Source organism: Chroicocephalus ridibundus, chromosome 12, assembly GCF_963924245.1.
Source record: "Chroicocephalus ridibundus chromosome 12, bChrRid1.1, whole genome shotgun sequence".
Lineage (NCBI taxonomy): Eukaryota > Metazoa > Chordata > Aves > Charadriiformes > Laridae > Chroicocephalus > Chroicocephalus ridibundus.
Genome location: NC_086295.1, coordinates 5,160,139 through 5,282,034, shown reverse-complemented (window position 1 = coordinate 5,282,034; position 121,896 = coordinate 5,160,139). Strand labels below are relative to the sequence as shown.

Genomic DNA, 121,896 nt, shown 5'->3' with positions numbered 1-121,896 from the left:
CCACCAAACGCCCCATACCCTGGCAGGGCACGGCAGCCCGAGGCTCCCTTTCACTAAGTCCGCAGTGTATGAGGAATATAAGAGGCTGTGTTTGCGGGAAGAGGTAATGTCTTTTATTAGACCCAATGATACCCTTGGGAAAAAAACTGACAAGCTGTCAGGCATACAAAACCCTACCTCGGGTCTGAAGCAGAGGCCATGTAGGGCTGCCACAGATATGCAGTTGCTCCATCCTTCAGGGATCGATATCTGCTCCAGCTCAGCAGCCTTGTTATCTTGCTTGCTTTTACATTCTTCCCCAGCTCATCATCATTCCGGCTTTCCTCTGACTCGCCGCAAATATTTGCTGCTGCCCCCACGCTGCCTGCTCCAGAGGAGCTGGCACTCCAAGCCTGCAGCAGAAGTTTTCTTGACCGCCCATCCGAGGGTCCTGCCGCGGCCCCGTCCAGCAAATGACATGGAACAGCCCCACTGCGACAGAAAGAAGGCTGAAGGCAAGCTGAGGGGAAAATCTGCGTGCTTTTGGTCAGATCCACGCAGATCTTTTTCGAGAGGATGCTCACAAGTTCCTCTTGCTCCAGTCATTCCTGTAAATTGTACATAAGCCGGGCTGTCACGTTACCTGTGACAAACAGCCAACTGCTGCCAACAGTCCCCCGTTACCCTCAGCTCAGTGACATGGGGCTATCGGCAAAGTCAGCAAAACGCAGCTGACGGCATCCTGTATGACTGGGTCAACCTTTCAGGCCCAGTTCTGACACCACCACTTGAAGAACCTTTCAAGAGAAAGGAAGGAAAAGCTGAAATTTGGCCAAAAAGGAGCCTTGTCCCTTACCTCACTGTTTTGAAAGGGGCCACGCCGTCACAGGCTCATTCACCCTTTAGTACCACATGCTTCCTCAAAATACATTGCCCTCCAGTTCCTCAGTTATTAAGTGCACAATACCTTTATTTTTATTTTTTTTAAAGAATCCTTATGTTCCAGCAGAGGTGCCTTTTCTCTCTTTTGATCCGAGCAGAGTAGAAGTTTGAAGCTCTTTGAAGCGCCAAAGTTCGGTACATCCACACAAAACGCTTGCTCGCTGCCGGCCGCAGACCCTGTTCTGCAACAACAGCCCTTGAGCATTGCACTTTTCCAGAGAATCCCTGCAGAAACATCATCCTCGGGTACAATAAGTGTTGGCCTTTGAATTCAGTGCTCTCAGGACTTTCTGCCTCTGTCATCGCTCTCAGATTAGGGGTGAAACAGTAGCAATTGCCTGATACGCCTTGGCAAGGCTAACGAGACAGTACCATACCCCTCAGCCGCATGCCAACACCTAACAAGCTTAAACTCCGTCTCTTTCTCCACCCAAATGAAAATCTGAATAAAAGGCCACACACGCTAACAATACCTGTCCAATGGTATCCAAATTCAGAGGAAATGAAAGCAAATGTTTGCCATAATCCCCAAACAAGTAACATTTTGTCCTGGACGTATTAATTCTAAGTTTCCCGTGTTTTCCTCTGCTTGAAACAGCATCACAACAGCAGCGAGCAGCCCAGCTCACACGGGTTCCAGCAAATGATAAAGGTGAAAGACCCATAAAAAAGCCAAGCCACCCTGAAGAGCTCTATGCATTTCCAAGCCTGAACTAGAGGGTTTGCTGTCGTTCTTCCTGCCAACAGCTTCAAGCTCAGTTCCAGCCACCGGCCATACCAGGCTTTCTTTGCAAGTCCCTTTCCAGCTCAGGAAACGGCACCACGACCACCTGCGTTAGAACAGGTAACAGCATGGCAGACAGCTGAGCAGGCAGCGCTGGCGTCCAAGAGCAAGATTTGGAGTAGTTGTATCCCTAACCCCAATTCTTGCCCTCACACAACCTTTTGGAGTTCCCTTTCTTGTTAAGACAAGGCCAAGGAAAGGGCTAAACACAGTCTTACAAGGTCAAAAAAAAATAAAAAAAAAAAATCACAACACAATGCTAAGGTAAGAAGCCACGCTTAGTAAATTTTAATCTAAGTTTGATCACGTCTTTACAATGACGGAAGCTTTGCCCTCCAGCACATTAGAGCACTTGGTCTATATTCCGTTCTGCTAGCCGCACTAGACCGGCTAGGAGATGATGTGTCTTTAGCCAAGAGAACTGTGCTGGCAGGAGCCAGGGAGGCAGCTTGCAGCAAGTCATTTGCCAGTTAAGTGGTTCCCCAAACAGAATGACTTCAGCTATAAAACAGCAGAAGGTTTAGTGCTCTAATGTACAGAGAACTACTTTAAAGTGCGGGCAAGATTCATATTAGCACTCATCTGAACACCAACAAGGGGTCAGGCCTGCAACATGTTGGCTTGCAGAAGCCCCATTACTTAACACAATTCAAGCGTAATACAGACTGAAAGTCTAAGAAACAGACACTTGAAACCAACACTTAGATGTCCAAAGACAAGCCCGCTCTTCCAGATGTGCGCATCCTCATGTGTTCACTGACTGCCCTTTACTGAAAGCTCTTCTGCAGGAGAAGGACCGGGCCCACTAGCAAGAGACAGTGATCAGGTCAGGAATTTTTATTTAGTTCAGGTACACAATATTTGTATACAATATAAAACCTGGTTTAGTCTTTAGTGAACAAGATGTCTAGATGCGAAGCAAGGCCGTAAGGCACTGCCTGTATGCCGTGCCTCAGCCACCTGCCTCAGGTGGAGTTAAACTACTCAATGTAACAATAAACGGAACCAAGTATAGGAGTTGAGACTGAGCAGTCACGCAAAAACAACGGTTCCCTCTCTGCCTGTCGAGAGAGTGGAGAGGGACGAGATCTCCCTCCTACTATCACATGGATGTGTTGTCAGCACCGGAATCTATCCGAGAAGTTGGGAGACTTCGGCATAGTCAGTGGCTGATCACTGGGCTTCACTTCTACGCTGCGGTATTTGCGTATTGGGTTTGCCTTGTGAACCTGTAGGAAAAATAAAAATCAAGGACAAAAATGAAGCAAATGGTTGCAGTTGTTATGAAGCTGAAGGCTGCAGGCGAGCCATCCGTGGGATGAAGGCAGGTGTCTATCTACAAGACTACATACTGCCTAGGACACCGGAGGGAGCCACCAGGAACATGCAAGGCACACTTTGGGGTTGTGGATTTTATAGAGATCATTCTGCTACAATGACTACATGCATACAGCTCCAAAAAAATCAGTTATCTCAGTAGAGCTGCCTTATTTTTTTTTTTTAAGACCTGCTTTAAAGTTAATGAGGAGTCAGTTTGCAACAAGGAAACTTGAAAAGGCAGTCTTAATGCAGCTCAACGTTGACATTAGCTCATTTAGTACATACACACATCCCTTTGGGTTACTTTACAGCCCCTGTTCAGAAATAGCTCACTTACCAGTTCTTGTCTTAGCTTAGCAACTTCTTCCTTTTCACGCTCCTCTTGTTGCTGTCTGAACTGCTCCTGATGCCTCTCCTTCATGGCTTCTATATATGCCAATCGCTTTTCAAATTCTTGCCGCTCTTTAGCTCTTTTTTCTGTTGCCAGCTCAAAGCTTTCAGGAACTATGGAACCAGAAAGGCTCTCTAAGTTTAGAAATAGAGGAGATAATATTGACGCAAAGACAGGTAAAGCAGAGCAGCACTAGCATCAAATGAAGGCTCCCTCTGGAGCGCTTCACCTCGCGAGGGTCGTTAGTAGATACCTCCAGGCTTCAGGAAAAGAGAAAGCCTTACACCCAAACACGAGCAGTGTTAATGCAGACGTTACCCTGTCGCGGGTGTTCTCATAGGAGAGAGCAAGCACACAACTGTTAGTACAAACAAGTTTTTGGCCGATTCTATACGCTACGAAGCTTAGCTCACCCTAAGCTGTATAGATGCCTTCGTCTCATTAGAAATGGAAGGAAAAGACTGACAGCTGCTGCAGAAATGCCAGCTGTCTCTACAGGGAGCTCCTTGCATACTATTTACCCTTATCCCAAGCTAGCACACATCAATCATCTGCCAATTGTAGCATAGCTGTTAAATACAGCTGCCATGTTAGTGCAGGACAGGGGGGCAGTGGAGAGGAAACTCCTCTGCTCCCTGGGGACACAAGCTGTTAGGGAATTAGTTGATTAAGTACAAGGCACTATTGGCTCTACTGATAAAGAAGAGGCAACAGCCAGCCTAAACATCATTTAATTGCATCAGTTCTGAGTTACCAGCCAAGCCTGTGTAGCAAGTACTTGTAACTCCACCTGATAACAGCGTATTTTCCTTCTTAGGCACAAAAGGCTCCTGGTACACCACCGTGTTGGGACGAGCTTTGAAACATGCTGCCTCTTTCTGCCTTTTCAGGTCGTCTTTAAGCTGCAAGAGAAGAGAGCCCATCAAGTGCCAGGCGTAACAAAAAAACCAACTCCCCCCACCCAGACTTCATCACTGTAAAAGCTAGGCTGACTTAGATCAAATCATTTGCACAGAAAATTACATTAAAGCCAAGAAGTTGTGTCACCCATAGCACACATCTCATGCCAAGGACAGGATAATTCATTGCTCAAACTTGGATCCTGATTCAACTCAAGCAGGACGCTTTCTGAAGTCGATCACAACTCCACGAGCTGCCTTAAGTCTAGTCAGACCCATTACGCTTTTCATCCTACCTGCTGTTTCCAGCTCTGCAGCTTGGCAGCTCCCCGTTCATCAACCTGCAGATTGAACGGCTCAGGCTGAGTTGGGTTTTTGACCTTCTTTTCTGGCAGCTTAACGTGGTCAAAGTAAGGTAGAGGTAGCGCTTTGAACTTTGGCACCTGAAAGAAACAATTTGAAATATTTCTTACCCTTTCCTTAAGGGCATAAAGATTTGGAAGTTTAACAACCAACAGCAAGAGGCCAGTCCTGCCACATCCTTTTTACTTAAGGAGTGGAAGCCAGGGTAGCTTTTAGTTCTTACCTCTTCCTTCTGCATTTCTTCTATTTTTTTCTCTTTTTGTATTTGCCGCTCTCTGTCACGAGCATCGAAAGAGAAGGGGCAAACTTCCACATGCCTCTGCTCTGGCATTTTAGGTTTGAAGGGCACTCCATAATGTGGCATCGGGTTAGCTTTGATCACAGGGACCACCTCTTTTTCCTAAAGGGATATTAGCGTTAGCATCTGACACAACACCAGATTTTTTATTTTTGTAGTAAGACTGTAACTCCTGCCAAACTAAGCCATGAATACTAGAGTTCCTCTAACAAGGGTCACAAACAACATCAAGCAAACGCTCTGGACACTGCAAAAATTCGTAACACAAAAAAGTATCAATTTACAGGCACCAACTTGCAGGTGGCAAGTTCTTCCTCTTTCCAAACGACTATCAGTTCTAGTACCCGTCCAAATTAGACTGTAATTCTTTAACATCCTCTTCACAAGAGGGAAAAGAGGACAGACTTGGTGCATTCTGAATCCTGCTCCCCACCACCAGGAATCTAGAGTGACTGCGAGGAGAAGAAAGTTCATGTGCAACATCTACCCTTCTCAATAACAGAATAGGGAAGGACAATGTCCTTCAGAAATTTAAGGAGTTACTTTCCTCATTCATAGCAGCAGCACCTCGGAAACCCTAGTCAGTGCCCTTGTGTTTAAATTGAGTTATTTCATTTTGTACGAGAATTTCTGTAAGATGAGTAGCAGCAACTAGAAGGGAATGGCACAGAGAAAGACGACCACTGGAGGAACTGCCTAACAGAAGGGAAGGGACTAACCAAACCACACCACCACACCCAACTTGTGTGGGCGGTGGGACCAGAATGCTTGACTACAGCCCATTCACAACAGTCACCTTTTCTTCATCTCTGCCAGACGCTCGGGTTCTGCTTTTCAAGGTGAAGACTGGGGACTTGGGGACTGTAACAGGCAGCGCTTTCTTCTCTGGAACACCCTGTTCAGAAGAGCCGGTAAGGAGTTACACAAGCCTAAGTACCAAGAAAAAGCACTACAGAGAAACAACCCAGCACAGTACATACTCATTGCAGTTTTTACCTAATGACAGACAGTGTTTACCAAAGATTATTAAATACATAATGCAACATTTTGGACATTTGCTACAGACATTTTGAAGCTAATTGCCACCTCAGTCCTAATTCCCAGGTTTGGGTATTACTAAGCTTCTTACCACAATGTCCTCCAAGATTTTTGTTGGACATGGTCTGGAATGGAATTCAAAGTGCTCTTCCTCCTGCTGCTTCTTACTCTCACGCTCCTGAATCCTTTTTTCTATTTCCAACTCAAAGCCAATAGGTTGCGTGAGTTCCTTCACAGGGGGCTTCTTGGGCAGGAGTGGTCCACCCTCAAAGATCTTGTGATCGAGTTCTCGTGCTTTGAATTTGTACCTACACAGGAAAGACGGAGAGAGTCACCACACGTTGTACATGGCAAGATGCAGCTTCTAGCAAATGGCTTCTCACACAGCATGAGAGAGCAATACTCAGGTACAGAAGCAGTTGTGCCACACACACACATTACATAGTGCGCAGCTCTAGTTAGCAACTCCTCCTTTGCTTTTGAAACAGCCAACATGTTAAGGAAAACCTTATGGATTGCTTTCTTGGAAATCCGAAACATTGTCTACCAGAGAGTTCTGAAGCATACAGTCTGTACTGCTATATTGTGTTTGCTTTACCAATCATAAGCTGTACTCAATCCAAGATTGGCTCTCCTAAGAGCACTTTCTTCAAAATGAATTGGCTACTTGCACATCCCTATGATCAGAGCCATAGGCTTGTGCGCAAGCTAGACGAATCTCAATATTTTTACGCTACTCGTTCTTTTATGCAAAAAGTATTCCTGAGAAGTGATGTTTTGGTATCTGAAAGATATTTTCAGTGTGGTACAGTTCTCTCTTGGAGGACTAGAGTAAACCTTTACTTACTGTTGAATTTTCTCCAATTCCTCTGCTTCTAACTCTGCTGTAGTTTTGCAGGTGGCAGGTCTGAAGCGCTGCTTTGTTAGAAGCACTGGCGTTTTAGGGTTTGTAATCCGAGCCTTCACAACCTTTCCTGGAACTGGGCCTATAAATTCAAGTCAGAGAGACTAGCAGTTAATGGCAAGGACACAGATTGTTTGCTCAGTAGAGTAGTCAAAGCGTTGTTCTTGCTCTACCACCATCTCTGTGGACAGCCTCCTGGCTGGACATAGCCAGGGCTCCTCACCTTCATCAGACTTCCTGCTCCTCAAATGGTAACGAGAGGGTGTGCGCTTTTGGAATGCTTCTACCTGCTCAGCAAGGGACACATATTCTGATGTGGTTTCTTCGAGTTTTCTTTTGTTTCCCTGGGACAGGTTGAAAGGTTTGGGGACAGTGGGTCCCTTCGGCATTCGCCCCTGGAGACAAAAAGCTATGGTCATTATGGCCGTTTAACACAGGCTGCTTTGATGACATTTCCTTTCCCCAACGATTCACAGTATCTGTCCCTTCCCCTTACTGAAAAAAAGATAACACTTTAATATTAGACACAAGTCTTAACTGTCTGCACATGCACATGCTAGTCATATTGGGAAACTGTATGAAGTGGAAGATTAAAGCATGAAGTGTAATGACTGGAAGATATGACGTTAAAATTTTCACAAGGGTCCTTTAGAGTCTTGTGGCAATGCAGATATGCAGTGAGCTAACAGTTATGTTTGCACAACGCTTGCCTCTCCTATGGTAACCCTCTTTGCAGGTGCGTTGCAAAAGCAGAAAGAAGGTGATGTCAAGAATTAGTCAGGTGACGGCAGGCAATATTCCAGTTCTCACCGGAGAGGGAGGATGCTTTCTCAGTACCGCTGCAAAATCCAATTCCTTGTACTCATTCCCAGGCTGACTTTCCACATGTTGTTTAATTCTACTCTCTGTGCAGAAGTGGAAGTCAACTGGCTTTGTTACTTGACCGACAGCTCTCTTCACGGGTTGTCCTAAAGAAAAAAAAGCAGGTAAGGTCTGGAAGGCTGCTTTTTTTTTTTTTTGAGGCAGGGGGAGTGGCATTTACTTCCTAATAACTTGAACCATTTTTGGAGACATCATCTATAACCTTTCAAAACGTGACAAAACCCAAACAAACATGTTTCCAGACAGTTTAGATCAAAAAGCCACCTAATCCTAATACTTGTTACAAGATCTGGACTGTTTTTAGAGGTACTTGTACAGCTCTATGCTGCACTCTCCAGCTGAGCCCAGTACCGCTTCAATTTGCAATTCAGCTAGAGCCCACCTGCTCCAGCAATAGCTGCTTTCAGAGACTCCTCGTTCCTCTTCCGCAGCTCCATAACCTCCCGCTGCAACTGCTGCATCTTCTCCAGCTCCTGCTCCTCTGTACTCTTCAGCTTGCCAGAAACATTGGTCCTCCTGCAGAAGCATGTTAAAGACTGAGATATGCCTTCCTGCTTCAATGGTTCACAGCATGATGTTAGTGCAACGGAACACGCTTATCTCTGACTTCGTTGCTGAAGCGTCATGCATTATAAAAGTATACTCTTTAGAAAAGATCTGTTTGGATTTTGTTTGCTTGAGAAAGCTTGCAGCTAACTGCTATCCTGCACGCACATTTACTGTATGGATGCTTCATCATCCATTAGCAAGAACAACTTTTCCCTCAAATTAAAAGCAGAAGCTTTCCTTTGCAGAGGATCAGTTGGTGAAGTACATTTCACCCTAATATCATTGCCTTGATCTGATGTTTACTAAATGTGATACCATCACATGCTAAGTTGAAGCTGAAAACAGTCTAGCCAGGGCTGTCACCTAAATCAACTGTGATTAGCAAAGACAAGTCACAAGAAAGCTACGTACTTTAACATTGTTGGCTTGGAGGGCACGGTCAGTTTGTTTTTCCCTCTCCCCGGGGAGAGGTCAGGATTCTCCAGGGGCTCTCTCTTCGTGGATACTTCTGTCAGCTTCTCTCTGCTGCTAGAACTAAGGTAACAAGTTGTCATGGCAAACCACTCCAATTAACTGTGCTCTAAGTGAAAGATCACCTGCAGTTCTCACCACCGTGCATAACATCCCAACACCTGGCAAATTCTAAGGTATGCCAGACTGGCCTTACCTCACCACAGGCCCAGGTATAGCTCCTCTAGTTTTCCCTGGTACTCTAAGGCTGTAGAAGGGAAGATGAATTACTGAGTTTTTGGAACTTAAGATTTTCTTGAGGAGGTAGGTGTACTGGAGTTCATCTAGGTACAGCAGCGTTTGAAAGATCACACTTCAATTTCCTGACCTCAAGCTTATCACCATATGATATCTTAGTGGTTAACTAATTTGAGAAATATTTTAGCTGCGACTCTCACAGCTTATGACTGCCTGATGACTTCCTGATGGACAAGTTAAGCCAAATTTAAAGCTAGCTGACAGACACTGAGTATGGAATAAGAAGCTTAAGAAACCCAAGCTTATTTCATTCACATCTCCACCTCCAAATAGAACGTTTCCCTCAGGTCTTACAGCCATTTCTTCTTGTTTATGAAACCAGTATCAGGAATCAGGTTTCAGTCACCTCCTCCTACCCTTCCTTTGAGAACCCTCTCAGACAAGTGGAAATCCTTTCCAAAGAAACAGTTGTATCCCCCTTTCCAACCCCAAACAGAAGGGCTTTGATGACTTACATTCTCATTTTTTTCAGGGGTGGAACCTCTTCTGTATTAACCAAGGCATTAGCATTTCTCTCCGCTTTGATTCTAATTGGCTGTTTGCGTTGCTGTGTTTTTCTCTGCTTTGTAGCCTGTCTTCTGCCCCCTCTAGAGTAGAAGGGAAAATGGAGGTTAGCTTTCCCACAGGTCTGAGAAAGCACACAATCTGTATAACACTTTTTACGTCAGTGCATCACCTAACACCAACACGCCCCTTAGGCAAATTGTGTGTTTAACACAACAATCCAAATGCAGCATGAATTATTTAAGTTTAACAATACATAAACTTAATATTCCTTGATACACATGAGCATAGAGCCTCTTGCATTCATATCAAGAATGAGTTCTGCCCAACTCAGGCAGATATAAACAAAGAAACTTTATAAGCCACTTCAGTTTCAGATATCCTCACATTCCAGAAGCTCCTAGTTGCTACCAAGTCTCATTTGACAAGTATGTGAGACAGTGCATTACATTTCCACCCCTAGAAATTGTCCCTCCAGCTTAGCAAGCAGATCGGCTGTCCCAGTACACAATCTCTGCACTGGAGAACTCCAGACGCACAGGATGGCCCAAGAACAGCTACAACTACAGATCCTGAGAGCAACCTGCTTAGTTACACCGTCATCAATCTTCATGCAAACTGAATACAAGTATTTCACCTTTGAGAGGCTTCTGCAGGAGCAGCAGCTCTCCAGGTCTCCAGGGATCCAACAATATTCTGAGGAACCACATCGGTCTGCATGCCTTCTGCTTCTCCATCCACTTCATCATGGCTTTCACCTGAGAACAGTGACAAATGTCAGCTCCTATATATACACACACACACAAAGAAACACTAAAGTGAAACCACATGAGGCCTCGCTAGACAACAATATATGAAGATGGTCCCACAAAAGCCAGATTGAGGCCTTATTCTTTTGCCAGTGAAAAGCAGGTAAATTTCTTTCTCTCCCCACCCCAAACCACAGCAGCTTACTCATTGTTACTCCTTGTGATGTGACAGAAGACAGAACAATATCAGACTTTGAAAAAGCAGGGCTGTTCTGCAAGACCTTTGCCAGATTTTCTGCAGGAGGGACATTCTCCAGATTGGCTTTTTGGTCTGTGAGGAAAGAGAGAATTTCACTACACATAGTACTTTAGTAATTTTTAACAATACCTCAGAATCTCACTAGGATGTTAACAAAGTCATCTGTCAAATTAAAGATGACAATCAAAGTTTAAACACAAAAACAAAACCAAAAAAATGAATGGCATGATGAATGGTGCCATTAACAACATGACTAATCCACTAGCACAGAAGCCAAACCCAAAACAAGGATCACGCCGAGCCCTCATCCAAAGAGAAAACAAATCAAGGGGTTGGAAGCAACTTACCAAACCACGAGTCTGGATTGTGTATGTCATCATCGCTCAGAGTCGCAAAGTTGATGCAAGGGTTTGGGACATCAAAGGAATAGCGAGATTCTGGGTGAGACATCTTCACCTTCACGCTGTCCCTGCGAGTCCTCCGCTTGCACTGCTACAGTCCTTTAGACAACAAGCATTGGTGACCCGTTACACCAAACCTCAATGCAGGGGTCGGCTAAATCATTCTCCACCTCTCTTACTCTGCAGTTTCTAGAGATAGATGCTGGGACAGGCTGTGGTACCTTTTCCTGTCTTGCAGTTCACAGCCTTCAGACAGAATGCCTCCTAATGGTTTCTTATTCTCCTACTGACTGGCAAAGGTAAGGGGATTTTACCACTGTTGACATTTGCAGGTTCAAAACTATTCAAAAAGATTAAGTTTTGAAGGTTTTCTTTGTACCTGTAGGTGCTAGAATTGTGGGTTTTTTTAAAGGAAGTAAAGTACAAAGCTTTTCCACAGAGCAACTGACTTGCCCTTCCCTCCCTCACCACGCACAGCAAATAAAAGTTCTTATCCTTATCAGAGCACAGACTTATGAAGCAAGAGCCTCACGATGAGGTTGACCCCAGAGCACTGCAAAGTGCAGCCTTTCTCCCTCTGAAGGTCTACAAACAAGAACTAATGACGCAAAGATGCTCTTCTACAGCGTAAATTGATTTCCTAAGCAGGAAGAGAGTTCTGTATTGTTACTGGGCAAAAAGTAGGAAGAAGAACAGTGTAGGATCCTTGCTACATTCCACAGCACTACCCCGATGCTGGCCAGGCTGTAAACAAACCAAGCACTGTGACCATGTCAAGAACAGCCCCTGCAGTTAATTAGTGGAGCACTGACAGCAGGAGGAGTCCCTGTGTCAACAGGCAATATAAAACTCAATGGAACAGGAATAAAGCCAGCGACAAAGTTATAAACCCTTAAATGCTAGCAAAATCTTTTTGCAAAGGTGTTTTCATGATGCCTCGCACAGCTGCAAGGCAAAGCCCATGAGGATATGTTATAAAACACTCCCTAAGGAAATCACCTGAACTTTGCTTTTATGACTCCAACCACCTCTAAAGCAGCATATTCTTAATCCACAAAGCCTCAGACCTAAGCCATCTGTCTAGGCAGACCACACATAGTTCAACCCAGACAGTATGCTCCATAAACAAGAAAATGTTCAAGCCTAAACCATCAGCCCTCCCTCATGAGGACGGCTGTACCAAGAAGCCTTCAGTTCCCCCCCACAGAATTGTAATAGTTAAGGGGAAAAACGTCAGTAGAGAAGCATTAGCTACATGACTGTGAAGACGTCAGGGTAGGACCCAAAGAAGGCAAACAGAAGAATTGGAGCCAAAACCAACTGTAACTGATCTCGAGACATGGCTGGAATCAAATGCTTTCCTACCGCCCTTAATCAATATAGAGTTTCTGTCAACACTATCCACTTTTTTAAAAATCAAATGCGTCATCCGCATTCTCCCCTCACCCTCCCCAGTCAGTCCACCAAGTCGGAGCTCCGGGAATCATGTTTCACAGCTACTTGTGTCCATCGTTACGCTGCTGCAGTTTCCAGCTTTTTACCGTGTAAAGTCCATATTCTTTCATAGTGTCAGCGCCCTCATCACCAACCCCTTCTCTCTCCCCCTCCCTCCATCCCAGACAGAAGCAAATAGTCGTGAAAGAAGAGGAGTGCATCAATGCCACAGTTTCAGACTCCAAGTTTCTTGAAAGAGCCAGTGGCGAGGTAAAAGTTATCATGACTGAACTCCAGAGGGTCTGTTTCAGTCAGATGAACTGAGTCTGCTTTTCAAATCCCTATGTATCCTCCCAGTCCTGCGCAGAACAGGATTTACTGTGAAGCAGGAGTTGACTGAAAAGCACCTCACTCCTCCACCCATCGACTCAGCTTGGGACGGAGCTCTCGTCAGTTAGGAGTGTTTCCGTGATGCATCACTCCAATGTGCCCACTGCGATGCTTCCGCAATGGAAACAGGCTCAGCCAAGCACAGCCCGAAGCCTGCTGCCCACTCCCTTCAGGCATTTTTAAAAAACCCAATTGTGATTTTGATGGCAGAACCACTGTTATCTCAATCTTTGCTTTAAAGACAGGAGGCAAAATTCTTTCTCTCCACCGTGGCACTCTTCCACCAGAAGTGAGGTGCAGAAGTTCCTTCTCATGAACAGGGACGTTACCTAATTAGCAGGCACCATGTGCCTTTACCAGACGGTGGTTACAGGCACACTGTAATCCTACATATCTACAGCATGGATTTAAAGCATAACCCTGCTCTCCCCCACATCCATCACCTTCTGTGTCGACACTAGTGTGTGCAGGGCTTCGCAGCGAGCCAGCCGGGGAACCCTCACCCCTGTTCTGCAGGATCAGCTTTCACCTGGTTTGCAAAGAGCTGCTCACTCCACAACCTTGTAGAAAGAAGGAGGATCCAGTCTCTCAATTTCAAAAATAGGCCAAATTCCTTTGATAAAAGTGACCGCCTAACTAAAACCTTAATTCTCTTTCTAAGTCTTTCCAGGACTTCTCCCCTCACTGACCTAAACGTGCTACACAGCTGTGGCCCTGTACGGTTTCTGTACGGAACAGCACAGCCGTATCCACAAAGAGAAATAGATGACGAGTTTCTTTGCACATCAGGTTTCTTTTGAGTAACTACACTTTGGCACGTTCCAGAAGAGTGCCTTGGCCTGGTTTAGATTAGTTAGCTTTGAAAAAGGATTAAGCTAAATTGGAACGAGCATTCCTATCCCAGAATAAGACTGATCCAACAGCAAGCGCAATAGGTATTTCAGAATAACTTCACACCTCACTCTAATCCAAATTAGCTTTAAAATGCTGACACGATTCCATCACAGATGTGCTCAGCGTCTTTTTCTCAATGTAGTTGTTAATTTCTTGCCAAAAGCATTTAGGCCAGACGAGGCTAGAGGGAATAACTCCAACAAGTATTGGCCTAGTTGCAGTATATGTGAAACAGCACCAAGCACCATATAAGGGAGCACTTCGCGATTACGACCTAACAAAAAGAGCTTCTTAATTTTAGATCAGCAGCCCAGTACGGATTGATGATCATCAGGCAATACAACATCAGCACCCACTGCCTAGGACAAAGGACCCTCCCAGCTGTACGAGCCTTTGAGAGAGGAAGCAGAGTTCCAAGATGAGAAATTAGAGGTCAGAAGGAAAGAGAATAGAGGAGCTGGGGTTTGGGGGAGCAGCAAGGCACGAAGGAAAGGAGGGTGCAGAGAGGATCTGCTCTTTCTTGCTGTCTTGCAACGTAATTAGATAAGCTGCTGATCAATTTGAGACAACACTTAACACAATACACCACTGAAGCTTCGTAAGCTACAGGTGTTACTTACTCTAAATCCTACCAGGATGGGAAAGGGGGAAAAACAGTACAGATACACAAAAGGGATATTCCAAGTTACATCAGCAGATAAATCTGAAGCCAGTTGATCCACATGCCTCAAAATCCAAGATGGACAATCAGGAACAAGCAAGAGAAGCTTCTCCAAGGCTGAGGAAGCTGCATGGCAATGGGCAGCAGTAATTCCAGTACCTTCTGCTGGGCATTCGATACCGACTGCCGTTTAAACACAGGATGCTGCACTAAACCGGCAACTTGCTTAATTCAGTCTGGCAGCTTCTTTATTCTCTTACAACCCAAAGCTTTCTGTGCCTTTTCTAGGGACGATAATCCAGAGTTCCCAGATGCTTTTCACAGGCTAGTATGTAAACTGGACAATTACAAGGGGCTGAAAACTGCCTCTAGAGATACAGTCCTGTCACCACAGCCTCTAGGAAGCTATCCCACCACAAGGGATAGCCTTCAGCACAATGCCAACAACCACTAACAGAAATCATCCTCGCTTTTCCCTGAGCAGGGTTAAGTGAGCACTTTTAACAAATTCTGGATCTACAGCTTCTCTTTCCTCTCTGGTGCTCCTCACTCAATGCCCAAGAGTGCTTTTCCACAGCGTGGAATCAACACCGAGCTCATCATCTCAGGTACAGAACAGAGGCAACGCTGCTGCTCTACCACATAATACTCAAATTGGGAGATAAGGCCTTGAACTCTATGCAGGCGAGAAACGAGAACACAGGGAGCTCCGCGGGCCACCCTGACCTGCCAACATTAGCCAAAGGAGGAGCGAGGTGCTGGAGCAACAGCTTTTCTTCCAGGCAGCTAATGGCAGCCCAGAGCCACCTCCCTCCCAACAGCCCAAAATAAACAGCCCTGACATCTCATGCTCTGTAAATATCCCATAAGTTTTAGAAGACAGGAAGATGGGACATTCTAAGAATAGCTCTTCAAGGAAAAGTAAATTATTTTTAGCCTGTATAACCTCAACTTATTGCTAGATATGTTGAAGCCCCTCTAGTTTAAAAAAAGCACTGTATAAAAATAAGTAGCTTGATACCTTTTCTGTTACTTAAGCCAGGTTTTGCCAGGGTATATTCCCTCCTTTTCCTAGGAAGCAGGATTTGGTTTGAGAAGAAGTAATGTAGTTTTTCTTAGCTCCAAGATGAAGCTGGTTTTGAGCAGCGGGTGCAAACGTACGGCTAACAACACAGCACAGCAGGCAGCCCGCTCCGGGCAGCCATTAGCACAGCACAGCACTCTAGGTTTGCAATTAGAACTCGGGATTTAGGCCCACTCCCCGGGGGCCCCGGGTGCGATCCTGCCCTCCGGTCACCGCTCCAGGCCACGGCAAAACCAGTCCTGGGCTAAGAGCCTGGACCCGCTTTCCGCCTCCCTTTCCCAGCGGTGCTGCGAGGGGCCGGGGCCGCGTTACCGATACCCGGGCTCGGAGCAGGCCCAGGGAGCAGCCATAGCCCCCCTACAGCCAGAGAGACCCAACCGGATCCCCGGGGAGTGCCACGGCCTAGGCCACCGTTACCAGACGGCGTCTGCCGGGGAAGGTGAGGAGAAGCCGAGAGCGCCCCTAAGACCAGGGGACTACCCTGTACCCGGTAACCCTCGCCCGCTCCCACTCACCTCAGCGCCGCGGCCGCCCCGCGCGCTGCCTCCGCCGCCGCCGTTAACGGATTTCAAACAGAGCTCGTCGGTCCGAATCGACCAATCAACGCCCAGGGCACGCCCTCGGTGCGTGCCGATTGGGCAGGCCGCCAGGACAGCAGGGGACCCGGATGAGCGCTGCCCGCAAAGGCTGACGGTAGGCGTAGTTCCCGCACGCAGAGCGCCAGAGCCGCGAACCAGGCGCGAACCACAACTCCCACAAGGCACTGAGAGGGGACAGCCGAGCCAATCAGGTGAGGCAGCGCTTTAAGTGTTGTTCGCAGACGGCCTATCAGCTGCCGGTAGGCAGGTCCCTCGGGCAGGCCCGGGCGGGGCGGCTCGTGGCCGTGACCCGCAGCACACCAGGGCCGGCAGCGCTGACAGTAAGGCAGGCTGCGCCGCCCGGGCGGGAGCCCACCGGAGACGGGTATCGCAGCAGTACCTTACGTGGTCGATGGACTGTCTGGCTTGTAGCTTTGAGTAAGCACGTAGCGGGCCTCTGTCTCCCTCCCGCCTTGATCAAGCACAGGCAGCATCCCTCCACACGGGGCGGCGGAGGCCAGAGCTCTGGGAGCACCGGGGCCACCGTGGCGTGGGCTGCCCGCGGGCCTGTCGGCGCCGACAGGGGGCGCTAGAGCCCCGCCCTCGGCCCGCCACCCCCGCGCCTGCGCAGTAGCACCAACCGCTCCGCGCAGGCGCTCTGCCCCCCTCCCCGCGCTGCCTAACGGACGCTCCCGCCCCGCCCTCCCCGCGCATGCGCGCTGCTCCCCGCCCAGCCTGGCAGCGCCGTGGGCATGCGCACCGCCCCCTCCTGCCCCCTCCCACCCTACCGCACCCCCCCGGCGCGGCCCAGGAGCTCGGCGGCCGCTCGGCGGGCGATGCGGAAGGAGCCCGAGGACTGCTGAGCGGGCCGAGGCCCGGCGGGGCTCCCGGCGACCCCTGGCGTCGCTGCCGGCCGGGCCCGCGGGGCAGGGGCGGGGAAGGACGCGGACCCTCCACCGGCCGCTGAGGTGAGGGGCGGAGTGGGGCAGGCCGTGAGCGACGCGCGGCTCAGCCAATGGGAGAGTTCGCTTACGGGCCCCGCCCCTCGGGGCTCTCCCCGGCGGGTGATTGGCTGGCGAGTGAGGGGCGGGCGGCGTGGGCGGGTGCCGTCCTCGCGGGCGCCCCGTCGGCCCTCGTGCGCGGGCCCCGTGCTCGCCGCCCCGCCCCGGTACGGCGGCCGAGAGGGGCGGTACGGTGGCCGGGGGAGGGGGGGGGCCAGGCCGCCCCCTGCGGCCCTCCCGCCTGCCGCGGCCCAGTGAGTCACCGGCCCGGCCCCGGTGGCAGCGCCTTGCTAGCCGCAGCGAGCGACCGGGATAGCTCCCGTAAGAACACAGGGCCGAGTGGCGGTATGGGGGGGGCTGCGCCGCGGTTACCGTCAAACTGGGCCCTGCACGGGGCTGCCGTAACCCTTGGGCAACGCTGCCTGTCCGCTTCCGCCGGCCGCCGTTGGGCAACGCCGGTGGAGGGGGGTGGGGGGAGCCGGGCCCTTTAACGGGCGGAGCCGGAGCGGGCGGGGGCGGTGCTGCGTCCGCCTCCGCGGCACTCCGGGACTGGCGGAGCGCGGCCGGGCCGGCCCGCAGCTCCAGCAGAGTGAGAGCCGCCTCCGCTCCGGCCCGGCCCGCAGCCGGTCTGCCAGGCGGTGTCTGCACCCGGTGAGGGCCTGGGGTTGGGAACCGGGGGCTGCTCGGAGCGAACCGGCGGGGTCCCCTGGGGCTCAAGATTGGTTTCCCGGGAGGTGGAGGGTGGGTGTTGCGGTCGATTCTCCGCGCGGCTTCAATCCGGTGGCCCTGAGTCTCGGCATAAGGCTGTGGGATGATCTCAGTCTGATGATAAGCTATCGGTGTTCGTGGCACGGGTGCATCTAAAAGCTGTAGCATTAACCGTTTCTTTGCCTTTCTCCTTTTCTGGTGTTTGTCTGTGCAAAGGTCAAATGTTTCCATCCGTCGTGAAGAAGAAGAGTGGAGTCGGGACCTGCTAAGTGCTGATCTGCTTGTGCTCTGGACCATGGACTCATTGAGGGCATCCCAGGTGTGAAAATGTCCAGCAGTAACCGGGAGTTAGTGATTGACTTTGTTTCCTACAAGCTCTCACAGAAGGGATACAGCTGGAGTCAGCTGGAGGAGGAGGATGAGAACAGGACTGACTTTGCAGCGGAGGAGGCCGAGATGGACGGCGTCCTCAACGGGAGCCCCTCCTGGCACCCGCCCGCCAGCCACGTAGTGAATGGAGCCACCGTGCACCGGAGCAGCCTCGAAGTCCATGAAATCGTTCAAGCAGCCGATGTGAGGCAGGCGCTGAGAGACGCGGGGGATGAGTTTGAGTTGAGGTACCGGCGGGCTTTCAGCGACCTCACTTCCCAGCTCCACATCACCCCTGGCACGGCATATCAGAGCTTTGAGCAGGTAGTGAATGAACTCTTCCGCGATGGAGTGAACTGGGGTCGCATTGTGGCTTTCTTCTCCTTCGGAGGAGCCTTGTGTGTGGAGAGCGTTGACAAGGAGATGCGGGTATTGGTGGGACGCATTGTATCTTGGATGACCACGTACTTGACCGACCACCTAGATCCCTGGATCCAGGAGAATGGCGGATGGGTAAGAACTCCTCTTCTCGGTGGGAGTGGCAGCCCCTGTCCTCCCTTGCTCCAGGCCAGCAGCAGTACTGGCCAAACCAGAGCGTAGCTCCCTGCATTGTTTTTGGTAGTGCATGTCCTAGACCTTGCAGGGAGATAGAGGGGTGTGTGGCCTTTCCCTCTGTGCTCATAATACTCTGCCTCAAGAGTGTCAGTCCATCACAGTGACACAGTTTGTGCTCAGTCGTGTCCTTCTCCATCCCTATTTTTTCTCCTTCTCCTTGGATGTTATGTAAAAGACCTGTTTTCCAAGAGCCTTTGGAAATCTAATGTCATCCAAGCTTGTTCTTCAAGCAGGACCCCTTGCTCTTGGGCATGGTCCTGGTGTCATTTAACAGCAGGGAGTGGAGCTTCCTCCTCTCGGAGCTTGAAGTGCTCTGGCGGGCTGGCCTGCGGTCTGCTGGGGTAACAGCTACTTCTTCATTCTGGAGACAGGACTTTGCCTTCTGCCGTGCTCACGGTGAAGTGAATCCCATGGCAGATCCTTGTGGGTGGGTGGGCTGCTGGGCCAGTGGGAGCTGATGTGGTGGGAGCAACCTCTGCGCTGGCGAGCTGCTAAACCTGCAGCTGCTTCTTGCTTGGCAGGGAGCAATACTCCCAGCTGCCCCAGCAGCAAACCCTGTAAGCTTTCAATGGTGAGGTATTAACATGAATAAGCATTTCTTCAGGAAGCGTTCTTGAAATGCCGGGTCCGGCTGCGCGGTGCTGCCTGGGACTGCCAGCGGGAGGTATATGACCTACAGATGTCTGAGTTTTCTTTTTGCTTCTGCATCTTAGTGATTCCCCGCTGGTGTAACCTTTACTGGTGCCCCACTGGAAAGAGCTCATGCTGTCAGGCGTTAGCATCTAAACGGTGGGGAGTTGCCTTGCTGGTGAGCTAAGGGCTTTCAGCCCTGGTCATCTCATAGTCCATCAGCAGGCCCCTGCATCTTGAGGAGAGGGCAGGAAGCTTTGAGCCCGGCGTTGTGCTCTGCACCCTCCTGATAGAGAAGAGGCACAGGAGCCCCACAGAGCTCCCCAGCTCCTCGCGCTTGGCCGGTGGTGTCGGGGTCTCTGGAGAAGAGGGAAAGTGGGTGCACCTAGGGAGAGGGAGCAGGTTCACACAGGGTGCAGGAATTCCAGGAATGCGGGCTGCCCTGGGGCACTACCCGGGTGGGGCTGCTCGGGCTTGGTTTCGATTAATAACTGGGGATCTGCTGGCCATTTCATCAGGCTGTATCTGGCCCATTAGCTCTCTCATCCTGCAGATAACCCTGGCCAAATGCTGAGTTCCTTCCCCCTCCCTCTGGCTTTGGCTTTTAAAGCCACAGATTAGTCTTGGAATTGAGTGATCAAATTGAGGTTTCCAAGCTAGTGTGGCTGTTGCTGTTAGTGACGGATTGGGCTGTATCCTGGAGACCTAGGCGATAATGCAATCTGATTTTTTGTAAATGAACTCTCTGGGGGATTTAGATTAAATCACTGGTGGAAAATCACTGGTCCCTGCTTGTGGGGAATGAAATACCTCCTCCCTCTGTTCCCCACCCCCAACCATCATGGTTAAGACTCTTCAATTTTTTTTGTGTCTGTCTGTAAATTCATTGTTTGGAGCAAATATTTGTTCAACAGATTGCGGAAGGGTCAGGACTCCTCTTTATCTGACCCGCCCACCAGCTCTTGCTTTGAAGATCACCGTTAGCCGTGTTTCCCACCCAGGGGAACAACCTTGCTCTCTTCTTCTAACCTTGAACGGGGCTTCTAACTTCACCGCTCAGGCTGGGCTGCTGCCCAGGCTGTGCCGGTAGCTGAAGGGGAACCAGGCAGGGTGGTAAAGGCCATAGTTGGGGGGGATCCGCCCCACCAGCCACCAAAAAAAAAGGGCTGGGCAGTGTTGCTGCTGCCAGCCTGTTGCAAATCCCAACCCAGTTCTTGTTTGACGTCTCAGCATTAGCTTTCCTCCGCACTCAGGTTTCACCGTGTCCCTTCTCAGGGGACAGCCATGCAGCTCCAAGCGTAGGGATGGCGCGGTGCGGCGGCAGCACAGGAGCCATAAGAGCTCCCGAGTGCCTCACGCATGGGGTGTGCGTGGAGATGCTCTGCGACTTCAGCTGCAGGGGGGGAGAACTGCTGGCCTGCTGCCAGCAAGGAAAGGCAGTGCCACCTTGCACTTACTGTGACGGAGCGGTCCCTCTCCTGACACCCTGTTTGCACAGGGAGCCTGTTTGGTGCATCTGAGCTGTTAGAGCCCGTCCCATACAAACAAAGCTCTCCTGAGAGGTGCAGCAGGCGGGTCCTGGTGGGAGAGATGCAAGTTCTGGCAGGCCTGCTTGGCAGGGACCAGGTGGTTTGTGTTTTAGAGCGCTGCAGCACTTCTCTTCCTGGAAAGCCCCTCTGAAAGAGGGAAGGAGCGCGGCTCTATCACAGGTATCGCGCAGCCTGGTTGTGTAGGAAGCTCTATTTCATTCCTCACCAGTGGAACAAAGGCAAGCGTAGGATGGCTGTGGGGTGCAGGTTGCCTTTGAAGGGCCCTGTAGGCTGCTCTGTGCTGGGCTGTAGCAGTTTTCTTGAGAAATCATTTTTTGAGGCGAAGGGGAAATGGCAAATCTATCTCCATAGTGTAGTGAGTGTATTTTGTCACGTTTACTGTCCCTGCCTTGGTTTGCCCTCCTCTCCACAATCTGGCACTGAGAAAACAAACAAGAACAACCCAAGGGGGCCATTTAATAACCAGCCAGAAGAGACCTGCTGCCTTGGTGAGCCGTCAAAACCAAAGAGGAGGCTTTCCTGAGGCAGTTGTTTTGGCCAGGACCAGATTCCACTAGCTGTGAAGTTCAAACAGTGATCCCAGTGGGGATCGGGAGTCATGGGGGGAGAAATCTGATGAGTGGGAATGTAGGAGGGGGAAGCGCAGGGCGAGCGGGAGAGAGCCTGGCAGGCAGAGATGTACTGACCGTGTTTAATCTGTTTGAGAAAGGAAAGTGAGCAGTAGTTCCTGCCTGGTTGTGACTCTCCAATGGATGACAGTTTTTCTTTCAAGGTTGAATCTATGTTCAGAGTGAGGTTTAAAGAGGGTGTTCCTTGGGGGCTTGGAGGTAGATCGATGGACATAGAGGCAAGAGGTTTCCTGTTTGCAGGGGGTGTGGGGGGAACCAGCGGGAAGGGTCTGTGCCAGGCCAGGACTGAAAGCAAAGCGCATCTTTGCCACCAGTCTGTGACATCTGAATCCCAACAAGCTGGGCTAGGCTGAAAGAGGACTAACTGCTTCCCACCTTGGCTCTGTGCATCCCAGGCTCTCGGCTGGCCCTGACCACGCAGGGCTCGATATGCTGGGGTGTATTTCTTGTGTCGCTCTGTGGTGGACTGAAAGCTTGTGGTTCTGTTTGGGGAAAACCCTTAGAAGATGTCAATATAGCAAACTCATTTTCTACCTTTTAAATTTTTTTCTTGAATAATAGGAAATGACTCAGCCTGTGTCATATGACAAGAGTGCAGCTGGGATTTCGTCCTGTGCTCTTGCTGCAAGCTTCTCAATGGTTTCAGGTTGAGGGCAAGCCTTTGGTTTTCAGCTCTTCAGAAATGCTTTTTGGCCCTATGCCATCACCCAGGTAAGGCACACAAGCCTTCCCTGCAGCCACCACAGTATCTAGCTGATCCCGGGTGCCCCAGGATCCTCATGTTTTGTTGGTCTGAGCTTTTGGGGCAGTGTAAGATAAGTGCAAGTTTGAATTCTGCTGCTGTTGTGCCCTGAGACTCAGAGAGGAGTGGCCTGCTAGGTGTGGAAGGGACACACCTGCGCATCGCACTGAATGGGGAACGCAGCTCCCTCCGGGGTGAGCGCTGTTTCCCAAAGCTCTGCTGTTCTGAGTGTTAACACGTTGGGTTTCGGGGATGACACAGCACTGCTAATCCAGTTTGAGATCGCAGCCATCGGTTTAACTTGCTGGCCAGTAGGCAGCAGAGCTGGCTGTAGGAAGTGACTGTGGATAGCCAAGGCCACGCTTTGCTTAGAGATGAATCCCAACCAGTGGTCTGCGAAGCTTAGCTGGGTTATCGCTTTCCACTTTGTCCTCTGTAATTATTTTACAGTCTGGATCCCTTGCAGATGAGATGATGCCTCCATTGTCATCACCTGCTTGGGATGACAAAAATACTCTTCCCCTGCCAGCTGGGTCCCTCGTGTCCCTTCGCAGTACGGGCTGTTCCTCTCTGGCTGTGGGAACTGCCTGCCTGCCGGTCACTGCCTGCAGGGTCTTGGCTCGGTCTGTCCTGCCTGGCGTAGCCATCCCAGGTAGCTGTATCCTTGCTGGCGGCTGGAGATCTGGGCTCAGCATGCAGATCCCTGGCAGCTTCTCATCCTGCCTTCGACCTGGGAGGCTTTTCTGCAGTGCTCTCCAGGAAATGCCATTGGAATGACTTCCACTGCAGCTTCCTGCCCGGCCCGCAGCAGCATTCCTACCGCTAGACCAAGAACGACGCAGAGGCGAGTTTTGAGAGCTTTGCTCTTCGCCCCATTTACTGTTCTCCTTCTTTGGGGCCCTGCCTGTTTTCCTTGCTGCCTCTCGGTGTGCGGTGCAGTTTGATTAAGTTCCTTAGATCTGTGATTAGAGCAGGCGCCTGAAAGGCAAAGCTCCTGCCCGTCACTGGCTGTGGCTCAGAGCAGCCCACTTAACCCCGTGGTCTTTCAGGCAAAGGGATAGCGTTTCCTTCCCTCCCAGGGGAGCCACTGGGAACTCGGATTCATAAAGCACTCTGAGGTTCTTTAATCCGAAGAATGGAGTGTCGTTTCAAAAAAAAGACCTGTGAAATAACTAACAAACTGTTTCTTGCTCCTCTGTGTTCACAGCTGCTCTGGGTAATGTCAGTCTTCCTGATCATCCTGCTCCTGTCTGAAACTGGAGCTGGGTTCCCCCCAGCGCTGCCTGAGGTCTCTCCCCATTTCAGCAGCAATGGGGTGTCCCACCACAGCAGACGGGGTGGGAGGGAGCAGCGTGCTCTTTTTGCCCCATGTGGAAGCTACAGCTTTCTGTACGTATTTGGGGTGCTGCACCTGATTTCCTCCCAGCTTCCGTATGGTTTGTGTACGTGGTTTACCCCAGGGAGCTGCGATACGCCTGCGGCCCACAGCGGCTACAGGCTGAATGGGTGTGCAATGCTTCAAGGCCTTTGCTTAAGCTTCTCTCCTTTTGATTTTTACCAAGCTGCTGACGGCTGTAAGCACAGTCCCATCTTGATGTTACAAGGAGTATTTCTCCAGCAGCTCTTTCCCCACTAGCTGTAAAGCCGGAGTGCTCCCAGGAGGAGCTGGGGGAAGGGAAGGGATGGCTATCAGTTGTAGAAGTGTTGCAGACCTGCTGAACCGAGAGGAGAGGGATTAATGGTGGCTTCTGCTGTGGGAGCAGAAAGGGGCTGGGGGTGGCTGCTGTCTCCCCTCTGGTGACCCCGATGGCAGTCGGGATGTTGACCTACCTGCTGGCTGATTCAGTGCAAAGGTATGCTCTGCGGGGTGGCTCTGCCTTTGCATGGCAGGAAAGCAGCAAACCTCTCCTCCTCCTCCTCCACCCTCCCGAGAGGGATGTTACCCTTAAATGCTATTGTTCTGAGCAACTAAAGATTAACGCGGATAATGGAGGCATGAAAGGGAAGCCATGTCCCTCGGTGCCAGGGCACTCCTTGATTTGCCGCCCTGGCCTTGGACAGAGAAACCGTTCTCTGTACTCCCCGTGTGGAAGGACAGGCAGAGGGGTGGTTGGTGCAAGATCTCTCTGAAGTCCGGCTCCTAAGCGTCCTTGGGATGCCAAGGGCTTAAGTTAAGGGGACGTGCTTTCTAGAGGCGTGCGAGAGCGTTCCCCACAGTGTGCCCGTGGAGGGGGGATGCGATGGCTTTGCTGGGTGCACAGGGCCAGCTCCAGGCTGTGGGCTGGCCCTCACCGCGTTCAGGTGGGGAGAAGGGTTACTCTTTGCCACAGAAGCAGAACAGCCCAGCGGAGCAAGGGGGCAGAGGGCTGTGGGAGGCAGAGCCGTTAGCAGATGGCTCCAGCTGGGCTTACCGGGGGAGCAGGTGTGGGTTTCGGGAGGCAGCCTTTTAAGAGAGATGTCAGTTTTGAACCCGGGAGGCTTGAGGGGCTGAACCGTGGCTGCCACGACTCGCGTGCTGGGGAGCTGTGACCTAGTTGTGCTGTAGAAATGCTCGCTTTATTTTTTATTTTTAGGTATTTTGCTTATTTTATCCTCATGTTTAATTTAGTTAACAAAAAAAAAAAAAAAAAAAAGAATCCGAGGGCTGAGCAGTGCTGGGAAGGACTGCCTGCAGGCGGGAACGCCCGCTGCAGCTCCTCCGTGCAGCCAGCATCTCTCCAGCCGCCCGTGTCTTCTCTCGGACACGTGCTCACGTGTACCAGCCCAGTGCTGTCTCTCAGGATCTCTTTAATGGGAAACCCAGTGCACTCGGCGCTGCTGCCTGCCTCCGGGGTAGCGAGAGAGGGAGGAGCGGGATTCGGAGCATTAACCAGAGAGGCTCCCATGGCCACGGGGGGACTGTTTGAATGTCGTGCTGTAACTGGTCTGCCTTCCCTCTGCTACTGGGAGCAGGGAGCTGGGTGAGCATGGCGTTTCAGCAGGTTTGGGGCTGGTTACTCTCTCAACCACTGCTTGCCCCTGCGTTTGCACAGCATGCCCGGGGAAGGGTAATAGGCTGTATCTGTGAAGAGGGAAGTTTCAGGGGTCTGTGCAATTCCCTTGGGGAGAGCTGCTTGAATTTATTGCATTATCCTCCTTCCTGCTCAAGCTTGTGTTTCAGCTGTGTCTGCAGACGTAGCTTCTGATTTAAGTAGATCCAATTAGTAGCTAGCTTCTGGCATCAGTATCCTGCCTGGGGAGATGAGCCCTGGAGATGGGGAGCCTCCGGTGGGAGGGAGGCCGGGCTCAGCCTTTCTGCCCCGCTCCTGATCTAGGATGGAGCTGGAGCTCCCTGTCTCGCAGCCCTGGCCCTGAGCTCAGGAGGAAACCAAGGCAGGTGTCGTCTGCTCCACGCTCCACCTGGCCAAGAACAAAGAGCAGGCAGGTTCTCCCTGCCTGTACCGCTGCTAGCCAGGTGCTCTTAAGAGTGAAATCAAATACTCCAAAACGTGACATCTTGGCAGCAGGCAGGGCTTGGAGCAGGAACCGCTCATGCTGGGCGGTGTGCGAGGGGTCAATGGGCAGAGCCCTGCAGGGACCTGTCTGTTGAGGGCAGGACTGTGTGCCTGAGGGGAGAGAGCTGCTGAGCTGGCTGCTTCCCGAAGGAGCATGGAAGGGTTTTCTTCTCTACTGGAGGGTGAAGGGCTCTTTGGGAAGCTCAAAGAAGAGACCTAGGCTGACACAAAGCTGGTTTGGTTTGAATGCAGCTAATGCCACGCTCAGGTGGAGCGGGACAGCTGTCTGCATCACTTCATTAGTTCTCCAAATGATGCTAGTCCCATTTGCACATCTCTCTTTTGCCGTCATTGAGGTTGAGGAAGGTGCATGAGCATTGTGCAAGGAGCACGGCTGGCAGCAGTACGTGACATTACTCTGTGTGTGTAGCTTGTGGCTCAGGGTTTGGGCTGGGATGTGGGAGCTGGGCGTGTATGTGGCCCTGGGTAGTGTCTGGGTGACATATGACTTATGTATGGAGAAAATGAGGTGTTGCTACCTGTATATCAGCCATCACAGCAGTGTTGCAAGTGCTTCCATCCTGTAATGGTATGGCTCACCAGCGTATTAAACTTGCCGGAGAGCTAATATCTTTTATTAGAGCAACTGACCTCATTTAGAAGCTTCCAGTGCACCAGCCAGTGATTATTTCATGCAACAACACGTATGGAGGAGCCCAGGGCAGAGCACAAAGTCTCCTCGTGCTGCTCCGCTCTCTCACACATTTGCTGCATCAGCTGCCTACTCTGCTTCCTGCCCTCAAGTCAGCAAGGATTTTGCTAAAAGGGACTTCGTGGCCTGAATCATTTGAGATTTCATGTGGACTAACAGGAAGTGAAAACAGAATGAGCACATCTTCCTCCTCTTCCTGCACCTCCACCCTTTCCCCTTTTTCATTCAAGTGGCATGTAAGAATTACAGCAGCCTCATGAGGTGCTGGGACTGAAGTGGGAAGTGGCGAGGCTTGGCCAGCACTCCTCCAGGATGCTGGAGGACAAGTGGCTCGAGGCAATCGTGTGGCCCTTCCCCAGGACCTGTCTCCCACGGGGACTGTTCCTGCATCCAGCCTTGCTCCCGTGGGCTCTGGTAATGCTGCCGTTCCCTGCAGTGGGGGCTTGGGGTAAGGCTCGTGGTGCGGTTGAGAGCTGGAGAGGTCCATCAGCATCGCATGACTTGGCCTCTGGATAGGAGGGAACGTGGCACTGCAGCCGGGCACACGTGAGCATGGCACGTCTCCTCGGTGCAGGTTTCCCCATAGTTACACAAGGGCACGATTGCACAGGAGCTGTGACATCTGGGAAGAGCAATGACAAGGTGAAAATTGAGCTTTGTTCCTCGGGTGCGGGGGACCCTGCCGAGGTGTTTGTCCAGCGCCGTGAGCCGGCCACAGCGCTCGGGCTCCCCAGCACCGCAGGCAGCAGATAACCGTGAAATTAAAGCAGGAGCCTTCCCCTGCCCCCCGAGCGCGCCCCTCGCACAAAGGCGGGCAGGCAGGCAGGCTGCTCTGCCTGCCGGGGCTCAGACACCATCTGTCCGGTGGGGAGAAGCATCAGAGAGACCGTCTTTCCTCGGACTATTCCACTTAATGCCCTTTGGAAAACAATCCCATTCCCAGCAGGTGCTAATCTCTTGAGTGGATCCGGCTCAGCCAATGTGTTCTTTGCTGTGCCTTTGTACTGGAGCCTTGTCGCCTGCCAGCCGTTCTGCTGCCGAGCTCGCCCAACGCCGGCCGGGGCTTCAGCACCTTCGGGAGCCTTCAGCCTGGTTAGTTCTGGGAGAAACACTGATGAAAGATGGATGCAAGTAGATTAGTCATTCGCACCATCTCCCGCTTTAATACACATGAATGTTTCAGCAGATTTCTGGAACGGAGAGCGCAATTCCCTGCTCTCCATCTCGTGCTGTGCGCAGCAGTCTCCCGGGGCAGGGATGGGGGTTACAGCTGTCACCGGAGCCCCTTTCATGTATTTGGAAAATGCTGAAATTGTACTGAATGGTGTGGGGTTATTGCAGGTTTCCTGGAGCTGGTGATGAAACCAGTTTGACAGGAGGCTGCCACAGCGAGGATTAGGGATGGAATGTGCTAGTGAGGGTTTGTTTCTGGTTAGAAAGGAGCTGGCTCTGGCCCTCGCTAGGCTGAAGCCCCCGCAGGTTTGTTGGGCTTTGGGCTGTGTGCCCCATGGGCAGCCTCCCCGCGTGGTGCAGCCCAACGTGTGTGGGGAGGTGGGGATGTGCTTATTTAATGAACCTTTTTGAATTTATGGCTGCATCCCTCAGGGTTGCGGGTTTCTCTGCACGAAGAGCCCTGGAGCTTGGGCAGGGGCAGCACCCCAGCGCCTGCAGCACCCTGGTGCCCGCTCCCAGGGCAGGAGAGACAGGAGAGGCAGCTGGGCTGGTGGCATTCCCTGCCATTGTCATGGAGATCAGCAGCTGCTTCCCTGGAGGTCATCATTTGCATAACAGTTAGAGCTGGGTCTCTGGAGCATTTGCACCTGCGAGTGTGCTGTCCCCAGAGCCCCTTCCCCACCCCATACCAGGCTTGCCCAGGGTGCAGGTGGGGACCAGAGGGGTGAAGCTGAGGATGTGGAAAAGCTCGGAGACCCCTCTGCCTAGGATGGCATGTTTCCTTGGCATGCTGCCAGGTCCGGGGGGTCACATTGACCTCCAGTCCCGATACCGCAGGCAGTACTGTGTGACTGGCGCAGGCACGCTCGGTGTCCCTGCTGCCCTCATTTCAGGCCTGGGCTTCAGACAGGGCTGGGGATGGTCAGGGCCACACATGGATGCAGTGTCTGGGGGACAAGGGCAAGGGGAGGGCCTCCAGGATGTCTCTTCCACTTTCATAGTGTGTAGGGACCGGCTGAGCTGTGTTTACAGGATCCTAGTGGCAGCCTTTGGGAATATTTACGTTTTCTTTTTTTCTGAAAGATCTCAGCTGCCTTTTCCCCTCTGTGCTTCACCTCCAGGTTCACATATGCCAGTCCCATGTGGTGAGCTGGCAGCCCGAAGGGGCTCTGGGAGCAGGTTGCTGTCGATGCAGGGCTTTGTTGAGGTCGGCGCTGAGCTGCTGCCTTTCTTTTTTTCCATGCTTGTCTCACTGCTCAGCACAAAACTGTTCCCAGCATCTCATTAACAAATGTCTGGTCATCCAGATGACTCCACTCCTGGCCGGCGATTGGTGTTAGACCTCTTAGCAGTAACACAGCTGTAGTTACGGCGAAGGTATAACAGAAACAGCCTTGTTTTCAAGTGAAACATTGCCTCGTGACAAGCATGCATGGATTGGGAGTCAGACGCTGTGGCTCATGCTGCTGGCTCGTATGCAACTCTAGGCAAAGCATTTAACTGCTCTGCACCTCTGTTGATCTGTCTGGGAATGATGTTGACTTATTCCACGGGGGGGGGTGGAAAACCAACTAATGTTTGATAAAACACATTAAGATCCTTGTGTGAGAAAGGCTTTTGTACATGCAGAGCTGGTTGCTGTGGGTGTCTGTCTCGGAGACAGGCTGGCTGGGTGTCAGGGGTGTAGCTCCTGCTGGAGGCAGATTCTCCCTGTCGAAGTTGGACCGAGTGACGCTGGTTCACTATGAATAGTCTGGGTAAAGCCTGTCTCTTCTCTGCTGGTTATCAGAGCTTTGTACCGGTGTCTCAGTGACCTCCATACCCTTCACCTCCCTGTGCAAGGGAAGCTTTGAGCACCCAAACTCTGCCCTTCCCAGCGGCCAGCACCCTCCCCTTCCCACTCTACCCCTGGCTTAAGAGAGACCAGATGGGGATTCATTGCCCACATCTGCTTCCTTCACCTGCCCTCAAGGTTCAGTGTCGTTTACTGAATCCTCTTTCCTCCAGAGTTGGGGCTTATCTTGAAAGAGGAACCCGCTCTACTCTGCTCTGCATGCCCTGAATGGCAACTGTTCTCCCTCCCGCTTGGCCGGGGGGAGCTGCTTGGGCAGCGCTGGTGAATGAAACCAGCTGAACCTCTGGGGGTGGCTACCAGCAAGAGGCTGAAACTCTGCGTCTTCCCCTTCTCATTTCCAGGCTAGGATGTCAACACTGTGTCAGCCAGACCTTGTGCTTAATTAGTTTGCTCTGCCATCCAACATAGAGCACTTTGGGTCAGACCTACTCCTCTTTTCTCTCTGCCGCAGTGTTGTGTATGGCTGGGCAGTTTTTAAATGGCTGCTGCGTCTTCCCCGGTGGTGGGTTGCGGTTTGGGGCACTGTAGGTGCCTCCAGAGCCTTTGGCACTGCAGAACCTCCCTGCCCTGTGAGGTGGTGGGCACCGGTGGAGTCTGGATCTCCAGGTCCTCTGTCTCCTGCAAGCAGCCCGTGCAGCTGGAGGGAAGTCGTCGCCCCCAGCAAGTGCTGGTTTAGACTCCAGCAAGAAAACGTTGTGTCCTTCCCCAGCGCTGGGGGAGGAGAGGCAGAGCCGGGCGATTGCCTTTTGCATATGCATAACCTCTCGCTGCTTCCTCCTCCCCTGCCCCAGAGCATCCTCCTCTCGGATGTGTCTTACCCGGGGTGGGGAAGGGGATGTGACGGGTGTTCGGTGGTGGAACAGCCTGTCCTCTCTGGGGTGGAAGAGGCCCACGGGCACACGGAGAGGGCGGTTGAGACACTGACGTGCTGTTGCTACCATAGTCCTTGGGAGCTACTCAGGAATTCCAAATATTTCCTCTCAGATAAAGGTGACTGGGGGAGGCCAGAAATATCTGGACGTGTCTGGGCAAGCCTGAGATCCCAAACACCAGGCCAGAGAGGTCAGAATCGGTACTGGGAGTGCTGGGCTTCAGGTGCAGAGCAGCCGGGGCCCGGGGCGGTGTGGGAACTGAGCAAGCTGCCTTTCCCTAACCTTCAACCCACCCCAAGGATGGGGCGGGAGGACACTTCTGCCTGTTTTCCCACTCCCTCTGGTCTGGGATTGCCATTCCCAGGGGACACATCTGGGATCACAGTTGGGTAGGGGCTGAGCTATTGCAGCCTCCTGGGGATGGTTTCCCTGAGGAAGGGCAAGGGACTGTCCTCCTGAGTCTCCCACAGCCCCCAGCTTCATCTCCAGCAGCTGCTGCTCCGTCCCCAGGGGAACGAGAGGGGCTCGTGTCCCCTCCCTGCCCGTGCGGGGCTCTTGTCGTGCTCTTCTCCATCTGTAGCACCCGATAGCTCTCGGTTCACCGTATGCCATTTATCTCTTGTTCAGCAAACACTTCCTTTTCTTAGAAGTAAGGGCTTCAAAACATGCTTCTTGGAACTGCCTTTCCCCAAGCTCGGCGGGACATACCGTGGAGAAGGCAGCACCAGGGCTCGGCTGCCAGCCCTCCCCAGCTCCCTGCCCTGGCTGTGGGGGCCCTCTCGTGGTGCCTGCCCCACTGCCAGCCCTGCGGGGAGGCCGGGTGACTCTGCAGCCCCTTCCACCTCGGCAGCCTTCCTGGGGACGGTGGGGACGTCCCCTCCCATGGGTCAGGAGGAGCCTGCAGAGATGTGTGGGGCTCCATGGGGCAGGCCTTACTGAATCCCCGAGCAAAGTGGCTTTTTCTGAGGAATGCATCATGATGGGCGTCACCTCCCTCCTCCCACTGGGCGCTCCCGCAGCATCGGGTGCTGTGGGTGCACGGCTGGGACATACTTCCAAGGGAAGGACCTTCCCCAGGGATGAGGGCCCTGGTACAGAGGGATGTTGTAGGGGTGGTGGAGGCACTCCACAGCGGGTGTTTTTGGACAAGTTCGTGTATTCTGCCCCAGTTCCCTTCTGCCCTCTATCTGTGCCAGCCTGCGCACTGCATGCTGAGCTCTGTCACCACTCCGCTGCTTGTCACCACCTATCAGCAGAGGGATTTCCTGTGCCATAATTAAAAATATCCCTTCCCTGGCTTTGGGCTCTCATCCCTCTCCTGCAGCATGTCACTGCAGGATGTTTCCACTATTTCCATGGCCATCACCTGGGCAGGCGGCCGGGCAGAGGGGCTGGGAGTGGGCGGCAGCCCTCACCTTTCTCCCTGGATGGCAACCCGCATGTGAGCCGCCGTCCTGCCCGTTCCTGTAGGGCTGGGGTGCAACACACCACCTCCGCGGAGCCTGTGCCAGCTGGCAGGGCCGGTGGGAAGCGAGCTGCCTTCTGCCACTCTGTGTGGGTGGTGGGAGTCACGGGGAAGGTTGTCACATCCCCGGAGAGCGCTCTGAGTGAGGCAGCAGCAGTGACGTGCCCCAGGGTGAGTTAGCAAAGTCCCTGTTGTCCCAGTGCCCTGCCCCCTGGTCTGCTGATACCTCCTCATGGTCGAGGGGGTGTGAAAGGCAGCCGGGGGAGTTGGGAGATGCTGGAGACGGTGTTTGGTGTAAGGCAGAGAAGAGCTTTGGTGGGGCAGAGGTGGGTGCTGAGCTGCCACCTCACCTGGGTGGTTGTTCAAGTACCTGATCCCCTGTGGCGGGGATACCTGTGGCCGAGGAAAGGGACACAGCCCAGCTCCCTGGAAGCGAGTGTGCCTATCTGTTGCACACTTTGCTGTGAAAAGTTGTGTGTGAGCTTGATCTTGTGTGTCAAGACGAGGAGATACCTTGCAAGCTGTGACCATGATGGGGCTGTTTTGGGGGAGCCAGGGGAATGGCACCGTGTATCCACAAGTCATGGAGAGGCACCTGCCTAAAGACCCTCTCTATCCCAGCCGTGATCCGGGCACCAAACCCCCCGCAGGTCCTGTGGGCCAGGCATGGGAGGCATCTTAGGGGCAGAGCTGCCAGACCCAGGCAGGCAGGGATGCTGCCTCTGCCCCCAGGGAGGCCATGGTGAGGCATGACACAAGCACAGCGTCAGCTGGGCTTATCTCTGCTTTCCCAGAGCAGCCGGGTTACTGGAACTGCATTCACTTATCAGGGAACAGGGGACCTTGCCGGGAAGATGGGCTCAAGATGCGACAACGTCAAACCCCTTCTGACGCCGAGGTGTCCAGCGCTCTGAGCTGCTGGCGATCCCTGAGCTCGCAGCTCCAGCTCCCTCTAGCCCCAGTGCTCCTGCTCAGCCCTGATAAACCTGGGAGCTGCTGGGGCGTAAAGTTCTCAGTTTCATGTTGCCTGCCCATGGATCCCTCCTTCCCTCTGGTGTGTGTGGCCTGTGGACATGAGCTATTCTCATGGTGGTCTGAGGTCCCTGGGTGCCCAAGGGAGCAGGAGGGGTGACATCGTGCCGTGGGGGTGCTGCATGGGCGCAGGGGGCAGATGTGCTCTCTGAGAGCCTCTTCTCAGGAGCAGTTCAGCTCTGGTGGTCTTCTCTCTCTCTGCTCTCCGTCTCCCCTCATCCTAGGCCATGACAATCTGTCCCCAGCCCCATCACATGCCTCCCTGTGGCCGTTTGCTGCGCAGTGGCTCTGCTGAATCTGACCAGCTCTGGCTGCTGCAGGTGAAGGACTGGAGGTGGCCGGCTCGGACAAGCTGGGCCGGAGTGACTGCATTCCTGGCTGGGCCTCGTGCTTGGCCCGCTCTCCCGAAGCCAGGGGGTAGGCAGGAGTTTCGCGAACCCAAAGTGGTCTGCCTTCGCCGCAGGGATTCGCAAAATCCACATCATGCTGTGGAGTAACCTGTGATAGCCAGGACATGAGAGCGCTTGTCTTGCTGGGATGCGGCTCTGGGGAGAGAGAGGTGGGAGGCTCTGCTTTGGACCCAAAAACGGCGAGGAGGATGTGAGGTGTGGGCTCCTGCCGCAGCCGTGGGCACCAGCCCTGCTTCCGCTCCCCCAGGCCTTGGCCATGGAATAAAGCCCAGCGTTTTCCTGCTGCAATGATTTCTATCACACTTCGATGCTAATTTTAGAGAGCCTAGAGCACGTGATGCATCTCCTGCCCTGCCCGCGTTGTATTCTCCGTGCAAATCCTTTCTGGCATCCACTTTTCTCATGACTGGTCCTGTGCTTCCCCCATCGCCCTCTGTGCGTGATTCAGAGCGAGGAAGCACAAGGCGTCTGTCATCCGCCTGGTCCCCACCACCGCTTTCCTGCCAGCAGGAGCCCAGCAGCCTTCCTGCCCCTTCCCGTGGAAGAGGAAGGAGCCCCAGAAAGCGTCAGAGATGGTCTCTGTGCTGCACTCCCACCCCTCTACTCACTGCTTCTCTCTTCCCACAGGAGCGGTTTGTGGACCTCTATGGGAACGATGCTGCTGCCGAGGTGAGGAAGGGCCAGGAGACCTTCAACAAATGGCTCCTGACCGGGGCGACAGTGGCAGGAGTGCTTCTGCTGGGATCCCTGCTGAGCCGCAAGTGACCCACCGCCGAGTCCCCCCCGTCGCCAGGACGACCACGCCTTCACCACCACATCCACTACACTCCGCTCCCGAGCACCGTCACCGGCGCGGGGGGCAGCTCCTCCAACTCCCGGGCGAGCGCCCCGCTCCACGGAGCTTTCTCCCTCGTGCCGCCAGCTCCTTTTATCGTAGCCTCCTCTTATTTACCGTTCCGTTGTGTTTTAAAAGGCGCTGAGACCAATGCAGCACTTCAGGCAACAGCTCCCAGCGCTGGGAAGATCCAGGCAGCCGGGGAGAGTACTGGATAGAAAGTGTCCCCAGCCTGCAGGGTCCTCTAGATCACTTTCAAGAAAATAAACAGACTTATTTTTGCATGTGTGAGTGCGTGCGTGTGTGTAGATGTGTCACTAATATAAGGTTCCCCAGCCAGAGCAAGGGTATAGGCTCCGTGCCCCCGTCTCCGGCATGCTCAGGCCCTGGGAAGAGGCAGGCTGCAGAATGGGATGGAGCTTCCCTGCAGCATCACTGTCCCGTCCCCGCTTCCTCCGGGCAGAGTTCATCCCTGTGGTGGGTGGGAGCCAGGAGGAAGAGGCAGAGGTTGGGGGCAAGGAGCTCTGTGCTCCTGTCATCCTCTGAGCCCCTTTCACCCCAGACATCAGCTGCTGGGAGTCTCGGGCGAGGATGATGTGTGAGGCCGAGGGTTGTGCCCGGCTGGAAGAGATCCTCCTCCTCTTCCTCCTCCTCCCTCTGAATGTAGATTGCTGTGGGGCTGTGCACAGCCCTCCCCACACCTGCTCCTCCGGGCTGGCAAAGGAAGAAGGCAGACGAGGGAGGAGAGAGCTTTCCTTGGGCCCTGCCCTGGCAGAAGGGGCTCTGCAGAGGGCTGGAGCCGTGGCATCCAGCAAGTGCAGGAACAGAGACTTTGCGGGGGTGGAAGGGGCCGGGGGAGCGATGCTCCTGCCCTTCACTGGAGTGGCAGCAGCCCCACCACGGCCAGTCCATGGGGGTAGTGGGTGAGCGAGCCCGGGGAGGCTGAGAGCCGTCCCTACCACCGGGAAGCCTCTTTGGGGACAGCAGGAGCCGCTGGCTTCTCCTGCACTGCCCTGGTTGCTGCCGGTCCCCAGAGCACAGGCAGATCCCTGTCCCCGTGGCATGGCTGTGACGGGTGTGTGCAGTGGCAGAGGTGCCTGGCTTCCCCCCCGCTCCCCGCGCTGCTCCTGCTGCCACTGGGGCATGGGACCTCCAGGCTTTGAGCTGAAATTAGCTTCAAAAATAACCCCTCGTCCTTCGGAGACCACCACCGGCAGACCCAGCTGTCCAGGCGGGCTTGTCTGTGTACATACCGCCCACGCTCTGCTGTACATATCCGAGTAGTTTTTAATTCATTTGTGAATACTCTTAATGCTATTTTTGTTATCTTGTCTGTCCGTATTTATGTGTGGGGCCGTGCTCCCTGCAAAGGCCAAGGTGGGATGGAGGTTGGGGGGGGGGGGGGACGGGGACCGGAGGCTCCTGGGGGGTCCCGTCTGGCCACCGAGCACGGACTCGCGCTCCCCATATAGGATCCTACGTGGGGAGTGCGAGGATTAGCATTAGCCCGTTGAACGCTTCAGTTTGCAGGTGGAGGTGTCCACTAATAAACTTGTCATTGAAGCTGCTGATGGTGCTGTGGTCTTTGTGGGCACAGTGGCGGGGGGTGATATGGGCATGAGCTGTCTTCAGATGGATGGATGGATGGATGGATGGATGGATGGATGGATGGATGGAGGGGGACAGATCATCTCCCTGCCTGGGAGAAGGGTTGGGGTGCTCTGGGTGCGTTGCTGTTGTCCCCAAGGGGATGGTGCTGGGTAGGGTTGGCGTGATGAGGTGCTGCCTGTTTGGGCATGGAGGAGGACATGGCTGCCTGTCTCCGTCACAGGCAGCATCGGGGCAGATCCCCTGCCTGTTCCGTCCACTTCTCACCAGGTGCAGGCTCCTGTGTCACAGAATCATTGAATCAGAATGGTTTGGGTTGGAAGGGACCTTAAAGATCATCCAGTGCCACCCCCTGCCCTGGGCAGGGACACCTCCCACCAGCCCAGGTTGCTCCAAGCCCCGTCCAACCTGGCCTTGAACCCCTCCAGGGATGGGGCAGCCACAGCTTCTCTGGGCAACCTGGGCCAGGGGCAAAGAATTTCACCTTAGTATCTCATCTAAATCTCCCCTCTTTCAGTTTAAAACCATTAACCCTCGTTCTATCGCTCCACTCCCTCATAAAGAATCCCTCCTGTAGACCCCCCCCCCAAGTCCTCGTCGATCGGGCTGGAGAGCCCAGTCCGGGCTTTTAGCTGGGCTGGGGGGGGCTGGTTTTGGGTCTGTGGGCTCAGCACCGGCAGGGAGCCGGGCAGAAGGAGCATCCACAGCCACGTCGGAGTGAGGCGAGCAGGGGCCCGCAGCCCCCGGCGTCCCAGTGGGTGCCTCGCTGGCTGTCACAGCCCCCGCCCCAGCGTTCCCAGGGCTGCCCCTCGCCCCCACTGAGCTGGGAAAAGGGGAAAGCTCCCCCCAACCCCACCTTCTCTTTTGCGGGGGGGGGGAGGCTCATGTCGGCATGGTTTGAACCCCACACCCCGGCAGGATGGGGCACCACTGCTTTTGCGGCTCAGCCTTCCCCACGACCCCCCCCCGCCCGCATCATCCCCTCCGGGGTGCGCAGGGGCCGGGCGGGGCGGTGTCGGGATGGGAAGGGGCGGGCAGCGGCGGGGACAGAGCGGGGCCTGGCCCCGGGCCGGCGGGAGGCGGTGGGAGCCCACGGACACGAGCACCATCCCGTGGGCGACGGGGGAAGCTGCCGCCCAGCCGCCGCCGCAGCGGCCACTGCTGGGGCCGTTGGAGGGCAACCGCGTGGCCAGCACAGGCACGAGGATTTGGGGTGTCGCCCCCGGTCCCCGAAAGCCACCAGCCCCCCCCCCCCCCCCGAGCCCCCCACACCCCTGTGATCCCGACGGGACCCCACGCTGCCGGGGACTCGGCCATGCCCCAGCAAGGAGCCGGGAATGGGACCCTGCCTGGGGGACCCGGCCGCGGCGGGGGGGTGTCCCCAAGCATCACACGCCACACCAGGCTGAGCCACACTCCCGGCTTTAATGTTCGCTGAGAAGCCCCCAGCAAGTGGTGGGGTCGGTGGGTCCCACGGCTGGGTGGCTCTGCCGGCCATGGGATCCCGATGGCACTGGCTCATCCCTGGCTGCCAGCAGGATGATGATGGGGACACGGTTCATGGGGGGCTGGTAAGTTCCCACGCAGCTGCTGGTCTCAGGACTCGACCTCAAAGGTCCTTTCCAACCATGAAAATTCTATGATTCTATGAGTCTGTGATTCTTTGACTTCTACTGCAGGTCTGTGGCGATGAGCATGAAGCCCTGTGGGGAGATGGGGTGAGAGGGGGGGACATGGGGGATGTGGGGGGCACCGGGGTGAGGGGACAGTGGCAGCACCCACCTCCTGCAGCGAGATCCGGGGGTTGAGCAGACTGAGGCCGTGCGGGGTGGGCAGGGGGATGCCGGCCTGGAGACGCTCTGCAGGGAGAGCAGAGCGTGAGGGGGGCAGATGGGCTGGGGGGGGGGGCGGATTGGGGACAGGATGGGGACAGCACTCACTGTTTGCCCAGGGCACCCCGAAAAGCCACAGCGCGAACTTCAGCAGGTTCTCCAGCCTCTTCACCTGCGGGATGGACAGACCCCTGAGCCCAGTGCGGGGCAGGCAGAGGGGGCCGCGGCGCAGGCAGGGCTCAGGTCCCCTGCCAGGGCTGCACCCATGCGGGCCTTGCACAGGGTCCACAGCACCCCCAAAACCCATCCCCCCAGGCAATCCCCGACCCCGCTGCCAGGCTGGTGTGGAGCGTGAGGGTCCCCTTGGCTGCCCCATCGTGCCCCCAGCATGGCCGCTTACCTCCACTGGGCCCACATGCGACGTCACCTGCTCCACGCTGAGCCTGGAGGGCAAGAGCAGGGTGAGAGACAGGTATGGGGACGGGGACTGTCCCCTCCTGGGGCAGGGATGGGCTGAGCTCCATGGCAGGGCTGGGAGCCCGGCAGAGCAAGTCCAGCTGAGGACCTCGCCAGGGTACAAGTGCCCGGGCAGTGGTCATGGCCAAGAGCTCGGGGGAGGGTGCGGGGGCTCTGAGCAGGCAATACAGGACCTGAGGGGGCAAAAGGTTGGAGGTGGGGAATGGGGGGAGCTCTCTGGGGACATCCATGGGGAGGCCAGACTTAGCATGGGGCTGGGGACTCACCCCTTCAGGCTCACGGTGCCCCCGAGCCTGTTCCTGGTGATGATCGGCTTCCCCGTCACGTTGGCATCCTGCAGCCACAAGAGACGTCAGAAAGATCAGGGCAGTCCCTGCAATTCTGCATCGCCCAGTATCACCTACCATCACCCACCATCACCCAGCATTGCCCAACATCACCCAGCATCACCCGGTGTCACCAGCTTTGCCCCAACATCGCTCCGCACTGCAGAGCATTGCCCAGCACGGCCCCAGCCTGGAGCGCAGGCAGCGGACCCTGATCCACGACACCACCAGACACTCACAATGTTCAGCAGAAAAGCAGGGACACGGGTGGCGTTGGGCAGCACCACGAAGGCCTCAGCAGAGCTGAAGAGGGCCCCGTGCAGGGCATCGGGGCGGCAGGAGAGCCGGGGCTGCCGGCGGGCTGAGAGGCGCAGCTCCATGGGGTGGTCCGGGTAGCGCTCCTGCAGCTGGGGGGACGAGGACTGGGCTGGTACGGAGCCACGCTGGCACTGCCAGCACCACGGGCACCAGCCTGGGCTCCCAGCCGTCCCCCACCACTGCCCAGGGCCCGTGTGCCCCATCACCGTCCTGCCCTGCGCTGGGTCAGGCAGGGTGGGCAATGAGTCCTGTCTTGCCCACATCCTGTCCTGCCCATGTCCCATCCCGACTGCATCTCATCCTGCCCATCCTACCTGCGTCCCATCCCGTGTCCCATCTCCCCTGCATCCCAGTCCCCCTGTTTCCCAACCTGCCTGCATGCCATCCTGTGTCCCACCCCTCCTGCGTCCCATCCCCTGTCCTGTCCCTCATACATCACATCCCACCCCTCCTGCATCCCATCCCCTGTCCTATCCCTCACACATACCACCTGCATCCCATCCCACGTAACATCCCTCCTGCATCTCACCCCTCCTGCATCTTATCCTGTGTCCCATTCTCCCTGTGTCCCACCCCACCCATACCCACCTGTGGGGAGAAGAGCCCCATGCTCTTGGTCTTCAGCTGGAGTGGGAACCGCCGTGGGAGCTGGAAGACAGAAAGAGATTGCGACGCCGATGCCACAAGGCACAGATAGACACAGGGACACCATGTCGGGACCCTGGGAGAACAGCCCTGCCCCACAGCCACGGCTGGAGCCGTCCCTACCATGTCACTGGAGATGTTCCTCTCCAGAGCTCCAGCCGTGAAGTATGTGAAGGCGGCCGAGTTGGCAACGAACTCGGTGATGGCCAGCAGCAGCATGGGCTCGTGCACCGTGGCCAGTGCCATGGGCAGAGCTGCAGGCAACGCCACGGGCAGGGGCACGGGCTTCGCCGAGGAAGGCCTCTGCTGGTACTTGCCCACCCTAAAGAACTCCCCCTGTGCAGACAGACAGACAGACAGATGCAAGGCTCAGCCCAGCTCCCCCAACTCCCCATTACCAGAGCCAGCCCAGGGACACCCCGGATGGTGTTACCTTGAGGGCGATGTCCCCATGCTCCGCTGTGATGGCCGGCCGCCCCAGCAGGGAGTAGTCGATGGCGGCGAAGGAGTCCAGCTGGGTGGACACTGCAGGGACACAGGGGCAGTTGGGGGGAGCCAGACCGCCCACCCCCTCCTGCAGCCCTCAGTCCCACAGACCCCACTGGGCACCAGCCCCACACAGAGTGTCACCTGGGCCACCCTGCCCCGTCCCCTCCAGCCCCAGCCCTGGTCCCTGGGGTCCCCTCACCCACCTTTCATATGCTTCAGAGCATCCTCCAGCCTGCTGATGCTCCTGCGGAGCTCGCGGCAGAGCTGGAAGCAAATCAGGGTGTCAGCAAGCCCACGGATGGGTGTCCCCCACCCTGCTCACTTGGGGGGACAGGTTGGGGGGACACCAGTTCCCCATGGCACAGGGGCTGAGTACCCACCTCCTTGTTCAGTTCCTGACGCAGGGCTGTCTGGAGCAGCGGTGCCAGCAGGTTGTAGAGCCAGCTGTGGGGCAGAATGGGGTCCTCAGGTCACCCCAGGGTGCCCCAGCCTCCCCCAGCCCAACACCCCAGCTGGGGGCACCAGGGAGTCCCCATGGAGGGGGATGGGGGTCCCGGCATCACCTGTGTCCACGGTGAAACTCCAAGTGCAGGTCAGTGCCGTGGGCGTCGCAGCCGACGCTCCACACCATGGGGCGGTCGCTGCCATCCACGCTCACTCCCATCACCGCCGCCACGGCCAGGTCACGCATGCGGAGTTCGACGGAGCCCCTGTCCTGGCTGAGGACAGAGCGGGTAAGCACGGGGACAGCGGTGGCCCCGAGCCACCCTGAGCCACCCAGGTCCCCGTCCCTCTGCCCCATGAGGGTGAGGACTCACATGGCACCCAGCTGGGCTCCCCAGTCGGCACTGAGCCGGATGCGGGCGCTCTGCACCGTCAGCCTCACCCCCACGTCCTCGGCGAAGTCCACGGTGGAGTCATTTATCTGCAGCTCATGGATGTGGATCCTGCACGACACGGGCAGCCTGGGCTCGCAGCTGCTCCTGGGGCACGGCCGGTATGGGGATGGGGATGGGGACAGGGATGGGCATGGGGACAGGGACCCCACGGGCAGCTCTTACCGGGGCACAGTGTAGGTGAGTGTCCCAAGGAACGGGCTGTGGTAGGAGCCCGTCAGGTTCAGCTCATGCTCCTTCTGCAGCAGTGACTGGAGCTGCTCCAGCCCAAACCGCCGTCCTGGGGCAGAGCAGGGATTTAGGGGAGGGCGCCGGGGAAGGGGCTGGGGTGCTGGTGGGGCGAGCAGCCAGGTCCAGGACACCCCTCCATCCCCCATCACAAGCGGTCTGAGCATTGTCCCCCTCCACCCCCTACCCAGTTCCCCCACGGGTGGTCAGGAATGTGAAACCCACCGAATTCCAGCGCCCTCCGGGTCAGCCGGGCCTTGATGCCGGGGTTGGTGCCAGCTGCGGGCATGCAGGCAGTCAGCAGGAGCAGGAGGCAGAGCCATGCCGGCCCAGATGTGCCTTGGGGATGGTGCCGGGACCTGGAGGCTGGAGCAGAGGACATGGCTGTGGGACACCCGGCCGCTGCGGAGACCCCGTCCCCGTGCACCAGCCCAGCCAGGACTTATACTGGGGACAGAGAGCACTGGGTGACATCAGCCTCCTGCGCACATGCGGGGCTCACCGCAGCGCTCCGGCCACCAAAAGCCCGGCCTTGCCTAACACATGACTCAAAGGGGAAGCCAGTTCCCCCGTTGTTTCCCACTCACGCCAGTCGTGTGAGCGGAGAAAAGCAGGGTCCCCCACCATGCCACTGCCAGCCCCCCACCCTGGGGGTGTGTGGGAGCTGGGGGCACTGGCCAGGGCTCCTGATGGGGGCACATGGCTGGCATGTGGGGACACACAGAGACAACAGCTGGGCCAGGGTCTCAAGGGGGCTTCAGCTGTTCCCAGCCTGGGGGTGATGGAGGACCAGGGGAATGTGGCAAGTCCGTCTATTGGCACGGGGGGGGGCTACACCAGGGGACAGGGCTCGATTCGCTTGCACAGGGGAGTGGTGTTCCCACTTTTGTAAAGCTTCTGGGGACCCTGCCTGGGAGCACCCAAACCTCAGTGGGTGTCAGGTTGTCTGGGGCATGGCAGCAGCCCCCAGGGAAGAGTGACGGCAAGGTCAGGACAGTCAGAGCGAGAGCAGAACTGTGCAATCCCCTCCAAAAAACCCCCGCCGCAGGGGAAGAGCTGCTGGTGCTCCCAAACCCGCTGCCGGCAGGACCGTCCTGAGCCCCTCTGGCCAGTGCTGCGGACGGCACCAGCCACGTGTCCGGCTGCCTGCCTGGACCTGCCCTGGGAACAGCACCAGGGACCCTAAGATCCCTCCGTGGGGGCAGGGCTCCAACCCAGCACCATGGGGGGACATAGTGCCTATGGCCATCCGCATCAGAGGGACCACAGTCCGGCATAATGCACCTTACGGACCCCTTGAGGGCAGGTGCCCACTTGCCCGGGACCCCCAGCTCCACCAGGCACAGCCACAGCGATGGCCACGGCCCCAGCAGTGTCCCAAAGGCCAGCATTGTCCCCCAGCCCCACACCCACCATGACCCCTCTACCCCTGGGTGCCCCTGCCCTGTACCAAGCCTCACCACGGCAGATGGTCACGGTGCCCCACGCCGCAGGGGCCATGGGTCCCACTACAGGTCCCAGCTCCACCATGTCCTCGGGGCTGTATGTGGCAGTGAGCAGCAAGGACCGGCTCTGACGCCAATGTCTATCCCAGGGCAGCCAGGCTGGTTGGACTAGAACGTCACTGGGTTCCCCAGTCCCTAATCCCTTCCGGGATGAATCAGGTCCCATCAAAACAACATGGGACTGATCGGGGCGCAGGTGCCCACGGGGCTGGGCCCTCCCTGGGGCTCTCCAGTGCATCCTGGTGCGGACACATCCAGCATCCCGGCACGTGGCAGGCGGCTCAGCCCTGCCAAGCCCTGCTCTGAGCCCGGGCTGGCTCCGCACAGCTCCTTCCCCTGCTCTCTGTCTGTCCCCGTGGTGCCAAGCCCCAGTCATGGCAGCCCAGTGGTACCACCCGGCGTCCCCATGCCCTGAGGCAGGGATGATGATGTGTGGGGCTGCATTGCGAGGGCTCAGCCATGGAGCACACAGGGCTTGGGCAGGGGTTCAGGGTGGAGACGTGGGGACACGCATCGGCACGCACAGAGCCCCTCTCCCCACAGCTCCAGCCGGAGCTTCCACATCTGCCGGCAGCGAACGGGCAAGGACGGCCCCGGGGAGCACGGCAGGGATGCGGCAGGGATGCGGCCGCCGCGCCGTGGCGTGGGGAAGAGCCCCAGCATCCCCCGCACAGAGCAGAGCCCCCAGGGCCCGGTTTTCCCTGCTCCGGGCTCCTCCGTGAGGGCGACTCGGGCCGGGCCGTGCAGTGCGAATGGGCACCGGGAGAGGGACCCACTGCCCCGGCAGCGCTGCGTCCCGGGAGCGGGCGGGAGCTGGTGCCTGCCGCGGTGCGGGGGCCATGGAGGGGACACCGGTGGGGACGCTAGAGGGAACCCGAGGGGGTGTGATGGAGGGGACCCCCGTGAGGATGATAGAGGGTACCCATCCGATGACAGAAGGGACACTGGGGCTGATGGATGAGTTCATCCACAAGGACTCAGAGCCCACGGTGCGCGCCTCCCCCCCAGCGTGTCCTCTGCTGCTGTGTCACAGCCAAAACAAGGTTGGTCCGACCAAGGGGTGTCCTGGTTCCCCACATCTGGTACCTGCCCCTGCTCAGCCCTACTGCCAGGGCATCTGGGGAATCCTCAGTGGGCAGATACGGACGCAGACACACGCATGGGCATACAGAGCTGTGACTGTGCAAACCCACATGAATGCTTGTGCAGACGCACACACATGCAGCCAGGGCTGGTCAACCACTTCCAGCCCCGAAGACCCACAGCTACAGGACCCTGAGGGGTAGGAAGGGCCCTACCAGAGCAGCCACGAGCAGACCTCCTGCCCCAGGGGCAGCTGGGCAAAGCAGAATCCCCCTGGGCACCGCAATTTGCCCAAACCAGGCCCATGGGAAGGTCCATACACGTCTGTTGCAGGAGGCAGTGTGTCCCCCACGGCGCTCATGAGTCACGGGGCAGCTCAGGTCAGCGCTGCTGTCCGGGGCACCCCCAGCCTCAGGGGTTGCACAACCCCTGATGCAATTTCCTTGTCCCTAAAGGCTTGTCCAGCCCCGGCCCCACACACAGGGGTTGCACCAGAGTAAGCTGGAACCACAGGGACAGCACCAGCAGGGCTCACACTCACTCTCTCTCGGAGCAGCCGAGCGTGACCATCCCCAGCAGCATCACGCTCGCACCCCACAGCCACCTGCGCCCCAGCCCCGACACAGCGGTGACTGTGAGTCACAGGGACGCTGCTGGGAAACAGGGCAAGTGCAGACCCACACTGCAAACTCACTGCTGCCCAGGGAGATGGGGGAACCCTGGACTTCCCAGCTGGGCCGAGAAGTCCCACACCTGGTTCCCAGCACTGTGCGCTGTGTCACCAAGGAACCTTCCCAGAGGAGCCGTGTCCCAGCGCTGCTACGTCTCCCCATCACAGAAAACAGGGTGCAAACCAGCTTTCCTTGTGTGCCTGCCTTGACACCCCATGCCCGAGCCCAGGGAGCGAGACAGGGGGAGCAGGATGTGGACCCCACGGAGCCACTGGGCCCCAGGAGAGGCTCTGTGGGGGCACACTGCTGGGACAGGGACAAACCACCTGCAGACCCCACCACAGCAGCATACTGGGGGGAACTGGGAGCAGCCCATGGGAGACCCCCTTCCCAGCACTACCACAAGCACCCAGACCCAGTACCCCACAGCACACCCACCCAGCCCATACTGGTCCAGACGGGCTCCCCCCAGGTTTTGTATTCCCAGGGGGTGGGAGGGAGCAGGAAGCAGAGGCATGCCTGGTCATCAGGGCTTGTTTAATAACAAAACTCCAGCTATTGTAGAACAATATTCTCCAGCATCATTGTAATATACAATACGGGGAATGCTCTCAGCAATCTGAGAAGGATACGTCCCGCGGCCGCCGGGCAGCACCCCCTGCCCAGGCTGCGGGGGGACACCCCGGGGCAGCCCCGTCAGGGCAGAGGTTCGAGACTGCTGGCCCCAGCCGTGCCACGGGGGTCCCGGGATGCAGGCGAGCCCCGGCGCTCGGGACCGGGATCCCGGGGATGTCCGTGTCGGGTCCGGAGCAGTCTCAGCGGCACAGGATCCTGTCGGCAGCGGGCATGCACGGAGCCTGCGGGAGAGGGAGGCGAAGCAGCCGGTCAGTGCTGGTCCGTGGGGGTCCCGGGGATGGAAGGGGGGCAGGAGGAAGGCGCACCCCCAGGAAGGGGACAGCGCGCTGCAGCCCGGCGTGAAAGCGGGACCGTCCCGGTGCCGCCGGGCCCGGCGGGGGGGGGTGTCCACACTCACCTCGGGGGGTTCCCCGGCGGCGGCGGGGCGGGGAGGTCCGCGCTGCAGCGCCAGCTGCAGGTCCCAGATGTAGTCAATGACGTGCTGCAGCAGCTCCACCTTGGAGACCCGCCGGTGCCGCGGCAGCGTCGGCACCAGCGCCCGCAGCCGCGAGTAGCAGCCCTTCATATCGTACAGCAGCGCGGCGGCCGCCTGCTCCGCCGCCCCCGGCGACACCCCCGGGCCCGGCCCGCAGCGAGCGGCTTCCCCGGGCCGCACCGCCTTCAGCGCGCCGCCGACGCCCGCGGGCAACGGCGATGGAGCTACGGTGGCGACCTTCATGGCGAGGAGCGCTGAGAGGCGACGGGCGACGATGGGACCCTGCGGGCGGACAACCCAGCGCGCGCCCCGCCGCGCCAATTATAGAGCGCCCACCGGGGAGGGCGGGGCTTCGAGGGGAAGCCGCGGCCAATGGCAGCGCCGCGGGGGCGGGGACAGCCCCGCCCGCTCCATTCATGCGCCCTCGAAGGGCAGCGTCTTAAAGCGACAGTGGCGGGGAAGAGGGCGGTGGGGGGGTGCTGCCGGGGCTGCGGAGCTCCGGGGAGGGCCGCCCGCCCCGCTACCTTCCCCGCCGTTAACGCGGGTAATTGCCCCGCCGGCTCCCGGTGCCGGGCTCCCCGCAGTCCCCGCTTCCCCTCCATCCCCCCGGGCTCCCCGCAGCCCCCCTCGCCCCTTCCCGGTGCCCCTCCAGGCTCCCAGCCCCCCTGCGCTTCCCGGCCCCCCCTCCTCCCCGCCGGCTCAGACCGTTAGACGCCAGGGCCGTGACGTCACCCATTCATAAAACCCCGCGCGCTGTCAGCGCGGCGCCTGGCGGGCGGTGCCCATGGCGACAGGGGCGGGGCGGGGCGGCGAGGCGGAGGGGGGGGACGACACCTGCAGCCCGGCCCGGGCCCCGGGGCACCGGCACCTCCACGGCGACACCGGGACCCTACGGGGCAGGGGCGGGGGGCGCAGGGTGCAGGTCGCAGGGGGCGCCGCGGGGCCGTGGGCTGCGAGCGCGGGGGGGCGACGCGAGGGGGAAGGGGACGGGAGGGGGGGTCCCGCCGGTGCGGCTGCGTCCCGAGCCGCGGCCGGTCCCTGCCCTGAAGGGCTTCCGATCTGGGCGGTAATTAGCGTTACTGTTCGTTACCCTCGCACCTGCAGGGAGGCGCAGCCAGCGCCCTGCCAGCAGTGGGGCCGGGAGCCCTGGAGGGGGGGGGGACACCCCGAGAGGGACACCCGAGAGGGACCCCGGCCCGCAGGACTCGCAGCTTCGCGGGGCGGCGCTGACAATGTCCCCCCCCGCCCGGCCCACCCTCGACAGCACGAAACGGTGCAGCAGCGAGCGGAGAGGGCGCAGGCAGAGCTGCGGGGTGTTCTGTCACCGCACACGCTCACGGTGTGCGTGCGGGTGTGCGCACGCATGGATGTGAGCGCCTGCGGGCACGCATGGAGGCCGTGCGCATATAGGTGCGTGTACACACAGATGCAGGGACACACACAGACGCACACACGGGAATATTCACCCAGGTACACGGACCCGTGGATGCACACGCGCACAAACACGTCCGCAAGTACACGCACGCACACAGACACGCATGTGCACACAGACACACACACACATCCATGCACACCTGTGCGCTCTCATGCACACGCACACCGATCCGCGTGCCCGTGTGCTGGATCAGCCCCTGCTGCCCCCCACGTACCCCATGGGGCCAGGCTGCGCCACCGCATTGTTGGCAGCAGCAGGCAGCTGCGCCGTGCTCCGCTGCAAACAAAACCGTCTGGGGTACCCCAACAGCGCAGCTCCAGCACACCCCAACCTCGCCCCATGCTTTGCCAGTCCCCCCCCTGCCCCGCTCGCCAGGGGATGGGGCTGCCAGGGTGGGCTGCACTGCTGTGGTGGCACTGCTGTGATGGCACCACTGTGATGGCACCTTCATGGTGGCATGGCCACGGGGACAGCCCGGACACGTTGTGTCCTTCCTGGCCAGAAAGTGTGTCATGCGGGCTGGCCCCGGTGTGGGTGCAGAGGGCCATGGTGCCCTCCCTTTTGTGGGAGGTGGTCTGAGGGCAGAACCCCCCATGTTCAGCCTCCCCAGGTGTGCAGGGAGCTGAAGGCCTCCCCTCTTCTTCCTCCTCTGGGAGTGGGGGCAGCAATCCTGGAGAGCATGGACGGGCTGTAACCCTGCCAGCATGGCCGGGGTGAGCTTCAGCCCTCTGTCCCTCCCTCTGTCCCTCCTCCCTGTGTCCCCCAGCCCGGTGTGGTGGCGGTTCCCAGGGTGGGCACAGCGCTGGGGTCGCCCCCTCCATTCAGGGCTCGGTGGAGGGCCTGGTGCTGCCCGGTTCCCACCGCGGCTCTCAAAGCTGCTAATTAGCCCCCATCTGGCGGCAGTGGCCGGGCCGCGGCGGGGAGGCCGGGGACATTGTCCGCAGGAATGCCTTTCAGTGCCGCCGGCCGGCCAGGCCCCGCCAGCTGCACCGCCAACAATGCGCCACGGCCAGGACGAGCCACCCTCCATGGCCCCAAGCATCGGCCACCCCCAGCGGCATGGGGACCAGGATGGGCTTTGCTGCTGTGGTGGGTGTCGTGGCACACGTGGCATGGTGACCCTGGCTGCCGGTGGCCCTCACCCACGCGATGTCCCTGGCTGCAGGACACCTCACCCCGGCCCTCTGCGTGCTGGAGCGCTGGGGTCAGGGATGGGGCGCTGGGGTCGGGGCTGCCAGCGCGGCTCCAGGACGCTGCCCTGGCCACAGCTGGGCGCAGGGTCCCAGCACAGCGTGCCGGACAGCATGGCTGGGGTTGTCTGGCAAGACAGATAGCTTCATTTCCATGTCAATTCTGGGAACGGGGCGCACGGCGCGGTAACAGCGGCCTCGGCCATATGGCGCTGACTGGGCTCAGCCCGGCTGTGGGGGGGGGGCGGCTGCTTTGCGCAGAGCAGGGGTTGCCCGGCAGCCGAGCACATCAAAGCCCCCAGCCGCCCCCTGCCCCGCCAGGACCACACAGGGCATGGCCATGCTGGGCTGGCGAGGGGCCACCAGGGGCTGCATGTGCCCTGGTGACAACGGGGATGGGGGCCAGCCAGCTCCCCAGCCCCAGCAGCAGCCAGTCCTGCAGCACGGACACCACGGGTCAGGCTGGGGGCCCCCCTAGTGAACAGGACCCCCAAACCCAGGCTGCTCCTGCCCTGGCTCCATCCACGTCTCCTCACCCCATGCCATCCCTGGATCGGCTCTGGGGACACGCGCACCTCCGCCCTGGGGCTGTGCAGAGCCTCCAGCCCCCTGTGCCTGCAGGATGGTGCTGAGCCAGGGCTGCAGATGTGAACCGGGGCCAGCTGCACAGCTGGAGCAGGGCCGAAGCCTGAGAAAGCCCCTGCGCGTTCCCCTCCCGCCTTCTCCCTTCCCGTCCCCGGCTCCATCCGTTGCAGCCCAGACCAGCTGGAGCCAGGCGGCCCTTCCTGGGATTTATTCCAGCTTCCTGCCCCTCCTCGCTGGCCGGCCAGGGCCGGGGCCGCTCTCGGCTGCTTCCTCTCCCTGCTTGTGGCCGCCGGCCGGGCGCCACCACCGGCACCCGCCACCCCACAGGACCCCAGCTCTCACCGCCGGTACCCCCACCGCAACCGGGCATCCCTGGCCCTGCACGGTGGGGGACGAGGTGCTGCACCGGGGACTGCAGCACCCGGCACCCGGCACCCATCCCACCAGCTGCACTCCCGGCTGCGGTGGGGAGGCTCTGTAGGGCTCTGGGGGTGAGCAGCCCCAGCGTCCCTCCCTCTGCCCCAGGCACCAGCACCCCCCAGCCACGAAAACAGCACCCCACTGCCTGGCATTTGCACACAGGGATGCCCCACATGCACCCCCAGCTCAGTCCTCCTGCAATCCCTGGCAGGAGCTTGGCATGAGGGGAGGGTGCCCAGGCGCTCCCCCCACCAGCGGACACCTACATTGCTGCCCCAGGGGACCATGGGTGGGGGAAGATCACCCCAAATTCCACAGCTGCCAGCAGCAGGGCAGGCTGTCTCCGTCCCCAGCCCCTGCCAGACTGAGCTCCATGGATGGAGGTTTCCTGCCGAAGCCAGAGCATTCATGTTTCCATAGCCCCCCCCCGCCCCGCCCCGAGACAGAGGGACCCTGCAGCGAGGGGAAGGTGGCCCAGTGGCGGCCAGACAGAGTGGAGCCATGTGGTCACATCAGTGCTGGGAGCGGAGGTGCCGCAGGGCCCAGGTGCAGCAGGCGAGTGAGCCCGGGGCCACTGAGGCGCCGGCTCCGCTGGCGGCTCCTTGCAGGGCCCAGCATGCTTCCTTCCTCCAGCCCGGCCCTGGCTTATCGGCCGGGCAGGGTGAGGGGTGACCCCGCTCTCCCCTCCCCAGGCCTTCCGCTGCCCTGGGAATGCTCCTGGCTCCCTGCCACGCTCCCACCGCACGTACAGCTGGCACAAGCATCCCCGAGCTCTGCAGGGCAGCAGGAGGGAGACGCTGGGGCTGGAGGTACCATGTGCTACCCCCAGCCTATTCCTGCATGCTTGGGGGCTCCGAAGGCTGAATAGGGACGGGTGTAAGGCCACCACGGTATCAGGCTCCCACCACCCGAAGGTGGGAAGGATGCAGAGCCTCGCAGGATGCGGTGGCAGACCCGTACTGGGGGGTACACACCATCCCAGTGAGCCCCGGCTCGGGGCAGGGTGCTGCACCCCGCGGCAGAGCCAGAATCATTTTCCACGGGATACTGGAGGCTGGTGAAATCACATCTGGAGTCTAGACTCAGCGACTCCGTGGGCCGGGCCTGGCGGCTGCACCATGCCCAGGCCCTGCTGCACACTGTTTGTTTAGCTGGAGGTATTTAATTGGAATTAAAGTGGCCCCTCTTGTTTTTGCGGACAGGGCTGTTGGAAAAGGAGCTGTAAGTCATAGAAAACATCTGTAGGAGACTGCGAAGGGTCATTAGATGGCAGAACACGAGGCGCCACTTTTAGTGCTTGCAGCCGACGCGGGGAATAATGGTTCAATACGGCTTTTGTGGAGGGGCTGCCAAGCCGGCAAACACTTTCTATTTATTCTGGCAGTGGGCATGGCCAGGGGGATGCAGGATCCTCTGCACGCCTGCCCCAGGGGCGGCAGGGAGGACATCGCTGGTGCTGCGGGACACGCAGCAGCCGGCCCCAGCAGGAGCCAAGGCGGCTGCTGGAGCTGCCGCTGCCTGTGGTGACTCCAGCTGCGCTGCCTGCAGCGTCCCCCCCTGCCTGTCCCTGTCCCAGTCCCAGGGGGTGCAGGCTGGTGCCTGGCTCTCTGCAAGGAGCGGGGACAGCCCGCACTGCCTTCCCTCCACTCTGGGGTTGGGTTTGGGGTCACACAGCTCTTTCCCTCCCGTGTCGACCTCCCCAGGCTGTGAGGGCTCAGACCAGCTCACTGAGCCCCCTCAGCAGCCGAGGCAGAGCACGTCCCCATCCTGCTAGGTTCCTGTGCCCCTATCCCTGCTCAGCCACCCTGCTCCATGGCCAGATCCCAGCTCAAACCTGCACGGGCACAGGCTGGGGGATCAGTGACTGTGGCCCTAAACCTGGATGTGGCAAAGGAGGGGGGGGGCAGGCTGAGCACCAGAGGAGTGGGAGGGGGAAGGGGACAGTCACTTGGAAACAGCCAGACAATGGCCCCACAGGGAGAACAAGGCTGCTGGAGAGCCAGGATGCCAATCCCAGTGCTGGCCAGGGAGCTAAGCAGGGGCTACACGCTGGAGCAGTGGCCATGGCAAGGGCTGCCGGCGTGGCTGAGCAGTGCCAGACCAGCACTCCTTCCTTCGACATGGTTTAATATGAGAGAAAGCAAATGCACAATACAAAATTTAAAAACCGGCCTGTGGTTTGCCCCCCACCCGCCATGTATCCCCCGCAGGAGATAAACAGGCAGGGGGGTGGCAGCGCGGCCCCAGGGGGGCCGGCGGGGGTTGGCTATGCGGCATACATCGATACCCCACCTGGGTGGCTGCTCCGACACACACAACACGATGCTCTTGCACAATTGTTTCTTCATCTGTCACTTGCGGAGGGTCTGGAAGGGCCCCAGCCCAGCGGCGCCAGGCACAGCCCGCGGGCAAGGTCACTTCTCCTTCTTGGTGGCTTCTGTCGTCTCTTCTTTGGAGGCCCCTGGCACCTCCTTGGGGGTAGAGCTCTCCTCGTAGCTGGGGACAAGAGGGAGGAGTGAGTGGGGCCGGACCTTCTCTGGGGACAGAGACCTGTGCCAGGAGGGGACAGCCCAGCCTGGGGCCACAGGCTTGGGGTCTGTCCTGCTGCAGTGGCCATGCTGTGCTGAGGAGGGGGTGGGCTCCAGCCATCACTCCCCCCAGTATAGGAAACCCGATGGGGTAGAGCTCAGGCAGGGAGACAAGTGTTGTGGCACCCCCCCAGACACCTCCAGAGATGGGATGCACACCTGGGGCTTCCCCCGGCCAAGCCATCAGGCCAGCCCTGTGCTTGGGGGTCTGTCCTCATTCCCAAGAGTGCCATCGGATATCCTGGCTAACGCCACGCTTCTCCCCACGCTGCCATGCTGAGCCCTGGTACCTGCAGGGAGGGTTAGTGGGGGGAGCTGCAGCAAGACCAACAGCGGCGACCCCCGCACAGGGTCTCGCTCCTCTGGCTGCAAACACCCCCAGCACCGTCCCTGAGGCCCCGGCAAAGGAAACCCGGGAGCGCTGCCATCCAGCAGGAAGCACAGCAAGGGCAGAGATGTCAAATCCTCTCCCCCTTCACAGTCTCCTCAAAGACAGGGAGTGAAGCCGCCCCGCAGCAGCGAGGCGACAGCTACTGCCTCTGCCCAGGGAAAGGGGAGAGCTGGGACCAGTCCCCACCTGGCCAGAGCGACAGACAGAGAAAGGGCACCGTGTGCGATTGCTACATGGCACTAGGGCTTTGCTGCCGGCGTCGGCGGGGACAGGACAGTTTCTGCTGCATGGAATCAGCAAGGCTGGCTGGCGAGCCGGACACGGTGGGGAAGTGGGTAAGTCTTGGTGTGTGTGGCAAGATTTCAGCAGAGGATTCATAGCTGCAGGAGAGAAAGGAAGCAGGAAGGGAAAGGGCGAAGATGAGGACAGAAAGAGAACAGAGGGAGAGAGAGAAAAAGCAGAAGAGTTTTGGAGTGAGACTGCTGCAAACCCACCACCCTGCTGTCCCCTCCGGCTCTGGCATGCACTAGCTTGGGCTGGGGTGGCCCCAAGGCCATGCTGGCAGGCTCCTGCCTGCAGACCCCAGGGTAGGGCTGCAGCATGGAAGAGTGAGGGCTGAGAACTGGGGAGAAGGCAGCTCCCACTGGCACGGGTAGAGCCAGGCAGCTGGAGCAAGCCTGGGCACTGGGAAGGCAGCAGCAGAGTGGCCCAGGCACTGTGCAGGCAGCAGACCGATGTGGCAGACCCTTTCTTGCCACTCGAGGACAGCGTGTCTGCAGCAGGTAAGAGTGACAGGATGGGTTCCCCACCGCTGAGTGCCAACAGAAATAGAGCGAAGGTTACTGCCTGCCTAGGGAAGCTCGGCAAGGCTGCGGGCCACAAAACTCATCCCGATGACGCCCACCTCAGCACCCGTTTCCCAGGCCTGTAGCACAGATCTGCTGGCTCCCACCTTCCCTGCAGCACTGCCTGTACCGGCCACTGCACCAGACCCTCGCTGCTCTCTCCCAGGGCAGCTGACGGCGGCTGCAAGGCACCATGCACAGGCAGCTTGCTGTGTGCAGGCAGCCGGCTGGCAGAGACCACAGCTCCAGGCTGCCATCAGCGTGAGGAGGATCAGGGCGCAACTGAAGCTGCACAGGGGGAGCTACACCTGGTGGGATTCCTGTGGTGGGAGCTGCTGCCCTCCAGGCACGAGGTCCCATCGCATCCCACTTCCTCTGCCTGCAACTGGAGCGACTTCAGGGGGGCTGGAGCCCAGAGCCCATCAAGGTTCCAAGCCCCCAGCCTCCTGCACTTGCCCTGGCAGCACTCAGCGAACAACAGCAGGCAGCGCTTTGCTGCTGGAGCAGCTTGTGCTAATGCTCTGTGGGGACACTAGCACCCGGTGACCGGCTGCCAGGCTCCCCAGGTGCCTTGCTACCAGGCGGGCCGGACTCGCAGCTCGTTTCTCCTGAGTTTCCTGGCACGGGAGGTGGTGCTGCTGTCAGCTGGTGAGTCACGGCACTGGGGAGAGCGGCTGCAGGAACCCAGGTGCACAGGAAGGACGATCCCAGGACACTCAGCGCCTGCAGCAGCGATCGTCAGAAGCAAACATCAAAGGAGGGGCAGGTGCGGCAGGGCTGGGGAGTCAGCCCAGCTGACAGCCTGGTGGGAACACGCATACCTGCATCTCCCAGGGGAGGGGAAGGAGGCGAGGGCAGTCAGCTCCCCACTGCGCCCCAGTCAGGGGCTGGTTTCCCTCTGAGCAGGCTGGGGGCTCAGGCAGGCCCCCGTGGGCAGGGGCACCCCCGGAGTGGGGAGGCTTGGGGGTGCACAGCCCTGCTTTGGGACAGATATTCCCTTCCCTCCTCTGCTTCAGCCATCCTCAAACAAGCAGCTGCAGTGGGCGACCACGGAGCCTTGAGTACAACTGGCCGGGCACAGCAGAGAAACAGCTCCCAGGTGGGCCAGGCCATGCTCTGCACGGCTCAGAGGGGACAGTCCAGGCCGGAGACCAAAGCCGCCCACTGTCAGCAAACAGGCAAATGCCTGGAGCGTGGCAGGCTGAGAGAAGGGCTGGAGCGCAACAGCACAGACCCCTTTCTTTCCACCTACAGTCCCTGGGGCAGGGAGACTGCTGCAAACCAGGATACTTCATCTGGGATGTGCTCAAACCAGCCCTGGCTGCTCTCGCAGCTGGATCCGGCTCCATTCTCCCCCACCCACGGGCCCTGGGACACAATGACCAAGTATCTCAGCACCAGGTGTGCGGTCCCACCCTCCCCTCCCTGCCAGTGTACGGGAAGAGTTTGTCACCGGGGCGTAAAGCAATACCAGATGCTGCCTGCCTGTTGGTACCGCACCAAAGCTCCCACCCGGCTACGAGGAGGTGGCTGGAGCCAGGGCCGGCGTGTACAAACACAGACCTGCTCCCTCCACCCACGCACGTGCACACGCACACCCAGAGCGTGCCCAGATGAACCAGTCCCTCCAGCTGTGCCCAGGCGTGGGAACATCTGCACGCTTCATGCGCTCCAGCGCCGCAGGCAAAACAGCTCCGTCCCCAGCTGACGCTCACCTGAACATTTCAGTTACTTCTCCCTTTGCCAAGGCCACAAGAAGCGGGAATCCGATGCATGCGGGGACCAGGTACAGAAGAGCAGGCTGTCAGGAAGAAAAACAACTGTTAAAGCAAACCACAAATAACCCCTCAGGAAAAGCACAAGGCGAGCTGGCCCTGTCCCTTCTGCACCCATGGCATCTGCCACAGGGCTGGGCTGCACAGAGGGTTAAAAACCCAGAAAGCAGCTTTGAGAGCCAAGTTACAGCTGCAGCAGCACAAAACCCTCGCCATGAGGTCCCAGTGGGCCACAAACACACTGAGGGCCCCTGTGCAGACCAGCGACAGCACCCATAGCATAGCACGTGGGCTCCCAAGGCCCCTCCGCAGCACAGAGGGTGGTGCTTCAGGGGCAGCTTGGTTGCAAAGAGCCACAAAAACACAGGGCAGCCCGGCTGAGGTGCTGTTGTTGGAAACGCAGCTGCCTGAACCGGCCTTGCCCCAAGCAGGACTCTGCTCCAGCCAGGCACACAAGCTTTGGGCAGGGAAAGGTACAGGCAAGCACTGGAAAAGCAAACCTAAGAGAAGGAACACGTCTACTTTTTCCTGGCATGACGCAGGAACCTTGTGGCCAAGCTGGCGTGTCCCGCTTGGGACGTGCATCTGCGGCAGGCAGCACGGCGGAGCTCACCTGGGCGTGCTTGAAGATGTGCATGATGAATATGGTCAGGCCCAGCCCGAAGATGTAGGCCACAAAGCTGGTGTAGAAATACGTGTGTGTGTTCTTCTTCAAGCTGTAGGGAAAGGGAGCAGAGTCCAGTGACCTCAGGTCTGGGACAGCAGTGGCCAAAGCAGAGCTGACCCAGTGTTCTCAGCCATCTCCCACCACGCTGGGGTGCAGGGAGCTGTGCTCTGCCCATGATCTCAGGACAGCACAGAGAGTGCCACCAGTATAGCCCCTGGACCCGTGGGAGTGGTGTGGGACTGGATGGGGTGACACCCAGGTGAGGGGCTGGTGAAGGGAAGGGGGAATGTGATCCTGCTGCTGGATGGCTACTTGCGGGGAGGAATTGGTGCTGGGACCCAGGAAGAGGGTCCCACCTTCTCAGGGGAGGCATGGCCAGTCCCTGGCACCCTGCTCTCAACATGTGCTGTTTTATTGCAGGGCAGGCTGCAGGAACTGGGATTCCCAGCAGGTGCAGGCAGGATGTGGGTGGAAACACCTGGAAGAGCTGGCACAGACCGAAAGGTCTGTGCAACAGCAGCGGGAGTGGGACCACACCACCGCAGTCACACAAAGCGTCCCATTCCCAGCAGCTCCCCAGCCGGAGACTTTTGGTGTGGGGCAACTGCTGAAAGCAACACCCCAGCGGTAGGTGCAGCTTCCCCGCATAGGAAGGAGCTGCTTCCCTCAACGTCAACGGCAATCCGGAGGTAGCCAGCACTGCCAGGTACTGATTTGCATCCACGCGAGCACTTCGCAGGTGCCAGCACCCCCGGCTCTTTCCCACGCTGTCGCTGTTTCCCCTTGCTGCCATCACATGGCAGCGCTGCCCTCTCCTCCTCACTGCCAGGGAGCCAGTGAGGCTCTGTGGGGCTGTTACGTGCTGCCTGCCCTGCCGTGCATACAGCAACACTCATGAGCCCAAACAACTCACCCTCAGTGCTCAGGACTTACCCAAAAAGCCAGCCCTGCTCACGTCTGCTCTTCCAAAAGCTTCCCCTTGCACTGCACCCCCATCCCTGCTGCACTCCCAGGTCCCCACGCCAAGCCCCGGAGGGGAGCATACGACCACACTCCTAGCTCCCTCTTCCCCTTTTCCTCTACAAAAGCAGCTCAAATATGCTGCAAGATCCAACCTGCCAGAGCCCCTTCCCTGCCGCCCACTCACCTGATGTCAAACCGCAGCAGCAAGGCAATGAAGATCCCTGCGGGGAGAAAGGGACAATGAGGGGACGGAGGTCTTCGGCAAGGCTGACGGAGGCAGGGCAGGACCCGCAGCAGCTCCGGGTGCTGTGCCTGGGCTGACAGTGCCCTCTTGCGGCACAAAGCACCGGGACAGCACCCGGACCGGCTGGGAGAACCCCAGCCCACGCAGCCCCCAGACCCGGCAGGGCTCTGGCATGGCCAAAGGCAGAGGGAGGCACCGGCGCAGCTCCCCACAGCCTGTTCAGACAGGCAATCCCCGTCACGCCCCCACTCTTCTGTCCTTACCTGGAATGACAATGTCTCCCAGACCCAGCATGGCAAAGTTGTCGGCCTCCAGACCCTTCTCCAGCAGGTCCTGAGGGAAAACCACTACAAGGAGCAGAGACGCACAGTGAGGGGAATGACTGTGCTGAGCAGAACTCAGTGTCCTGCCAAAATGGACCGCAGCAGGGCAAGAGCCCTGTCCCTGACCTCAGTCCCCTCCTCTCCTGCAGCTCCCCCGCTTCTCCTCCCTGGGACAGCTCTGGGGTGGAAACGGGTTTGGGGCCAGCTCCACGCACAGGTTCCAACCCAGCTCCCAGGACCCAAAACACTGCATACTCCACAGCAGCAGAAATTCACCCCTTCTGCTGTTTTTTTTTGAGGTTTTGATTTTTATTTTTTTTTTTGAGCAGGTGAAATTGCCTGCTCTGGGAGTGCAGATTACCCCAGTCAGCTCAGGCGTCTGCAAACCATCCCTCTCCAGAGACCTGGCCTGACTCCCTCCAGGTCCGTGGCACCACACGCAGCAGTCTAAGGGGTCACTAGCAGGAAACCTTCCTGCACCCATCCCACCTTCTGAGCCACCTCCAGAAGGCAGAGGGTGCGGTGTGGGACAGCAACCGCAGCAGAACAGACAGCCCCTCCTCCAGCACACAGGGAAGATCTACTCACATTTTATCGGGGCCTCGAACGATTTGGCAACTGTCACCATCACATTGGTGCCAAAGACCTAGGGACAAACAGAGGAGTCTGAGGTGACCACAGCTGCACGAGGACATGTGTATGCTCAGCTACAGCCTCACCTCAGGCCCCAGAGTGGACTTAGTGGCAGAAAATTGCCAAAGAGCCGCCAAACTGTGGGCAGAGGAGTCCTGCAAGTGAGCCCACCGCCCAGGGGAGAAGGCACAAGACAGCCCTCGAGGAGGTGAACATGTCACAGCTGTTCTGCTTTCAGAGCAGTGCCAGGGAGACCGCTCATACCGCAGAGCCATGGTGCTGCCCACCACCCGGCCTCTCCCCAGCATCTACCCCTGTCAGGTCGGTTCAGCTCTGATTAGTCAACTCGGTGGAAAGCCTGACCAATGTGCAGGATGTGATCCGGCAGCAGGAGGTCCCAGCAGAGTCCCAGCCGGCATCAGGCTGCTGCCCATGAACTTCCAATGGGGGACAGAGCAATTGTCAGATCAGCTACATTTTGCTCTGAGGTCATTTATTTGTACTGCATTGGTTGGGGGAGGGACTGTAAACACATAGGTCAACCACCCTTATTTCTGTTCCTTTTCATCTCTAAGCCTCCAGCCTTGGCTATACCAGCAGCAGGCACATAAACCAGATGCTGGTTAGCACTGAGTGAGCAAGATCCCAGAGCCAGGGATTAAACAAAAACCTTAAAGCATTGGGCATCAGATTAACTCCCGTAATGTGTAGCAAGGTCTGGGCATCGCCACAGAGTGACAAGACTCCACACTGGGACCAGGGAAAAGTGTTACATGCAAATTCACCCCAAGACTATGCAGGGGGCAATATCATCAATCCAGCGAGCAGTTCTCCTTCCACCTTGAAACCCTTGTTGGATCTCACCAGGATTAAATCCGCGCTAAGATCCAAGTGACTGCTCCCTGCAACGGGCACAGTAAGAGGGCCTCTGCTTCAGGATGACCTTTTTGTGAGGCTCCAGTGATACAGTGACCCGCCAGGGAAGCCAAGGTGGAAGACAGCTGGCAAGCGGAGATCAGCGAGGGCTGTCCTCTCGCAGGCTCCGAAGCCCCATGAAGACACTTAACGCCTCAAGCAGGGCATGAGGCACTGGATGTGCTAAGCCAGAAGGCTGAACCCTCTCCAGCTGAGAGCAGAGGAGGAAGTGGCACACAGACTAACGAACCACAGAGACGAGACTGTTAACGAGCTATGAAACAGGGGCAGCACCGGCTAAATACCAAATAACACACAGTAGCCAGGCTTAAATAGGGAAGGATTACTCAGGCAGCTGCAGAGCTGCTGGACAGACCTCAAGGTATACAAGGCTCTCAGACATTTGGAAACACAGTAATTCAGAAGGTGGAGGCAGCAGGAAGGACTGAGAAATACAGACATTAGAAGGAGAAACACATATCCAGGCCCTCAAAATGAAGATGTCGGAGCACTGCACCGGCTGAGGGGGAGAGACTGGAGGCATTCCAGTGTTTGATCCTCTGTGCAAGCGAACAGAAGGATGCTAACAAAGGTGGCAGACGACAGGGCCGAGGCACAGCCCATACAAGCAGGATCAGTGTACTCCAGAGCAGCCTTGTCCCCCAGCCCACCCAGCAGCTCTGTCAGGCATTGGGGAGACCTTACTGGGGAATACAGGTCACCAGAACTGGTTAAGCTGCACACACCAGTACCCACAATTTCCTGAGTCACATTCTGCCACTGTTTGATTCTGTCATCATCCCCACCACACCCCTTTGGGCTAAGAAAGTGGAAATCCTGACTGCAAACGTGTGTCCAGCCAGCGTGCTGCCTCCAAAGAGGCATAACGCCACGCACATGCCTTTCACCAATGGCTGCAACTCGCGTCCGCCCCGGGGAATGCTCCCGTTTACCCAGAAGACGTCGTAGATGAAGAGGCCCCCAAGCAAGATGCAGCCAGTGCTGACGTTGTTCAAGTGCAGCAGCTCCACCCCATTGAGGGAGAACGCCAGCCCGAAGAGATTGTTGGCAATCCAGTGCTGAGAATGACAGGAAAAGGAGGTCTGGGTCCCACTGAGCCACAGCCTGCAGATACCTCGTGTGGAAAGGGGCCCAGGTCTGATCCAGCCTGGTCCCTGGCCTCCCCCTAACAGGACTGCGTCTCTCTTACCTTTCTCAGCAGGTACCAGACTCCCACAACACTGCTCAGGGCCAGGCATACAAGATCCTTGGTGTCAAACTCGTAATTCACTATTTCTGCAATAAAACAGAGAAGTCACATTCTGGGCAACCCCGGCAGCTCCTCTTCCCGCGCAGGGCAGAGATGAGTGACTTGATAGCAGGGAAACAACACAGACTGCAGTGCTCACATCCCAGATAAGGGGACTGTAACCACAGAAATAGCCGGGTCCACAGTAAACACGTGCAAACTGCATGCGAGTGAGCAGTCGGCCCTGGCAAGCCCGGACCTTCCCCTTCAGCCAGACTCTGCCACATGGACAGCATCTGCGATCCTTCTGTCAATAAGGAAATTGGATTCAGGCACTGTCTAAAGCAGGGAGAAGCAGATCTCCCTCTTCCTGCACCAGTTAACTCCTGGTGGTATTACTAGAAGTACTCCCTTACCAGTAACGCTACTGGGCATGAAACTTACCAAAGCATCTTCTACCAGTGCAAAGGTTTGAACCAGATCAGTTAAGGCAGCACAAAAAAGTCAGCACTACGCTATCCAAGAAGCTGAAATAAAGGCAGTGCATTTCACAGCAGCCACGGCACCATTCCTATAGCACTCTGGGATCCGTTTCTGGGGTTTTGCTGCCAGCCAGAGGCAGCAAAGAGGGAGAACGCCAGCCAGTGCAAGAAGATGTACAAGGCAGCCCCAGCTCTGCACGGGCACTCGGCGCTCACACTGGCTACAGAAGCACAGCACAGAGCAAAAGGTAAGTCTTTGAGAAAGTTGTTTCAATGTTCCGAATGTCAAAACACCAAGTGAGCAAGAAACAGAACAGTGAAGGCAGATAACATACAGGCCTCCAGAGAGACCAGTGAGCCAACATACCTTCCTTGCTCTCCCCGGAGCCCTGGGTGAAGAGGAGCTGGTACTGTTTGTTGGGGAAATTTGCAGGGAAGAATCTGTTCATCATGGGGCTGAAACGAGAGATGCAGAAAAGGGCAGTTTGACAGAAACTCTGCAGGATGCGCTGCCCAGCTCCTCTGCGTGACGGTGTCAAAGCACAGATGCTGGCCCACACCCCCTCCTGAGAGGGGGAAATGCCAAGTTTTGCCACATCAGGAACTGGCAGGAGCCCCAGCTTCAGTCACCCAGCCACAGACACGGGACCTACTCCTCCCCAGAGGTCTGATCTACCATATGTGACAGTCCCCAAAAATGCTCTAGCACAACAGGCACAGAGCATCACCCGCAAGAAGTTAGGACCCATCACAGACCCCAGCATGTTCCCTGTGCGACCCCCAGCAGCCCCCTTGCACTGTATGGGTCTGGCCACCCAGAATTGGCTTTGTCAACAACGAACGGCCCTCCTGCAGAGCTGGGAGTGGGGGGTGAAACCCTTGCCACAGTTCCAGTCTAGGGAAAGCATTAGGTCCCCAACACCCTAGAGCTCAGGAAACAGGAAACCAGTTTTATTTTTTCAGTTACTGAAACAGCCTGAGTTTTCAACACCTCGTGCCAAGCATCAGCACAAGAAGCCAGGGACGTTATTGTGAGCTCCAGCTGCCTCTTTCAGCTGTCGCAATAAGAAGACGACGGGTGCTGAGGAGCTCTCCCTTCCCCAGGGCAGCGAGGACTGTGCCAGCCCATAGCAGCTACAACAGTGGCCACCCACACCTCCACAAGCTCTCCCAGTGATGCTGCGTGGGGTATCAGACTGCTGGGACCCCCAAGACTCTGGTTCTGCCCTTGGCTGCCCCTTGAGGGGCCTGCCTCCCCAGAGAGCCCTCCACACCGCTGAGGAAAAACATCCTACGAGCTGGGACTTGGCTCTGCTGCAAGGCAATGGTGCTCTAGAAACCCCCCAATAAATTCGAAAGGCCACTGCCTCGCAGAGCAGGCACCCTTGGACACTCTTGCCCCAGCTGCACCCTTCCCTCCACTGTACCTGATGGTGTGGGACAGGGCCAGGATCCCCAGCACAAAGAAATACATGGAAAGCAGAAGATTGATGTACTCTTGAGAGAATATCTGCAAGACAAATACAAAGAGGGGTTGGTTACTGCAGCGTCCTCCCCATCTACAGCACTTCACGTTGCGATCGGCAGCTGCTGTGCCAGTGCTCCAGGGAGACAAGAAGAATAGCTGGAATAACCCAAATTCTTGCACCACTGATGTGAAATATGTTGGAAATCGCCGTGTGCTCGCAGAACAAGTACAACGGCCCTGCAAGTTGTCACACATCTACAAGATGCTTGGGTCGAAAAATAACTCCTGTGCTGCAGAAAGGAGGACAGAGCTTCCCCTGCGTGTCTCCTGCAGAGTGAGCCGGAGCAGGGAACAAGTCACCGTGCTGCTCCTGGGGGCTGCCCTGGCAGAGGGGAACAGCAGCACCCCCGCTTCACTACTGCAGCGGGCCGAGCATGTCCTGCCCTAATTAAACGGTATTATTAGAAATCCTGCCTTCCAACACACACGCTGCCTTGCTGCCAAATCACAGCCCTACCGACCAGGGTGGGGGGGACCCAGTGCCATCCATGCTCTCCTGGAGAGGGGATGCTGGAATATGAGAGCTCATGGCAGGTTGCAGATATTAGAAGCAAGAACCGCTGGTCATGTAGTGACATCAGCAGGGCCATACTGCACATTCAGTACTTCTTTTCCTGGCATCTCCATCCCAGTCAGGAGCAAGAGGCAAAAAATGCACCCGAGGAGGTGCAGTACCACCCCGAGACATGGGCAAGGGGTCCTTTCAGCGGCCAGAGGGGACCCAGCAACAGGGTCTGGTGGCTGCTCCATACCCCACCATCAGGAAAGGCTCAGCAGATGCTCAGCTTTACTACTGGTGACCTACAAGAGGAGCTGCAGCCCCGGTGAGCACGCAGGCTAAACTTCATAGCTGGAAAAGTGGGGATTATTACTAGGGAGGCCCGATCTTGTCTACTGCTGCAGAGATGACCTTTGTGGCCACACAGGCTGCAGCACACACTTGCCTTCCCAGTGCAGCCACAGCCCGGGCTGGCGCCCAGGCCCATGCTGGGGTAAGGACGCGCATGGTGCAGCCATCAATCCAGGGCAGGAGCCCACAGCGTCAGTCAGCTGCTGTGTGGTAACTGCAATGGGCAGAGAAGGGACTTTAAACTACAATATTCCCAATTTTGCACCTTAAACCTCACCTGGCCAGCCAGGAGCACCCTGCCACCTTGCAGGCAGTCCAGGACAAGGCAGCTGGAAGCTGCTGCGCCAAGAGGATGGCTCTGCACTGGTGTCCCCACAGCTTGTCAGGCCCCTCCGGAAGCTCAGCTGCATGCAGGCAGCCAAAGGTGCTTTAAGAAAAGACACCTTCTCCACACAGCCAAAAGCACCTGCTTCTGGGATCTCCTATCTGTGACTCAGGAATGGTCATCTAACTTTGCTTGTTGACTCCAGACATCTAAAAGCCTTCACCTGAACACACATGGGCTCACCCACGAGCTAGCAATCCCCCAGGCCTGCAGTCGGGACAGCTTGGGAAGCACAGCATGGAACACAACACAAAGACAGCAGCATTTGCAACTCAGCAGGCCCTGGCATCCTCTGGTTTCAGTCCGTGCATCATTACATCAGCCCACAGAGACAGGCAGAGCTCACGGGTGAACTTGCCCCACAGTAGCTCTCCAGAATCACCCCGTGCACAAACAAGCTCTGAATTACCCCAAACGGTTACAATTCAGGCAAGAACTGATGTTCTCCTGCGTGGTGATACTGAAGAGCTCGAGTCATGTAGCCTTACACGCTTTCCATCCCAACACCAAGGGCCCCCAACTAGGGTAAGCCAAAAAGCAAGTCAGCGCCCACCAGCATCGCTCACTTACTTTAAAGAAGAGGTAGAGCCCCAGAAGGGTGCAACTGGCAACAATGGGAAAACGAGCAGCATCTCGGCTGGTAATGGTCTCTGGCATCTCCGAGGAGTTCTGGAGAGAGAAGGAGAGGACAGGAGTGGATCAGCCCCTGCTCTGGTTTCCTACCTCAGCAGGAGGTGAGCAGACGCAACGAGCGGGGCTCCATGGTGGCTTCGAGAGGGGCAGAGCACCCACTGGCACCCCCATCATTCCCAGAGGTGGGGCTGTGGTCACAGGCAGAGTGTGAGATGGAAAAAGCAAACCCCGCACTTGTCTTTCCAAAGGCTGCCACAGTTTACTGCTTTTTTCCCCTTGGAGATGGGGAAAAAAAAACCCAAACAATTCTGTCTGCTGTGCTGACGTTGTTCCTTTCTCCCCGTGCCCAGAGGGGAGCTGGGCTCCCTTGCCACTCACGCCCGGCCATCCCCGACAGCCTCCCCATCTGTGCGCACCATATGTCGATCACCCTGTGAATGACGTTTCCCTCCAATCACCTTTTTATCCCTCACCTCGCTCTTGGGACGCTCCTTGTGCTCAAAAGCCCCAGATTTATAAACGCCTTTCGCCTTCTGAGACATCTTTGCACCAACTAAACCAGCCCCTTTTCAAGGCATTTCCCATGAGAGGCCTTCAGCTTTCAGAGGAGAGGCAGAGCGCTGCCTGCCTGCTCCCCTGCCCAGCTGGCTGCTGCTCGGAGACCTAATCTCCCAGGCAAACACCTGCGGCCAGCGCTGGACAGAGTGCACGTTAGCAGAAGCTCTTATGCAAAGCAAGCCTGCAAAAGAACAACAGCTTATCCCAGGCACAGCTGCTGCCACACAGCACTCAGCGGCACAGAAGCAAGTGCCCAAAGCGCCACTGGCTCCCCGTGGCGTGAGTGATGAGAATTTCCCCCCAGAACCATGGCCAGGCCCTGCTCACAGACTTGGTTGCCTGGGCTGCCAGGAACCCCACTAAAATCAGCTGAAACACCTGAAGTAAGACACAAGGGGCTTTGAAAAACAGTAATAAATCAGATTGTGTAAAACAGTCCCTTCTCCTGAGCTGCAGGATACGAAGCATTGGGATTTAAGTCACAGCTGCTGCCCGAGGCCAGCTGTGAGATGCGGAGAGCAGCACGACGGGCTGCAGGGACAGCAGAGGGTGTGCAGGCAGGAGAGCGCGGCAGCATCCCGGGGACCAGCCCCAGTACTGCGGGGCGGGGGGAACAAAGCAACACACGAGTCCCCCCAACACAGTCTCTCTGGCGGGGGTGCAGGGGGCGGTCACGAGTTCTGCAGCGCTTGAATTTAGCGGGACAGCGGGGACGGGGCTGGAGAAGCCAGATCTCCCCCCAGGGTCCCCTGCCTCCGCCAAGGCGCGGGTCTCTGCCTTTCCAGGGACAGGGAGCGGAGCGGGGGGCCGGGCCGGCTGCGGGACAGGGCACCCGGGGGGGTCCTGGCGGTGGGATGAGGTCTGGAGGCCCCGGAGGGTCTCCCGGGAGCGGCGAGGGGCAGCCCCCGCTGCCGGGGAGGGTTGGGGAGGAGGGAGGCCTGAACGCCCCGTCGCCCCCGGTGGCAGCGGGGGTGGCTGCCCCGGCGGTGGGAGGCCGGGCCGCCCCGGGGCCCGCGGGGGTACCTTGCTCTTGGCGCAGCTGACGGAGCGCAGCGCCCCGAAGAAGATGGGCAGCAGCGCCATGAGGACCAGGCTGCCGTAGGCCAGCGCCATGCCCTCGGGGGTGGCGGGGGGACGGGCGGCCGCAGGTGTCCCGGCCCCGGCGCCGGCCCCGGCGGCGCTGCCGTTGTGCGCCGCGGCCTCCTCCATGGCGGCTGCTCCCACCGCAGTCCGCTTCCGGCCGGCGCGCGCCAGGGACACGTCCCCTTACTGGCCGGAAGTGCGTCAACGCGTTCGACCACGCTCAACCACGCCCCCCCCGGCCGCGTTGCTAGGAGACCGACAGCGGGCCGGGCCGGGCCCGGTCCTCCCCGCCCACACCCCACGGTGCGAGGAGCGGGTGAGAGCCCCGGGAGGATCACTGCGGGCAAGGGGGGACCCCCGGCTCCTCGCAGCCCCCCGGCCACGAGTGGGAAGGTGGCGGCTTCAGCCATCACCAGCCCGAGCAAGTCGGGCCGGGGGCTCCCGGGCCTCTCCTCCATCCAGCCCTGGGTTTTCCTGCCCTTCGCTGTCTCCCCAGGACCCCTCCTGCGCTCTCAGCCCACGCGTGGCCGCACTCAGCGGACACCCCCTCTGTAAAAATGCCTCCTCAACGGCAGTAAACTCTCCCTGCCACTGGAGCGGGGCCAGGGCTCTGCTGGAAAATTGGCTGAAACCTGTGTTTTCCTCACAAATATTCCCTCCCCTCCCGAGCCACTGTCAGCCCAACTGTGCCACCGAGCTGCCTCCTCCTCCTGCGTGTCCCCCTCATCCTCGCTGGGGCGAGAGTCTGCTCAAAGGCAAAGGCACCATCGGAGACTAAAGATTGAGCAAAAGCTCTATGGTGCTGCCCCAGGTTTAGATCTGAGCCATGGGCAGGGGAAGGGAGCGCAGCAGAGATTAAAAAGCAAGTTTTTATTTTTTTTTTAAATGTTTTCCTCTTTTTTTTTTTTTTTTTTTTTTAAAAAAAGGAATCTATTTCAGGACCGGGGGTGATTCATAGTTTCGCGTTTCAGGCAGAGGGCAGATGGAAAGGCCCCCCGGGAGCCCCTCTCTGCAGGGCTGGCCTCCTGCTCGGGGTGCTGTCCTCTCACTGCCACCAATTCTCCCACAAAGGAGAAGGACGGTCACCGAGGGCAGCAGCGGGCAGCCACACAGGCAGCGTGCCCACACACACCCCACTGCTTCCCACCCTGCTGCCTGCCACGGCGTGGCACGGCACAGCACAGTGCAGCTACTGACCCCCTTACTGACCCCCCCATCCAGCCCCTTATGGACCCTTTTGGGTACCCACCTGCCCCCTAAACCCCAGCTTGGCTTGGGAACCCTTGACGAAGGGTGACGGTTCCCCTCCCCGCCTCCCCCCCGCTGCTCAGCACCAAACCCGGGTTAACCAGGGCAGGAGTGTCATCCCGAGCTGGGGGGAGCCCGAAGCGAAGGCTGGCAGGGGCTGAGCTGCTCCTTGCATTGTTAAACCAGAACCAAAAACAGCCCCCGGCTGCTGTCATCCTGCGGGGACCAAGGGCTTGAGCTACCCATGGCAGGGCAGTGGCCGCCTTCCACCCCTCTGCTTTTCTTAGCCACTCTCCATAAGATGAACCCCCACATGTCAGGGTGGCTGCTGCGGCGCTGCAGGCTGCAGGGATTGTCCTCTCGGGGCTGGCAGCAGACTGGGAGGAATGGGAGATCATGAGAGACGGGCGAGGGGGCTGGAGGAGGAGGGGGCAGTGGTCACCATCCATCTCTGCACGTCCTGGGGTCCAGCCGTGGCACCCATCAGCGTTGCCCTGGGGCCGGGAGCTGGCTCGGCACCGATGCTCCGGGCTCTCCTCCTTCCTTCCTCCCTCCCTTCGTTTCCCAGCGCCTCGCCGTGGCCCCCCTTGGCCTCTCCTCCCACCCTCCAGCACGGCCGCATTTTTCTGGGTTTGAGCTCATTCTTTCCACTCCCCTCTCTGCCGGCTGCCAACTTTCCATCCCGTGGCTGCCCCCGCCTCCCCCCCCCCGCCTCCTGCCGCAGGAAAATGCCGGCTGCAGCTGCGGGAGAGACCAGCAGCAGCAAGGAGCTCCTGACCTCGGTGTGCAGCCCCCGTCCCTGGTGTGGCTGATGCTGCGTGAACCGCAGCATTGCATCCGGCTGCACCAGAACCAGGATGCGGGGAGATCCAGGGCCCTGGATCAGCAGCCGGAGCCGGAGCAGCAGCAAGGAGAGAGCAGCAATGCCACAGTTACCGTTTTGGGGAGGCACAAAGCAGCACAGAGAAAAGCCTGAGCAGGCTTCCCTTGTCCTGGGGATGGAGCCCACAGGGAGAAGCCCTCGATGGGATTTGCACCTGTGGAGAGAGTGTTCTCTCACAGGGGCAGGGCGCTGCCCCATCGCAGTGTCCCCTTTACGCTGGTGACCCCCTCTCCAGCTGCACTGCGCCGGCCACGGCCAGCGGCTCCCCACGCTCAAGCCGCAGAGCGAGCGGAAACTCCCGACCTGACCCAGGGAGGGAGGGAGGGCACCGCTGATCCTCCCTGGCGCTGGGCCCGGGGCCACTGAGCAGGCTACCCCCCAGTGTCCCGGCTGCTCGCCGGCAGCGCAGCCTAAAAACAACCGGCTGAACCCACGCAGCTCCAGCATCACCTCCCCGGGTGCCCAGGGTCACTTGCTGCTTGCTGCAGCCAAGCACGTCCCTTCCCGGCTGTGCCACACTGCAGGCAGTGCCGTGCTGCCTGGATCCTGCCTCCCTGCCCCTTCCCAGGGCACCAGGAGCCACCGAGCATCCAGCTCCTTGCCCAGGCTGCAGCTCCCATGGTGCCTGGGCATTTGAGACCAGCAACTCGGCAGAGCTCAGCCCTTCCCAGAGGCTTTTCCAGAGCCAGACGGGACCTGGGAGGTGCAGGGGGGTCGGGGGCTTCTGCCAACACAGGGGACAATGCTGTGACCGCTGGGTGAGGAACAGAGACTTCTGTTGAGCGTGGATGGAGGCTTTTCCTGCCTTGAGTTGTTTTGTCTGGTGAAGCAGGAGCAGGAGGCATGTCCCCTGCCACAGCTGTGAGCGATGAATTGAGCTTGAATCTGACCGTGCAGCCCCAGTGCACAGCTCCCCGTGACAGGGACTCAGCGGAGACCAGCACCTCCCTGATGAGGTTTATTCTGCAGATCGAGGGTTTTCCCCATTGTGCCAGTACAGGAAAACCTCAGTCCCAGAAGCGCTGGTGCCAGGGAGATGTGGCATAAAGCCCTGGCATGGGGAGGCTGGGGGTGCCAGGCGATGCTGTCCATGCTCCCCCAGCCCCACTCCCCAGCCAGGACTGTCCTCAAGGTGGACACTGCTATAGTGCCCTCACCGGTCCCTGCCACCTTGCGAAGGACGGGCACCATGAGTGGGACCAGCCACGCTCCCAGCAGCCTCCAGAGCTGCTCCAGCTCTGCACCGGGGCATGGCCACCCCTCACCTCTGGCTCTCCAGGAACATCTGTAATCCAGGAGCCCACCACCGCAGGCACAGATGCCCATCCCACCCTCTGCTCCATGGGTGCAGCCCAGGGGACCCAGCCCCACTTGTCCCCTCTCCTGGAGGGGAAGTGGCCGGATTCAGAGCACCCCAGCCATCCCTCAGCACCAGTTAAAACAGCTCCACGTCCTCAGCATCGCTCTGGCCCCGTCTCGGCTCTCCTTGCACCCACAGAGCTGCCAGCCACGCTGCTGGCAGAGAGGAGTCCCCAGCCCGGGTGTGCGGAGGGACGGGAAGGCGGCGGCTCTCAGAGCACGGACAGGTCGTGGCAGGACTTGGAGCGGACTTTGAGGGCCACCTTGCTGTTGTTCCTGGCCACCAGCCTGTCGAGGAAGCGCCGGGCTCTCTTGGTGAGGCTCTCCTTGCGCTTCTGGCCAGGCGCGGGGCGTGCGCGGGCCTCCTTGCCCCCACGGCGCAGGCGGATCTGCCGTACCACCCCCTCGAAGAGCTCCGCCACGTTGTGCTGCAGAGCCGCCGACGTCTCGATGAACTTGCAGTCAAACACCACGGCGCAGGCACGGCCCTCTGCAAGGGAAGGGCAGGGAGGGGGGGCACGGCCCCGCTGGCACCCCAGGGGACAGGCACAGCCACAAGCGGGGCAGTGGCTGCACCTCCAGGGACAAGGGGAGAGATGTGGGGGAAGCAGCTGGGCAGGGAGGCCGGGCACAGGGTCCCCCCTGGGCGTCTCCGCCGGCCAGACCACCCCACCACCACCACTCACCTTCGACGGAGACCTCGCGACACCGCACCAGGTCGGTTTTGTTCCCCACCAGGATGATGGGGATGTCCTCGGCCTGCCGCGTGCGGCGCAGCTGGATGCGCAGCTCCGAGGCGCTCTCAAAGCTGCCCCGGTCAGTGATGGAGTAGACGATGACGTAGGCGTTCCCCACCTGCAGGCACTGGCTGCGGCGCCAGTTCTCCTCACCCTGCCACCACACAGGGAACAAAATGTCACTGCCCTGCAGGGGCTGCTGGCAGCCCCATCCGCTGCTGGGTGACAGCAGGGCACCCCAACACCGATGGGATCTGCCAGCGCACGCCACCACCCCCAACATCGTGGGCAGCAGACACGTGGGTCCCATTAATAAAGTGCAGATTAAAAGTGCCTGATTTTGGGGGGTGTTTGAGAGTTTCCTCTTCTATTGGCAACAAAGTGGACCTGTGGGCTCAGCTCAGCTTGGGGGGCTGAGGCTGCGCCTTCTGGAATCACCCTTGGCCACACAACGCCCATGTTGTGGGTGCAGCACCCTGCGTGAACCAGCTGTCCCTGTCGGGCAGGGTGGGATTCAGCAATAATGGGAATAAAAGGCCGTTGTCAGGGTGTTACGGTACTGGGGTATCTCCTTAGAGTGCAGCCACACACAGGAAGTGCAGCCCCAGCCCACGCGGGTGCTGTGCCCACGTTCACAGCTCTGGCACTGGCTCCATCCCCACTCCCAGGGACTGGTTGCTGCCCGGTGGTACCCACAGGAACGCCGAGTCCCGGCATCGAGGGAGGCAAAGGGGTGTTTTGAGGGAGGTGATGACAGCAGTGCTGGCATTTCTTCCCAGGAGATGCCTCTGAGCGCTGGGCAGAAGGAATGCCCCATGACAGGCTCTCGGGGCCACCGCTCTGCCTGTTGAAGCACGTGCCCTGGCTGGCAGCATTGTCTCACATGGATTTGCTCAGTTGGCTCCGTCAGCCCCATTTCCAAACCATTCCCGTGCATTTCTCAGCAGGCTGGCACCATGCTTCTTCCCCACAGCCCCTTCTTTCCCACCCCCCCCCAGCTCCCATCTCGTGCAAGGGGCACCCTGCACCCACACCACTGCTCCTGTGCTTGTGATGCCCCATCACGAGAGCCCCCACTGGCCAGAAGACAGCAGGCAGCCTCTCACGCCAGTGAAAGGTGGGCAAAGAGCCATCAGAGACGTGACCCCAGCCCCTGCCTTGCCCAGTGTCTCTGTCCTGCTCTGTGGTGAGGGCAGCGGCGAGCCCTGGACATGGCTGGGAAAGCCCCAGGGAGCTTCATGGAGCTCGGAGGACTTGAAGCAGTGGCTGTGCCCGTACAATGTCCCCTGGGCACATGCCAGCTCACTTGGCCCCACCAGCAACACAGGCTTCCCACAGCACCCAGCCCTGGCACTGCCATACCCGCTGCTCTGGCTCCCAGGTGTCCATCACCAGCAGTGTGGTCTCCTCGCCATCCACAGACAGTGTGCGCTCGTACGCAGCCCCTACGAGACACCGGGAGAGCCCGGTTGGCACGGCACTGCCCAGGCACCGAGACCTGATCCTGGCCCCAACACTGAGCTCCCCTCCATCTCGCACACGGGTTTTTCCCATCACGGGGCCATGCACGCAGCTCAGACACACGTTACCTCCATGCCACCTCCTCTGGGCCCCGCAGTAGGCGACCCTGCTGCAAAAGGGCCCCAACCACCTCTGTACCAGGCACCCACCTCCGTGCTGTTCCAGCAGGTCCCGCTCCTGGACGCCGGCGAAGACGTTGACCAGGCTGGTCTTGCCCACACCAGGGTCACCCAGCAGCACCACGCGGTACAGGGGCTCCCAAGAGCTGGAAGAGCCTGAGGACTCGGAGGACCAGCTGCCCCGGGGGGCCGCGGCCCTGCCACCCGGCTCGGATGCGGAGTGACCGAGCTGGGGATGGCAGGGCTCGGCCCGGGAGGTGGCACCCGGTACCCCGGGCCGCGGGAGAGGGGTGCTGGCCCTTCTCCGCAGCGGGCTCTTGCTCCCGCGCTGCGTGTTCAGGGTCATCTGCGGCACCGAGGGCAGCGGGGCTGGGAGAGGCTGCCCCGAGGGGCCCCGGCTCCCTGCAGCCCCCCCCCAACCGCGCCAATCCCGGTGCCGGTGCCCCTTCGAGCCGCCGGTAGCTCGGGCGCAACTTTCCCCGGGACAGGCTGGCCGCCGCCCGGCCCGGGCTTTAAACCCCGGGAGGCGGAGCCCCTCGCCGCGCCCGGTCCCTCCCCCGCCGGACACACCCCCGCCCGCAGCACCGGTCCCGGCCCCGGCCCCGTCCGGTCCCCGAGGTCCCCGCGGGGCTCCCGGTGCCGGGTGAACGGCGACTTCCCCCGGGGCGCGTCCGATCGGTGCCGGGGAGCAGCGCGGGGGACGGTGGTCGCACCGGGAGGCTGCGGGATGCGCTGCCGCGGGCGGGGGCTCCGCTACGCTCCCGCGTGGGGCAGGGTCCCCCCGGTCCCCCGAATCCCCCGGCCCCGCTCCCCGCGGCATCGGCCCCGCTCCATCTCAGGCGGTGCGGGGCAGGGCACGGCTCCACCGCTTCCCCGAGTAAGGAGCGAGGCGAGCCCGGGCCGGTCCTGCCCGATGCCCGGAGGGGCTGTGCTGTGCTGGGACCTCGGAGCCCTGCTCGGCCCCTGCCCCAGTGCCATCGCCGAGAGCCGGTGATGGGAAGCGCAGCTGGAGGCTCGCTTGGCACGGGCGAGAACGGGAGATGGTTTTATTTGAACCCCTCGGTTGGCCCTGAGCCACGCAGGTGCTGTGGCACCAAACTGCCCCAGCACCGGCACCCCGCGCTGGGACACCAGTCCAGCCCACACTGGGATGCGCTGGTAGGGAATCACGGCACCAGACCCAGTCCCAGGACACTTCTCACAGTCACGGTCACAGTGACCTTTTGGCTTCAATCCATCCGGCGTTACCGCGATGGTATGAAGGGGACGGGTCAGCCTGTAAGTGCAGGAGGGCTGGCGATGGCTCCCCAGGAGCTGTGGTCGCGGGGCTCACCCCGCGCTCCTTCCAAGGGACTGCAGCCTCGTGGCTGTGAGAACAGCACAGGCCACACGGACCAGGAATGACGGTAACACCTTTACTGCACCATAGAACCACATCAGTGAGTCCCCAGGGCAGCTGAGCAGGGCTGGGATGGAGAAGTGCTGATGGGGAAAAGAGGGGCTTTGCAGCTTGGCACCTCATCTGCACCATGCGATCCCTCGGGCCTGCGAGTGGAGCCTGGCCGAGCGTCAGATGAGCGGCGTCTCCTCAGCGGGGATGCTGAGGACCACCTCGGTATCTGGTGTGCACCTGAGAGAGAAATGAGAGTTAGGATGGACAAACCAAAGAGCAGGAATAAGCTGCCGTGCTTCGGACGATTCGGTGTGAGGAAGAGGAGGAGGAGAAGCTCCTGTGTGGCCAGGGTGGGAGGTGAGCGGCTGCTTGGATGCTCTGTGCAGCCCACCCAGAGCCAGGAGGTGTCCTGTCCCCTGCATGGAAGCTCCATCATCAGAGGGCACAGGACAGGTGGAGGGAAGCCTCCTTGTGTCTGCTGTGCAACCTTCTCTGTGTCCCTGGGGTCCAGGACTGGTTTTTAGTGGTGAGGGCCCAGACACTTGTTCTGGGACTCAGGACAAAGCAAGCAGCTGAGACAGGAGCAGGAAAAACCCTTTAAAAACAGATGAGCGTTGTTTTGCACAGCCCCTGCTCAGCACGAACCAGAGCCCGGCCCATCTTCCCTCTCACCCCAGCACTAATTCACTTTTCAGTTCACCCTTCACGATCCACCCCGGCCACTGACCACTCTGCCTATGACAGAAATCAGCTCCAAGCCTGAGCCCTGCTCTGCAGCCCTGCCTTACACCGTGCTTGCAACCGAGCCCTCTGCGAGGCAGGCTCCATGCTCGCTGGCCTTCCCAGAGAGGCACAGCCAGATGTAGCCCCTGGGGCTCTGAGAGGGAGAAGGAATGAAATTAGCCACTCCTCGCTGTCAATCCTGAAAGACAAACAAAAGCGGAGAAAGCCCGCCGGAGCAGCCAGGTACATCTGCTTTCTCGCAGAGAGAGGACAAGCACAGTGAGCTGGGCTTGCTCAGAGCTGCGCTCATCCATCTCCGTCTCAGTCCAGGACAAACTGTGCATCCAGAGTGTCCCCAGCACAGGGCTTGAAGCTGCTGGTGAAATCCAGCTGGAGTTCCTTGAAGCAAAAGGGTTTTTAAAGAGGGGAAACTGATGGGAACGGATACGCAGAGGGTTACAGCTCCTCCGGGCTCCGCGTGCAGGGACGCAAGGAGGGCCCGCAAGGGTCTTGTGTTCCTACACACCCTTACACTTCTAGGCTGAGCGCAGCTCAGGTCTGATTTTGCTCTTTCAGGAAGCAAATCCAGTGTCTGGAACCAAAGGGTTAATCAGAAAAACCGACGGGCTGGTGAAGTCGTGTGAAAAGTTGCAGGGAGGTCAGTGGGAAAGGGCTGAGGGATGGCGGAGAGGGCTCTGGCACAGGCTCCCGCCTGTCAGGGCGGGTAAGCACCAAATGCCTGACTTGTGATGTTACAGAAACTTTCCACTTGGGCCTTCCTGCTATTTTTAACTCTTCTCCCAGCCACCCTCAGTAACTCCAGCCCCACCAGCTGTCGAGGCTAATTAATTCCTTCTTTTTATCATTTTTCTATCGGAAAAAAATTAAGTTGCACTAATCCATCACTCAGCCGCTCGCTTTCCCCCGCAGTCTCCTGACACGTTCCAGGCTTTCCTCCCGCTTCGGCTCGTGCCTCTGCAGTGCTGCAGCCATACCTGGCTTCCAGCTAAAACCCAAGCCCTGGAACGGGAGATCTAGCCCCTCTTGTCATCTGCACCACCATCGGTTTGCTGGGTGAGCATCTGCTCATCCCAAGGGATGATATTTTCATGCAAAATAACCCCTGTGTGTACACGAGGTGCGGAGGAGCCAAGGGCCTGCACCTGCAGCGCCAGGACCTGCTGGAAAGGAATGACGCCGATAACAGACACGTCTGTGCCAAGAACAACTTGTATAGGCAGTTGCGTAAATAAACGTGCATACGCACGCTGTTCTGCACACAACTTACGGGTTTTGGGCTACAACATACTTGAGATTTAAGCACATTTGACCCATTTTTCTCTCAGGTTTGTACCCCTGGTCAGCAGACAGCACAGAAAGCCGAGGCACCTCAGCAGCTCTAAATCATTGCTGATTTTTGTGATTTTTTCTGCCCTGGGCAGGACCCTGCTGTCACGGGACAAGGGGCAGCGTTACACCTTCAGCCTGCTGTAGGTATGGTGGACAATAGCTTGTCACAGCCGGCTGTTGTTATGTTTAAGCCCACAGACTTGGCCCGTCTGGGTCTGTCCCTGGAGAGGAGAGCCCAGTATTCCTGTGATCGAGCTGGCAGGGCCTTTTCCCCATCAATGCTAAGTGAGGATTCACCTTACGCTTTGTAATTCTTAAATCCAGTATCAGCACAGCACACGCTGGCAAGCAGGAGTGGGGACTACCCACAACCTCCACTCAGGATGTAATTAGCTACCAGAGAACCGGGACAGGGAAAGAGCAGTGAGAAAGATAACAGTTTTGCTTTTTTGTTGCCAGCCAATGCCACCAACACAATTTTTTACATATTAGGGAAATGGCTGCCCATCTTTGTTCTCACAGAGCACAGGTGCCATTTGACACAACCAGCAAGGTGGTTCTAGATGGGCAAGACCTGCCCCAACAGGGATGCTCCTTGTGAGCCTGATGCCTTCCCTCAGTTTTGTTTCCCAACCACAAAGCGAAAACAACAATAAAGTAAGAGTCAGTGCAGGCACAAGGGCCTTGAAAAGCTCTGCTGGTCCTGACTGTCCCTGGCTGCAGCCACTAATAATCTCCACGTGCAGGCTGCGCAAAGGGAAGCCCAGAAGAGAGATGTGATGTGACCAAAGATCAGTATTAGAGCTGTGGCTAGTCCCTAGCTGCTCTTAGGCAAGACCACGAGACCTTGCTGCTGTTTTCCCCAGCAGAACCCAATGTAACTGTGGGTTTATACCCCGGGCTGGGCATAGCTTTAACAGTGACATCTGCAGAAATGATGGGATAAGGTTATTAGCACTCAGTGACAAAGAATCTGCAGCCCAAGGGCACAGAGAAAGGGCTGTGCACACCCACTGACCAGCCTTACTTGGGTCTGTGGAGAAGGACATCGGCAAAGATCAGCTCTCTTGGGTCTCTTGCACTCTGACGGAGTGTCTGGATGCTTCTCTTCAGTTCACGAATCTCTTCCTCCAGGTCCTTAACAATCTGGATGAATGACATTTCTAAGAGTTCTTTAGTTTGCAATAGGAGCAGGAATTAAAGTTTTAGAGATTTTGCAAACAGCAGAGCTAGAAAATATCCCTTGTGCAAGTAAGCCCCTACCAGGCTTCCTGAAACACCTGATGGACTGCTTCACCCTCAGGATGTCCTAACAGCCCCCTGACTCCACTGGAAATGGAAGGCAACGTACCCCACTGAGGCAGACAAAAGCCTCACGAAGGGCAAGGGCTGAGGGTGGCTGGCTCTGCTGCACTGCGCTGGTTCTTCCCCAGCTCGCTCACCTCCCTTTGCCTCAGTATTCCACATCGCAGAATGTGATTGTTTATCACCATCTGTTTCAGGCCATCCTGGTGCAGCAACTTCTCCTGTGTGGGTGGAGAGAAGAAAACCAGCTGCAGAAACTCCCCAGTAACCACCAGCATGAAACCCTGCCACTGCTGGGTGCCAGTGCTGGCCGTGTCCGGATGTGTCACTCTTCAGGAAAATTATTTCTGCCCAAACAAGATTTGGGTTCCAGCTCTAGAAAGAGACTGTTGTTGAGATCACATTGTGCTGATAATGGAAAAAGACTAAGGAACTCAAGAGATCCAGTTCAATTTCCCAGGGAAAGCTTATTAATATTGCTTGGGTAACTTTTATCACCTGTGCTTACAAATTCACCTGTAAAAGAGTACAGCAGTTCTGCATCAGAGCAGGCTGTAAACAGAGTCAGTAATTAATATTTTCTTAGTGCTCTCAAGCTGCTAACCCAGGAAAAGTGCTAAGAACATCACGCGAGCAGGAACTGTGCAAGAGGAGTTCCTCCTATTTTGGGAAGAACGACAGAAGCCCCTGCTCTCTAGTGCTGCATATAGTTTAATTTCCTCATGAATTTATTACAAACATATGTGCGTTGCCACAGCGGTGCCACAGCCAATTAGCACAGCAGCTACCTAAATAATGTAATAAAACAGGGACCGTAAAAGCAGGGTGAATGCTGGGTCACAGTGCACTCACCTCCACACAGCAAACTGTCAGGAGTGAGAATATTTCAACACATCAGACTACAGCAGCAACTCAGAGGTGCTTCTCCTGTACCCTCCCAGCCTGACAAACAGCTCCTCTATGGCATCAGGAAGGGAGCAGCAATGCTGTTACTCTTTGGGTGCTGGCTGCACTGTGCTATTGCTAATGGGCAACGTGTGGAAGCCCCTGCCTTGTCTGCCATCTCCCAGAAACTGATGCCCCTTGCTGGGACGTCACATGAACTCCACAAACCTCCACGACTTTCTGTAACATCGCCTCTTGTTCTGCTTGTGCCTTCTCTTCTAGTTTCTCCAAGATGGCCTTCCCCATTTTTTCTGTCTTGTCTTTCTCCTCCTGAGAACAGCAGGAAGCAGTGCACAAAAACAACAGGAGCCTTAGGCAAGATCACCATTGCGTTCCTTCCTCCCCTGCCCTCTCTTTCCTCCCTGGCAACGCTGCAGGAAAGGAGAGGTCTCAGCACCTGGTGTTGCTCCTTCAGGCTCTGGATGCTGTGCTGCAGAAGAACTATCTGGACATCTTGTTCCGGATAGTGCCCATTGATGTAGGTCCGCAGGACACTGAGCTCATCCTGGAGAACCTGTACCTTTGATGTGGCTTCCTCCAGCTGCTGCTGTAGCTCTGATTGAAAGTCAAAAGAGAAAATCTCAACCCAGGGGTTCCAGACCTTTGTTTCTTCACGAAGGATTCCATCCTGCGTTTGCCTGAGCCCTTCTCTCTACAGAGATTACACACCCTGTGGGGAGTGGGAACAGACACCTACAGTCAGACCGCCTTGACAATACTCTGCCCCAGGAGGGTGGTGCAAACAGCTGCCAAGGAGGAGATTTTTCCAACCCGCCTGAGCACAGGCTGCCGGGTGTCACAGGGCTCTCCCCCTCCTGACAGGCTGACGGGAAGATCAGACCCACAGAGCCAACGGGATTCATTTTCAGAAATGGAATTGTTTGACATTTATAAGATCAACACAGTGTCTTTAACCTACTAAGATGGAAAGCAAAGGTAACACGGTTGTATAGACTGCGTTTCATAGTAATGGGAGCAACTCACTTCCCAGATTCTTTTCCATTGTTTTTTCCATTTCCTGGAGCTCTGCCCTTGCTGTGTCCAGCTGGTTTTGATTGAAGGTCTGCACCATTGCCTTCACCCTCTGCACAGGGAGAAATCCAGTCACTGCTCATTCCGCAAAGCTCTGAAACATTCCCTTACACCATCCCTGATGTTTCTCTCATGTGCTGTTGCTTGCGTTAGCAGCACAGAGGAATCTGTCGGTGTGGCTGGTGCCAGCTCGTGCACAGGAGCCGCTCTGGGGAGCAGAGTGGTGCTTCAAGAGTCAGATGGAGCCAAGGATGTTATGGAGGGATGTATTTGGGTTGTTACAGGGGTGACTGCTGTTGCTTAGGACAGTTACAGTCAGGGTGCTCTCATGGCTTTAAAACACAGGCACAAAACAAGAGCACCTCACAGGATCTTTGGGCATCAAGGAGCTCCCCCCAGGACTGGGGATGCTCCAGTCACACTCAGTGCAGTTGAAGGGTCTGAGCAGCACCTGGCCCTTCTCTAGTATTAACGAGTAATGGGAAGTTCTGCATTCTGCTTAAATGGCCCTGTTGGTCAATGCTAAAGCCTCACCTGAAATACTTCGTACTGCTGCAGCAATACCCTTGCTTGCTTGGCAGTGCTGTCATCAGTGTGCTGGATGTCCTTAATCAGCCGGTTGTTGGTCTCTGCCAGGTGGGCACTGTGCTGCTTCATCTCCTCGATGGCATTTTTCTTCAGATTGGTCAGATCCTATGAGAATTTGTGAATTAACGTGCTGGGGACTCCAGCAGTACCATCTGCCCCAAGTTTTCTTACCACCTTCTGCCATCTCTGGGACATTCCTGCCCCATGGTAACAGCACCAACACGACCCTGGCCATCCCAACATCAAACAGCAAACCTCAGCCTCAGTTCCGAGGCTCTCTGACTTCCCCCATACAGCATACCCCTGCTCCCACGTTCCTTCCTACCAGCTGGAGGATCACTGTCTCTTCTATAACCATCTTTCATCTACTAAAAAGCTGTGGTCATGTCCTTCACCTCAACCTTCTCTTTGCTAGACTGAGAAAATCTGATACCAACAGTCTTCTCTAACAGGTCACATTTCCTAAATCTCATCCCTCCTACTGCTACAGTCTGGACTCTCTCTGGGTTTCTCTTAATTTTTCTTGATAGACAATATCAAGGTTAGATTACACCAGCATTAAGCAAAGCAGCATAATTACCTCCAGTGTATTAATAAATAAACACATGCCATTTTGCAAGAGTGAGTCAGGCTGCTAGAATTTCCTCCATAAAGGCAGCTGGGGTAACTGTATGGATTTGCTGCCTGCATCCCAGCACTGGATATTTGTGGCACGTACCGTGATAATTTTGATCTCTTCCATGGTTTTAGCTAATTCAGCCTTCTTAAGTGCTAATTTCCTCTGAGCAAAACTTCTGTATTTCTCTGGGGATGATGATGTCTCTGAAGGCAAGGGTGGTTTTTTACTCAGCATAAATGCAACTGGTGAAACAAAAAAGAGGCCTGTGCTTATTTCACAGTCCGATTTCAACGCCTTACATCTACTCTCTCCTGTCATATGTGGCTGAGGAAAATATAAAGAACAACTGAGAGATTGAATTCAAATCTTCTGTGGCCCCAGCGAGAGTGGCTTGCAGTTACAGCCCGGGAGCTGAGCCTACAAAGCACTGCCTGGGCTTTTCTAGTTCTCCCCTTTTATTCTCAGCATTCCCCCTTGGGTAATTTTCTTGTGGCTTTTGCTGAATGTGTCCCAGCAGAAAGCACGGAGTTAATGCAAAAGCAGCACCAGTGGGCAGGGGCAGCAGGGCACTGTATAAGGGAATCTCTCCCAACCTGGCTTGTTCTTCTCCCCTTTCTTCTTCTTGTCTTCATTGGTGAGCGGTGGCAAAGTCATCCTGCGGGGTGGAGACTTCCTCTCCTCTGCTTCTGTCTTCTGCCATTTGCTGTAACCCTAAACTCAGCATGACAGTAGCACAAAAAAGATCGGGAGTCAGAGGCAGTGTGTGAGCAAGGACCGCTCTGATGTGACCCACAGTTCCGACTCCCCTCTGAATCTCCTCTGGGGCTTCCAGGTCTCCCTTCGTGCCCTTTACCAGCAGCAAGTCTCAGGCGTGTTTGAGAGATGCTGCGTTTATAACCACAGTAGTGTAAGTGCCATAAATCCCACTGGAACGAGAGACTTACCAGTCTCTTGAACCCCTCCATGATACTTGGAACCGGGCCCTGTGCATCCACCTCCGTGCAGGCTCTGGAAGGAAAAAGCGTAACCCCAGCGAGGGGCTGAGCCCCGCAGCTCTGCCTGTCCCCACGGACAAGCCTCTGTAGGTCCAAAGTCAGAGCTGAGAGGCAGCGACACCCCCTGGACTACAGTATCCTTAGTGAACCCCACCATCGCCTACCTTCCCTGCCCACGGGGAGCACCCTACCCCTCCTCCCTGCCAAATGGGGAGCCCCCTGCCCACCCCCCATGGGGAGCTCCCCTCCCCACCCCGTGCCCCATGGGGAGTCCTCCTGCCTGTCCCCTATGGGGACACCCCCCGACCTGCTCCTTTGTCCCGTTGGGAGCCCCCCTGCACCCCGAGGATTCCTTGTACCCCATGGCCTTCCGCCATCCTCCTGCCCTCCGGGGATTCTCCATGGCCCTCTGCCACCCTCCTGCCCTCCGGGGACCCCCCGTACCCCGCGTCCCCGTCTCCCGGCTCCGGGCCGGTCCCCATGGCGACGCCAGGCGGGTACGGAGGCCGGGCGGGGCACGGGCTCACGGGAAGGGGCGGGGGAGGGCGCCCCCTGCCGGCTCCGCCCCGGCGCCGCACGGCAGGAGCCCCGGGGGCAGAGGGGCGGGATCCACCGGTCTGGGATCCACCGGGACGGGATCCACCGGGCTGGGCTGCGGGCCGGACCGGAAAGCCCTGCGGCACGGGCCCCGTGGGACGGGGACTCAGCTGCCTGCGGGGCCGCTGTGGACTGGGAGGGAGCAGAGTCCGCGGCGGTAGTGTGGGGTGAGGGCTGGCCGACCGGGAGAGCCCGGAGCAAGGCAGCCCCGGTGCAAGGCAGCCCCGGTGCACGACGCCAACGGGCATGGAGGAGCCGCCTCAGGGCCCCGCTGTGCTAATGGGCACTCACCCGGTCCCGCCCGCGGGAAGGGGTGCGAAGCCTTGTGGGTCGGGGGGAATGGCCAGGCAGGTGCTTGGTGCCAGGGTCATACAGGAACTGTGTGGCAAGTGCCCGGTGCCGGGCACGGCCTCCAGCCACACCGGGCAGGAACAACTCGGGCAGGCCCCATGCTACCAGGCCTAGTGTGAGGCCCAGGTGCGAGGGGGGTTGTGTGGTGTTCTCCGGGTAGTGGGGCTCCGGGGGACAGCGGGCAGGGCCCGGGCGTTCAGTGCAGGGCCCGGGGCAGGCCGCAGTGCGCGGGGTAGGCCGCGGGCGGCGGCCCGGTCCCGGGCCCCACTCGGGCCCCCTGTTACCACAGCAACTGGCGGCGGGCGGCGCAGCCAATGGGGGCGCGCCTTGCGGCGGGCCCGCGCGCCGAGGCGGCAGCCAATGGGCGCGGCCCCTGGCGGGCAGCCGGCGGTCTCCGGGGTAACAGGGGCCGCCGCCGCCGCCCCATTGGTGCCGCCCGCGGAGGGGGCGGGGCCGGGCTGGGAGGGGCGGGGCCTGGCGGGGCCGGGCCGGGCCGGGCCGCGGCGGGGGGACAAGACCCCACTCGTGTCACCGGGGGCAGCGGCGTGGGTACCCCCCACCGTGGGCAGCGCATCCCCCGCCCGGCGACCCGCGCTCCCCGTCGGGCAACCGAGCCCCGGGGGGACGCCGCCGGGGCGGGGACGCGTCCACGAAGGCACCGGCCTTCCCACGCCGCGGGTGGGGCGAGAGCTGCAAGCCCCAGCGGGACGGCCTGGGGGCTGTCCCGGGCCATGGCTCTGCCCGGGGCACCGGAGAGCCGTGTCCAGTCCGGAGTGCAGCTCCCAGGGGTCTATGAGGGGTGTAGGGGCTCCCGGGGGTACCCACGTGCGGGTAGGGGGGGGGCACCGGGGACACCGAGGTGCGCAGACCCGGGGAGCAGCGGGTACTGGCAGTAGTTGGAGCATCCCCGGGTGGGTACCGGAGGTCACGGGGTGCCCAAACCGCGGTACCGCGGCGCTCGTGTGAAGGTACCGGGGGTGCTGTGCTGCTCAGGTGGGGGCACCGGGGTGCCGTGACGGGGGTACCGGGGGGTACTGGGGCGTGCCGCCCTGCCATTCTCTCCAGCAACCCCTCACCGGAGGGCTCCCATTGGCGGAGCGGGATATTCCCCCCCGCCCCGCGGCCAATGGGCCGGGGGGGGCGGTGCCTCCCATTGACAGAACCGGCGCGGCGGTGTTTACCGGGGGCGGGGCGGCGGCGGCTATAAGAGCGGCACCGGGGGGCGTGCGGCTCCCGGGCTGCCCGCACCGCCCCCGCGCACCCCCGACCCGCACCCGCCGCAGCGTCCCCGCACCGCACCCGAACGGAGTATCCGCCGATTCATTCGGGGAAGAAACCCCGGAGCATCCCGGAGCATCCTCGGGGCGGCGCGGAGCATCCCCGGGCCGGTACGGAGCATCCCGGAGCATCCTCGGGGCGGCGCGGAGCATCCCCGGGCCGGTACAGAGCATCCCGGAGCATCACCGAGCCGGTCCGGAGCATCCTCGGGGCGGCGCGGAGCATCCTCGGGGCGACGCGGAGCATCCCGGAGCATCCTCGGGGCGGTGCGGAGCATCCCCGGGTCCGTGCGGAGCATCTCCGAGCATCCCCGGACCGGATCGCTGCGGAGCATCCCCGAGCTCGGAGACGACCGGGCCGATCCCGGGACCCCTCCGGAGCATCTCAGCGGCCGCCGCCCCGGCGGAGCCGCCCCCGCCGTGCGCCCCCGGGCCCCGGCGCGGCCCCCTGCGCCCCGCCCCGCCGCCGCCGCCCGCTCCGCACAATGGGGGCGGCGCGGCGCGGCGCGTAGCGGCGGGCGGGGAGGCGGCGGGCGGGGGGGGGGAAGAGGAGGAGGAGGAGGAGGAGGCGGCGGCGGCGCCGGGGGGGTCCCGGTCCCCGTCATGGTGCAGCGTGGGGCACGGGGCCGGGGCGCGGAGGCTCGTCGGGAGCCCTGCGCCCCGCTGCCCACCCGCGACGCCGAACCCGCCTGGTGCAAGACGCCGAGCGGGCACATCAAGCGCCCCATGAACGCCTTCATGGTGTGGTCGCAACACGAGCGTCGCAAGATCATGGACCAGTGGCCTGACATGCACAACGCCGAGATCTCCAAGCGCCTGGGCCGGCGCTGGCAGCTCCTCCACGACTCCGAGAAGATCCCCTTTGTCAAGGAGGCCGAGCGCCTGCGCCTCAAGCACATGGCCGACTACCCCGACTACAAGTACCGGCCTCGAAAAAAGGGCAAGGTGGGCGCCGGCGCGTCCCGCCCGCGCCTCCCGGTGAAGATCAAGCCCTCCGTGCTGGGCCGCGTCTCCTCCAGCCGCAGGCAGCCCGCCAAGCCACCCGACGCCCCGCAGGAGCCCGCGCCGGAGGTGCCCACCGAGGACTGCCCCGCGGCACCTGGCATGGCCGCCTGGCACATGGCACCCACCGGGGAGAGCAGCCCCCAGGAGCCCCCCGCGCCCCCAAGCCCTGCTGCCGCCTGCCCTGAGCCGGGGAGGTCCCCAGAGAGCGGGTCCCCCTCTCCCATGTCAGCCGGGTCCCCTCCCTCTTCCTTCAGCTCCTCTGATGAGGAGCTGGAGGAAGAGCTGCTGGGGGTCCTGCCCGGGCGGGCCCCCGCCGGTGCCGCCTGCGGTGCCCTGGACTGGTCCGTCTTCGACAAGGACCACGACCTCTTCCCGCGGGGAGGCTCCTCGCACTTCGAGTTCCCGGACTATTGCACGCCCGAGGTGACGGAGATGATAGCAGGGGACTGGCTCATGTCCAGCATCTCGGACTTGGTCTTTACCTACTGAGTCCCACGCTCTGCAGGTAATGCTCTTTCTTTTCCCACAATCAGGTCATATATAAAAAAAAAAAAAAAAAAAAAAAGAAAAAAACCAAACCGAAAAAAAAACAGAAAAAAAAAAAATCAAAACCAGCTGTTTACATGCAGGAATCAGGTATTTTGCCTTGAAGCCGCTGGAAGGCAGAGCTCCCTGCTCACCCCATCCCCCCGGCACACACCCACTCCTCGTCCGTCCGTCTGTCGGGCCCTCGCCTCGCGACTGCAGGACGCGTGGCCGGCCGCCGCGGTTATTTACCCGTGAAATGCGAGTGTCTAATCGGGTTTTCATTGTCAGCGCCCGGCCCCTTCCCCCTGTGGCTCTGGCCACCGCGGCGCTGCCGGCCATGGCTGCTCCTGGCCGCTCCCTTCCCCGCCAGCCACTGCCCCGTGTTCCTTCCTGCTCTCCGGGAGCGCCCATGCCAGCCCCGGCTCCCGGTGCCCATCCTGCCCTCCCCATTCCTTGGGGAATGGCCAATTCCTTTTGCTTTTTGACTGCATTTAAAGCACGTCTTCAGTTTTCTCCTTTTCCTTGTGGCAGCCCTTGGGGAGGGATCCCTGGCTGTGCCACGTGCGGGGGTGACAGAGCCGTGTGGAGCCCTCCCTGCTCGACACCCCGTTTCATGGGGATCCCCGGCTTTGGGGGTTCAGTGTCCCACGGGACAGGCTCTTTCCCTGCGGCGTGCGCTCGCCGCCGCTGACTTTGGGAAGAGCGAAGTTGCGCGCACGTGATCCGCACGTGGCCGCGGGAGGCTGTGTTGTTCCTCTCGCCGGGCAGCTGTGCACCCCGAAACCCGGCGGGAACGAGCCCTTCCCGGAGCAGCCAGCCCCCATTTCAGCCTTGGACCCCGTGCCCACGTGGGACTCGGTCCCATCCGGCTCATCTTGGCCGCTGGAGCCGGGTCCCACCGTGCCCGGCCGCGGTGGGCGATTCTGCCGGGGTGGTGGGGAGCGTGCTGGGTGGCTGGGAAGGGATGCTGAGGGAAATCTGCCTTAAGCAACCACCCAAACGGAGCTGAGAGCAGCGGCAGCTGATGCCGGTGGGCGCACGGCGTGTGGGCGATGCTCTGGCGCGGTGCTCCTCCACGCCGTGCCCCGCTGCCGGCTCCGCCAAGAGCAGGGGCTTCCCAGCGGAGCGCTGCCAAGGAGCTTCCCGGCAAGGAAGGTCCTGCCGCAGCGTCTCCTCCAGCCAGGTTTTTCTTTGCTTTTCTTAATGGCTCCTTCCTGCAACGAGCTGTCTCCTGCTGCCGGGGAGCACGTGGCTGTAGTGTCGGCTCGGTGGCCGCCGCAGGCTGCGTTTTTGGGTTAGGGGCTGCGCTCAGGTACGGCTGTGCTGTGTCGGGTGGTGGCGGGGACCCCGACCACCCCGAGCTGCGGGCCCTGGGGATGTGGCCATGGCAGGGGCTGGCGGCACCCGGAGGAGCTCTACTGGGCTCAGCAGGGACTACAGCTTGAAGCAGCCACTGAGGTCCCCCATGTCCCTGATTCCCCAGGGGCTCTGGGTGTGTGGGAGCCCCTCTGACCCTTCCCAGGCAGTGGGGTGCTGGGGACAGTGGGGGACCTGCTCCCTGGGGCTCTGCCTCCCCGTTTTGGGGCTGCGGGTTCCTCCGGTCTCAGGCTGCCCCGTGCCTGCCCACTGCTGTGGGGCTGGACGGCGTTGCCACCAGGGGAAGGGTATTTCCCCCCCCACCCTGGGCCCTGGCATCCCCCCAGGGTGCCTTGGAGGGGGGGACCTGCCTGGTCCCACTGCCAGAGGTGCCGGTGGCCCTGGCTCAGCCGTGGGGACAGGCACCACGGCGCAGGGAGAGGTGTGTCCCCGTCCCCTTCGCAGGGATGCTCGGTGTCCCCCAGCCCCATCCCGGGTGGCCTCGGGGTCCCCTCAAGGCGCCTCCCTGACGGCCAGCCATCAGCATTGTAGATGTGTCGGTGTGTAGCGGTAGCTGTGCGTGTGTGTGTCGGCATTGCGTTAGCCGCGGTGTTTCAGTAGCCCCGGTGCGGGTGCCAGCCTGCCGAGGCAGGCGGGTGTCACGCATCAGACACGTGTTCCCCGTATAGAGCGCGTCCCCGTCCCTGCTCCCCCCAGGCCGTTCCCCACCAGACCCAAACAAGCCAAATAAGCGCCGGGCCAGCCGCGACGCCGGCAGCCTGCTCCCGCCTCGCCGCCCTCCTGGGGAGGCTCTGCCTTCCCACACCAGGAGCACCCCAAGCCCCCTCCCACGCGTGAGCCGGGTTTGGGGTTCCCGTGGGGTCCTGCGGCCCCGGGGCTCTCCAACGCGCACAGATCTCACCCAGCACCTCGGTGCCTTCTCGGGCTGCGCGGCCGCCTCGCGCCGTGGCCAGAAGCGCTTGGCAAAGGTGCCGAGGCTGCCGGCCGCCCGCCCTCCATCCTCGTCCACGGGGAAGCCAAAGCCCCCAGGCACTGGCCTGAGGCCACGGTGAGGGTCTCGCGTCATACATGTGCTTTGCCAGTCCTGCAGCTCGCGGGGCTGCATCTCCTGTTCCCAGTGGGGACACGGGTGGCCCGGGGTCCCCGCGGTCCCCTGCGTGCCGTGCATCACCCGTGGGCCGAGGTGCTCCCTCCACGGACTGTCAGGCGAAACGTTTCCTCAGGAGCAGGTTCTGGGTCAGCGCCAGAACCGGAGCCAGAGCCGGGGCCCCCCCCCTGCCCCCACCTTGCCCCGGCCACAAGCACAACACCATCCGCTTCGTCCCTGTCCCCCTCCCCGCCCCCTCCCCAGTCCCCTGTCCCCCTCCTCGAGACTCGCTGGGTGTGTTTGTTGGGGGAAGAACCGTTGTGGACAGTGGTGGATTTTTCTGTGCCGTGTGGTTGTAGTGCTTAGAGACCCCCCCAGCGTGCGGCCCCCTCCCGCTGCGCCCCCCGCCTCCCCGCTGCCCGGTGCTGGCTGGCATGCGTGTGCGAGCGTGTGTGCGTGCGCGTGCGACATCCCGTCATCACTAGAGACAAAGCGAATAATAATAATAATAATAAATAATAATAATAATAATAATAAATGAATAATAAAAATAAACCAAACCTCTCTCAGGAAGAAGCCGCCCCGGCGGTGGCCGAATGGGCCGGGGGGCCCCGGAGCCGGTGGGGCCCCGGCGCAGCCTGCGGACGGGCGCCAGCGCTCGGGGTCACCTTTGTAGTGTCGTGTTAGTGAAGGGTTCCTGTATCTGTTGTCTTGGAGAAATAGGCTTTTAGCTGAGGGGCAGCCCTGGTCCCCGTCCCATCCCGGGGGGAGGCGGGGGGGTGCGATGTGGCCGGCTCCAGCTCTGCGGGAGCTCGGCTAACGGTTATCCTGACTGTTGTGACTATGGAATAAAGTGTGTTGGTCTGCTGCCCACGGCTCCGGCTCCTCCTGCGCCGCCTCGCTCCTCCCAGGGGGGCGCGGGGCTCCCGGTGGGATGTGGGGTCCCCCAGGGAACATGGGGCTCCCTCCCAAGGGGATGTGGGGTTCCCAGCGGCCAGCACCCACCTCCCAGGCGTGTCTGCTCCCACCCTGATCCACAGGCTCTGACCGTGGTCCGTGGGCTCCCACCCGGACCCTCTGCTCCCACACCAGTCCACAGGATCCCACCCTGAGCCCCGGTTCCCGTGGGGCCCCGCACCTTCGTCAGCCCGAGCGGGCTGGATGTCCCCAGCGTGGGGGGGTCTGTGTGTGCACATGCATGTTCAGCGCACGCGTGTGCTCCCTGCACGCATGTGCTGTGCCTCCTCTGTGCACACGCAGCCCCACAGCACTGTCCCCACCACCCGTGGGGGGAAATCAGGCCCGACAGGACCTGGTGGGGGGGAGGCCAGGGCACTAATCCGGCCCCGCAGGAGGGCTTGGAGGGGGGGAAACCACGGGGGGAACGCACTGCTTGCGTCACTCCCCCCCCTCCCCCCCCGCCCGCAGCTGTTGCCACGGCAACAAGGGGAGCCTGGAGCATCCCTGGGTACCACCGGCCCCTCCCGCTGCACCGGCCCTTGCCCTGAGACCCGGGCAGTGCTGGGGACCGGGCTGTCCCCCGGGGGTGGGGGTGTCCGGGGGGGTGGTGGCCGTGCTGGGTGACACCCTCCCCCAGCCCCATGGGAGCGCAGGGCTTCACCTGCTCTGGGGCAGCACCCAGCACCGAAGTCCTGAAGCGGGGGCAGAACCCAGCACCGGGGCCCTGGCTGCAGTCTGGAAGCCGTGGGGACAGCGATGTCCCAGCAGGGTGGCACAGCAGCCCCCGGCCGTGGGACCAGGCTCCTGCCCAAGGCTGACGCCTGGCTCGGCTGGGAATGGGGAGCCCCGTGGGTCTGCCACGGTCCCAGCTCACCACCCATCGCCGCTGCCCTCCTGACCTCGCCATGGGCCAGGGTCACACAGAGCCAAGTGCCCGGTGCCCGGTGTCCGGCGCTGCCCACGCAGGCACGTGCACACACCACCGGCCCGGCTCTGAGTCACACGCGGCGGCTGCACGCAGCGTCGCGCCAGCTCCGCAGGCAGCAGCGGCTCCCGGCCTCGCAGCAGGGACCTGCTCTGCCCCCTCCCCTCCACCCCAGCACGGCCCCCCCCTGCCCTCCCCACCCCACGTCCCAGGGAGGAGGACGATGCCGGGGCTGCGGTGAAGCTGGGGGGCTGGCTGCCCAGCTGTGGACGGTGCCGTGGGATCCCTCCCGGACACGGGGACAGCAGAGGAACAGCTGCTGGTGACGCCGCTAAGTTGGGGAAGGATGTTCTAAGGCCTCTGCCCCCCCAGAGGTAAGCGGGGAGCAGGCAGGGCTGGGAGGCAGGGGTGTGGGCAGGGGTGAGCCTATGGGGGGACACGGCGGGGGGATGCAGGATGAGGGCAGCCCAGGGGGAGCAGAGTGATGGCCACCAGGGGTGCACCGGGGTGGTCCCCAGTGTGATCCTCCTCTCAAACCCCGGCAGCACCAGGCTGTTCCCCCCCTCCCCCCAGCCCCCGGCATGCAAGACAGGATGGAGGGACAAACATGTCCCCAATCCCACCCGATCCCGTGGGCAGCGCATACCCCGGTGAGGCCTCTCCGGTGCAGGGCTTTGTTCAGTGCCAGGGCCGGCACCGAAAGGGTCCTTGTCCCCCCCCCGCCTCGCCCTGCTCCAGGCTGACATTTCCACACGCATCCCACCCGCCCCCCCTTGCATCCGCCAGGCTGCGGGGCTGCCCTGGCCAGGGCTGAACAGGCAGTTCCCATGGCAATGCCCCATCCCTGGGCAGGCGGCTGGGAGGGGACACGGTGGCCCGCTCCCTGCAATGTGGTGGCTGTGTCCCAGTGTCCCCACAAGCCAGTGGCCCCGCATCCCTCCCCGCCACCGCCCCTCCTTCCCCATCGCCGGCGATTGGGTGGCTGCGAATGGCCTGATGTCGGGCCTGATCCTGCCAGCATGGCGGCGGGGCCGTGCGGGGGCTGTGCCGGGTCTGGATCCAGCCCAGGACGGGCAGGTCCCCGCGATGCAGGGGTGGGGTGGGGGGGTGGGGGAGTGGGGTGTCTTTTCCTCCATCCCATTTGGATGCCCCACCGAGATGAGGGCAGCGACACCCTCGGTCACCCCGAGGATGTGGCCTCAGCCTTGTCACCCTGGCTGGGTTGGGGGGGGGAAGCTCTTGGGGTCCCTCTCGGTGCTCCCCAAAGCAGGCATGGAGGGGCACAGCCAGCACCGGTGCCCCGTCCCCTGCCCTGCACCCTGGAGCAGGGGCAGGAGCTGGCTCAGCCCCACGGACGCTGCAGCTGCGGGAGGGGCTTGCTGTGGGTCTTGTCGCCCTCCCCACAGCCCATCCTGGCCCCCCTGTGCCCCCCAGGCCCGATGCCCGCCCGTCAGCCGTATTGCAGCTGTGGCCGTGGGCCTAGCATGGCGCAGGGGAAGTGGTACGGGGTCCGCTCCTACCTCCACCTCTTCTACGAGGACTGCACTGGGGCGAGCCCTGACGGGGACAGGGATGGGTCCTCGCCGCATGGAGCCTGGGCCCCCCTTATCTGGAAGGTAAGAGACTCCAAAACCCCTGCTTCCCCTGGAGATGCACCCTCCCACCTGTGTCCCACCACGGCATTTGGGGGACACAGAGGGGCTGGTGCTGACCTTGAGCCCTGCACCCCTGTCCCCAGGTGAGCCTCTCCACGGGCACCCTGTTCTTGCTTGTGGGGGCCGCGGCACTGGCCACCGGCTCCCTGGTGCCCCCGAAGCTGGAGGGGATCGGGGAGGAGGAATTCGTGGTGCTGGACGTGCAGGCGGTGCGGTACAACCACGCGCTGGGGACATGCCGCCTGGTGGGCTTGGCACTGTGCGTGGCAGCCGGGGCACTGGGTGCCATCGGGCTCCTCTCCTGTGCACTGGCCCTGCGCCACCCCCCGGAAGAGGAGCAGCAGCTCTCGCCCATCCTGCGTGGCAGCCCCCCACTGCAGCCCCCCGCCGCCTTCACCACGGCGGGGACGGTGGTGCCCTTCGGCATCTCCCACGTTCACAGCATCCAGCCCCGGTGGGACACTTGAGGCCGGGGAGGTGATGGGTGACGCCTGGCACAGGGCCAAGGGGCCAAGCCATGTCGTACCCTGGGAGCCAGACGGATCACCTGGAGCTGGTTTGGGGCGAGCACTGCGGAGCATCCAGCTCAGCCCCGGCGCGGCCACCGTGTCCCACTGTCCCCCACAGCCCCGCTTCCACCACTCAGTAAAGATGCTGAGAGATCCCTTCGCTGGTGGCTCGGTGCCTGTTTCTGTGCCTGTGTCAGAAACCCCGGGAGCGCCAGGTTTTACATCGCCAGCCCCCGCCGCCGGTAGCACCTCATTCAATTCCCTGCCTGGATCCAGCCCAGAGGAAGCGCCTGGAAGAGCCCCAGGACAGCCCTTAGCTGGCGAGGCTGAAGCCCCCATGCCACCAGCCCCATGTGCCATCCCCGTGCGCGGTGACCCCGGCCTGTTGGCCACGGTGGACCGGGCTGTATGTCCTGCTGGAGCCGTGCACGGCCTGGCGCTGAGCTGTGCCAAGCCGTGCCCAGCCTGCACATGCACCGCGTGCCCGGCTGCACCCACACTGCAGCACCTGGGAGGGACCTGGGTATTTGCACACACCACCATTTCCCTGTTTTTCCTCTTTTGGGGTAAATAAAAGACGTGTGACATTTCCCTGGGGGTTGTTCTCTCTGCAGAATCCCAAGCGGGTCTGGCCATGTCTCTGTGCCAGCAGATGAGGGACTCCGATGGGTGGTGTAACCCCTGGGCTGGCGCTGGACTCACTGTCCAGGCTCCGGGCAGGGCACACGTCCCGGCAGCTGCCGGAGCTGGGCATCGTGTCATCACAAAGCACATACTGCAAGGAACGGCGCAGTGCCAGCTCTCTGGGCTTCCTATCACTGTAAGACCCCAGCCCTGCCCACCCTCCGCCCCCTGAGCCCCCAGCAGCCCCATACACCCTGCAGGCCTGTGCCTGCGCGTTCCTCCCAAAGGGCTTTGAGCAAATCGCTCCCAGTGAGGAAGCCACAGGAAACTAAAAATAGCCCTGGCCCAAACTGGTAAACACAGCCGCCAACCCCATGCTGCCGAGCAAAGCCCGTTCCCAGGCCGGGGAAAGCGGCCGCATCAATCCGGCTCAGCGGAGCGTGCCCGGCCACTGGAGGCTGCACGGGGGAAGCGGTGACGGCCAGGCCTCCGCCGACGGGCACCGTGCCCTGGCTGGGCCTGTGATCTCCTGCCATAGCCGAGCACCCGGCCCGGGGTGCAAAAGGGGCCGGGAGGTCAGGCTATTTACAGCCCCGCTCTGCCCACTGTGCTGCTGATGGGGAGGGGGAACCCCATGGAGAACCGACAGCACACGCAAGTCCTGGCGTTTAACCAAAGGCGGGCAGATGGAAGAACAGCAACCGGGGCATGCAAGCGCCGTTTGGCTCCGCTCCTGCTCCTCTTCCCACGGGGCTGCCAGGGATGAGGCCACGCAGGTCAGTGACCACAAAGCCGGCTTGGCTGCTGCAGGGATGTGCCAGTGCCAGGCCATGGCGTGCCACGAGAGCAGATCTGGCATCCCCAGCCCCATGCCACAACCCCTGCCGGCACAGGGGAAGGAAGTGTGTTAAGTAACTGTTTATTTTACAGTTATAGGGTTTGTACAAATCTGCATTTACACGGGTATGTATAAGTCTTTGTACAGAGTAACTGAAGCACCCGCAGCGATCGTCTCCTCCCAGGCCCTTCCTCCCCCTGGGAACACGCAAGAACTAAAGTGCATCATGGCCAGAGAGTTAGGGGGCCACAGGGGCTTCCCCCAGCAGGGGGCTCCAGCCATCCCCTCCTTCGGGGCACTGGGGGAGTGTACAGAGCGTTCCAGGACCTCCGGCAGCAGCCACAGGTGACCACATTCACCACAGACTCTCCTGCACCACACGTTTCTAAAGTGCTAAGTCACCCAGCCTTTCGTCCCACGCTGCTGCTGCCCTGGGGAGGCGCCGAGGGCCGAGAAACCGGTTCTGCCTTTAACCACGCTGGGAGAGGAGACCCCTGAGCAGCCCCCGGTTCTCACCAGCGGCATGGACAGCCCTGGCACACGGCAGCCGCTGGCACCAGTGAGCAGCAGAGGGAAAAGGTCTCACTGCCCTGCCTCTGCGAGAGCAGATTCACACGCTCTGGCTTTCAGCCTGCAGAGGCAAAGGAAACTCCTCTGCTCAGAGCATTACGGAAACATGGGTCAGGCATGACGACTGCCCACATGCCCTCTGGCCTGTCCGGTGGTCAGAAAGGCATGGCTCCTCCAAGATCGAGGGCCCATGGGGCAACCTAAAACCTACCCAGGAGGCGCTTAGGAACTGCCAGGCAGGGGGTTGGGACAGGAGGGGGCTGAACTTTGCAGGGCACGAGTTTTCTTCTCTATCCCAAAATCCATAACTCTTCAACCAACACCTAATTTTCAGGTGTGCAGCCCCTGGGCACGGCACAGATGGCTTTGGGCACAACACAGCAACAGCAGGGGAAGCTGGGTGGGAGCTGTAAGGGACAGGTAAGGGCACTTGCGGGAGGTTTAGCAGCTCAGGGGAGAGGTAGAGGCATATAGTGTCTATTGGCTTTGTCTCAGTGGGACACCGAGTTGTCTAGAAGGATTTGCTGCTTGGCTTGGAGGGCAGGGAGCATTAGGACTGGTAATGGGACTGGATGAGAAAATGGGAGCTATGCAGGGGTCGGGGGTGGCCTTTCCAGAAAAATCCCACACTTGCATTACTCCAAGGAATGACACTGAAGCCTGATCAGCTCATGGGGGAGATTTAAGACAGACTTCCTACCGCAATGACTTCTGTCCTGTGCAAACTGTTTCACAAGGTGGAAAAAGCCCTTCTCCGCTTTAGAGCCTGCTTCTGGAGCTGTAGAAGTCTGCAACGCGTGTTTCTGGTGCCACTAACTCTTGAGGTGATGTGATCTGGCACACAACAGCACATACCTCAGGCAGGGCGAGCCACACTCGTCTCTCACCTCACTGACCCAAGATACGATTGTGCTACTGACAGCGAAGGAGACCCAGCAACCAAGAGCTAAGCTCCCTCTGGCAGTCCCGTGGGTCTGCTCCTGTCCCCTGCCCTTCTCCCATGAACAGATCAGGCTGCAAGGATGAGGAAGCAAAAGGAGCCAGGGAGCGTTACATGCTGAAGACAACCTCACGGCAGGGCGCTGGCGGGGGTTTGTGAAAGATCTGGCTCTACCCAGAGGTTGCCTATAGGAAAGGGAAGGGTTGGACCACCAGCGAAGCTGAAAGCAGACGGCAGGGTGTGCTGGCAGCCTGCAGACAGGAGCAGTGCAGAGCCAGAGGGCTCCCCCGCGCCTCAGGAGTGTAACAGCCCCTCGCCCACACACACACACACGCACCCAGGCCAAAACCTGCCGTGACGCTCTCCTCCAGGTGAGGATTTGCCCTCGCTCACACTAATTATCCCTAACAGAGAACACGAGATCGTTTCAGCATAGCCCATGCATGGCTCTCCACTCGTACAGTCACCTGCGCGCAGCCTGGGGAGCCTGACTCGTCCATACCTCCAGTTCCTCACGAGATAGCGGCCTGTTTGCTCACCCCTGCACGGGGAGGAGAGAACAAGGTGAGCGTTGGTGTGGGGAACAATCCTGCTGGGCTGGTTCCTATTAGTCTCTGTCGCAAAGGCCAAAGGCGTCACAGGACGCAGCAAGAATAAAAAATAATCTTCAGAGAGATTGTTTCCAGACATGTCCTTTCATCAAAAATCACCGTTCCCGCCAGGGAAGGACGTGGTGACAGGGAAGGCCCCTCCTCTGGCTTCAGGGAAAAATCTGCAGTTCAAACTTGGGTGCCCACTCCAGCGCGCTCTTCACCACGGCCAGGGCAGCTGCTCCCAGCGCGACCGTCAGCCCCATCACCGCCAGCTTGACAAAGCGGTTGGTCCTTGGCTTTGTCAAGATGGATTTTGTCCGCTCCTCCCCTCGGAGCCGCTCCCTGAAGCGCTGCCTCAACACAGTGTCTGGTCTCTGCTGCACTGACACCAACTCAAAGTCCTTAAAAGTGGAAGCCGCGGTTCTGCAAGAGAAGAAACTGGTCAAGGAGTGTCCCTGGCTCGCCTTTGGGACCAGTCTCCTGCCAGGGAGGAAGATATTCGCGACAAAACAAGACCTGGCAAGGGGATGTACAGAACATGTGCGCACATGGGCTGCCCTGCACTCACCGTTCAGCCTGCTGCTGTGCTGCCTCCCTGGCAAGTTCGGATGGTGGGAACTGGACAAAAAGGTCCCCAGCTCTGCTGATCAGAGTCTCGTAAGGAAGGTCCTGTGGGATCTGGGACAGGAGGTGGTGGACAGACGCCATGTCGCACTCGCAGTCCAGAACTTCCTGCTCCCGATACAGCACGATCTGCAGAGAGGAGCAAGAGCACTGAGGACAGCTGGGGAAGTGGGGACAACTCCTTGTCACTCACTAGCACTCACTTCAGAGGCAGAAGAGAAAAACATTTCGTTTCTGGCTGAAAGACCTGCCTTTCCTCAAGGGGACACACTGCAGTGGAGCATTCCCTATCTGGGAAGAGAAAAGCCAAACCCTTCCTGAGACTCTGAGGCCACATAAAGCCCCTTCCTGGGTAGTTACGTCTGTCTTCTGAGCAGAGCCTGCCACTGGCAGGTCGGAGACGCGGGCAGAACCTCAGCAGGGCTTGACTCTGCAGCTTGCCCTCAAACAAAAGAGATTTGTTGGACCCCCCCCCATAGAAGAAAGGTCAGATGGACATGCAGATGTCCCCCGCCAGGCTCCAAGCAAGTGCCCAGCAGCAGGGCCAGCACATGAAAGCAAAAAAAACCCACCAGGTCACACTGCTTCCACAGCACTGAACTGGAACAACCTGCAGATCTGGACACCCTTACGCTGCCCCAAGCAATCCTGGATCCCAGGATCGCTGGCCTTGTGTACAGTGGGGTGCAGCCAAGCCCAGCAGCACTGGGCTTGCCAGCTCCCCTCTGCAGCCCCAAACTACTGCCACCTCGCAATGGTTCAGTTAATCCCCCTACCACTCTGGCCAATACCTACCACAGCAGCAAAATAAATGGGCATCAGTGGATGGCAAGCCAGGAAGAAGTCATATAATCGCACAACGTGCCTGAAGTCAGACAAAACATGCCCGAACCAGGTGATCAGCCAGCTGAGAGCAAAGATGGTTCCCACCTCCGCACTGCACAGAGAGAAAGTGCTGTTAGGTCAGCTGCTGCCAGCAGCTTGGAAACAGCGCTGAAATGCTCCTGGGCGATCCCTGAGACACACCGCCACGCCTGGGAGGGGAGATAGAACTGGCTATTGGCAGAGCATTCAGAGCTCAGTCCAGATCCATGAACCGCACCTCTCCTACAACCCCAAGGCAAAGTACTACTCCTCTCCATCCACTAGGATCCACAACAGAGGTCCAAGTGGTCTGCTTTCAGGAGAACCTGAATGCGTGATGTACCACGTCACCGGCACGCTGACCTGAGGACACCTGAAGTCCTGCAGCACATTTAACTTTTCAGATTCCTTTTCAACCGTAAAGGCTTATTAACTTCTGGAAGTTTGCAATCAAGATTGGCATCCGAAGACACCCTGGCCATGAAACCTAACAGACACACTTCCCAGAAAAGGGCTCTGGACTGAACCTTCCCCCTTACCTTCCTGATTCTGCTTTATTCTGCCCGTACTACACTTCTGTGTCCCTATTGCACAACCTGGGAATTATCCCCAGAACTGGCAACAAATTACAGCAAGGCAACAGCAGCCACAAAACTGGGCAGGTGAAGCAGTTGCGGCAGCTTTGCCTGACACCGACTATAATCCCCCAGCCTTTCCAATATGGGCTGCAGACCACTGGGGTGAAGATGACACCATTTAAAACCCCTCAAGACAGGCAACATAGGTTTGGGTCTGCTCGGAAGCAGAGTCCCGCATGGCTTTGGACTGTCACCGTTAGCTGTGGGCTGTGTTGACTCACTCTGAAAAAGCCACTGTGGTGCTAGGGACATGCTGGTGCAAACGGCCCCATGAACAGTAACATGAGACTGGCAGCGGAGAGCTATGAGGCTCCGAGGGAACATCTGCGTACCTCTGCATGAAGTCATGCACCTCAGGGTTCACCTGGTCTATGATGGGCATCAGATAATTTAAAATGTGCTTGGTATTATCCATCGTTGGGTCCATAAAATCCCTGAGGAAAGATTTAAAAGAAGCTCTGTCAAGCAGTCACGTCAGTGAGCAATCCCTTCAGGGAGGCAACCAGAAGGTAAACAAACATACTTGCAATTAACAGCTTTGCTGACAGGGTGGCTCCCAGCCCCAAGGAATTCTCTCTATTTGGGATAGCCCCCTTCCTACTTATTTGGGACACACAGGGCTGATCTGCACAGAAAACCCGGACCCAGACAATCACGCTGCTGTCAGCTGACACTTCTTATTTTGCTGCAGTTCATGAATGAACCGTAAAGCCTTCCCAGCACCCAAAACCTAACTCCCCGCCTGGGAGAGGAGGGGGAATATCTCCAAACCACTCCCCAGCTGAAGGCTTATTCTCACTTCAGTGCACAAACAGGAGAGTCATTTGACTTGGGGCTAAGGACACTGGTGGTACAGACCACGCTGCCCAGGGCTGTGTGAGGCTAAGTGGGAGGCACTGTGCTGAGCCAGCCCCCAGGAGCCACAGAGGCCCTGACAGCAGAGACGGCCAGAGAACCATGAATAATGCACGTGCGTCGGCTTTTTCAACTTCAAGAGATGCTACAAATTAACTGACAGCCTTCAATTATCCCTTCCCCAGAGCACAACTCCCTGCAAAGCCACGTGCTATCGTGTGGTCACGCTGCTCTCTCACAGCAGCCCTCTGGGTATGGACACAACAGGCAGCCGACCTTAACCCAAGGCTCTGCCTTCCAGGCCAGCCCCATCTGCACAGGTGTCCCCACAGCCTGAGGACATGCAGGCAGCTTCTCCCTCCCAGCTGAGCCCACTGAGTACCTGAGATGATGCGTGGAGAGCTTTTCCACCAGAGCCGTGGCCAACCTGTCCCCCACCACCAGCAGGAAGGTGACCACGATGTCATGGTAGCCCTGGTAGTAGTGCAGCTGGGGGTTGCGCTTGAGGACGTGGAGGATAATATCGATGAGCTCCTCCTGCAAGCCTTCCCTCTGGTCATCCGGCATCCCTGTGGGGACAGCACCAGGCAGCGGTGGGACGGGCTGTGTCACCTACTGGTGCCTGCAGCAGGAGCGAGCACGGTATGCAAGGAGAGGACCTGTGCATTTACCAACCCGCCTGATCCCAAGGGATGTGGTGCAAAGGGGAGGGAGATAAAACCAGCAGAAAAAAATATCCTAAACCCTAATCCTGTCCCCCAGAACTCTGATGGCCCAGGGGAAGCCGGCCAGTCGTTAGGTTGTTTAATCTTTGGAGCTGCAGTGCCCCTACCTGTGAGGAAGTCACCGTGGAGGAGGGGAGCAGGGTTTACTGAGGTTTGTACAGTGCCGCGAAGAATGAATTGCACTGCACAACCAGCACTGCTAAGGACATTTTAATCATTTTTAATTTCCCAGGGGTTCTAGAAAAAATTAAACAGGACCCCTTTTCACAGAAACTGCGCCAACTGCATCAGACTGTGAGGCCACCATCGCCAAAACTTTGTATCGGTCCCCTGCTAACAACATGTGTTTAGGGACAGGATGTCACCGGAAAAACATTGTTCCTGCCATGCACAGCTGCAGCCAGTTTCTGGCAGTCCTTGTCAACAGATAAAATGCCCAAAGGCCGAGTAGAAAGTCCCAGCAGAGATCCTGCAATGACAAAGTTCTCTTTTTCCCCTGCTTCACTAATGCATCTAAAAATAGGCAGGAGGCTGCCATTCAAGGGCAAAAAAGTCCGTACTAGCAGACCCTTCAGGAATCAGGCTTGCACACAGTATCCACACTCGAAAGAGAATCAGAGTGAATCAACTGTTTACACAAAATAAAAGCAGCAGAACAGATTCTGGCCAGAAATGACGACTGCTCTGCAGAGTTAGATAGCTGCTGGCTTAAACGTTTTATAAATAGCACAAGGCACCAGCCACCCATCAGAACAAAACAACTGCAAAAACATTTTGCTTCTAAAGGTTCAGAGTTCTCTTAGATTTGGTGCACGAACCCGACTTTGCGACAGTTTTACACCAGAATTTGTTCTAACCACTGACAAACCACGCCCCCGAGCTAGACCACAGTCTAAAATAAACTGAAGCAAACGGTGCATTTCTCAAGCGCTCCATCTATCCTAATCTCACCCTGTTCACAACAGGTGAGGATCCCACAGGATCTGGGCCTCTCTGTGCGCGACTGTTCCAGCAGTACCAGCCTGCTGGCAGAGGGACTCAGCAGCGCAGGGGGAAGAGTAGCCTTGGAAGAACCACATCAAAACCCAGCTGCAGCACGGGCAGCTGAAGGAAACTGACAGCCGCAGAATGGCTCCACTGAATGAAGAAGCAGCTGTTAAGCTCACAAGGAAAAAGCTTTCTAGAAGTCAGGCTCTCAGATCAACGGAGCGTCACCTATTGCAACCCCCCGAGTAAGGTCTGAGCCAGGAGGAGCCCCACGGCACAGACCTTCCCCCCTGCAGAGTGGGAAGAGGAGAATCCCCTCTCACCTGGTGGGAAACGGCGCAGGGATCGCCGCACGTCCAGTAACACTTGCTGGTAATCTTTATTGTCCTCTCGCAGCTCCTTTCCTGCTGGGAAAAAGAGGAATATGATTAACACTGAGTAGCACAAAGGTACCGGGAAGAGCTGGGCGAGGGAGCCAGGAGAAACCCTGCTGAAGGCAGAAGGATGAGGCTGCACACAGACACACGACTCCGTCGTACGTCCCCTTTTTGTATGTCACACACCAACCCTGTCCCCTCACTTGCACTGCTGCGCATTCTGACACTAACAACACTTCTGTGTGAGGAAACAAGACTTATTTCTTTAAACAACATACGTTAAAATGCTTAAACTGACACCACTCCCAGCATTCCCGGAAGCGTCTTTGCTCCACAATTTTGCTGGGCAATTGAAAGCATACTCAGCAGCAGTAAGGCATGATACGCTGTGGAGGCCACAAAGAGTAGTTTATTAACTGGAAATAATTCAGAAGAAAACCCCACCCACAGCTAGCTAAGATAGTTAAAACAGAAGAGAAAAGAATTTGCTGGCACACTGTGCTATCTATGTGATCACGTGAAATTAAGTGTTGTCTTCCAGCAGCTCCGATCACCTCACGTAATCCAGCCCTTGACTGACACTGGGGGATGCACACTTCTGAATGGCCACAGAGTCAGGAACAACAATAAAATCTGTGTGGGGGACAGTGACTGCAAAAGCTACAGGACTTGGAACTTCTGCATTGCTAAGGTTGAAAAACCATGCAGGTATCTCATCAGGAAGGTCATTTTCCCTGCTTCTGCTCTAACTAACCACTGCATATGCTTCATGCAACAAACTGCTTCATCTACACCTGGCAGAGACACCTTGGAAGAATTTCGGCCAAGCCAGGGCTCAGCATAGCCACCTCTCCATGGCAGCAACAAAAATTTCGACTTTCTGCTGCAGATGAACTTACACATGCCAGCATGCCATTACACTGCTCCGGGCCACACCAACCGCATCCAAAGAGAACTACTTTCCACCACTGTCACTAAAGATAACAACACCCTTGCAGCACAACGGAAGTGTTGTTTTTAGGAAGCCGTGTACTTCCAAATCTGCCATTTACGTACAATACAGCACACGAAGCTACAGCGTTCATGTTACAGCGAGAGTCCCCTTTGCACACGAGCTTGGTGGGAAACACACCCACGTACACAGGGAGAAGGTAGGCCAGAAAGCATGTGATTCAACCTCTGGGATCCTTCCTCTAACGTGCACAGAGATCACTGAGCTGTTCTTCCAAAGCACCCAAGCCCAGGCTGTTCCATACCTGGAAGAGGGGGTAGGTCATCTGTATTAACACTTAGCAGCTTCGGCCACACTTTGCAACGAATCTCATCTGTCAGGAGCCCTCCCTCGCTGATGGCCATCCGCCTGAGCGCAGCCACGTCGATGGGGTCGCTGTTCAGAGCCTGATAAATTTCTGCCACTTTTCTTTTCTTCTTAGAATCAAAGTCTGTAAGAAACCACAAAGAGACAAGATGACAGGTAACGCCAGCACGCGGAGGGGCAGCAACTCAGATCAAGAAGGGAAAAATCCACTCAAGCGGTGTCACACACGCAACGAGGGAGATGACATGGGGCAGTCGGCACATGTCCTGCCACGCATCTCTCCCACCCTGGGAGACAACTGCATCTCCTCCTGACACTGGAGCCACCACCGCTGCCCGAGCAGATCCCTCGTCCTCAGCTCTCATACTCCCCAACAGATCACGGCTCCATTCAGGACCGTGACGGTCGTGCAAAGCCATGCTGCAACTGTTTGCTCTCTGACGCAGCTGCCAGCTCAGGTGTCAAGTGTTTCCTAAGACCAGGACTTCATGTTCCTACCAACTCCCAGCTAGGCAGCGGCTCCTGGATGCAGCCGTCCTCAGGAAAAGTGTGAGCATTTCCACCAACAGCAACAGTCACAACAAAGGACATAATTATACCAGAGTTAACAAATCACGAGCATATCGACTTCTCTCCCAACAAACACAAACTTGCCAGCTATTAGTATATGCACAGGTTAGCCAGTATTAAATAAATACCATTGTTTTATGGAGCACATGAACTTGGGGACAGGTAGGGAAGGGAATAACGCACAAAGAGCACTGTGCTCTGGTTTCAGATGGGTTAATTGCACTTACAGGACATGAGAGTGCTTCCTGGGGAGCCTAGAAGGGACACTATGTCACACTGCATCGTGGTATTTGTCACCACTGCCTCATGCGAGGAAGAAGAGAGGAGGCTGAGAGCCATCTGATATCCCACATTGGAGAAGTTTCCACTAAGGAGGCTTTGCTGAGCAGCCACAGGGTTGGAGCGCAGGATGAGGCCACAAACACTGCCTTTACCTAAAGGCGTTTCCAACAGATCCAACTACTTTTGGGATCCGAACGGGATTCACTCGATAAGGATTTGAGGTGCGAGGAATTAAAAGCATCCTGATGGAGAAACAGCTGTTTCTCAACGCCGCACTCTCCCGGCAGCAACTCGGGGAGCGCGTTTCTCTGCCCACGTGGCACTTCCAGCGTCTCGGCACAGCCCCAGCCCTCTCCCCGCTCCCTGCTGCGCGTGAGAGCCTGGCTGGAAGCACCGCTTTCTGCAGCATCTGAATGGAAGACGGCAGGATGGCAGGCTGCTCACACACAGATGGTAAGTAGGTCAAGGGGTGGGTGCTGTCCCTTCTCAAAGTACCCTTTTGAAACACTTTTTGGATGAAAACAAGCTGTAACAGCTTACAACAGATCTCCAACTCCCCTGTAAACACCAAGTTCCCGGTAATGTTAAAGCTTCTAATGCTCACACGGTGACCACAATTTCCTTTTTTTCCTTTCCCACCCCTTGTGCAAGCAAAGTTATTTGCACATGAACAGAAACCAGCTCCGCTCAGCTGGCAGTTCCCTAACCCCTGCGACACACAGACACTGGGCTGTCAAACACCGAAGCCTTGGGAAGGAGGAGACAAAGCCTATGGAAGAAAAAAAACTCCTGTTCACACACAGAGAACTTAAGGAGTAGAATGAAGGAAGCAGCACATATTGCAGGCTTCTCTTCTAAGATTTACTGGCAAATACCCCAATATTTACACTGTTCAAATGTACAGTGGACAATAGCTGCAAGTATTACAAGAAAATTCTATTTTCAAAACCAAAAAACGTTAACTCGCAGCATCAGTTACACTTTGAAGGGCAGAAACACAAGCTCAGAGCACAGGGGCTTACCAAACCATACTTCAAACCGTACTGTCATGGAAGGTCCACCTGCCTGGCCGCGAGTGGATTTTTATTTACTTCCATGGCTAAAAACAGTGCCTGTAACAGCTCTCACTGACAAGCACCCGAGCACAGCACCCACCCGTGTGCGGAGAACGCAGATGATCTCCACGGGCTGAAGGGGGATGACTGCCCGGGCAGGAGTGGGGTCCCACAGAGGGAAGCTGCTCTGCGACCCCAATGGGCAAAACAAGGCGCAGACACCGGGCACCGGCACTTACACAACGCTCGGCAAGGCCGAGCCAGCCCCGGCGCTGCTGCAGAGCGCCCCTCCCCGCCCCCGGTTACTGCCGCGATGGGCGGCCCGGAAAAGCGAAGCCCCGACGGCGCAAGGGCCCGGTCTTGAATCAGGCAGGGGCCAAACGGCAGCCCCGTCTGTGCCCGCGGCCTGGCGGGGCACAGAGGAGGGACGGTGCCACAGCGGCGGGGGGGTGGGCCCGAACCCTCCGCTCGGGCCCCGGGGACCCCCCGAGACCCCCCAGGACGGCCCCCGGCGGGGCGGCTCCGAGCGCAGCGCCGAGCCCCGCCCCGCCGCTAGGGGGCGCCGCCGCGCCCGCAGGGGGCGCTCCAGCTCCCACCCGCCTCACAGGAATCGGTTCCCCCCGCCCTCCAGGCCCGGCCCAGCCCGTACCGTGGCCGCCGACACCGTTGCGCGGCGGGCTCCGCCGGGCCATGTTCCCAAGCGCTGCGGCGCATACCGGGCCGGAGACCGGACCGGACAGGGCCGGGCCGGGCTGGGGCTCCGCGCTCCCCGCGCCCTCCGGTCCCGTCCCGCCCCCGCCCGCTCCCCCCGCCCCTCCGCTGGCGCGCGGGCGGCACGTCACGGCGCCTCAAGGCGCAGGCGCAGCGCCACGGGCGCGGGCCACGTGGGCAGAAGGGGCGGGGCGCCGTTGCGCGTGCGCAGAGGGCAGCGCGCGGCACGTGGCCGCCCCTCCGCCGTGGGAACTTCGGTTTAAGTTTTTTTTTTTACTAAAAAACGTCCCTCCGCGCGCAGGTTTTCGCGTCTCTTTCTGCGAGGGCTGAGGGGCGTTGGCGCCGCCCGCCGTCCCCTCCTTCATAGGGCTCATCCGTGTCTGTGGTCCGGGAGGGAGCAGCCGGCGCAAACCTCCCTCCCCAGAAATAAGGGAAGAGAAAGGGGCGGGAACAGCCCCTACAGCTCACGGCCCAGCGCCAACGACCAAGAGCTGCGTTTTTTGCCGTAACGGGTGCTTTTACATCACAGCACATCGAGGTAAGGCTCAACACAGTCCAACTTTCACATCGTTCTGGGATGTAGTACAATGTGCTCCCACTGGATGAAGTCATGGAGGACAAGGCTCCCCACGTGCACGTGAAAAACCTCCTCTTCTGTGCCAGCAGTCGGCAAAAAGGGGGCTGTTTCATGTTCTCCTGCCCCCTCTCTTCAGTTGGTTTGACCCAGCCCACTCGCTCCACCCTACCTTGCAAAATTAACTGACATGGAAGAACATGGCCTTTGCCCCCAGAGAAGCAGGCACTTGCTGAGTAAGGGGAAGGACACTCAATGCCCAGGACCAGCAATGGCTGCAATAGCTTTAGCCGTCGCTCACCAAGAGAGACAGCTGCCACTGTGCTTATGGCCACTCCAGCCGAGCCCCACAAATGTTACACGACTGAAAACAAGTCATTGAAATCCAATGAATAGCACCACACACAAAAAAACCCTAAGAATTGGTTCAGCATCACAAGTCTTCATCCATCAGAGCTGAGACAGAAGACGAGGCTTTTCTGTTTTTATGGCAACAGGTCCTTCTCCCAGGAGAAGCTTTGGCTTGAGATGTGTGCGTACAGCTTCTCTGCACTGCTCACCATGCAAACTGCATGTGAAGGGGGATGTAGCCTCCCAGGAGAAAGTATATATACACAGCAAGGGGTAGCAGGGCTGTAACAAGGGTGGGGCTGTGGGCCACCCCTGGGAGGCCTCTACACAGGGAACTTCAATCTAACCTCGATAAATAAAACCAAATGTTTATTTACACCAAAGAATTCCAACACTGGATCTTTCACATATGAAGGACAAAGTATATATACACAGCAAGGGGTAGCAGGGCTGTAACAAGGGTGCTTTTCCGTTGTCAATGATAATATTTGTCCACAATTACTGATCTACCATTTCAGTTTAAGTTAACGTCTGCTCACTCCTTCCTCTCAGTGCATATTTACAAGACTGTGAGGTAACTGGTATTCTCACCACATGGCACGTGAGGGAGGGGATGGTGGGTGAAGATGTGATATCCGACTTGGCGCAGTCTGATTTTTTCAGCTTTAAGTAGCCACCAGCTTGAAACCTATATAAACAATTTAAAAACAATATACCCAATAACAAACTATTTCCAGAGATCCAAGCCAAGCAATGGCAGGAAGAACCCTCCATGAGGAAGGGGCCCATTAGAGTACGGCTTACTCTACAGGAGCACCTTTCTCAGGCGGTGGCAAGGACTCCAATTGGATCAGTAACTTCATCTTTTAAGACTAAAATTACATGCAAGGGGGCGAGTTGGCATTCTGGTTGGCTCCTAAGGAGACATGATGCAATCCAATTAGGGTTTCAGACATCATCCGCACTTAACTCCTTTTAAACTTATACCACCTCTCCATACTGGAACTGTCTCCTCAGTGTACCCCGGCTGAATCATATGCAGGATGTGGGGTTAAAGTGAGTGGTACTTTAAGAATCCCCCTCCCCTGCCTCATGAAGACTTGGTTTGTAGCCTCTGGAGACCAGCACAATCCCCCAAGGTGTAGGCTCGTGGAGGAGTAATGGTGGGAACATGAAGAGAAGAGATTTCCAGCAGGATGCAAGAGCTTGGAAATGCTGTTGATTCCTCTTTGTTCTTAAATGAAGAGTACTTTTTTTTTGGGGGGGGTGGGGTGGGGGGGGTGGGGAGGGAACTGTCCGAGAAATATTCCATCTGTAGGTATTTTCAGGGAATCCCCTGAGTTACGAAAAGTTCAAGTAAAAAAAGAAAAATCAGCCTATAATAATTTTGTATATAATGACTGAACTACTATAAATCCACAAGCAACAGTTCAGACACGGTGCCTCCAAAGCGTTCATCCCCTCCCTTCCCCTGCCAGGCACGAGCTGCGTCCTGAGGAGAGGTGGAGGGGGAAACCTCTTCCCCACCTGACTCAGCTCAGGCAGCAGGAGACAGAGCCCATCACTACTGCTGAGCGCCTGCAGCAGCTGGAACGGGCATCCCCAGAGTGGTGGTGGCAGAAATGACGGGTGAGCCTGCTAGAGGTCCAAGGGGTGAAGGTGTTGGCACTGAAGAAATCCCTGGAAGAGAGACAGGTAAGGCAGGAATTAGAGCGAAACCAGTGTATCGCTATCCAGGACAGCTCAGCTTCTTAAATGGTCTCTTTGCAGGTCAGTTTGCGGCTGCTCTGTTACATTTTCAGAGCTGCCAAAATAAAAGTGAGGTTAAAGATCTGTTACTGTTCTCTGCAGAGCGCAGATTTGTGCACATACAAGTGTCACTGAAGAGCAGATGTATGGCAGGATCACTGTCCTTCAAACTGCTGCCAAAAAAGTCAACTGCAAAGCACTTTTTAAAACGAGACCAGAAAAGCAGGTCAGGCTGCAGCGAGGCCTTATTTATCGCACTCTCCCACCCACTTTGTCGTAGCCCTCCTTGCCCTTGTCATTGGTCCCAAGAGATGACCTAATGCCCCACCTGCAGGACTCACCCTCCTGGATCCTCACATCCACACAGCGTGTGGAAATGCTTTCAAAGGCCACGTACCAAGAAGAGTCAAAGACAGAACTGACCTGACATCATACTCGCACTGCTGACAGGAGTGCTGCCACCCGGCATGTTGGACGAGCCCATCCGGGCCTGGTCTTTCACGATGGGATCTAGGAAGAGCACAGTACCTTTAGGTGCCGTGTTGCCAGACGGCAGCTGAAGCACGCTGACTGCCTGCCACCTCTGCGCTCAGCCAGTCCTGGCGAGCTGCCTACGTCAAATAACATCAACCACCGTCTATCGCAACACAGAAGTTTCCACCAACTTCAGCGGGAAGTACCCAAGAAGGTACCAAGGTAATGTGATCAGTGAAAAGTCACCTAAATGATGCATTTTGGAGGTCAGCAGGACTGCTTGACAGCAAAAGGTGAAGGAAATGAAGTTGATCTCTTTTCTATGCTAAGCAATTGCATAAAGCCAAACCCAGAAAATGGGTGTACCAAGCAGAAAGATTATCGCTAATTACAATCATATGTCACGTCTCTACACACATCCCACTGCAGCCTGTGAGTTGTCATGAGTGTCATTGGAGTTTGTCTTCTGTAATACATCCCAATTTACTCACTAACACTTTATTTTCAGCTGCAGGTAAATAACACTCCCATCCCTTCCTGCCTCCCAAGCCTACTGCATCAGAGAAGGGAATTTTAAATTTTGCCTTTCCTCAGGCTGAATTTAATACCACCTGTATCTATACTCGAGCACCAGTTAATTTAGCTGTTCGTCTAACTCTCACATTCAAAGCTTCCACCTTTAGTAATGCTCATACTTGCAGAACATTTCACTTAAACATTTGCCACAGATATAATAGAGATCTACACTGTTAATTATACAAGCCTGTTCAGCAGCAAGAAAAAAAACCCAACTGAGCAAATACTCATATTTCACATTATTGCAGCTGTTTCAAAAATCTAAATATCAAGAGTTGTGAAAATGACCAAGGGTTTAAACACATTTACTAGTGAAAGTTACATTTTTTGCTTGCAAAATCAAGACCTGAATATACCATTTGCAAAGGCAGACATTTAGCAACAAAAGGTGTTAAAAGGGCCTGTTTCTCAACAAAACAGTTACCTGGTTTTATCAAAACACAGGAACTCACGTACCCAGACACCTGCTGAAATTAGCAGTGGTTTAGCACCAAGCCTTTAACACAGTGCTGATTCACTGGCCTGACACAGGCATATAACACTTTGTTTCCTCGGCTGGTGTAGGTGGCAGTGGCCTAATTTATCCACCACACAGACAGCAGCCTCGGCTCCAGCGCAATTATTTGCAAAGACCAGGCTTATTATGTTGCTGTTCTTAGCTCCTATCTGCACAACCTACTAGAATGGAGATTTCCCAGAGGCAGAGGAAGAACTCTTTGGACAGCAGATGACGACGGCGGCTGATACTTACAGAAGTAGGGGTGTTCCATGGCTTCTCTCGCTGTGAGTCGTGACTGGTGATCATACCGCAACAGCTTGTCTAAGAAATCCAGAGCTTCTGGACTCACCAGATGTTGGTTCTCACTGTGAACAAAGCGCTCCCATCGCTTACGGGAGTGTCTGCAGAAAAAGATACACAGATCAGGCTAGGCAGAGGACATCAATGCCAAAACTCACTTTTTTAAAGAGCAAGAACTATGACAGATGTCCATCTCCGAGCGGGGCTGCTGCTTGATGCAGCAACAATGGGGCTGAGCCGTAGCAGAGCACGAAGCAGCAGTACACCGTGTCTCCACGCGGCGGCACAGCCACCACAGCCCCGGGCAGCACAAGGACTCAAGTTCAGAACAGATTTACAGGCGTAAAACCCCAGCTTCTGCTCTTCTCTTATGCCCCCAGCAATAGTCCCTTGTACTTTTGGTACATGCCACACAAAATAATTCTATGAGGGGAAAAAATATGTAAATGCCATCTTAAGCAGCAACTGATTTTCTGCACTGTAATGCTGAGAAACACAGTTTTGTTCCCCCCCGCCCCCGAATACTGGAGAGAGATTTTGCCCTTCATGCTTTATGCTCCAGCAGATCATTTATTGCCTAGATGACATTTAAAAACCTTTCCTCAAGTCCATTTGCAGAGAAAGGACCATGGGAAGCGCTGTCAAAAGGGATCAAAAGCACAAAGTGACAGTTCTCAAGAATCTTGGCTCTGGTTTCTCCCATAAGCATAAGTTTTTGTTTACTTCAAGGTCTGTTGACAAAGCAGTAGCTGTCTGGGTCTACCAAGAGATTATGAGCTATTCCGGATCTTGGCTCACCTGCCCAAGATGTCATTGAAACGTGGATCCAGTTCAATGTTGTATTTGTCAATGTAGTCATACAGGTCTTCTGTTCCCAGCACCTTGGCTATCCTCACCAGCTGGGAACAAACAGAAAAGTCAGTCACTACTGTGAAGGGATGATAATGCCAGAGCCAGCATGAAGATACAGCAGCACATTCCCTTGGGAACTTGGGCTGCGGTCTGAACCAGCAGCCCCAGGGTCATCCCATGACTCTCACTTCCCCGGCCACCTACAATCACAGGCATCATGAACATGTGAACGTGCCTCTGCCCACAGTCGGAATTCAGCAATCCAAGGCAGCCAGGAGGGAGCTACATACACCTGTATCACTAAAAGCTGAGGTCTTGCAACACTAACTCCCTTTGTAGCAAGAAACTATTCAAAACCAACAGGGTGGGAAAGCAAGAATACCCAGTCAAAAAACCAGAAACTCTGTATCTTGCATGTGAAGGGTGAAGCACCACCCTGGAGGGCTCCAGAATGAAGGTCTGAGAACAGAAGGTCACTGTTCTTGAATGCCTGCACATTAGTTCAAATGCAGAGTGCAAGTTAAAGGTTTAAGTATAAAAATTTTGGCCCAAAGGCAAAACATCAAAGACCTCAGAATCTATGTAAAACTGTACCAAATTCACAGATCGTATACAGAGGGGAGGGAGGGTGGACAGTGGCAGGGTCTTTACACAGAACATTAACTCAGGAATAGTCACTCTACGTACCAGAACACACCAGCCTTAATATAACTATTGCTACAGTTTTTCCAGATAGCTACTGAGGAGCTCATATATACAAAGCACTATAAATCTATTTCTATTTAATTTGTTAGAAAATCTTGCACGCTTGAGAAGAGGAAAGTGGCCTCAAACAGAGCAAAGAAGCTATTAGAGAAATGCTTAAATTCTTCTTCAGATCCCTCGATAGAAGTGTGAGCAGGAAACCTTCACTGTGCTAAGAGAACAGAGATTGTACATGACCAGCTCTCACCTGATCATAGTTGTCATGGCCATGGAAAAATGGCTCCTTTCGGAATATCATACTAGCCAACATGCAACCCAAGCTCCACATATCCAGACTGTAATCATACATCTGTACAAAACCAGAAGGACAATTCAATTCTAATGAATTAAGCACAACAGACTCTCAGTACGAACAGGGTCCCCCCCTCCCACCAGTGGCCAAGTTACACTGGGAACAGACTGAAATATCTTCATGGATCTTCCTCACCAGATCACTGTTCTGCTCAGTGTTCCAGTTACTCAAACCAGGATACAGAACAGCAGGTATCCCATTTCCATCCTTGTCCATAAGGATATTAAAGACCAGTGGCTTTTTCACTGCAGACTTCAGTGTTATGAATCATTGAGAAACACGTGTTGAGAAGGGAAGCACCACAAGCAACAAAAGGAGTGGACTCCACAAGGTATACGGGCAGGTGAGGAAGTGCCTTCATTCAGAACCAGCACAATCCAAAAGTCACCAGTAACACTACTACTTCCAGCCAACAGCTTTTCCATAATGCAAACTGCCATCAGATATGTGGATGTTTTTATAGCTTAATTTACAAGGTCATGCAGTCCTAGCAATTCCCATAAGGGCTTTGTTTCATTCCTGTGCCTTACTGCAAAAGCAGCCTTGCTAAAAAAAAAAACCCTAATAAAATTCAACATTTGTATTCCATGATAGTTCTGAGGCTCTTCCTCAGGTCCTGAGACTACTCATTAGTTTCTTTAATTCAGTGGCTTTACAGCCACTGCTTTCTGGAACACAATTTAGAATGGACTGTCTTTAGCTTCAGGTCTCTAGATACCTCAATTTCTCAGTTGATACCTTGAAATGGCCCAGACTTTCCACATAAAAGTCAGTGATAAACCTCCGGAATTCTTACCTGATAATCTACAAGGAGCTCAGGTCCTTTGAAATATCTGGAAGCCACTCTGACATTGTACTCTTGGCCAGGGTGATAGAATTCAGCCAAACCCCAGTCTATTAGTCTAAGCTAGAAATGGTAGAAAACAAAGAAAAAAGGCTCAAGGGATGCTCCAGCTCTCCACTGGCTGAACCACGCTAGTTTGAAGCTTCATTTACAAGTCTTCTATTTTCAATTAATTTGAAGTTGACCAGAGTATCTTTTTAGATGTTCTCCCCACACCCGTATCACCAACCAGTCTAAATAAAGTAACTCTCCTTACCAACCCGGCTTATGGGTTACATATAACCCATAAAAAAATTAAGAAAAGCAGCGTGTAGAATTTCATTTTACATTTCTCCACGTGATGGAAGTGCAGCCCCCCTTAAAGTTGTCTACTAATACCAGTACAGAGGAGTACCCAAAAGGGATCCTCGTTTGCCAAGAGAGAAGTAGGACCTCTCCCGGCCCTCCAGCCTGCCCCACGTTATTACCTTTCTGTGCTCATGGTCAATCATGACGTTGTGAGGTTTGACATCTCTGTGCATGATTCCCATGCTATGGCAGTAATCTAGAGCCTGTAGGTGACATACAAAGAAACAGATGCTGGAGTCACAAGAATCTTCCAAGTTCAACCATATTCACAAGTATTTCCACATATACCAAGTCTAAGTAGACAGCAAGACTTTACTGTCTAGTGTTATATCCTGGACTAGACTCGCAGACCACAGAAAACGCCTCTAGAAGCCCCTTCTCAAAGGGAGGTCCCAGCAACAGAAGTGTTTTGACTACACCTCATATACTTCCTGATAAAAATAGAATTTCAGAGTTCCTAAGAGCAGAGTTACTAGGCACTACTGATCAAACAAGTCTTCCCTTCTCCAGACTCCTGTTTCATAAGAATAGACAAATACATTTCACTCAGATTACATTAGGGTCCAAAACCAGACAGAAACAGTTTACAATTTTCTGTTTTCAGAGGCTACATGCATTTTTGATCTAGGATCTTAAGTTATTCTCACGGTACCCAAAGGCTCCGCTATCCTTAAAAAAAAAAAAAGGGACTAGAATTCGTTGCAAAGCTGAACAATTGATACTGACTTGATATACTACTTCCCAATCCAATTCTTCCATAGGCTTTCTCTTCTCCTCACCCCCATTAGTGACATGATAACCATCTCTATAGGATTAGCTGAGTGCAAATCCTAGAAATAAACTGATAAACCATCAAAACACCAACTTACCTTCAAAATCTCATACATGTAGAATCGAATATCATAATCTGTTAATGTCTGGTATAATTGCTGTGGGACACAAACACATCGTATCAGTGTTCAACACCCGAGAAAAACATCACATCCCTGCCAATCCAGAGCAACCCAGCCCTATTCCCTGCTGCTGTGGTTCTCCAAACCCATTAGAAGGGACAGTAGAAGTTTCCCAAGTTACTCTGATCCCACACTTGACTCTGATCAGCCTGTTCCTCTCCCCTTACATATCACATACATAGTTTACTTCCAGCTCTGCTCAGACAGTACATTTCGGTTGCTGTCACTAACTCCCTCAGGTTGTACTCGCCCACCACCAGCATGATGCATTCTGCCTGCAGATGTGGTCTCAAAAAGACCGCGGGTGCCCTTGCGACATTAAGCAGCTATTCCAGATGGCACTACACAGCCATTCTCCTGAAGCAGGTCAGTAGTGAAGCGGACAAAGAAACATTTAAATCCCTTGTCCCAGAAGTATGGTATGGAAAGCCACAAAAACAGCTGTCCACATTTAAAGTGATTCCGATAAATAGTTATACACTGAACATAAAAGCAGTATGTTTCAAAAAGACAGGCACTGATGGTCCACAAGATAACAGATTAATTTGCTCCAAAGGTTAGAACACCACTTGGAATCTGTATTCTCATCTTGTAATTTATGTAGCAAACTGGTACTAAAGGACTAATTATAAACTTCTGTCCCAAGCAGATTTACCTTTAAAGACAGTTACTATGTTGGAAGGAAATGGTTAAATCACCTGCCTGCCCCCTACATACTTGCCTTTCCCCAGAAAAACATTACAAGTGGCTTTCAAATGGAAAACATTAAAAGTTCACATCCCACACTGTACCTTAAAGTCTGTGTTGTTTACGTGTTCAAAAACCAAAGCGGGTGTCCGAGACTAAAACAGAGAGAAAAGTCTTCAGCCATGTTAAGTTGAGATAATACGTTTTCATTTAGGATAACGAATTAAACCATTTTTACCCCTAAAATTTCTAGAAGCCCCTTTGCCTCAGACATAATTGTGATTCCCCTCAGACAGAGAAAGCGGAGACAAAGCCTGCAGCCCCTGGCAGCACTGTTTGTAGAATGAATTAACTTGTCTCAGTTCCCTGGTATCTCATCCTTACAGAGTGAGGGGCTGAAGGGACCTGTGGGGGAAGGGCCCTCTAAAGGAAGTTAATCAGATTAAGAGCTGATCTGATTAAGCCGTTCAAAAGCAGGATTTAAGAGCAGGGGAAAACAAAAAGCCAGATCAGAGCTGAAGTCAAACACAGTGATTTCACCCATAACCCCAGTGTACCCTTTAAGTTCCTTCCATACTCACCACAGGATCTTTTACTATATCTGCAAGAGTGATTATATTGGGACCGCCTCGCAAGTTCTCTAAGATCTTGATTTCACGCTTGATTTTCTTCTTTTTAACAGGCTGAAGAATAAAAACCCAAAGTGTAAGACAAAGCGGTCCAGATAAGTGAGGCTAATAGACAGCTCAACATCCAGATGACAAAGGTCAGCAAAATACATCGGAGACGTTGCAAGTTAAGTTCAAACAGCTACATCTTGTTACTACCTGACTGCATCATTCCAGTAAGGGCTCAAATATCTCCAGTCTCCTTTCTAACCATAGAACCCTGACAGCTACAAACATTAGGAAGATGGCTTTTTTTTTTTTTAAAGCTGTCTGAACATGACCTGATAGTCCAAAACTTCTTAACTGGCATGTGGTAAATGTATAGCTATGATGAGTCCACGAGCTACCTGAGGTGGGAAAGTGCAGCATTTGGTCTAAAATGTTTGATGTTCTAAAAGTGAAATCCTTAAAGCCTGGCTTTGGAGCATCATTCAGTGAAATGGACCATCAAGACAGATTTTATCTTTTGCCCAATCCCCATCTCACCTTGAGAATTTTAACAACTACTTTTTCATTATTTGTAATGTTGATGGCTTCAAATACTTCACTGTATTTGCCTCGGCCTAGTTTTCGAACTAGCTGGTAGTCATCTTGATTTCTGTGGAGATAAAAAGTTAAAGTTTCAGTTTCTATCAATTCCTAAATTTCTATCACAATTTACAAACCTCTCCTTAACATTAAATCACTGCCTCACCTTTCATACAAGGTGAATTAAGTAGTGTCTTACATCTCCTGAACACGATGATTAAGAATTAGGAGCAAACAGGGAGCTTCTATGTGTCCAAGTTAAATTCGTTCCAGAACTTATTTCTTCTGCAGTAGGTAACATAAGCCCAACTATGCATTTCGGCATCAGCAAACTTGAGCTATCCCTTCCACCCATCTCTCTATATTTGGAAGCTACATTTTTCCTTGTATAATGTTAAAAATCAACAAAGCCAGGAAGACCAAAAATTTAAGTGCTAGCCTGTTTAAAAACAGACTAGCCACTTATGCTCAGAAGACTGTGTATATTTCAGAAACCAGAAACTGCAACAAAGCCGAGGGCAGAACTTAGTCTGGGCCCTGCTATACAAAAGCAGGAACGCAGAGCTACGAAGTTGACATTACTGCTGTCTGATTCTTGGACAGTTTAGTCATGAGCTCAATTTAGACACCTCCTTCCTTCAAAAAGCAGCAGACATGTCTTTTCCAGTCACTTGCAGAGAGCTGAGCAACAAGTCACAAAATAGCATGTACCTATTTAAGTCTGCCGAGTCTCTTCACTCATCCAAGTCAGAAGCAACTTCAAATGTCTTTTCACTTCTGTTCAGCCCTGCAGCCAAGGCTGTTTAGATTTGTTTCAGAAAAAGATTTTCCTCCCTCTGAAAGGGGATGTTTCCTGACTACCTGACAAAAATTCTTCAAACCAAACCCTTAAGGGAGCTGCCAAAAATGTTCTTGCACTGCTGGAAATTTTAAATTTTGATAAGAAACACTTTTCCAAGAAAAAGTTGTGACCCTAACACTTCCCATGCACACTACACATGAGCATGAAAAAGCCTAACGCAGCACAGGTGCCTGAACTCCCCATGCACCAGATGCTACAGGGATTGATCATGGTCCAGCGACATCCATAAGCAGCCCAGAGACTTACCCCCACTCAACAACATGAGACTCATAGTCCCAGTATTCCCGGGGTCTGTGTGTGTTCACATCCGTGTAAACTCTGGCCCTGCTCGGCACGGGTCCCGACATATCAGACAGGTTGGCAGGCGGAAATGATGAGATGTCTGAAATGAGAGGCTACCCGAACTGCAAAGCTGGACAGAAGATAAAGGCCTCAGATTCTTCCAACTGCAGAGAGAAAATAAATGAGAGGTTAAAATCTCAAGATACTATAAAAATATTTAAGTTAATCAGTAAAAGCTGCTGAAAAACAGAGGCTGCAACCCAGCCACAGGCCTGGGATCATTTGTCAGAGCTTGAAAACAATTTGCCTGCTCTCCCTCACATAGGATGGGACCAGGTGGCCCCACTAGCAAAAGTAACGCCCCCCGCCTCACAACTTACAGTACGTAGTTTCCAACTAATGGTTGCAAAGACAATTTTCCAAGAGGGAAGAAATGCAACATCCTCAATATTTGCTGACAGACTCCTTCCTTTCAGCTCCAGAGTGAAAGCAACAGCTACCGGCTGCAATCTCTCCCCCATCCTGGGAGAAATCTCGTGCCATCCCATGCAACCGAAACACTTCATTCACTTGAGGCTGCACAGCTCTCACCTCTTGCAATGCACTAATAAATGATTCTGGAAAGAGCTGACATATCAACAAGGTCACCCGGACAACCTAAATTAAGTACTTTCTGAAGTTTCAACTTCTAGAAACACCAATTTTAATTTACACCAGAACTTCAGGTTTTACTTGCAATTCTTGAAAGGATCTCAGCATATTGATTTTATCACTCTCACAAACGCTACAAACAGCTTCAAAACCACTGATTTTTGATTCCCAGTTGTTCCTATCCTTAATGTTTATTAAGACTCAGCCAACAGCTTCCATTCAGCTTCAACCTAATCCTCAAATTATTTTGTTTTCAGATAATCAAGCCGTTTTATTTAATACGTGCAACAAAATTGCAAAGATTTTGAAGTTTAGTATTGGGCAGAGTGTTTCAATGTGTTTTATACTAGGAATAAATTGAAGCCTTACACGTGCTCACACACCAAGCTTTATGTGACTATGTTAATTCATTCCGTGGAAAGGAAAAAAAAACCAAACAAACCAACAACCCTGAACTGATCCACCACTATTCTGCCTTTTCCAGCCCCTGGAAAATGCAGGTACTAACCGAAGCATTTATGCACAAAGCAAGGCTGGTCAGCTCAGGAGCAGGTTTCTGGAGGAGAGCAGAGAAATCTGGACACTGTATCAGAGCCATACATAACTTTAACAGCTCTAACGACATTTCAACTCATTCACCCATGATGCTTTCCCCACTAAGTAAAAATTCAAATGTATTCACCTGAAAGCAGCATCAGCACCAAAACATTATCCAAAGAGGGTAAAATTGCTGAAGTCTGAACATCACTCTGGGAATTTTCATAATACAATGTTTTCCCCCAATTTCCATATTTCCTGAAGAAGGCCTTTGCTACTCACGCCCTCCTGCACAGACATCCCATCCCATCATCTCACCACAGATACCACCTACATGGTATCTGCTCTATCAGCTGTGTCCTGTCATTTATTGGAGGTATCTGCAGTACTTCATTCTGCTGCAAAGACCACAGCAAGAACCACCAGTTACAACGATGGTGGAGGACCTGAGGGACATAGGTCTGATGTCCTCCACCATGTCACACAACTGGATCAGCAGCTGGTTCTGTAGAAATGGAGGCAGAAATATACGCAAAGCCTCTTGCTGGTGTGGACCAAGCCTCCTCAGGTGGTATGGACCTTGGCAGTGGGGGTTATTTTTTGACCTACTGACACACAAACACTGTTGAAGGCAGCTCCAGGTAGACGGGGTTGCAGTAATCCAGCCTGGAGGTTAAAGAGGGACATGGCACTGTTCCAAAGTCCACAACAGAGGTGTGATGGAGGCCTCAGCCCAATAAAGGAGGGACGAGGCACTTCAGCCAGGTGTTCAGCTAACGGAAGAATATGAAGCATTACTAAAAAAACCCAGTCTATTCCTGGACAAAATGTTAGTCCTCTAACAAAATACACTTTCAGACGATTAGGCAGCAATCATCTAAGACCTCAAACCATTTATGTGGCATGACTCAGACACTTAGAAATTAGACGTATATTCCAAAAACGTACTTGGGCATTAACAGAGCTTGCAAGTTTACTAGAACACTTTTAGTACAGTGAAATTTATTAGATTTCGAAGTTTAATTACTGTGTTTTTGTTTCTCCTCATTCCATGTGCTTCTGGCAGGAGACGCACTGGCTAATTTCCTCTGCCCAATACTCCTTGTGTAGGAATTAACTGAAACTGTGTATGTCTAAGATGACTTAGCAATTTTAATTTTTAAGCACAACTCTGTATGAATAAAGAATACATGACTGCTCCACCTCATCCAGCTTAGCAAGTTCAGTTTCAGCACAGGAAAAAATAATAAAAAAAGAAAAATCAATCACATTATCTAAAGATAGATCAAATTTCACAGTGGATACTTTTTTGTCACGTAGCTCTAGACTAGCAGGAGCTGTATGTTTTAACAGGCTGCTCAGAGAAAGGCTTTTTCAGGAAATCATTGACTGTAGGTTCTAAGAATGGCACACAATGCCTATTTATGAAGGTAGGTATCATTGTCTAGCGTTCTTTATACAGGAAGAGAGTCTGCACAGATAATTTGGTTTTAAAGCGAAGTTCTGCACACATACAAACTTACCCTGCCTGAAAGCTTCTCACTGTCTCTATTCAAAACTGCTAAGGAATTTGTATCTATGTTGCTTTCACTGCCCCTAGAGAGGGATAATTTTGCAGTGGATCCAAGCTCTGAAAGAGGAACCGACACAAATAGGGATAAATAATGGGGATAGGGACGGTCGTGCAAATGGCAGTTTAGCTTGCAATTTTAAGGCAGAAAATCTACAGAAGGAGCCGTGATTACACCTAGACAAGATGAGCATCCTGAGCTTGTTTTAAAGGATGAGTTCTCTTTCTGCAGAATCCCAACAGAACATGTGATTTATTAATTCTTGCATTAATGACAGAATCATGTAATAATTTATATTAGGACTGCTAAAAGTAATCTAGTCAAAGTAGATCTAACTAAATCAGGTTGCCATGTCCAGTGTACTCTTGGGCACCTCCAAAAAACACAACGCATCTCTGAAAATTTTAATTTCTCTGGTAGAGAAGTACTTAACTAGGAAACATAACCACGAGCTTTTAGGCAATATACCAGAGGTCACAGAGAGACAAAGACAAAGCTTCCAGTTACTGTCTGACACACGCTGTTCAACACTAAGGCTTGCCAGAGCAAGGACAGAAAACAGCTCTTCTGTTTTAGCACTTGCGGTGACAGCCCTTGGGAAGACATTACCGACCAGTGCTCACATGGTAGCTATACCAAATGAGCACCAGGCACAAGTTTCAGTGCTTGGTTTTCCCACCTAGGCCTGCCCTTAAAAATGCCATTTAACTATTAGCAAACTGCCAATTAGCTCATCTCTTACACAGAATCCTTACCGAGAGCACCCCACAGGACCTTGTTCATCCTGTGTACAAAAAAAATATCACAAGAACACAGCCAAATACAGCACTGCATGTTCTACTGATAATTACTCTGCAGGAGTGCCCCAGAGCCTGAGTCAAAAAACAGAAAAAACTGTGCTGCCACCATATAGGCATTTTTTTAATTGGAAGGTCTATTAACTAAAAGAGATCAGTTCTTAAAAGTTTGAATTATTCTAACACTAGCCTATTGTCCGAGCAGCTCAGTAAGCTAGATTTTTTGTGCCTAAAGTTGAATAAAATAGTAAAAAGCCTCTCAATGTTTACTTTGAATTTTATTCTTAAAACATTTTAATTTAAACCACTGTTACTAGCCCCCTCCCTTTTAAAAAGAGATTTTATCATCCTTACAATGCAGTCTAATCTCAAAAGGCAACCCCCATCCCCATGGAGGACTTGATTTCTTGTGAAGTATCCATACTTACAGCACCTATACCCAATTAGTATAGGAATTTCCTACACCCTCTGTCCTTCCAGATGTTTCCACTTACAGCAAGCAGCAACAAAACATAGCTAAGAAATGTATGCAAATTAGTTTCTGAGAAACACACCTACTTAGCCTTTAGTAAAACTGACCTATGTTTTTTTTTTTTTTTTAGTCAAGGATAACTGAGATACTGGAATTTCCTCCCCCCCCCCCCCCTTTTAAATGGAAATGTTTTTGGCATGGAGCTTCTCTCAAGCACAGTTACTCAGAACTTTAAACCTAAGAAGTTGCACCAGTACGACACAGTGCACATACAGACTACCAAGGAGCTGGAAGCCAAGAGATTCCCAGAAGCCTGGTGTCCCAAGGAACCCGCAAGTGCCATCCAAGCGATGACCTTTATGGATAAGGTCTGAGTATAAATAATGCACCCAAGAACACAGGCACTGCTTGACACCGGCCTCCCCACGGATTGCTGCCCGCAGCGTGAACCGTATATTACCGCATAGTTCCAAGTTCATCCAGACAGAGCAGAGTGAACCCAGTGAACTATGTTCAACACCATAAACACGATTATTACCCAGGACCCACCTCAACTCAGACTCAGTTAGTAGAGAGCAGTCCCAAAGGGGTAAGACAGGCTCCAAATTGCACCAAGCCAAACTCAAAGAGCCAAGAAAATATTTCCGACACTTTATCAGTTCTAGATAAACCATCCCAGACAACCTCATCGTCCTCCCAAGGAGAAAGCGAGACATACAGATTGGTCGAACAGGTCTAGGGAGTTTCCTCTCACTTCTACTTTCCCCACGTAAGCTCATTACCAGCTGCGATTGTGACAGATTAAGACTGTAAACAGGCTAAGACAGACAGCAGCCGGTTCCTTTTGAAAAGAGAAAAGCTCTCTGTCAGCTGAGAAGAGGAGAATTACAGCAAGTAGCCTGGAATCAAAGGGTTATTCCTTTCCTTTATCCAAATCTGCAAGTGAGGCATTACCTTTCATAGTAAATGGCTCAAACCCAACCTCTGAAATCATGAGTGTGCTTTATTCGTTAAAAGAAGCATTACAATTATCAGATAAAATTGATCATGATTTCCTTTACATAGCCCATTTATCCCTTGCCTGTAAGCCTCCCAGGGAAGGAGCACTCGCTTATTTAGAGTGTGGAGAATATCTAGTACGGGATAACCACTGAAATGAAAAGATCAAGGCATGCTTAAATACTACAGTACAGCCTACTGGCAGCCAACATTAATCAAAACCCATCTTACCTTTTTAAAAGAAGAAATAATAGTAACCAACTTCATAAAAAATATGTTCTATCTCACGAAAGAAATCTGATTTGCGTTTTTTCATGATGCTGGAACTGCAGCAATACAAATATGGAACACATGACCTCCAGAAGTCCCTTGCAACCTATATTTTTCTATGATTTTATAGCTGAAATAGAAACAAGCCTCGATTAACAAAACTGACATTTTACATCCTTTCCTGAAGACCATTTACCTACTAAAGGGACAACATCAATAGAAAAGCAGATTTTAAAATCTCATTGAGTTTTAAAAAAAGGTTAGGTTTGAAATAAATCTTTTCTCTTGTTAATTTTTTGGAACAGAACAGTCTGCTCTAACTACATTTTTCCACCAAAATTATTTTCCAGATTTCTTTTAAATAGCTGGTTGTATCCGGCTGTGGAAAAATAACAAATCATAATATATAACGACCTCAAATAAAAAAAACCAGGAACAGTTGTGATTTAATTCAAAATAAGACATGACCAGTCACTACGGAAAACAGTTGACAGGTTTAGTTAAACTGGAAGAAACATCTTGGAGTAATTCTGTAATAGCAACGTCTTAAAATTGAGACTAGTCCTTCATCATCTTCACTGATTCCTCCCCTGAATTCCTCACAATTCCTGTCAATGAAGAAGTCATCCCTTGTAATGAGGATCACAATCTATATGGAAGTCACAGGACCGACCACAAAATGGTTTTACTGTAACTCTGTATTTTTATGATAACCTCCACAGCCTTGGGGAAAACTTAACTCTCCCACTTCCCAAACAGCAGCGTCTATCATGTCTGACACACTCCAGGTTGCCCTGGCAGGATCACTGCTGCCCACATGCTCTCCGAGCAGAAGTTCTGTCACAGTCTTCATTTTTGTTCAGACCTGTAACAGCTAAATTTTAGTGGCGCTTACACAGACCCCTCTATGAGCATCCAGCATCCCAGACTAGTTGGACAACTGTCCTTTGCAAAACTCCAGTGTTGGCAACAGCACGTGTACCTAGGGCAGAACAGCCAGGATTTTCTCCAGCAGCAGGAAGCTGCCAGTGACGGGAACGCTCCTCACTCCATCTCCTAAGGGATTTTATACAGAACAGTCAACTTTGATGCTCTTCTCTTCTCACTTCTCCCCCAAAATCATGGACTCTCCCTTGTATTTTCAGAGCTAAGCTAGTCAACAGCATCTAGAGCAAAGGGAAAGCTTTTCCTAACACAGAAACGCCAAGACTGCTCTTGGGTGAGGCTGTGTAGCCACAGCAGGCAGTGACACCAGCAAGACACCCAAGCCCCGGCAGCCGCATGCAGGCTCTGCTGCTTTCCCACATCCACCACTTCTCCTGCCACCGTTCCCAGCCTCCCAGAAATCACAGCAGATATCCTTACCACCAGCACTGAAGACCCTCGACACAATCAAATGAAACCGGCTACAAACATAACCAGGAACTGCCAAACTAACCTGTCAGCACACACATACCAAACAGAAACTGGCGACAATACTCTTCTGCTGGCATCTCCTCCCTGCCCCAAAAGGTCAGGCCGAGCAGGGAGTGCAGGAAAGGTGCTGGGGTTTTTTTGGAGGCACATGACCATGGTCTGACCATGCCAAAGCAAGAGCACTTGCAAGGACTTCAACGTGAAGTGATTCTTTTTCTTCTAAGAGTGTTACTAAAACCAAAGCTCCTACTGCTGGAGCTTTGGACAGTACTTTGCAAGAAATCAATTACCAAAACTACCACTTCTGAGATCCCGGCAACACCAGGTAACTTCCTGAAGGCTCACGAAGGGGAATGTTTCAGCACCACCACATGCGCTTCACAGCTGACATCAGGTCAACTGGCAGCATCCTCTGGAAAGTTCTACCTTCCTAATTACTGCTACATGACACAGTTGTTTTCCTCATTAATTAGTACGCACAGGGTACTGACAGGCCAATCATTCAGCTGATTTGACTCCTATGGCTCATGTACAGAGAGTGATATAGCTGGAGCTCAGACAACTGAACTGTACCTACCATCTGTAAAAGTTATATGTTTTTAATTGATCTGATCATGCAATTCCTAGAGGCAGGAACAGTTACCAGAGCCAAAGGATAAGCCAGCGTACGTGGCATGTAACTATTTCTTCAGGAAATCCCCGTGATCCCATCAAGCAGGCAATGCACTGCAAACCATCTTCACGGTTCAGCTGGCATCCAGAAGGCTCAGCAAGAAACACGAGGTGCAACCCCCTAGTAGAAAGTAGAAGTTGTAACGAAATTTTC

General features: G+C 56.2%; 11 protein-coding genes across 26 annotated transcripts in view; 3 read left to right on the top strand and 8 right to left on the bottom strand.

Moving 5' to 3' along the window:
• Positions 1-2,527: 2,527 nt before the first annotated feature.
• On the bottom strand, positions 2,528-16,688 carry TPX2 (TPX2 microtubule nucleation factor). Of its 4 annotated transcripts, XM_063350528.1 has the most exons (19): positions 16,472-16,688; positions 16,009-16,256; positions 10,977-11,129; positions 10,576-10,701; positions 10,259-10,379; positions 9,573-9,704; positions 9,017-9,067; positions 8,761-8,883; positions 8,183-8,316; positions 7,729-7,886; positions 7,142-7,313; positions 6,862-7,000; positions 6,106-6,322; positions 5,773-5,871; positions 4,902-5,078; positions 4,612-4,758; positions 4,207-4,318; positions 3,363-3,550; positions 2,528-2,934 (listed from the first exon to the last, which is right to left on the bottom strand). In XM_063350528.1, the coding sequence occupies exons 3-19, from the start codon at positions 11,077-11,079 to the stop codon at positions 2,824-2,826; spliced, it is 2,310 nt and encodes a 769-aa protein (XP_063206598.1). In that variant the 5' UTR covers positions 11,080-11,129; positions 16,009-16,256; positions 16,472-16,688; the 3' UTR covers positions 2,528-2,823. The 4 variants fall into 4 exon arrangements, with proteins under 4 accessions (XP_063206598.1, XP_063206599.1, XP_063206600.1 ...); XM_063350529.1 differs by having other exon boundaries at positions 3,363-3,529; positions 16,009-16,688; XM_063350530.1 differs by lacking the exon at positions 9,017-9,067 and having other exon boundaries at positions 16,009-16,688.
• A 214-nt stretch (positions 16,689-16,902) lies between these two features.
• Positions 16,903-34,447, top strand: BCL2L1 (BCL2 like 1). 3 transcript variants are annotated; one of them, XM_063350534.1, is made up of 3 exons: positions 16,903-17,039; positions 17,997-18,662; positions 33,956-34,447. In XM_063350534.1, the coding sequence occupies exons 2-3, from the start codon at positions 18,108-18,110 to the stop codon at positions 34,091-34,093; spliced, it is 693 nt and encodes a 230-aa protein (XP_063206604.1). In that variant the 5' UTR covers positions 16,903-17,039; positions 17,997-18,107; the 3' UTR covers positions 34,094-34,447. The 3 variants fall into 3 exon arrangements, with proteins under 3 accessions (XP_063206604.1, XP_063206602.1, XP_063206605.1); XM_063350532.1 differs by lacking the exon at positions 16,903-17,039 and adding an exon at positions 17,158-17,393; XM_063350535.1 differs by lacking the exon at positions 16,903-17,039 and adding an exon at positions 17,589-17,723.
• Positions 34,448-37,337: 2,890 nt separating this feature from the next.
• Positions 37,338-41,364, bottom strand: LOC134522555 (bactericidal permeability-increasing protein-like). The gene is made up of 15 exons (XM_063350317.1): positions 41,208-41,364; positions 40,920-41,034; positions 40,677-40,805; positions 40,422-40,577; positions 40,239-40,302; positions 40,062-40,122; positions 39,803-39,894; positions 39,493-39,705; positions 39,313-39,372; positions 38,646-38,813; positions 38,347-38,414; positions 38,004-38,046; positions 37,712-37,775; positions 37,554-37,630; positions 37,338-37,474 (listed from the first exon to the last, which is right to left on the bottom strand). The coding sequence occupies exons 1-15, from the start codon at positions 41,362-41,364 to the stop codon at positions 37,442-37,444; spliced, it is 1,500 nt and encodes a 499-aa protein (XP_063206387.1). The 3' UTR covers positions 37,338-37,441.
• Positions 41,365-44,764: 3,400 nt separating this feature from the next.
• ID1 (inhibitor of DNA binding 1) lies at positions 44,765-45,671 on the bottom strand. The gene is made up of 2 exons (XM_063350082.1): positions 45,275-45,671; positions 44,765-45,098 (listed from the first exon to the last, which is right to left on the bottom strand). The coding sequence occupies exons 1-2, from the start codon at positions 45,593-45,595 to the stop codon at positions 45,057-45,059; spliced, it is 363 nt and encodes a 120-aa protein (XP_063206152.1). The 5' UTR covers positions 45,596-45,671; the 3' UTR covers positions 44,765-45,056.
• A 5,366-nt stretch (positions 45,672-51,037) lies between these two features.
• Positions 51,038-65,290, bottom strand: HM13 (histocompatibility minor 13). 3 transcript variants are annotated; one of them, XM_063350085.1, is made up of 13 exons: positions 65,035-65,290; positions 63,391-63,489; positions 61,485-61,567; positions 60,425-60,513; positions 59,537-59,622; positions 59,280-59,405; positions 57,367-57,424; positions 56,719-56,802; positions 56,396-56,432; positions 55,195-55,297; positions 54,522-54,607; positions 52,148-52,341; positions 51,038-51,478 (listed from the first exon to the last, which is right to left on the bottom strand). In XM_063350085.1, exons 1-12 carry the CDS (start codon positions 65,218-65,220, stop codon positions 52,191-52,193), a joined length of 1,188 nt encoding a protein of 395 aa, XP_063206155.1. In that variant the 5' UTR covers positions 65,221-65,290; the 3' UTR covers positions 51,038-51,478; positions 52,148-52,190. The 3 variants fall into 3 exon arrangements, with proteins under 3 accessions (XP_063206155.1, XP_063206157.1, XP_063206156.1); XM_063350087.1 differs by lacking the exon at positions 59,280-59,405; XM_063350086.1 differs by lacking the exon at positions 52,148-52,341 and having other exon boundaries at positions 65,035-65,289.
• A 2,639-nt stretch (positions 65,291-67,929) lies between these two features.
• Positions 67,930-71,464, bottom strand: REM1 (RRAD and GEM like GTPase 1). Its single transcript, XM_063350450.1, has 4 exons — positions 70,992-71,464; positions 70,684-70,766; positions 69,271-69,475; positions 67,930-69,074 (listed from the first exon to the last, which is right to left on the bottom strand). The coding sequence occupies exons 1-4, from the start codon at positions 71,305-71,307 to the stop codon at positions 68,797-68,799; spliced, it is 882 nt and encodes a 293-aa protein (XP_063206520.1). The 5' UTR covers positions 71,308-71,464; the 3' UTR covers positions 67,930-68,796.
• Positions 71,465-72,024: 560 nt separating this feature from the next.
• Positions 72,025-88,728, bottom strand: C12H20orf96 (chromosome 12 C20orf96 homolog). Of its 7 annotated transcripts, none has more exons than XR_010073065.1 (11): positions 80,356-80,792; positions 79,861-79,924; positions 79,510-79,627; positions 79,016-79,158; positions 78,244-78,402; positions 77,662-77,761; positions 77,075-77,232; positions 76,846-76,947; positions 75,870-75,953; positions 75,455-75,590; positions 72,025-72,591 (listed from the first exon to the last, which is right to left on the bottom strand). XR_010073065.1 is itself a non-coding variant. In XM_063350186.1 (11 exons), exons 2-11 carry the CDS (start codon positions 79,879-79,881, stop codon positions 72,531-72,533), a joined length of 1,065 nt encoding a protein of 354 aa, XP_063206256.1. In that variant the 5' UTR covers positions 79,882-79,924; positions 88,665-88,728; the 3' UTR covers positions 72,025-72,530. The 7 variants fall into 7 exon arrangements, 6 of the variants coding, with proteins under 6 accessions (XP_063206256.1, XP_063206255.1, XP_063206252.1 ...); XM_063350186.1 differs by lacking the exon at positions 80,356-80,792 and adding an exon at positions 88,665-88,728 and having other exon boundaries at positions 75,455-75,573; XM_063350185.1 differs by lacking the exon at positions 80,356-80,792 and adding an exon at positions 86,695-86,996 and having other exon boundaries at positions 75,455-75,573.
• SOX12 (SRY-box transcription factor 12) lies at positions 82,034-86,602 on the top strand. Its single transcript, XM_063350187.1, has 2 exons — positions 82,034-83,646; positions 83,757-86,602. The coding sequence occupies exon 1, from the start codon at positions 82,740-82,742 to the stop codon at positions 83,628-83,630; it is 891 nt and encodes a 296-aa protein (XP_063206257.1). The 5' UTR covers positions 82,034-82,739; the 3' UTR covers positions 83,631-83,646; positions 83,757-86,602.
• NRSN2 (neurensin 2) lies at positions 87,804-90,342 on the top strand. The gene is made up of 3 exons (XM_063350188.1): positions 87,804-88,392; positions 89,453-89,634; positions 89,757-90,342. Exons 2-3 carry the CDS (start codon positions 89,458-89,460, stop codon positions 90,138-90,140), a joined length of 561 nt encoding a protein of 186 aa, XP_063206258.1. The 5' UTR covers positions 87,804-88,392; positions 89,453-89,457; the 3' UTR covers positions 90,141-90,342.
• A 1,356-nt stretch (positions 90,343-91,698) lies between these two features.
• On the bottom strand, positions 91,699-102,864 carry TBC1D20 (TBC1 domain family member 20). 2 transcript variants are annotated; one of them, XM_063350129.1, is made up of 8 exons: positions 102,692-102,864; positions 100,074-100,259; positions 98,764-98,847; positions 97,111-97,297; positions 96,206-96,307; positions 95,167-95,308; positions 94,316-94,500; positions 91,699-94,170 (listed from the first exon to the last, which is right to left on the bottom strand). In XM_063350129.1, the coding sequence occupies exons 1-8, from the start codon at positions 102,732-102,734 to the stop codon at positions 93,915-93,917; spliced, it is 1,185 nt and encodes a 394-aa protein (XP_063206199.1). In that variant the 5' UTR covers positions 102,735-102,864; the 3' UTR covers positions 91,699-93,914. The 2 variants fall into 2 exon arrangements, with proteins under 2 accessions (XP_063206199.1, XP_063206200.1); XM_063350130.1 differs by having other exon boundaries at positions 91,700-94,170; positions 98,764-98,844.
• Positions 102,865-104,026: 1,162 nt separating this feature from the next.
• Positions 104,027-121,896, bottom strand: part of CSNK2A1 (casein kinase 2 alpha 1) — a 23,834-nt gene continuing 5,964 nt past the window's right edge. For both annotated transcript variants that reach the window (XM_063350143.1, XM_063350145.1), the window contains exons 2-13: positions 114,322-114,521; positions 113,172-113,283; positions 112,599-112,700; positions 112,122-112,172; positions 111,247-111,306; positions 110,497-110,580; positions 109,982-110,092; positions 109,081-109,182; positions 108,075-108,175; positions 107,229-107,377; positions 105,851-105,937; positions 104,027-105,358 (exon numbers count right to left, since the gene is read on the bottom strand). In XM_063350143.1, coding sequence (XP_063206213.1) covers positions 105,243-105,358; positions 105,851-105,937; positions 107,229-107,377; positions 108,075-108,175; positions 109,081-109,182; positions 109,982-110,092; positions 110,497-110,580; positions 111,247-111,306; positions 112,122-112,172; positions 112,599-112,700; positions 113,172-113,283; positions 114,322-114,422 — 1,176 coding nt within the window. In that variant the 5' untranslated portion in view covers positions 114,423-114,521 and the 3' untranslated portion in view covers positions 104,027-105,242. The remainder of the gene's footprint in view (positions 105,359-105,850; positions 105,938-107,228; positions 107,378-108,074; positions 108,176-109,080; positions 109,183-109,981; positions 110,093-110,496; positions 110,581-111,246; positions 111,307-112,121; positions 112,173-112,598; positions 112,701-113,171; positions 113,284-114,321; positions 114,522-121,896) is intronic.

Bases quoted from the DNA above. Each gene is read 5' to 3' on its own strand.
- TPX2 (XM_063350528.1), bottom strand. From the start codon at position 11,079: ATGTCTCACCCAGAATCTCGCTATTCCTTTGATGTCCCAAACCCTTGC. The intron at 7,314-7,728 runs GTGAGAACTGGA...TTTTGTCTCCAG, and splicing joins GAAAGCATCCTCCCTCTCCG to GGGCGAATGCCGAAGGGACC. The intron at 5,872-6,105 runs GTAAGAAGCTTA...TCTTCTGAACAG, and splicing joins AAATCTTGGAGGACATTGTG to GGTGTTCCAGAGAAGAAAGC.
- BCL2L1 (XM_063350534.1), top strand. From the start codon at position 18,108: ATGTCCAGCAGTAACCGGGAGTTAGTGATTGACTTTGTTTCCTACAAG. The intron at 18,663-33,955 runs GTAAGAACTCCT...CTCTTCCCACAG, and splicing joins TCCAGGAGAATGGCGGATGG to GAGCGGTTTGTGGACCTCTA.
- LOC134522555 (XM_063350317.1), bottom strand. From the start codon at position 41,364: ATGTCCTCTGCTCCAGCCTCCAGGTCCCGGCACCATCCCCAAGGCACA. The intron at 39,373-39,492 runs GTAGGGACGGCT...TCTGTCTTCCAG, and splicing joins GGAACATCTCCAGTGACATG to CTCCCACGGCGGTTCCCACT. The intron at 38,415-38,645 runs GTGAGTGTCTGG...TTGTGGCTGCAG, and splicing joins CTGCTTTTCTGCTGAACATT to GATGCCAACGTGACGGGGAA.
- ID1 (XM_063350082.1), bottom strand. From the start codon at position 45,595: ATGAAGGTCGCCACCGTAGCTCCATCGCCGTTGCCCGCGGGCGTCGGC. The intron at 45,099-45,274 runs GTGAGTGTGGAC...CCTCTCCCGCAG, and splicing joins CCGCCGGGGAACCCCCCGAG to GCTCCGTGCATGCCCGCTGC.
- HM13 (XM_063350085.1), bottom strand. From the start codon at position 65,220: ATGGAGGAGGCCGCGGCGCACAACGGCAGCGCCGCCGGGGCCGGCGCC. The intron at 56,433-56,718 runs GTAAGGACAGAA...TTCTCCCCGCAG, and splicing joins GGGAGACATTGTCATTCCAG to GGATCTTCATTGCCTTGCTG. The intron at 52,342-54,521 runs GTGAGCGTCAGC...TCTCTCCTGCAG, and splicing joins GAAGTAACTGAAATGTTCAG to CTATGAATCCTCTGCTGAAA.
- REM1 (XM_063350450.1), bottom strand. From the start codon at position 71,307: ATGACCCTGAACACGCAGCGCGGGAGCAAGAGCCCGCTGCGGAGAAGG. The intron at 70,767-70,991 runs GTGGGTGCCTGG...GGTGTCTCGTAG, and splicing joins CCTGCTGGAACAGCACGGAG to GGGCTGCGTACGAGCGCACA. The intron at 69,476-70,683 runs GTATGGCAGTGC...GTGTGGTGGCAG, and splicing joins CCTGGGAGCCAGAGCAGCGG to GGTGAGGAGAACTGGCGCCG.
- C12H20orf96 (XM_063350180.1), bottom strand. From the start codon at position 80,756: ATGCCCGTTGGCGTCGTGCACCGGGGCTGCCTTGCACCGGGGCTGCCT. The intron at 79,628-79,860 runs GTAAGTCTCTCG...TGCTGAGTTTAG, and splicing joins TGGAGGGGTTCAAGAGACTG to GGTTACAGCAAATGGCAGAA. The intron at 72,592-75,454 runs GTAAGGCTGGTC...TTTCTCTCTCAG, and splicing joins GTCCTTCTCCACAGACCCAA to GTGCACACCAGATACCGAGG.
- SOX12 (XM_063350187.1), top strand. From the start codon at position 82,740: ATGGTGCAGCGTGGGGCACGGGGCCGGGGCGCGGAGGCTCGTCGGGAG.
- NRSN2 (XM_063350188.1), top strand. From the start codon at position 89,458: ATGCCCGCCCGTCAGCCGTATTGCAGCTGTGGCCGTGGGCCTAGCATG. The intron at 89,635-89,756 runs GTAAGAGACTCC...CCCTGTCCCCAG, and splicing joins GGGCCCCCCTTATCTGGAAG to GTGAGCCTCTCCACGGGCAC.
- TBC1D20 (XM_063350129.1), bottom strand. From the start codon at position 102,734: ATGGCCCGGCGGAGCCCGCCGCGCAACGGTGTCGGCGGCCACG. The intron at 95,309-96,205 runs GTACGCAGATGT...CTCTCTGTGCAG, and splicing joins GTGCATGACTTCATGCAGAG to TGCGGAGGTGGGAACCATCT. The intron at 94,501-95,166 runs GTAGGTATTGGC...TCCTCTCTGCAG, and splicing joins CCATTTATTTTGCTGCTGTG to ATCGTGCTGTATCGGGAGCA.